The sequence below is a fragment of the Falco punctatus genome, assembly GCF_963210335.1.
Source record: "Falco punctatus genome assembly, chromosome: 8".
NCBI classification, from domain to species: Eukaryota; Metazoa; Chordata; class Aves; order Falconiformes; family Falconidae; genus Falco; species Falco punctatus.
Genome location: NC_137588.1, coordinates 23141877 through 23285047, shown reverse-complemented (window position 1 = coordinate 23285047; position 143171 = coordinate 23141877). Strand labels below are relative to the sequence as shown.

The 143171-nt window shown below is 38.8% G+C and overlaps 2 protein-coding genes and 1 long non-coding RNA gene across 19 annotated transcripts in view; 1 reads left to right on the top strand and 2 right to left on the bottom strand.

Annotated features, from left to right (window-relative positions):
- Window positions 1–12484, top strand: part of LOC308068447 — a 29192-nt gene extending 16708 nt beyond the window's left edge. Inside the window, exons 1-2 of one of the 2 annotated variants that reach the window (XR_013929966.1) lie at window positions 7–878; window positions 5102–12484. This is a non-coding gene — a long non-coding RNA (uncharacterized lncRNA). Of the gene's footprint in view, window positions 1–6; window positions 879–5101 lie in introns of those variants that run through there. The other variant, XR_013929965.1, reaches the window with a different exon arrangement.
- The window catches only part of GRB14 (growth factor receptor bound protein 14), a 63252-nt gene extending 47208 nt beyond the window's left edge, over window positions 1–16044 (bottom strand). The window contains exons 1-2 of one of the 2 annotated variants that reach the window (XM_080399099.1): window positions 15261–16044; window positions 13558–13690 (exon numbers count right to left, since the gene is read on the bottom strand). In XM_080399099.1, coding sequence (XP_080255225.1) covers window positions 13558–13690; window positions 15261–15385 — 258 coding nt within the window. In that variant the 5' untranslated portion in view covers window positions 15386–16044. Of the gene's footprint in view, window positions 1–13557; window positions 13691–14204 lie in introns of both variants that reach the window. The other variant, XM_080399100.1, reaches the window with a different exon arrangement.
- Window positions 16045–37166: 21122 nt separating this feature from the next.
- Window positions 37167–124956, bottom strand: COBLL1 (cordon-bleu WH2 repeat protein like 1). Of its 15 annotated transcripts, none has more exons than XR_013929964.1 (15): window positions 124720–124956; window positions 75160–75339; window positions 68227–68428; window positions 67049–67277; window positions 65339–65377; window positions 64353–64447; window positions 63977–64216; window positions 55209–55353; window positions 54131–54199; window positions 48394–48652; window positions 45795–45880; window positions 42833–44451; window positions 41646–41828; window positions 37912–38659; window positions 37167–37860 (listed from the first exon to the last, which is right to left on the bottom strand). XR_013929964.1 is itself a non-coding variant. In XM_080399092.1 (15 exons), exons 1-15 carry the CDS (start codon window positions 123869–123871, stop codon window positions 38573–38575), a joined length of 3570 nt encoding a protein of 1189 aa, XP_080255218.1. In that variant the 5' UTR covers window positions 123872–124136; the 3' UTR covers window positions 37167–38572. The 15 variants fall into 15 exon arrangements, 14 of the variants coding, with proteins under 14 accessions (XP_080255218.1, XP_080255221.1, XP_080255220.1 ...); XM_080399092.1 differs by lacking the exon at window positions 124720–124956 and adding exons at window positions 109725–109787; window positions 123798–124136 and having other exon boundaries at window positions 37167–38659; XM_080399095.1 differs by lacking the exon at window positions 124720–124956 and adding exons at window positions 109725–109787; window positions 123661–123743 and having other exon boundaries at window positions 37167–38659.
- Between the last annotated feature and the right edge of the window lie 18215 nt (window positions 124957–143171).

Genomic DNA, 143171 nt, shown 5'->3' with positions numbered 1-143171 from the left:
ATGAAAGTACACATCAGCTGCACCCAAGAGTACTAAAAATTACATTGAGAAATATTTTTATCACTTAAATTTCACAAACACTCATTAAATAAAATAAAACAAAATAAAGGACATCTCAACTAAGTGCAAGCCTTGCAGAATAACTTCACCATGTGAAAGTCAAGAGTAGTTCTGCTGATAAATGGGAGATACAGAAGGGCTCTGAAAGCCAATTATGCCTTCAGGGAAACATATATAACCACTTTTTCCTCTACAGGTATGAGATTTGACTCGTCCATGGGAGGTTTGCAAAGAATTTTGCTACTGCTGGTGGACATAAAGGAAATCAGATCCAGCTCACTTGCTTGACAGCTCTGTAAAGTGACTATGTTCATGCAGTTTTCACTCCTATTTTTGTCACTAAGCTACCAGATACAGTTCTGAAAACATTGTGCTGATACTTTTTAGATACTCCAAAATATAAAAAACTTCTACTTCTTGCCACTAAAGAAAGCATGACTAAATTGAGTGGGCAAGAATTGAAAAGCTCTTCGTAAGAGTTCGTAGCTCCAAGGAAGGGTTTTGTAACAACATATGGAATAGAGATATCCTGCTAGAAGAGGAAGGTCAGTGGTGTACTTAAGGCACTGGATGTGGAGTCACATCAGCTGATCTATTCCTGGCACTGCCAGACATAAGGCAGGAATGTGGGCATTTATAGGTAACAAGAGCAAATCAGGCTGAGCTTTAGCTTCCGTAGATTTAAAAAAAAAAAAAAAAAAAAAAAAGAGAATAGAAATTCATTAGAAGTCATAAAAAAGTTTGATGCTATTTTTTGTATTTGTGTTTTTCTTTAAGCTAAGGCAGAAGATTATTACACAAGACCAACATAAAGTCAGGTAAGTTATTTGTGGTACTGTCTGTGCTTCCTTGAGGAAGTGCTCCCTTCTGCTTGGCACAGGCAGTCACCTAATCTCTTTACTAGAAGAGTCAGTGAACACCACCAACGTGACTGTGGAAACACATACAGGGTATTTTTTGCACAGGCACATTTGCATACATTTGGCAAATAACTATTTTATTTAAAACCACCCCACAAAAAAAAAAGGTTTTGGAGTGACTGAGTGAGGGGACCAATTGTCTTTCTACTGCTGTAGTCCCTTATACAAAGAAAAGTAACAAGATCTTATTCCTTAAACACAACACACACCCTCTTAGAAGGTTGATAACGGTTGATTTCTATTGCAGAAACAGTTGTGCTAAAACAGACTATATTACCTGTAAAGCAACATACATAATATGACATAACTAGGAACTTCACAATAATGTTTGAGCCACCACAGTCTCTCTGTACAATTATCCACCTATTAAATGCTTCTATTTTAAGAGACTAATACACCGCAAAATAAGAATCAGCACAATTCAGGGTTTCTGCTCTTCGTTTTCTAGCCTGTATGGACAAGCCAGGCATTACAAATAACACACCATGCTGGAGCAGCTTAAGGGCAAAGCAAGATAACCCTAGATCCCAAACCCTGCACTGAAAAGCCAACGCCAAATACATCATTTCATAGTTCTCAGCAGATCACTGTCCTTTTGCTGGCCAAGAAACATGTACCATATAAATTCTGAACTCCTTTTTAATGCTATCCTTCAATTACTAACACGTCAGCTTCCTTCTTCCCCCTGGTTATAGCTATGATATAACTGGGTCAAAACTTACCCTTAAACATACTTAAAGCAAGATTCTTTGATAAAAATTCTCAGTGACTGTATTTTCTGACAGTCAAAATTACCTGCTGGTTGTATTAGAAAACAATTTTTCATCGTGTCAGTTTTCCACTCTAAAATGTGTTTAATAATACACATAGAACCAGAGCAAAGAGAAACACTAGTTGCAGAGAGAGAGTGGTCAAAGACAAGGCAGCTTCTTGGTGCCACAGCTGAATCACTGGCTCCAGTTTTAGTGTCTTCATACATTTGTCTTTTGAAGGAGCTAGTTTCATTTGAGAAAGAGAAGTCTTTCTCATGCTAGTATTTCTGTTACACAGAAACCAAACAGCAGTCAGTCAAGCAAGTACAAGAGCTCCACAAACCATGCATTTTCCTCCCTGTACATTGAGACTGCTTGGACTTAATCAGTGTTTTGTCTTGGAGTCATAATGCTACATACTATCTTAAACCTTGTTTAGAGAAGTCTATTCAAATAATTTCCCAGGTCATGATTTTTGTACTTAGGTAAGGACAATCCCTACTTCAAAACTGTAATGCTGCTGGAAGAGTTTAGGAAGAGATTAAAACAGATTCGTATAAGATTTGTACCAACATATAAGGCACAAATACAGACTGTGAGTATTTTTTCATCACTTCTTCACAATACCTCTGCGGAAAAAGCCTAGACCTCCTCAGTCCTTTCCACTAACTTACTGCTTCTCTGCAGTGATCCTAGAAATGCCCCTCCTCTGGGCCTGAAAAGCCAAGTAGTTTCTGATTTATAAACTCATTCAGGATTTGGGAAGTCTCCGTTCCAGAAGAAAAATAACACTCAACCATGAGGAGTTCATTACTCAGCTGTTCCAAAGGCCTCTTATTTTAGAATACCTTGTGTCTTCTCTATGGCTTAGCTGACGCAGCAGTTACATATTCCAATTTTCCATAAAGTCTATTCTTTACATAAGCGTTTGCACTTATTGCCAAAGGGTTAACAGGATCATTACAAGACTGACGTTATCCTTCATACCTATGAGTCTTCTATCTGTTTGCCCAGTGCTTGCTAAAAAAGAACAAAGTTACAAACCTCCTACTGGATACTTAACTTCAGAAATGTATTAATGCTTAATCTTCAGTGTTATTTAATAAGGTCATTGTCTCATGGGCAGAAGTACAAAGGGCAAAGTACAAAACTTTTTAACAAGTAACTTAAGAGGAATCATTTTCAAAAATCCTTTCAACTCCTTCTGATCTGATGTTAAGAAAAAAAAAATCCAACAAAAAAGCCAACACAAAACCCACAGCATATCATTTTTATGGTTGCTCCTCATTTCCATGAATGAGGAGCATATTACCCTAAGAACATACTTATGAGTAGTTATGTGGACACTTGGGTAAGAATGGATGTCATTGCCCAGTGAGTTCACCAGAGGAGACAACACACAAACTTCCTTTGAAAGCCCCATGTTCTAAAGTTACCCTAATACAATAAACTTAAAGTAATTTACTATTACAGAATTAACAAATCATGGACTACAGCATATCAGAATACCACCAATTAAAACTTTTGGCTGTGAGATACCTTTTATTCAGAATTATTTGTTATAAAAACACTAGGAAGAGCCAACTTTGCTCAATTTAGAGCAATGACTTGCTAACCAGATCACTTCAAATTAAGAGAAGGATTTAAACCTTCTTCCACAGCATCACAAGCAGGACCCTTAATCTTCAACTATTTAGAGCACTTATTTTTCCACATTTGACAAATCTAAACGCCCTTGCTCTCTCCCAGGTCTATCCTGAGAAATTAATATTTTACCCAGAAAATTAACATCTTAACACAAATCTTAATACAACACTGCAGCAGAGGTAAAAAAGATTTCCAGGACAATCTGAAATTAGAGAGCTGTTACCTCCTGAACAAGTCACACACACACACCCTCCCCCATACTTCAACAAAATTTCAAAGAAAATCACTTTAAAATATAACTTAATGAGAACAGTCAGATATAAATATTAAGTGTAACTAGTCAAAAGATACAGATATGGGAAGTAAGTTGAAGTATGAAAATCAGGATATGGACACTTTTCCTTTAGCCCTAATGAGTGTACTAGACAGAAACTAGGCAGATCCTGTCTGTTTACCAAAGTGGAAGACACTGTTACTGGATCCTTAATACTACAACATGCTAATCAGAGAGGGGCTGATGTTACAGAAAGTCACACCAGCCTGGAAAAAAAATCTTCTCTCACCAGATTATTGATTCCCGCTTGAAGGATCACAGAAGGGTTCACACTGCAAGAACAATGGCAAAAATCTGAGCACTGCTTTTTAATGCGGCTCTAGATTTTGCAGTATCAAAGACCATAATGCAGGTTTCCGTCCTCACCTATTCTCCTTACAAACTTGTGGGATCTTAAAGCCTTGTTACACACACTCCCTCCAAAGTTTTTCAGCTGCCTAGTTTCACAATTAATAGGTTCGGGCCTGACTGAAAAGCACACCAATGGAGTGGTGTTAATGGAGTTATGAGAAAACCCTGATACTGCACAGGCTTCCTTCTCACTACATAGGAGTAAACTCTAGTGATTATGAGAACAAATTCTTGCAAACTTCCAGCCTGTTTCTCAGCAGTTGATACCATTTCTGTACCATTATAAAGTGCTTGCAGCTGTTCATAAACTCCAAGTCTTAATGCAATCAGTAACAGGAGTTAACATAACTAATATAAAAAGGCTATTTATAGCCTAAGAATGCAATCATTGAAAAATCCAGTTCTGATCACAAAGCAATCTACCATATCTAGTTTTCCTGTGGGACATATTATCTAGTTAAGAAGCAAAGAGATAGACATACTAGTACGCAGCACGTGCATACATACTAGAAGTAGGTAGGAACAATCCATCGGTATCCTAATTAGAAGCACAGGCACACCTCTAAGATAACTGATATACACTTCTCTCTTGAGACATAAGTATTAAATATCATATACACTACTGGGCTAAAATATGAGTTGATTAGCTGCAAATGAATGTTCTGTGACTGAAACAGGAGAAAAGAAAGTTCACAGTTATAGAGCAAAGAGGTCTAGTTTCTTCTCCCTCTTAACTCCTCCTCCCACAACGGCCCTTCTTGAAAAAATTTCTTTGGCCTGATTAGCAGTTTTTTTTAATCTTCCCATTTGAGGTGACTCCCATCAGGACTCTAACATGGAAGACACACTCAAGTACACTATCTTGAAGGCTGCCCTTTATCTTCATTGCCAAACTAAAGGCAGTCATATGGGTGTGAATTCCCCCAGAAGTAACAGCTTTAAACATGATGAAGACAAACAAGGAGAATATGGCCAGTGGTTACTTATCATTGCATAATTTCACCAGTTGCTAGAGTTCTATCCTTTCTTGTTAATAGAAATAATCAGCTGCTAGAAGATTTTGGAATCCCTGAGCCCTGGAATCCCCAACTGGAAGCTCTATTGGTGGCACATGCACACAAAGAAATCAATATTATCTGTCAGTAACAGGATTTTGATGCTCTCACTGCCTGGCCATCCTGGTTCCTGCTATACATGTGCCAAGCAGAAGACTACTCTTATCCTAAAGATATTCATCTATACTTGACATTGCACATGTCAAGACACAGATACCAATTGTCCTCTACTACGCTGTATGAAATAGGGTGCTGATAATGGTAAGTGATCTCAGGTTTATTGCCAGTTTCTATACTTTTTCTTACACAAGGGAAACTTGGTCCTGAAAGCAAAGGCAACTGAAGCATGAGAGAGGGCTAAGATGGCAACTTAAAAAACGAGGAGTCCTTTTTCTATTCTAATAGTCCCGTATCCAATGGGGTCCGATTTCCATACAATTCTAGCTAGTTCTCTTAAATATATTGGCACAGCATAAAGAATACCACTGCAAAGAGTTTAAAGGATGATGAAGCTAAAATTGGGGGAAAAAAAACCCACAGTACTGTCTTAGCGGCTCTGGAATTATTATGTGAAAGAACAAGTCCTCAGCTATCTATTGTAAATAATTTACAAGAAGATCACATGTATAATGACTATGAAATCGTTTTACTAATCACAAATATTAAAGACTACACTATATGAATGATCTAGTTAATTCCAACTGGTGAAAACTAACCAGATTTAATGCTGATGTTTATGCAGAGGTATATTTTATGTAAAATCTAAATTATTCTTACTGTGGCAACATTTATGCACAGAAGTAGGATGGGGATATTTCTCTGCCTGTTTCTATAGTTCTCAAGCTCTTACTTGAAGAGGTAATAACTGTCAGAACATCAGAAATGCAACAGCCCAAGGATATGCTAAAATCTGCACCAAAGCTTCTACCAGAAATGGACCTGAGTTTGAGCTCTATTCTTCAGTTAATGCCCCAAGACTAGGATAATAAAGTTTTACTGTGATAAAATCATAAAATTTCTGATCATCTTATGTTAGCTTAAGTACTGTAAAATGTGTGATAAACTACTTGGTATATTCTCCATCTGTTGCGCAGCTTTTAATTCAAAGGAGGTCAAAGTCAGAAACCTTCAACAAGAGACTTAAGTTCTCAGCTTTAACAAACTTGCAGCATTTCAGGTAATTTAGCTATTCATCATTGACTACACAACTATGAAATCATTTATGTTATAAAAACAGATGAACATGAAATACAACAGGTGTTTACTTGTCAATGAAATGACAGAAGTAGACCAGAACAGGACCACAGAGTTTTTTTAAGACCAGAAAAGAAAACTGAGGAAAAATGAAATGAATACCAGAAGAAATACAAAAGTACATAAAGCTCAGTCTCATTCTTATCTGGCTGAGAATAGAGACTGTTGTAGCAACAAAAACCCAAAAATGATCTATGGAACTCTCACACACATCCAGACATGAACTTTAATTCTAAATGTGCATGCTTAAAACCTCTGCCATTTAAGTCTTTTAAGACTGTAAAAACCAGTCCTTTGGGGAATAGAAAAGCTTTCAATACTTTGGGAGGAGTACTGCTTCAAAAAACAACAGGATTCAGGTCTTCTAGTTTAATAATGCCTTTAAACAACAATCCAGATAATTTCTTCAATGTGAATCATAACGTTAATCTAGAATAAATGATACACATTATGAATATTACTAAACACTACTCTGATTAACCTACACTGTGAGACCCTGGACATCAGATGGGAATGTTTGTTTGTTTTGATCAAAAGACAGTTCAGACAGTGGTCTGTAAAGGGAAGACATCAATAGCATTCTGCTGTTACAATACCGACATCCTGCATCCCCCACTTACCACATTATCTCTTACTCACAATGCCACCAATGAGAAGGCACCTGGAAAAAAAATCTGTCAATAAAATATTTATTTAATCATGGATCTGTCTACAGCAGGTCAGGAGCTGCCACAACATGACCTGAACTTCTCAGTTCTCTACCCTAACCCTAACAAAATGCACCCATCCCTGGGAACAATTATGAATAAGAACAGCGTTAGTATGTACAACATCTCATTCCCTTCTGAAAAGTATGAGAATTCAAGCTCCATTCATCAGCATCTATCCAAGCATCCATTAATCTTTTAAAGCCAAACTCAATAAAACTGAGTTATCAAAAGTGACTCAGCAACATTAGAGCAGAAGTCCCCGGCAGTTTCAGCTGGCTTTAACTGTCAAGTCTCATATATTCAAAGAAACTGAGACTGGTTTTATCATTGCCTGCTCTAGCCACCTCATAATTACATAGTGCTATAGAGGTGTCACAGGACCAAAATACCAGGTAGTCAACTCAGAATTCAAGAGATTAAAATTAAAGAATTGCTTTTTGGAGAATCAAGGTTTTCAGACTTACAGAGGTTTTCTACAAAGAATTAGACCTACTGCAATGTACCAGAGGTTTCTTGTTCTAAATATAACTTCCCAAATGGCAGAGAAATGGCAAGTTTCTTTTATGGAGAAAACAGTCATAACAGGAAAGATAAGAAACTTCAGTTTTGACTTTAAGGCTGATGATGCCCAGAACAATGAAAATCAAAAGGATGATTAAAATCATTCCCATTTGACAAACATTGGCAAAATGTTTACCAGAATCTTTGACAGCACTCATATTTTTTTTTATTTTTTCTGATGTAAGTGAATTAAACAGCAAGCTTGCAGAGGCAATACCTTAGTAACCAGAAAAGTTAGAATGACCTTGTTTTCTTGCTCATTAGAAAGGGGGGGGGAGGGGGGGGTGTAGAAAAAAAAAAGACAAACACATGCTATTTTTGTGAAGTTAGAATGTTTAGTCTTTGCTTGGGTTGTTTTTGGACAGTAACAAAGTACAGCGTTAATATGTAACAACATTGAGGGTTCATGGAAGTAAGACAGAAAGCAATTGCTATTCTTTATAACAAAAATACACTAATGAATGAACCAATGTAAAGAAGGTAAAGTAAAATACAGGGGAAAAAAACACAAACAGGTGATTACTGTGAAGTTTCCCCAGGCTGCTGTATCAGACAGCTTGTGCTGTGCCACCTCAATACAAACCAGGAGATATTCCTTATTGCTGAAACAAGCAATTGTTCAACTCTGCCTCCTGATTTTTACCTAGATATACTTGTGACTTTCTGCAACAGTGTTCAGGTGACTGGTCAAAGCACAAAGGTACATACATTAAACCGGCAAGTTTTAATAGGGTTTTAAATAATTTTAATCTACTGTAATAGTAATAAATCTTTCCTTGGTGGAAGGGTACAGTCATTCAAATGAAGAACAGACCACAGAAACTGGAGCAGAAGACCACCAGATGAGACACACCACAAAAAGCAGTTCAATTGAATCAAATCTTATATTACAGACTTCACGTAAAAACTCTGATCTCCTTAAGGTGGTTCTGTACAGGATGGGGTTTTTTGTTAATCTGTAAATTGGTTGGAAAGACTTTTTCCCTTCCCTCCTGCTTTTCAAACTCCAAGGTTGGGGTGGGGTTCTTTTGTGCAATTTAAAGGGAAGACATGGGAAAAACAGATCTATGCTTAGGAGCCGGAGAGAAAAAAGATTGAGAACTGATAAAGGAGGTAATGTGCAATGCTCTCCAACCTGGAAAGAAATCTGACAAGAAACAGACAGACTGGAATTACAGAGGAAATTTAACTAATACATCTTTTGGTTGGAAAAGATATTTCAACCCTTAGAAACTGTTGGGAAATTCATGAATTATCGCATTTCAATAAAAAATCCTTTCATTTTGTGTTGTTTAAAAGTTGAGAGAAAACAGGTATTTCAGTCAAAAAATCTGTAATTAAAAAGTCTAAGTACCAGATACTTAGCCATTTAGGTCTGCTAGCACAATTATATGTAAAATTTTGGAGGACGAGGTTTCAAGTGGGTACTCTAGAAGACCCTAAACTATAGCTGTTAAAAAAATTAAGGGTACTCCAATTACAACAGTCACTGCTCAATAGTATTCATAAAATTATAATAGCACACATTTAAAGAAACATCTGCTCTTCATCATAAAGCTCCTTTCAATTCTTTCCAAAGAGCTTTACATGAAAATCTTTGTTAATGCAAAAAGACAATTGATGTTCCACCACAATCAAATGTGCATTTGAGGTCTCAAATATGTATTTGAGGTCTCGTTATACAATTTATTTCCTGGAAAGACCATTGTGGGAGTAGATTTGGATTCTAAATTATAAACTATCTACTTGTTCAGAACATCAAGAAAGACAAAAGAGGCAAGATAAAATTCCAAAGATTTGACTGTTCTTCACCTTGAGATTTACTTGAGTTTTATTTCTGCACTTCTAATTTAATTTAAAGAAACAAGGTACTAATTACCTTGAACTACTTTTGTGATGAAACACTTTTTGGCTTACCCTTGAGCAGGGCAATAACTGTTGCTCCAGTGCAAATAATACAGGTTTTGTTTTCAGAAAAAACTAAAAAAATAAGCTTTCATAAAACTCTAGTAACCTCTTTTTAATTCACTTGACCAAATAAAAACCAAAAGTATACTAAAGAACAGAACATGATTTTTACAGTTAACATTTTTCCCTACTAATATCCATTTTGATCATAATTAGAGACAAAAGTACAAAGTGTTTTATATTTTCAGTTCTTTGACACTTCTTAGAGAACACAGATTTTAAGACACAATTAGATTTTCCATACAAGTTTACAAACTCCACCTAATAACAGCAAATGGTCGCTTTCTCAGAGGAAGGCGACATTTCCCACCATGCACCTAGTTGACCATGCTGTGTTGGACATGAGAGAAAAGATGATTGGGGTTTTTTGGCCTTTTCAGATAAGAGTCCTCCACCCTGAAGCATAAAATTCATTTTATCTGAACATATATAAATATAACATTACCCATGCCAAAAGCACTCAACTCCCTCCTACATTTCTTACAAGGATACGAAACCTGATGATTTTTTACAGAACCGATTGCTCAATCCACAACGGATATCTTGCCATCCATACATTCAGCTGTTGATTCCATCTCTGTATTACTCCCTTAAGGATGAGGACATTAAATACGTAATCCCACTCCCACTCGTAAAACGCCTCAAAATTCCACCTTCCCAAACACAGGTGTGATAACATAACATCAGCTCCACAGGGTCACCTCCATGAAATGCTCCCCTGAGAACAGGTCATCTGAGGCACAAGTCTGCACGTTCTTAGCAGCTTGGTCTGTTCTTTCCATCCTCCCAGTACCCAGTCCTCCATCTAGGATAATAAAATTTGTCACTACACTGACTCTATACTTTTACTCCTTATTTTGAACCCCATCATTCTCCCTCCCTTCATTTTTTAAATTAAAAGAGAAAAAAATAGTCAAGGTTGCCTCTTAAGGAAAGTCTGTTCTTATGACTGTTAACATGTCGCAATTATGATTCTGAGAGGATATAACAGACAACTCTCCCAAACTGTAGGGAGGGGGGGAAAGGGGATGGACGGCTGTGTTGATGAGGCAGAGCGAATCCTGTTTGGACACACAGGTGTCCTACTTCCCAAGCACAGAGGCAACTCGCTATTCTGCCACATGACTTTTACTGATTTGCTTTTATAAACTTATTTCCAGTAAGTCAACCCCACAAACAGACATACTGTTCAAGCAGCACGTTCAATGTTTTGAGAGGCTTATGATAAAAGATCATCAGAAGAAAGTAAGAACTTCAGCTTAGAAAAACAAGAATTCAAAATAATGTTAATAATCTATTCAGAAGAGGAAAGATTTCAGATGTCATAGGTGCTATGAATAAGACAGTAGATAACTGCAACAACTTATTTTTTCCCCTGGAAGCAGAAAATCTTTTCTGGAGAGAAAAACAAGACAGAAGTGGCATAACTTTGGGGTGGTTTTTTTTCTTTTAGAAACACCTATTTTGATAATAGTTACCTACTAGACATAAGTAGAAATTCACTCTGTAATTTTTCTTTATTATGCCTGAAATTAAAAACAGGGCAGAAAAAGAAATTCCATCAGAAAGAAAGCAATCTAAAAGAAGAATCGCTGAAAACATATGTAGATCATCAGAGAGGCAACAGAAAAAAATCTGACAGCTGTCAACACTATACCAAAAAAAAGTGCATAAGTGTAGCTGGTTTCTCCTAAGAATTAGGAAACTGGCAAACTGTAATAGGAACATTCATGACCTCGGGGGTATATTCAATGAAATTTTTGTATATGGATTAGGTACTTGCAGACAGAGCTGTTACAAAATTGGCAAAATCAGAACATGGGGTGGAAACACCACATTTCAAAGCACAGCCTCTGCAGCCAACTGTAGGAAGTCACAGTCACAGCCAGCTAACTTCTCCTCTTTGCACACCTGCTCAGCATTCCCCCTCCCTCCTTTTTAAACCTAAGTAATATAAACGTGCAAGTTACAAACATATTAGAAGACTTCAACCTGAATTTCAAAGATAAAATCTTAATTCAACAGTTCCCATTTGGCCTTAACCTTTAAAAACTCTAGATGAAGAACAGAACAGTCATGCTGGATCTGGCAAAAGGTCTGCTTAGCCCAGTACCATTTCTCCTGCAGCAGCCATAAACAGGTACCCCTAGGTGAAAGACTTTTTGACAGAAACCATGGACTTGTTAAAACGTCTCCAGAAAATAACAGGAAGACTCCTCTCAGTTCTTCTGGTAAATGGAAAACGGACCAGACCCTCCATAGACTATTGTCATTTTAGCTCGTTTCTGTCAGCAAATCAGTTGTTCTTGATCCTGCTTTTACCAGAGAGGGCACTACATTCCTAAATGGAAAACCAGAGGAATTTAAGGACTGTGAGAAGAAATTGTCACAAAAGGCATGACAACAGCCTTTATGAAGAAACAAGAGCAAAATCAGTGAAGCTTCTGAGAGACTGAAGCTAACACTTAGCTGGTTTAACTGATCAAGCCAGTCAGTAATTTTAAACGTGACAGGGCACAAAAGCAGATAGTTGACCCTTGTGTGTTAAATCATGCTTGGGAAATCTACTTTGCAGTTGCAGGCACAAAGATTACCGCAATGAGTGGAATTTAAGCCAGCAATATGAGTAATGTAAAACAATTTCTTTAAATGTGACTTCCAGTCCTTATGTTCTGAAAAATAATGCTACAAATTTGGTGTTTCTCCTGCCTCTGCAGAGACTATCAATGCTTCCACCTTACCCAAGCGTGAAACTAGCCCAAGTTTACCCCACTGCATCAGCAATGTTTAGATACACACTGACCAGAAATGCCTCAGATTATCATTGCTGTTGTAGGGAAGAACTACAAGTAATAAAAGCAGTCCAAGAAGACACCATAGCTATTTTTAGAACACATGCAAAATATGGCAAGATAGTATCAGCACCATTTCCCAGACACATACATATTTTTCGCTGGGGAAGGAGGGAAAAGGTTCCTCCTTAGGACGCCAGCCAAGACTTTGCCAGTGAAGTTCTCTGGCAGGTGCACAGAAACAGCCATGGCTGGGCAGCTTCAATAAAGTTAATATAACTACAAGAAACTTCAGATTCCAGACATTATCACCAAATAAACAGCGGCAGTGTAAGTTCTTACACCTCCAATATCACCCCTAAAACTGTTAAGACTGTCTTAACAAAGATCTCGAAGGCCACCACAAACGTGAAGGAGGTCCTTGTTAGAACTCTTCCCAGTATCAAGAAAATAAAAATGAGACTGGTAAGCTTTCAAAGAGTGAAACAGATCTCTGACACCAGTAATCTCCATTAATTGGAAACTCTCTCTCTCTTCAACCTCTACCCCTGCTCAGGATAACAAATGCACTGTGGGCGATAATACTAAGACAGAGCACTGCCAGGTCTGTCTGCCCGCTCAGAACTTCCCTTGGCTTACAGTTTAAGGTTATGGAAATAGTAGCAGTGGCCATACGCAGGTAAACACACGTGCATATCAAATACAGCCATGTACACAGCATTTGCTCCTTCCCCATCAATTTTATTCCATTATCCTAGCAAAATTAGACCTTCAGACAAAAGAAGCTGCTCAGCAACTGTTAGAACCCTCCGTGCTATAGCACTTGTGACAGTAACTGGAGGTGGGGAGGAAGGAAAGAAATAAATTAGCTTCTCATTTAAGGACATAAAGTACCGCCTGCCCACCCCTGGTTCCGCTTTACCCAAAAAATTTGCAGTCATGTAGACTCTGTGAAAGAACAGTCACGTCTTAAGTCACAGATCCTGAAACCTCATTTTCTACACTCATCGATGACCTACAGAGAAAATTTCACCCAATTACAGAAATATGGAACACCTTTATTAGAAAAATAACTTAATAGTTAACTGAGCTTTTCCTCAAGCTTTCATGAAACCAATTTAGTATTTGTCAAATAATTATTTATAAATCTTACCTGCTTTTTTCTTGAAGTTGCCTTGGGCAACAGACTGGCTGACAAAACTGATGCAAATGGAGAGCAACACAGCTCGGGGAAAGGATTTGGAATTGATGGGATCTCCAAAATATTGTCGTCTTTCTTTTTTCTCCTATTTCAACAAAATACATAATACCAAATGATAATTGTAACAACTGCTGTTAAAATTGCAATATCCAACCACAATGCATGACATATGAAGGCCTTAATACCAGGATACTTTCTGGTTGCAGCAATTAGCTTTTTTGTGCAGATTTTTTTTTTAATCAGTAGGCTGAATCTATTACCATACAGCGCTTAACACTACTTGAAAGCAATCCAAGTATTCAGCTCTGAATATAAAGTTGTTTGAATATGTGTAAGTCTTTGCAGAGTAAGAGCACAGATATATTTATATTGGCTCCTAAGGACATTAGTAAATATTTTGTTGTCCCTGTGTTCATGCCATTCCCTGTGTACACATATTACAACAGTGGATGCATGTAACTTCTCAGTAATACTTCCTGAGTACATCACAACTGTATTTTAAACAAATGGATATTTTTTTTCACCAGAACCAGGAGTCAGAAGTGACTGACAAGACAAAACAGTGCAAAGCATTAGACTAATTTTCTGTTTCCAATTACTTTTGTATTTGAATCTCCATAGCTCCATCATAAAATAAATGTCTCGGTAGTTGCTGGCTACTTAAATCTGATTGTATCAGAAGTATCACGAAGCAACATTTGTGAGAGTAGCGAAGATAATCATTACTGTACTTGCTGAATAGCTCAGTTATGCACCGGTTTAAAATAATCACATCAATAACGTGGCTGTTCAGACTGCTGTGTACATTGCAGTCCATGGTTTTCTCACATAAAATATGGAAGAGCACTTTGCCTACTTGATTTCATTTGGAAAGCAGCACCCAAAGCACCTCAAGTATTTGAGTCGTCCAACATCATACAATCACATTTTTCTACGTGTGTGAATTGATGGCTCCGAGCTCAATATTTAACTTTATTACCTTCATTGTTATCATTCCAGATTTCATACACCACTAGGTACAAAGTGGGGGAAAACATCAGAGTAAGGTAACAATGCAGCATGAAGATGCTTTACTACCTGGAAATCCTCACCGAACTAAAGTAGCATTTAGCATCAAGGAGTGAAAAGTCCTGTAATGCAGTATTTTCAGATTTCGTTAACCTGGGTCTACCGAAACTGTTCAGACGCTTCCTGAGAAACCCAGCTCACGGCTTCTTGCCCCAAGAGCAGAGACCAGCGCCTTTAAGAGCAGCCCGGGGGCAGCAGGCGGGGCGCCCAGGGGCAGCGGGCTGCCCCCGGGCAGGCACCGCCAGGGGAGGCGGCGGCTGGGCGCTGTGTGCCGAGGCAGGCTCGGCTGGGCGCCGCCGCTCGCCTCACGCTGGGAAACCTCGCAGGAAAAGGGGGGGAGGTGGGGGGGCGGGGGACGCATCCGCAGCGCGGGGAAGCGCCCGCAGGGCCGGGAAAGAACTTTTGAGTTCCCGGGAGGAGCGGGCCGCCCCCCCGCCGCCGTTCGCCCCCTCCCCAGCCGCGGGGCGCTCGCCCCCTCAAGCCCCGCCAGCCCCGCGCTCCCGCCCGCAGGACGCCTGCCGGCCCCTAGACGGCAGCAGGCGGGCCCTCGAGGGAGCGGGCAGCGCCCGCCCGGGCTCCGGCCTTACCTGTCGGGGGGCGAGGGCGGCGGGTCCCCCCCGGGGGGCCGGGGGAGCGGGCAAGGGGGGCCGCCGCCCGCGGGCTCCGCCGCCCGCCCTGCGCCGCGCGGCACACCGGGCAGCGGGGCGGCCATCGGCGGCGGCGACGTCCTGGCCGGGCGGCCGCCCGCGCGGGAGGCACGTCGGCAAGCGGCCCCGGCGCTGCCGGGCGCGTCGGGCGGAGGCTGTTCTCCGCTCCCGCTGCGGAGGACGGGGGAGGCGGCGGGGAGCGGGGGGAAGCGCCGCCCGGGCGGCGAGCGGCACCGAACGCCTTCCCTGGCACACGTGCGCGGGCGGCGGCGGGGGCGGGCGGCCGCCGGCTCCGCGCGGCGGCGGGGAGGCAGCGCGGGGCGGGCGGGGGCCGAGCCGGGCGCTCGCGGCCGCCTCCGCCACGCCGCGGCCGGGGCAGCCGTCTCTCCGCTCCCCGGCGGCGGGGCGAGGCGCCCCGGCAGGCGGCGGCCCCGGTGCCGCGGTGCCACCCGGCCGGCGCGGGGCGGCTGAGGGGCCCCCGGGGGCGGAGGGGCAGCGCGGCCCGGGGCCGGGCCCGGCCGGCATCCACCTGCCGCGGGCGGGCCTGGCACCTGGCCGAGCGCCTGAGGGATCGTTGACGAAGCTGCCCCGGCCCTGCGGGGGGTCGGGAGTTTGCTGTTATGCCTCGGAGAAAGCGGGAACGAGCAGGGCCCGGGGACAGGCCCATCACCTTTGTGCCCAACGGGCCCCCGTGGGCCAGCTCGGCTCCCGGCTGGGCCCGGGACTGGCGTTCACCGCAGCTTGGAACAGAGCAGAGGGTGGCAAAGGTTTTCCTTGTGCCTCGGGCTCTGGCAGGGCAGCCCATGCAGCCAAGCAAGCCAGCTCCTGCCCGGCTTCACCTACACAAAACCCTGTGTGGCAATTCCATGGGGCAATTCCATGGCCGTCCTTATCAGCCTCCATGCCATTGCAAAAATACACACCCCCTCGCTGTACGAAGAAGTTTGACGACACCAAGCAGAGCAGGTGAAATGGTGTCAGTCAGTCACCTTGACAGAAAGTCAAATAATCACAACCCAGGCCCTGATAAAAACAGCTGTGTGCAGAAACCTGGCTGTGCCCGGCGTGCTCAGCGGAGGTGTCAGACTGGTGAAAACACAGAACGTTTTGGGACCTGTGTGTTTTGCTGTTTTCCTGACCCCACCAAAGAAATCATCACACACAAGCCAAAATGTCAACTCTGGAGAAAGATTTTTACAACATAGAAGCCCTACTCACGGTTTTCATTTTGGCTGAGTCACGGTTGATTTTGCAGGATGTTTGTTGCCAATGAAACGAAGGATTCCTTGTCCTCTGAACAGCCCATTTGCTGTTATGCTGACCACAGAAGTGCAAGTCCAAGTTGATTAACAGTTTTTATATACAGAAACCGGCAAACATATCTGGAATTTTACAGTGTCGGATGACTGACTGGATTTGCTCGTTGCTTGCAAACAGCTATCTTTTTACACAACCACACAGACCAGACCACTGTTTTTTGCCTAATCGATTCAATGGCATAAATATGCATATTAAACCTCACTGTCTTCAAAGCAGCAGGAGAAAGGACAAGTGGTGTAGGTGCTCTAGGTAGAAAACTTAAGTCAGGAAGGGATGAAAGCCTTCGGTGGCAATTGCATGCTGATATTAGTCAGCATTTTAGAAGTTCAGCCATGAAAAGAAAGTATGTTTTCACTTAGCACCAGGTGCAACTTGTTACATAGTTACAACCTGATATACATGGTATCTTTTTGTTTCTTTGGCTTAGTCATGTAATTGCTTTGAAATGGCAGGCAAATAAAAAACACAATTAGAAGGAACATTAGCAAACAAATTAAATACTTCTATGTTTCAAAATAACTTTGCTCGGATTGAGTCATGACAGCAAAAATGCCACTTGTAGGAAAGATCAATAAAAAATGTAATGCTATTATAATTTCACTTGAATGTAGTAATTTAAGAAATAAATTTACTTTTTTTTTTTTTTTTCTACGCGTAGTCTGTCCTGATGCTTGCTGCTTTCTGTGCTTTCTGTGGGAATAGCATTGTACGAGAAAAATACAGTAATTTGAAAACAGGCACAGAAAGATCTACGTGACTGTTCCAGTGTAGCACTGGCAGCATTGCATAGGTGAGAATGTGAAACTAAAGTTTCTCCTGGCTTCCTGTCCCTCCTTGCAAACAACTAGAAGGATAAAAAAGATTGCCTGAGCTTGGCTAAAGATATCTGAGAGCGTTTGACCTAGACTCTGTTTAAGTGTAAACTTTTTAAACTCTCTCTTTGAACAAGCCCAGTAATCTCTGGACTATTAATAGTGTTGATATTAAAAGCTAGCAGGTTTCTGTGAAGGCCTGACTCAAAAATATTTGTTGAGCTGTGTGACTTGGTTTCCTTTTTATCATAAATACACCTAAGCTACCTAGTCTGGTTTTTGATACCTGCTACACTTCTGCAGCACAGTAGTCCTTGTTCTAAGACTTAACATTTCCCTAAAACTAAATTTCTGGCCATTCTTCAATCCTCAACCCAGTAGTTTTTTCCTCTTTTGATTTAATCTTTGATAACCCTGATCAGGTCCAGGTGTTTATCAAGTAAAATAAAAAATATAAATTGAGAAGAAACCCAATGGAGTCAAGCTATTCAGTATGCACCCCACTTCCAGAAAGTCAAGCTCTCCAGTTCTCAAAAGCCTGTGCGCTATTTAGAACCACAGCACTTGATTAATGTGACAAAATTATGCCTTTAATTAGAGTAAATTTTCACAGCTATTACTGACAAAGTGAAGGTTCAAAAAATTCAAAGTATTTGTGATTATCTCTGAGAACTGTAGAGGGGTTTTGCTGGTGTTTTTTTTTTTTTTTTTATTTCACCCTTCCACACCACCCCCCTTACTTTTATCTTACTTTATTTTAAATGTGGTTTTATATGTGTAATGGCTTCACCATAAAAAGCTTCATTATAATTTCTTAAAGATGGATACACAAAAACAAAAAATATCATATATTACACCATCTTCCGTCATAGCTGCAGTAGCAGAGAAAAAATTACCTCTACTGAAGTACTAGATTGAGGCCACAGAAACAGATACTTTTTCCAGTGCAAGACTATAACCAGGCCCAAGTCTTGTCTCCAAATACAATGTTTTCTCTACAAGCACCCCAAAAGAAACTGCATCAAATGTAATGATGTAGAGGATCACCTAAAAAAAAAAAAAAGTTATTTGTCCGGTTAAAAAGGCATGTCCCAAGAGGCAAGCCTGAATTTGTAATTTATATGTATTTATTATCTCATTGTACTTCAAATATGTTGAACACTTACTACCGTCCTGATACAATGAGCTGTGCATCCTTGCTCCTTCTTGAGTATTGCAAAAGCCCATTTTTAACTTTGAAAACTGGCCCATCTGTCTGGGCAGTACTTCACAAGAGCCAAATTTAGCCAATGAGCACAAGCAGAGATACCAATAGCTGACTTCTTGGCAGTAGTGCATAACTCCGAAAATTATCTGTGGTTGAATGTTTTGTGAGGAGTCTTGCCTGTTATTACAGCTCGCACCGAATGTTAAGTTTAGAATGACTGTTAAAATGTGTACCTTTCACTGCAGATAAGGAAAAGGTTCCAAGGGATTAAATCAGTACCACTAGTCTCAGCTGTTTCCAGAAGCTGCTTTTCAACCTAATCAGAAAATTCCTCTGTTATGCACTTTCACAAGCCACAGCACAGTAACACCCTAGTGTTTCCCCTGACTTATTTTCCCTTTCTGCACTTACTACCAAGAAGCAGATTTACACAGTGTTTTCTGTGTTGTTTGGTTTGGGCTTGGAATTTTTTTACCTGTTGAAAAGCACAAATACTTTAGCATACTTCCATAAGAAAATTGAGCAAAGGGATGGATTTTATTGCTAGCTTTGACAACAGCATTTGCTATTTCAATAGCAAGTTCTGTGACTCCCTGTGACAGCTTTGTCCTCAGCCGAGAATATCCCCCTGCTGGAATTTTGCCTTGAACTGTAACACAAGAACAGAATTAAATTCTGTGCAGGGTTTTGAGAATAAGAATGATACCCTTCAAATCAATCACATCAAATCAAGAGCTTATGATTTCTGAAAGGTCACTGTAGCTAAAAACAAATAATTAGGTTCAGCATAGAGTTGACTCAGTGGCATGTAGGGCTTCTGAGGTGCAGGTCAGATGTGACATACTGGCTTCTGCTCCCTTGCACTAAGGCTGCATGAAATCAATCATTCAGCAGTGTCTATAATAAACTGTGCATTAGATGATGCAATCTGCACTGGCCAACCTTGAACTTCTAGAAGGCATAAAGTTCCTTCCTAGAGACAACTGTAATTGTCAAGGGTGAATATTACATATGTATAGATTAGAGTGCCTAGGTCTTCATCTAATGGGTCTAAATCTACTGGACTAGATATAATCTGGAGAGTTAAAGATGAATGAACCGCATAATACACTGCTGCAGTTATTTGTGAAAGTGAATTGATGAATGTCAGGGAACTGATTTAGCAGTGCCAAACATTTGTAATGATAGTATTGTAATGGAAGGAACATTTTTCTTTTAGTACATTTCTCTGTTCTTATTAATCCCTTGTAAATATTTGTGATAATTTAATGCTTTATTAGTTCCTCTGAAATAACTTCTGAGAAGAGTGGACAACTTTAAACATCACGAGTGATAAATTATTTAGGTAAATTAAACAGGCGATGCAATGGCAGAGTACTGTTGATAGTTTTTACAGCCCTTTCTCTGGAACTCCACTTTACACAAAGAACTTAATTTCTGACCTTATATACCTTCAGAATACTGCACAGAAACATGTAATTATTAAGGAGGGAAGGTACTCCTTGTGTTTATCCAGCACAGAAGTTCAGTTTCCATAATGTGAGTTGTTGGGAAATCAGATTTGACATCGTTTTAACACTAGTTGTTTTGCAGAGTGGGAAACAAAATACAAGCATTAAAAAAAAAAAAAAAAGAAAAAAAAAGAAAAAAAAGAAAGAAAAACCCAAGAAATGTAGAGCTAACTAAAATGACTTTTCCCAAACAGCCACACCACTCATAAGTCTCAGCCATTTCTGTCTGAGCTACTGCCAAGGACACTGAAGCAATAGTACCAGACAAAGCACAATGACTCTCCAGAGATATGCTGAGAGGGAGATGTAGAGTTATTTTGGGCAAAAAGAAACAACGTACCTGGTCAGACTCAAGGCAGGCAACATTCCACTTTTGTTATCAGAGTACAAGGCTGACACATGAAATGTAAAGACAAAATGAATTCTGTATTTTGAAAGACTTATGTATAGAAATTTGTTTGCCTAAATGTAGGTATCTAATTCCAATATAGATACCTATTCTACCGTGCCTTAAGAAGGGATGGGTTTCCTGTTCATCCTATGTCACATATGACAGCCCAGTCTGGATGTTTCAGATGTTACTGGACATGAAATATGGCACCAGACACTTGTATTTAGGGGCCTGATTTTCAGTCATATTGTTTCATCCCTGCTTCTGTAACATGCAGCTCACAATGGCTATCCATGACTTTAGGAAACATAATGAAAGTCTAGTAACTTCAGATGTATTGCATTGTGATATTGGCTTTTGGAAGCTTTCAATATATCTAAGGAGATTTTTCTCTAATTCTGGGAATAGTAAGAAATTTTAAACGTGATTGTATACATATCTGCATACAGGTGAAAGGAGGAGGAATTTTACTCTTCCAAAATCACTAGGATAACTTAGCCTAGATTTGCACCTCCAAATTTCCACCAGCCCTGACCGAGCAAAGCAATTTCCAAATCAATCTACCTGTGCATGTGCAATTTAAAATGCCTTGGAAATGAACTCTGAAATGAAAAGCTCTGCTGAACCTTAATGATGGAGTCATCATGTTCCTCCCAAATGACAGAAAGTAGAACAAACAAATGCTTATTTGGCCAGCTGGAACTCCTAAGGTGGTGCCACTGTATGATAATATATCTGCCACCATTTTAATACATCCCCTGGTAGGACATTTAGTACTCTTTGGAATGAATTAATCCCATGGGGTTTATACAGAGAAGGGGTATTTGCTCTGTCTCAAGAGTGTTTCCAAGAAGTCTATATTCAGGGAACGAGGTATTCAATAAACCTTGAAAAACCAACCTACCGTTCATGTATTAAAAGCATTGTGTTGACTACTTGGAAGTTATTAAAAGGTTATTCATGCAAATGTCTGTAATTCAGGAACCCTATCTAAATACAGCGACAATCTCAGCACTTATTATGAACATAATTATCACAACATCAGTGCTCCTAACATTTTTATGTATTTATTCCCTTCTTGCACATGAGTAAATGTTTGCATCTTTATATGCCTGAAGATGTTTAAAAATTAACCCTGTGTGGGTATTCAGAGTACATGACTTTAGGCATGTTAGAGTTGGCCATTAACATAGGGACTTAGAACTTCCATGGAGAGAAACAAAAGACTCCAAAGGTCAACTAAAAAATACATACAGGTTTTAGTACTGACAGCCATCCTCAAATAACTTTTTGTTTCCTCTGACTATGTGGGAAACATAGGGAGGACGGTCTTCTAACTTAGGCATCTCAGTTAGCTGTTGGAAATTAGGCAACACAATTAATTTGCTAAGTGATTTTTCTCAAGACCTAATGGAATTTATGGCTGAGTAAGGAATGGAAACTCTTAGTCTAAAATTAGTACTTTAACAATCAGGCCATCCTTCTTTGTAAATACAATGAAGGTTTCTTGTTTCTAAAAATAAAAAAGGTAAAATGTATTAATACTTCAGTACTCCTGACAATAAGTCAGCTTTAAATCTGGTCCAAAAGGTGGTCTGCCTTTGAGCTGGAGAAAAAAGTACCTTTTCCTTTGATTTCATGTTTACTGAAGCTGTGCTCTGTAGTTGATTAGTAGCTAATCCATTTAAAAAGCAATTTTTTTCTAATAGTCCTAACTTTACTGTGACAACTAGAACAATTTCATAACACTGAATGTAAACAACCTTGTAGTTCACTTTTGTGTATTTATGAAGGGGACATTACACAACACATGAATAATAACGTACAAGGTAATTCCAGACAATTGTGTTACACATAGTGGCCCTGTAAATTCTACTTAAAAGTCAAAAAGTCTTATAAAATTTCCCTTGGGGTGGGAGGGGAGAGGAGAAAAATGCTGGCTACTGAACAAGTTCATAAATAATTTACAACTGACTTAAAAGAAATTTAATATCTGATGTATCTGAAGCATTTGTGAAGCAGGAGTACAAATTGAGATCACATCTAAAATTAGGAAAATTGCTATAGGCACTCAAGCCTTTTAATTTCAACCTTCAGGGTTCTCCATCAGTTCCATAAATTTAGCTCAATCCATTGTGCTTGTCTGAGAATTCAAATATGACAAAGCAATATAAGTTTGGTGGTTTGGGTTTTTTTACATCCTTTGAACTTACTTTAGAAAACAATAGCACTGCAGTTTTCAGACTTTTAACCCACTTGAACTTTCATCCTGTCATCCAAGAAGAACTACTGGACTAATATGTTCTATTTTCATAAAGTCCAGGCTTTTAGAAATCCACACTAGGTACAAAAGCTGGTGTTTCTCATGACTGCATTTCTGTACTACTGGATCACTTGAGATGACATACCCATTCCACAGAAAGAATAAGCACACAGCCACATTTCTGCCAAATTAGCTACAGCGCATAATGAAGAATCTGTAGCACCTTTATGTTTCTGTGTTGACGTTACACAGGCTGTGGGAGGACAGAAAGTATCCGACCTGGCAGAAAGCATACTGGTAAAAATTCAGCCCAAAGAAAAATCCCTTAACAAATCTGAACTAACCAAGTGGGTTTGAGGATTCTGATTCCTGTGGCAACTCTTCAAGGCCTCAAGCCCATTTTAGCATGTTGTCAAGCCATGGCCTCAAAGCCAATCCCAAGCCTCTGACCAAGGAACCACATTAAAGCCGAATGTGTCACTGAAGGTAACACATGAAACTTCCTAGCTCATGAATTGTACTTTGTGCAAGTTAAGGTGGTGCCTTAACTAAATTTCAGTTTACATTCCACCAGTCTGCATGGTTTCAGTTGGAGAAGTTACTTTGTACTGTAGCTGGAGGTAGCCCGTTGAATTTTGCATTCAATCCAAATGTAATTGCGGTTCAGCAATGGGCAAAGAGAGTTACTTGGTGCATGGGTTAATTTTTCCTTCATTGCAGCTTGGATTTGGGCAAAAGTGGATGTACAGTTTTAACAGTGTTTTGAGTTTCTGTGCAGAGTAAGAAGCCACCATCTAAATATGAGGCCTCCAAACACTCTACTTTCAGAGTAGCTTTAGAATATATTCCAATCTCTTTTATTAGCACAGTTCCTTCAGAAGATTTCTGCTTTTGTTTATTTGAAGGGAAAATATACCGTTAAGTGATTTGTTAAGACATTAAAACCCCATTCCGTTTTCTACAGAGAGTTTGGCTGGCTCTCAAGCAAGAACGTAGGCTTCTATTATAACATATTGGGAGCTTTTAGAAGCAAAGCAATTCATAATAAATTTATTCAAATTGACACATTTCTGGTTACAATGTCTTCATTATTTCTTCAGAGTTATGAAACATGAATTATATCACTGTAACCACAACACTAGTCAAAGAAATCTAATTTGCCGTGAAGTCTGTTTGTACAGTCATCATGTAGCTCAAGGCATACATTCAATTATTTTCTTGTACTGTTTCTTATATTGGTGTTATTCCAAAGGCTATGGTGGTTATAACCTCATTACATCTAATTTTAAAAAATATTCTTACATGGCAGGCTCTAAAAATATATAGCTACATAATAAATTAGAAATAATTACATCACTAAAATCTATTAGGCATACATTGAAGAGAAGTGTATTTCAGATTATTTTATATATTTCAAACACTTTAAACAGTACATGCATTTTATCATTGCAGCCAGCAAGCTAGCCAATATTTCATTCAATTCAAATTAAAGCTGAATTAAATTAACACAGCATAGAATTCCTGAATCCTGGGAACAGTATCATTAAAATGATCAACATAAACCAAAAAATGACTTTTAAAACAAAATGAAAAGGTTCTCCATAAGTATCTTTTCTCTCTTATACTCCGTTTATTAAATTCTTCTAATAAGAACGAAGTGAATTATAATTAAAAAAAAATAATCTAATAGCCTCCTTTACAGCTTCTTAGCTTCTTAGGATGGAAAGATTTTTTACTCTCTCACTTTGCTGTCAGAAATGAAAGCCTGAGCTGCAATTATTAAAGGTCTGAATTTGCATTTTTCAGCAATCCAGAGAAATGAGAGCAGCTATTGTTATGATCATTACCATTATAAAGTTCTTTGTCTGTAGATCTTCTAACAAAGTTGTTGGTCAGCTGTCTGTTAGATGCCTTGCCAGTTATCAGATAATCTCATAGCAGATCAAAAAGAACAGCAAATTAAAATGATAGCTTTGTATACTCACAGATGGTAAATCCTCTATAAACTAAAATAACTGGATGGAGTGCCTCATGCTAGAAGCTAATGCAGGAAATTTGAAGAAGCTAAAAATATATTGATGGATTTGTTTGTAAATATCTGATCAGATTTTTTCTCCAAATCCTTTTCTGTTCCCCCCCAGTCCTTCTTGTTGAGACAGCTGGACTGGACAACCTCTCAGGACTAAAAACTCCCCTAAGCCGAGACCTCTCAAGCTGACTGTATTTTGAACAGCTATTTGAGGAATAATATTAAAGCCAAAAAAGACTCTTGATAAGACCTTGCTGGCCTGAACTAGAAGTAAGAAAGACCAACTTGAGAGAACAAAGTGCAAGATCCCTTCTAGAGTAGTGGAAGAGGGTACCTTCCCTGCCAGAAGTCAGACAAGTTCAGATGGCTCTTCATGTAACTAAGCTGATTGAGTAAAACAGGCAACCCCAGTCTGATTCAGAGGAGATCTTTACAGACCTGCCTTGGAATTTCTCCGAAACCAGCTCAAGCAGACACCCACTGAAACTGTGTGAGGAGCTTATCTGCTGGAAGTACCTCACAGGAAATACTGAAAGCCAAGCAGATGTGTATTGTTCCTAGGGAGGGTTGAAGTATGCATGTTTTGTTGCCGGTTTTCCTTTACAAAGCCTGTTTACTTGTATTATTTTTCACCGTCATCAGATATGTGCATATCTTTAGTCTTCATGTGCAGCCAGTCTGGAAAGATGGTGCCTAGCACAGCATCCCCTGATAAGTCTCTGCCCTCTTTCTGTCCAAATCCTGTTGCTGCAGCAGTTACTGTGGAAAACTTCAGTGGAGGGCTGCAGCTACAGAGTCCTCTTACCACTGGCAGCCTTCCAGAGAGCCTTAACGCCAGGGCCTATGCAACCAACAGCCCATGTTCAGTGTGTGACAAGGTAGAATAGGAAAGACAAAGTGAGATAGTGGGCCCTCACACCTTTGTAAGGCTTTGGAAGCAAGGCAAGATTATATTCCCCTGCACAGGCCGTCAGGCAATCGACACCATGGGAGGAAGTGTTTGCTTACTGGTCCTGCAAAGGATGGGAGAACAGCTGACAGACAGTATGTGTGTTTGCTGTGGGCTCCCTCACCACCTCTTTGGCTACCTCTGGCAGACCGGTGGTACAGTCACTCTTCAAAAGCTCTTGGCCCACCTTGCTGTGCCATATGTACACTGCAGTTGAGTCATGGATGGGCTACAAGGGCCTCCCAAATACATGAGAAGTGGGGTGATACCACGGTGAGGCAGGCATTGTGGAGAACTCTGAGTCTGCTGCATAGATGTGGACAAGGTGCTCTGACCTGAAAAGGTCTTCTGAACTGCGTGGCAGCACTCACATGGAACAGCTGAGGTATTGCCTCTGTTGCCAGAGTTCATGGAATTAATGCATTTCCAGTGTCCGGCTGTGGCATAACTAAGGGAACAGAAATAATTTAACAGGTTATCACAACTTGTTTTCATACTAGGATTCCATTTTTCAGGGAGTAATAGTGAGTATATATCAAATTGTTGACCCTTTGCAAGCAGGCTTCGACATAAATTAATTGTTGTGTAAAAAACTGAATTTAATGTTTACAGTGCAATTTGTCACTGAAATGGAGGCTCAATTAGAGTCTCAATGATTTACTAAAGACATTTTAAACACAATGTCCAAACAATGCTACATAAATTAAACATGATGTAATTGAGTGTAACACTAAGTGGCTCATCAGTGTTGATTCATGTGGAAATCACAGAAATTTTACTGATCATTATGCATTCATTCAGTATTAATGTAGATACCATATGTGCTTCCATAGGGATTCTACTGTTACTCAGCATTCATTAAGTTTTAATGTACCATTAAAAACGCATCAAAAGACCCATCTAAAAATACTGCCACAAAGGTAGCTCATTTAAAGAGAGTTAAAGAAATATGTTTCAGTTTAACACTGCAATACAAAGTTAATAGTCAATCATCAGAAATAGTTCAGGAGAAAACACTGTGTTTGATTGCAAGCCAGACTAGAAAGAACATTTAAACTTAGGGCAATACTTTTCCCTGTTCTAGATTTCTGAACGGCTATCTGTATTTGTAGGAAAATGTGCTCATCGTGCAAGTACGTGGTTTTCATTTAACTGATGCTTTACAGTATCCTTCAGCATAGTGTAGCACAATTACGATTTTAAAAAAGGGGAAAGGGAGGGTGAAATACGGTCAGATTGCCTGCCACATTCAGCTTGGTGGATGGGGATTGAAGCAGGGTGAGAAAAACCACAGCAGTGTTAGTAGCTTGCCCACAGCTCCTTGCTTTTCCTGCTAGACCTGGTGTGCATCTGCTAGCAAAATGTTTTTCCAGGGGTGCACTCTAGCGTATCTCAAGCATTATATTGGTGTAGCTCCTTCCACTCAGGGGATACCTGGCCCTGATGGAAAGTAGGGAGGCCCTGAGCGCATCCTCCCTTGTCTTGTGGGTCTGGCTGCCTGAGCTTGAGGCCAGGAATTGCAGCTGGTGACCTTGGGAAGGCTCTTCAGACAGCTCAGTGGGGAGGCTGCAGCCAGGGCTGGCTGTCCCCTTCCTGGGGAGATGCTCTTGGTCTGAGGCTCTAGTGCTTGGTCCCCACTTGAAACCCCATGCCTGCATCTGGCCATGGACCTGCTGGTCTTGACCCAGAGCCACAGCCTCTTCCTCCTCCCTATGGACTTGTCCGGTAGCCTGGACTCTTGGCTGACCCTGGCTGCTGTCTCCAGACCTGCCCTGCTCCCTCACTCAGGGGTGGTGGGACAGTGCCCTGCCCAGCAGGGGCCGTGTTACCATGCTGGGTTTTGACTTGCCTGCCTTCTAGGAGCAACAGCCAGCTCGCGGTGCTCAGGTGGGAGGCAACAGGAATGTTTGTTTGCCCAGGGTGGGTAGTTGGTTTTTGGTTTTTGGTTTTTTTTTTTACTGTTAAGCTTCTTCATTTCTCATCTCACTGTTGGAAATATTATAAACTTACGGCTTGCTAACTTCCTGGGAAATTTGCTAATGGATGAATTAGAAATGTTAGATGAGCTATTCTGATATTTGTATGTTGGTAGTGAATTTCAATAGAAACTCTTATCAGGAAAACACTGAAATTTCACATGTAAAGATGGCACATTTTTGCTGCCAAAGGATTCTCATTTTATTTTGAAACTAACAACTATCACAGTAAAGCGAGCAATATTCTCAAGTTTTTAAAGTCTTTTGTTCACTGGCCAGAGAACTGAAAAGATGGTATGTCAATTGGGTGAGCACATCTATAAATAAAGAGGACTTTGCAGGTTCTGTTCATCTGGATATTTTGTATTTTAGAAGTGTGACACACAAACTTCTCTTAAACTCTTGATCTTGTAGGGAGGATAGGTGTATCCTGCAGGTGACTTGCTATGGCAAATAGCTGCAAAAGGAGACAGATTTGAAAAATAAGTGTGGCTAAGGCAAAATATCCTCTTCTCAAGATCTTGAGAGAAGTGAATCATAAGGCATGGTCAGACCTACATTTTTGCTTTGACAAACCTCAACGACATCTAACAGATAAAATGGCAAAAATAAACAAGTCTCAAATGCCTATGGTGCAACCTCTTACATCATGTAAAGACACGAGTGGCATAGAGAGCACAAATGGGGATTGATGGGTTAATGTCTTTTTCAGAAAAAGAATTGGAGAGGCTAAAATTAAGCTAGCAAGTGGAAGTTCACAATAAGCAAACAAAAAAATGGTTCTTCAGACAGTGTGTCATTAAGTCAAAGAACTCCTTACCACACAGTACTGTCTGTCACTGCTCAAAGTTTACATGAGCTGAAAGAATGAGTAGCCAAGTTCTTGAACAAGATGACTATTTAAGATTACTAATACATAAAAATCTTCACTTAGGTATTCTCAGAACTAAAAATTGTTGAAGGTGGAGTGTACCTGGGGTAAGTATTACTTTGTGTGTTTTATAATCCTAGGTTTTAACCTAGGCATAAATTTTTGATCATTGTCAAAAGCCAGGTAACAGGCTAAATGAACTTTCAGTCTGACCCAGTACATCCATGCTTCCTTTATCCTCTGAAGCTGGAACAGACTATTGCTTGAAGATACAATGATTAATCACTTGCCTTGGTATAGCAACTTTTTTGTATTGAAACATGGTTATGTCATCCTGATCAGTCTTCTTTTCTTTTTTCTAATACACTAAACCGACCCCATTCCTTTAATCTTTCTTGACATCTTTTCTAAAGGTCTTATAACTCTTGTTTTATTCTCTCTCTCACCCAAATTGCCTTCCACCTTTAGATTATCAATCTAAAGAGTCAGAATTCAATCTAAAATATCTGCTGCTCTTAACCGCCTTTTTTTCCACTTTCTGAAACAAAATCGTTCCAGTTTGATTTCTGCTATGTTGTTTTCCCCACTGATCATCAGGCAACTCACATTTCACATTCCCACCAAACTGTTTTTAAATTAGTGTAATAGTTACCCAAGAAAAGGCTCACTCACTTCCTTTTCCTGACAACATGGTCTAGCAGACCCTTCCTTACCTCTCTTTTCAGCCTTTTATCTTTAGCGGGCACCAAGGAATATGCCTTTTATATCTAGTTAACTTGTAAGCACACCTGACAGCCCAGAATATTTTTTTCCAGTTTGAAAATTATATTTTTTTAAAAAAAAAAAAAATTAATGGTAGACATAGTTTGAATAATAGTAATAATAATTAAAAAAACCCAACCAACCAAACAAAAAAACCCAAAAAACAACTGAAAACCCACACCATTTCCAGGTAGAGCCCTGAAGTCCACTTCCTCCAAACCTTGCCCTCTTAAGGTCCCTTGTCCTGATGGGCCAGCCCCAGGTGAACACCATGCATACGGCTCGTGCCTTCATCTCATGATAGCTTCTGGTAGAGCTCTCTTACACAGCTGTGTGTAAGAGTTACCATACAGTTACCACCAGCTACACAAACTATAATGCTCTCCTGCTCCCACCCCTCAGTCATCTTGGTAAAGGGAGACTCAGGTAAACAGTGTCACAGCTTTGTGTTGAGCACTCTGGAGATGGTTAAAACATGCCAGATCTGAGAGTTGGGGCCACCATCAGCTTGACTGCCTGTTGGCTGTCTCCCAACAGACCTTCTGACCATTCAAGAATTAACCCTAGCAGTACTGCAGCTTTTAATAAGGGTTAACAGTATGCCAATCCTTCAAAGCGAGGCACTTGTGTAGCTGCCTGGGTGCTCACCTTTCTCCCAGTCCTCTACTACTGAAAAAGGAAATCTGCAATCCACTCCTTCAGCCTTTGCTTCACCTCTTTGTATCACTTAGGTGCTGGAGTTCAGAACTGCAGCAGCTCGGCATGCATACATTAGGGACGTATATGCTTGGTACACGCGCTTTGTAGCTGAAGGTATCCCCCGATGCGATCCACGTATGTGTGGCCATATACACTTCAGTTTGCAGAACACAAGTGCTTAATTAGCTTTTAGCATTTTAAGAAATGGAATATCATCTGCTGATGGGATCAGCCATGCTGTTTAACCAAGGTGACCAATTGCAGCTCTCTCCACCTTCCTTCCCCCTCATCCCCCTGCCCTGTTTAGTTTGAGTGTTTTATTTAGAAAACTGAAAACAGTTTAACTGTATTAAAGATTTATTTCCACTGTATTTTTGATAAATCAGAGCTATATAAAGCCTTAAGCAACTGTGAAAATAAATCCATTTGTCCTTGCTTTACCACTCCAGTTCCACTGTAGCCATCATGTCTTCGTTGTCGCTCAGAATCACATGGTGGAGGACCAGGGGGGGAAGACAGTAAACAGGCACACACACACATATAACTGGGGGGGGGGGGGGGGGGGGGAGTGTATGTGTGTAATTATGAAATTCTGAGTCCAACTATGGTTTATTTTTTTTTCAACTAGAAATACATTAACCATTATTAAGTACACTATTGGTTAACATACACCAGCACTAGTACACTAGTACTTGCAAATAGATGCTGTTGGCCAGATTTTTCCTTCAACTGCTATTGCAACGGCAGGTTCTATGGACTTAATTCTCCCCCTGCCCAGAGCTGATTGTATGCTTCAATGCCTTTACTCCTCTGGATATTCACTATAACATATGCAAGCCCATTCTCTAATATTCCCGTTTGTTTAACTATTTTGTCACTTGTGAAAATTTCCTTGTGTGTACTGTGTTTTAGGGTGTTGTTGTTGCTCTGGCTATGATTATATAAAATATCACAGGCTAAGCAAGGCCAGCCCCACTTAGTACTCAGAGGGAAGACTTTGAACAAGAGTCCTTACCCTCTGCGTGGTACAGGAGAGGTGCTGCATTACCTGTAGCTGGTATTTTGTTTTTTTCATTTACTGTGTTACAGGTTGGTAAAAATTCTGGAAAACCCTGCTGCATTAAAAATTTGTTTGTTTATAAAAAAACAGGACACAAGAGAGGACTAAGAGCTCTGTTCAGTCACTAGACATGCCAAAATCAGTTCTGTAGAGATGGAAACATCAGCTGTCCAGCCATATTTTATTCTAAGTAACTATATTCTCCATATCCAACCTTCCTTTGATACTTGCAAAAGATTCTTCTACAGTTTAATGCTACAGTATACACTTCACTGATAAGTACAAAACAATTATCCACAGACTTCAGTTTCAGTATTTGAAATCATTCCAATCCTTATTTGAACAAAAAAATGTCAGCTGGTAGACTTCCTTAAAGTACTTGCATAACCTGATGTTTTGTCTTTTCAGTTAGAAGTCGCTATACATCATGATGTTTTATTTTTCTCTCCCTGCTTTTGTATCAGCTTACTTCAAATTTAACAATTTTTTCTGATATGTATATTGAGGGAGTACACTTTTTTCCATTATTACATGTAGGAATTCAAGTATCAGACACCCACATGAAAATAACGTACCACTGTGACCATTTAACCCTGTGCAATGGTAATACTACATAACCTCATGCAGTAATCTCTGTATCAGGCCTGTAATTTGTGATCAAGTTAAATCTCAATTCACATACAGAATGTAAATAATGATTAAACCTATGTTTTTGTGGGAAGTTGCTTTAATGGTTATTTTTTTCATATTAGTAATGTTGACTTCCTTATGCAAGTTACAGAGCAGCACTTACTCTTGCATTAGTGTCAGCAGCACACCGTTCTCATTCATAAATGAGAGCAGTCTTGAATTTACAAGTTAAAAATGACCAAAGACAGCTGTAAAGGAGCCGTGACCACTAAAAACAGAGAATAGCTTAATATTTCAACAATCACTGACATGGTATAGACATCCTCAGGTGCTGTTCTAGTCCATTTAATAACAGAATCCCTCCAATCAAAGCCACTGTATACCTTAAGTGACAGTATTTCATTAATGAGTGAAGTGATTAGGTCCACCTAATTATATACTGTTAAAGATCTGGGGTTCCTTCATAGTTGAAGATTTTAAAACATTTTAACAATTGCACATTTGTTCATCATTTAAGTTTATTATGAAATTTAGATTAAAAAAATCCAAATAGATACAAACTTGTAACAAGGTGATGCCCCATCGCTTTAACATTCTCTGAACATGGCAACAGCAGAAGCAGAACCTTCTATACTGACAATTGCTCTATTTTTAAAGTTTAACTTGAAACTTTGAAGACTGATAGAATGTTTAATGAGCATTTCTTGGCACACTGCAAATTCTAATCTTCACAGTAAACTGAGATATAGGAGACTTTTACAGATTTACAGTTCATATAACCTGATGCAACTAGAAAACACAGCTGCATAAAAATGTGGAAAAATCGTAAGATTAAATCTGTGACTGTTTGATAGCTATGTAAATACTTTTGAATTTTCCACATGGTAATCTATCTCCATTTCTTGCTCTTTTGAATTTTCCACATGGTGATCTATCTCCATTTCTTGCCACTAAATAACTAAAGGAATATGATACTTAATTCATACATAGCACATAGTTAGGTATACTGTCAAGAATCGTGCCAATCCAATGAAAACAAAGATGAAGGCTTTGAATTTTAGGCATTTCAGTTTATTCTCTTCAATGGAAGGAACAAGGGAATGTTCAATCAGCAAGTTATGGGTTTTTTCCTGGAGTTCAACTACATTGATCTTGAAGCTCCCCCTCACTCACCCCAACCTCCCCCACCTGTTGATGCCCACTTTTTGCTGAGTTGGGTTGCTATTAGTATGAATAACAAAACAATGCTACCTTACATTTCATATAAGGCAAGACTATAGTGTATTCTTCAGAAATGCCTAGTCTTCCAATCTGATGGAATAAGTTTTCTTCAGACTCTTCATCTGTTTTACCAGTTGCTCTGAGGAGTATTCCAATGACTAAGGAGGAACCTAAGAATTAGCTTCACACCTTGACCTTAAACTCCTGTTTTAAGCACTGTTTGGGAATGCCTGTCCACTCGTGGAAACTAATGCTTTAGAAATCACCAAGCAGATCATTTCTTGAAACAGAAGACAGTTGTTCTTCACATGCAGCAGCTGATATCAACAAAACAGCTACTAAAAATACACTCATCATGCAATCAGAAACTGGTAACTGGTAGAAGTCACTGGCAGTTGTGTATACTCACATTGGCTGTAGTACGTTATTGACACAAGACTGTTCTCAAAGTTTGAGAAGTGCAGAGAGGAGTTAGCAACTTACATCCCAAATTCAACTCTTTTGGAATCTTTCTGGCACTGGATTTGTATCCACTTCTGTTGGAGATGATACAGCCCTTGTTATTTCCAGGCCCTAAGTTATACACAGACAATCTGAAATGATTACCAATAGATGTAACTCAATTTTCCTAATAGTTTTAGCATTCTTTTTAGATAGAGTTTTTTTCTCCCTTTGCCAATGCTAAGGGATTTTCTTTCATGGCTATATTAGCAAACGCAGAACAACGCCTGTCCTGAGCAGGATGGCATTTTCATCATCGCACTAATTACATGAATGGGGATCACAAGTTACCAGGCTTTCAGAGTTAAGCTTTTAGTTTCTGGCTTGTACCCATGTTCCAAAATGATATCGTATTTATAGAACCCTGAAACCAAAACAGAAAACACAAGATGTGAAAGGTGGGGGGAGAAGCAGCACTTCCTTTTGTAAGACACCGATGAAGAATACCAAACTCATTCAACATCTTCCACTGGGAAGCAAGTGAAGTCGATCCTCAACTGATAATTTGCCTGCAGAAGATTACTCCTTTGTGGATTAAACAGGGGAGGAGTACAAATATCCTTCTGCCTGTCCTCACAGAAGTGGTGATTCTCCACATCAGGAAAAGAAGAATTCCTTTTTCTCTACTTCATCCCCTCTCCTCCCCACTCCCATTAATTTTATTCTCTTAAGTGTCTTGAATAATTTAGGAATAGCTAAGTCCATTAACAGTTTTAGTGGTCTTTCCAGGGTGATGGAGGGAGGGGAGAAAGAAGTGTTTCTTTTTCAGTTTTTCACTTAAACACTAGTTGTTGTACTGTTATGTGAATGTGAGGTTTAATACTGCTAGAAAGAGAAAACTAAGTCTTCCAAATCAGCTCCTTGAAGACACATACACACCAAAAATGTTAAGGTGTTAAGTGCTTGTGTTAACAAGCAGGAACAGCTGACAAAATAACGCAATTTTATGTAGAATACATTGTGATAAGATGCTCGAGACACAGTTTATTGTGTTAGTTACCATATCACATAGCTCTTTCAAGGAAGACAAAGCAAAAGAGTATTTTTTAAAAGTGTAGTTTCCTGTTACTTGCAATTTTCATATCATTTTAACAAGGACACCTTCCCTCTCACAAAGCTACCTAATAAGAAATTGGGGGGGGGGGGGGGGGGGGGGGGGGCGGGGGGCACGAATCTACCTTAGCTGTGGTTTTCAACTGCATTGTATAAAATATTCCATAGACAGCATCCTTTTCAATTAAAAGCTGTAAAGCATTTCCATTGATGCTGCCACAGCTTTGCTTAATCATCGAAACAGACATCATAAGAAATCCGTCTGTAACAAGTGATGTTTCAGATTCAGCTACCCAGTCAGCAGCCAAGCGCTCATAGAATATCACAGCTTCAGAGCCTCAGGATATTCACAGTGCCCAGAAACAGCTGTTGTGCCTGGGAAGATTGCAGCTGTGGTCTGAACACATGATTTTGATTTCAGCCACACATTCTGTTAACACGGACATAGACAATTAGATTAAGGCTCATCTTCTGTTCTGCCAATAGCTCTATTTGCTTGGCTACCAGCCCATCAACTTAAGTCACAGTTACTCTTCAATGTAGTGATAAGATGCATTCTGGCCAAGAATTCAAGAATGTACACCTACTGCTCAACATCATCTTTTCTTTGCTTCTATTTAACAGAATTCTTTCAACCTTCTCAGCAACTGTATATTAAACCAGGATTCTAAGCAGCTCCAACTGAAAATATTTGCTTTGGCTGCTAACAGGTGTCTGTACAAACTTAAAATTAAAAGCATTAGCTGCTCTCATGTTATATTGTCATCTTTTACCTAGTACGTGTGATTCCATGCCTCTTGGGCGATATCCATGTAATTTTCATGTCTTCCTTAGAGACCTTCATGTGGTATGCACAAATTACAAGTAGCTGGGAAAAACTAGGGCACCGATTACTAAATAGATGTCCCAAAAATGGAGACACCCAATGGTTTAACATCTTTCAGCTGCAAGTATGACAGCTCTTGTCTTAGCCTTAAAACTCTAATCATAAGAATATTACCAATTATTATCTGGTAATGCTCTACCACCAAAACTGTGCCTGGAGAAGGGAGCATCTGTAGCCTTAGTTTTACTCTTCTGTAAAATAAATAAAAAATATATCATCTATAATAACTAATGAGAATTTTTACTGCCTTTTTTTTTTCCTAGCCCTCCTTTGCTTATAAAGTCCTGGAGTATGAACTAGGTCAAGATCCCACTGTGCTACATGGATATCTGATGCTTCTTCAAAGAACTCATGACAGTAAGTCACCTTTATTGGGTTCTGCTTTTTGTCTGCACAACTTCACTGACATTTCATTTACTACAATATCTTGACTTTCCTTCCTAAATATTTTACCTGCCATTCAAAAGCAGCAAGGGGATTGTAAGTGATACAGCATAATCAGTTGCCTCCTGTTGGAAGACATCTGTGATACAGGTTGCCCAAAGTATTCTTGCCCCTGTAAAAGTCTGCCTTCCCTGCACTTAAGGCATCCACAACAAAAGTTTACTGCTGTCTAACCTAGGCTTGAAGCTGCTAGAAACACTTGTTACTTGAACAGAAATGTTTTCTTGTTTGTACAATGAATAAACATGTCAAGTTCATAAAAAAGTTTTTCTGGTTGAATTTACTAAAAGAGTGTAAGAAAAAAAATAGTCTCTAGATATATAATAGCAATATTTAAAAATGTTTTACATATGTATGTTGGAAGAAGGAGGAAAGAGAAAGTTTTGCTAAACAATATTGCCAGTTAGTAATAGAAAATCTCATTGAAGAATTTCACGGTACTATAGTGCGTCTAGACATTTCAGTTAATTATCAAGCAATTTCAGTTACACAGACAAGAAACTAAAATTCAAGCAAAGTGGTTTTAGTTTTAATCTCTGTTACATAAGACAATACTTGCCTTCAGAAGTTCACATAAAAGGGCAACGTACTTTCAACATATGGGACTAAGGAACATACAGCAGTATAGTTTTGTAGTCAAAACCAAAGAAAACAACAAAACACAGTTAGTTGAACTTTACCCCAAGCCAGAATAATTGGATTCCACTGATTTGGTTGAAAAAGTGTCATATAGACTTGTTTTACCACAGATGAAGATTAAATTAGTCTTTTAAAATAACTTCAGCCACATTGGCAAGAATACCAAGGTTTGAGAAAAAACATGTAACCCCCTCCCACCCAAAGCATAAACACGGAGGTTCCTTTCCCAGTGCAACCTCTCTGTGGCAGTTACAGACCAGCATGTCGTACAGCAATGCCTGAAACACGGGCTTCAACTACCGTGATGAACACAGACACTAGAATCCTGGGAGCCAGGTACAATTTTCAAGTCTGTCCCTCAAGACACAGTGAATCTAGAATGTAAGCCCCAGTTAGAAACCAGAAAAAAGCTTACCTCTTCTGCCTCACTATTTTCAAGTGAAGGACGAAGCGTTCTTTTGCAACTGCACCCTGAAGCAGATCTTCTGAACTACCACGTGGATTCCCCCAGCCCTTGGAATTAGCCCTTGGCTGCAGGCAAGAACAAGGAGGAGAAGGAAGCGCTAACAGGCGCTGACAGGGGACTAAGGTGCAGGAGAGAACAGCAGTGAACAAACGTTCATCAGCTCTTCATGAATTTTTATTTACTAAAACATTCCTTGAAGGGTTTCAGCATTAAGTTAACACTGTTATTTGTAATCAATAATTGCCTCTATACTAGAAAAGTAAAGAGACCTCTTTGCGATTATTGCACAAAAACCTGGCAGCAAACCATTAATAACCCTTTGAAATACACATACAGATCAGTTTCTGAAACTGTTACAGAATGTCTCCAAAGTACAAAATAAATATATTGTTAAAGAATAAAAACTAAACACAATTATGTTTATTTAAATCAAGTCCAGCAAGAAAATATTTTAATATAGCAAATACCCCAGCACTTGCTGCATGCATCCACAGCGTAGCTATTTCATGAGTGTGGTCGTATTTCCACCCCCTCCCCAAAATATATAACTTTGACAAGAAATGAAAAATAGATAAAACATAACATGAAGCATTTTCTTTTAATATATATTGCCATTTTGGTATTTAATGCTTAATCTATAAATAGACACTCTCAGACACAAGAATGCTTTATAAGTGTGTTATTGTGCTGTTTTAAGATTAAAATATTTTACATTAATAAGTCCAAAGCAGTTCATTCTTTAGTCACACTTCCAGTGAAAAAAATATTCTTGTATTTCATTACATATCAAAATTGGAATTTTCATTTTATCAGTAAGTGACTATATGCTGATGACTACTTTAAAATATACCTAGTTCACAAAAAGTATTGCTTATCTGAGCACTAGGTAAATACTATATACAGGTGCTCAAAGAGTAGATGAGAAACGTCATGTAGTGCTACTGTTAAGAAAAGTAGTACAAAAATTTCCAATAATTTATGTCCTGATTTATTTTTTTTCTGTGTGTGCTACCAGGAAAAAATTGAAGGATATTAGAAAAATCAAGATCCTTATCCCAACTACTCTCAGCTGAAGGAACAAAACAATCTATAATTAAGTTTTTCTATTAATTACAAATTTAATTTAACTAAGTATTATGGAGGCAGCATGTGACAGATTTAAATGCATATAATCTGTTAAATTGAACAATTGAAAATTAATGATCTAAAATTCTTAGATTGCTTTAAATCTGTAATTTTCAGCATAGTGCTACATATTGTTCAGTCTTGAAGGCTAAAATCAAGAAATTTTGATTCTCATTCTAACATAAGGAAAGCTCATCTGCACCTTCTCTTAAACCTTTTTAGCAGCATAGTCAGCTTTATAAAGAGAAAAAGGCAAAATACTACATAATTTACACATTCTAATAACCTTTCCAAGGCATCAAAGGACCCAGCTTTAAATTCCTATAACTGACAAAAATATATTAACATATACTTGCATTTACACTTCCAAAAATGTGTAGTTAGTATTAAGTTGGCCTATGAAGCAGTAGTAAAGTGCAAAATATTTGGTACAGCATCTAGTGATTAGCTTTTGCTTCTGTGGAGCACAAATGCGGAAGCCTGGCTCTTCCATTGACAGATATGGTGTTTGATGGAGGACCAACCTGGAGGCGGGGGAGGAAAACAAGATAAAAGTAATATTAACCTAACTTTTCAGATTCTTTTCTTTGTAGTATGTAACACAGTATTACTTCAAGGAAAGAGAAATAACGTTCCTTCAGTTAGCATTTTTCTCATTGCAATGAAAGATCTCCTATATGATTTCTGAACAAAGCACAGATGCTATGGAAGTGGTAATATAAGAAATTACTTAAAAACATACTTTGTTGTATCTAAAAGTTCTGTGTGCAATTATTGAAAACACGCATAATTTTTAGTCCTTCTCCAGACCTGGCTGCAAAGAAATACTTGAAAAAACATCACTTAACCAAACACTTTTTATAAAATATTACACAGGGCTGCTTTCTTATAAAATCTTCTAACACTCCTTTATACCATGGTAATGTTTGTTTTATCAGAAGCAAACCGTAACTTTTAGAATAGATAGCAAAGACCTGATTTTCAAGGGAGCTGCATAACGAACAGCTCCAGCTGGAGGTCATGGGAGTTGTGGATGCTCAACAGCTATGCAAACCACATACCACAGCACACAGTTTACTAAACACAATGAAAACATTCTGAAGAGAAAAATGGTTAAAAAGAAACCTCACTTGACCCATTTTAGGTTAGTAATTACTGAGGGCCCTATTGAACAGAAAAGACCAGCAACACAAAAGGCCACAGATCTCAGCACTGCATATTCACAACATATTAAGTAAAATAGGGGAAAAATCTGGCTAGCGGTGCCAACATTTTATTTTTCTAACGATTCTTTCACAGAGCTGAAAGAAGGGATAGTGTGTTAAGAGGTAAAAAGGGAAGCAAGTACCTGACAGACCTCTTTCGCAACTCAAATGGATCACATCATTACTCCTTTTAATGAGTGCAGAACGACAGTGGAAGCTATGAGGAGAATGCATTTAAAAAGTCCTCTCAATACTGGAAATCACTTCTGGGTGCTAATAAGTTACTGATACAAAACACTTCGTTTCTGTGTCCTACTGCCAGTCCTCCATGTTAAACACAAAATAAGACCATGTTTTTATTAAATTTGCCATGGGCCAAAAACCTCTTTCTGTCGTCAGACATACCTGTACCACAGCACACGTGCTTTGGGTAAGAGTGAAAAGAACAGCATGTTCAGTTTTATGTTTGGCAAAATTTCAGTGGGTTCTTCATTGCATTTTGTGTGTGCATGTTTCAGGGTTTTTCTGAAGCCTGTTTCGGGTTTCTGTGATGCAGAAAGCTTTTCTTCATGGCTACAGAATCTTCATTATTGTAATTTCTCTTTAGGAAGTCTAGCCCTTGCCTCACCCCCCGTCTCAACATGTACTATACTGAGAAAGAGTATCTCCTGCCCGCAGAAAAGAAAGGGAGAGGAAAAAGGACTTTAATCACCATCTCTCACTTCTTCCCAATACCATTCTTGTACCTAGAGTGACAAAGACTATATGGGTCAAATCTATCCCAAAACATTTCTATTTAAAAACAATGAATAAACACATCATGAAGTTTTGCTTAATTTTCTTTCTAGTAAAAACAGACTTCTTGGATTTTGAAAAGCACATTATAAACTTTATGTTTTAAAACAGTTATAAGCTACCGGGCCAACAGCCATGCTTATGCATATTTCCCATAGAATCATAAAACAAAAGTTCACACACTACACAAAATCAATAAAGTTCAGTATTATTGAAAATGTAATTATGCATTGGAGGGGAAAAAAACCCACCCTCAATAAAAACATACACAAACAAAATCCTAACAATATTTCTGGTAGAACAGATAGATTTGACCTCTAGTGGACTGAACAATACAGCATTTTCTGTATCTTACCCTGTTTTTAAAGTGGCTGTGGTTAGTGACATGTAACACTATGGTGTATTATGTACCACTTTTATGGACTAGAGGTCAAAAAACTACTTGAGCATGCCTGTAACCTTTCTGGGAAACTGAATCTTCCTATTCAGCGTAGAAATGATGGGAGGTCTACAAGTCTCAGAGAGGCTGTTGCAGTGCTACACTGAAGCAAAACCTTACATATGAAATGGCTTGTTCTAACATCAACCATCATACTAAGAGATTTCGACCCTAGGGAAAACAAAGAGTTCCATGAAACAAACAAAAAACACACTCCTTGCATCCACCCACCACGTATCATTTGTTTCTTTCAAGTTTCAAGTGGGAAGGGAGGAAAAACAAAACCTACTGAATTTCTTTAACCTTCTGCAATGAGAAACTATTCCTCAATACATAATGCAAAATATTAATGCTGGGTCAAGACAGCTTTGTGTGAGACACTCAATAGATTCCCTGGTTACAAATTTAAAACAATGCAGATTTTTAAAGCGTGCAATGTTTTGCCCAATGAGAGAAGTATAGGTGAATTTTAGGAGAGAAAGGAAAACTTAAGCCACGGTTTCAACTTGAGGGGGTGGGGGAAGATGGTACTATCAGGACTGTTGACAAAACACCGAGAAATACTTCACTAATGACACCAAAAAGCAGCAGGAGGCTTGAAGTACATTGAAGAATTAAGGATCTGATAGAGTTGAATCAATAGAAAAATACAACCTTCAAAACTCAGGTATGTCATCTGCCTGCAAAAGATTGCAGCTGTATCAGGTCTAGGGTGAAGCTGCTTAGCATGTGTCTAAAACCATACTACTCCAAACTATAGAATCACAAACAAATAATTATGTTCCTGATTTTACAGAAGAGATACTGAATTGATAACAGATTTCTAATTAATTTCAGGAATATTTCCCACTGGATTTGTACTGTTTGGAAACATGGACGTATGAAACTATGTGTGTGCAAGTTCAGTCTGCAAAACTGAACGCTCTTCCCCACCTCCTTTCCCATTGTTAAAGAGACCTCCTGGCAGCACTTTGTGCTGAAGCTAACTGCTTTCAGTGTCAGGCATTAATATGGTAATTTTGAAGGAAGTACCATGAATTCATTGTTAGGGATGCAACCAAGAAAACTCACCCTTTTCAATTTGGCAGCAGCTTCTCCAGAGCGGATTGCAGCTAGCAAGCTCTGGTGGATCTGTTCTGGGTCAGCGCGCTGGAATGTCGTCGTGGTTTGTCTCTTAGTGACAGGGAGTGGGTGGTCAGTGGAAACACCTGACTGTGCCTGACTCTTCTGCTCACTGTTCACACTGCTGCCTTTCTATAAAGGAAGTGGCAGGAAAAGCAAAACAAAACCCTTTAATCTGGATTAGTCATACATGGAAAATGAAGTCAACCTGGCACAAGGCTGCATGTCAGTGCCACCTTTCTGGTGTTTGCTTTGTTCAAGATTTCAGAGATCAGCCACATCTCCACTATAGCACATAATTTCTCCTTCAGAAAATTATGCCAGGAAAATTTTATACCCCCATTCAAGTGTGTGTGTGTCATGATCACTTGAAGCCAAACTGATCACACTACTCAGAATTAAACTTAAGAAACCAACACAGAACCATAAAGAACAATCCATAAGTACTCTAGACATAAAAATAGGTACACAGCGTATAAATGATTCTATTCGGTTTAGTGTTCTTTGAAGTGGGGGATGCTAATTATGACAAGAAATAATTATTTCCAATAACCTGAATGAGGTTTTGCATTCCATGTATTCTTGTATTTCATTATGATGCTGTGCTACTGCTAGACACCACAAGGTGCTCACACTGTGTGAATACAGCACTTTCTGACCAGGAAGCAGTTCAGAGAGTAGTCTCTAGACTGGTTGCACTAGATCATAAAATCATTTAAGCTGGAAAACATGGAGTTCAACTGTAAGCCTAGCAGTGCCAAGCCCACCACTAAACTATGTCCCCAAGTCTCACAACTACATGTCTGTTAAATACCTCCAGGGATGGTGACACCACCACTGCCCTGGGCAGCCTGTTCCAATGCTTGGCAACCCTTTTGGTGAAGACATTTTTCCTAATATCCAATCTAAACCTCCCCTGGTGCGACTTGAGGCTGTTTTCTCTTGTCCTATTGCTTGTTATCTGGGAGAAGAGACCTTCCTCCACCTGCCTACAACCTCCTTTCAGGCAGTTGCAGAGTGATAAGGTCCCCCCTGAGCCTTCTCCTCTCCAGGCTAAACAGCCCCAGTTCCCTCAGCCGCTCCTCACAGGACTGACAGTGGATCAACAACCAACCACTATTGGAAATAAAGTTTACCTTTTCCATTAGACTATTTTGCGACCCGCCTGTTATGGTCTGTAAGGAAGGGGTTTTCACTTGAGGCACAGAGGTAGCTGAAGAGCATTCAGCTGCCAAAGCAGCAGGGGAGAGTTCAACAGGACATTCCTCTCTCGGTGTGGGGCTAGCGATTGTACGTGTCTTATTGAATGATTGTGACCTTTTGACTGCAGATGAGACAGCAAGAGCAAAAGGGGATGGTCTCGAACTGGAGTACGGCTTTGGAACTGCAAAAGTTCTTAGAGTTCTAAGGTTCAGCGGTGCTGGTGGACAGGAGGGAAAACTTGAAGGTTTATTGCTTTTAACAGGAGAAGTGGAGGGTTCTGTTTCTTTTCTATCAACTTTTTCTTCATGTGCTGGAGGAAAGGAAGTATTTGTTTTATGTAAAGACAAAGAAATTGGATCAGGTGGTGAGATTTTTTTTCCCATCTCTGTATTCTTAACTTCATTTTGAATGGAATTAGGAGCACAAACACTACTTCTGGCAATTGCAGATGTCACATAATGACTTGAAGCTCTTCGTTGCATTTGCAGATAAAAAGAACTAGGCTTCATTGTAGGACTTAATGCATTTGACTTGTCCTGAGTCTCAGAGGAAGCATTTGTATTATCCAAGCTTAGTATCAATGGGACACGCTGTTTGGAAGACTCTGTTTCCACCCGATTGCTCTCAGTAGTAATCTCAGCTCCAGATATCACACGTTCAGAAACCCTGTTGACTCTGTCCAGCAGATCATTTGCTGCTGCAGGTTCATTTTGGGAACCAGCCTGTAAATGACCCACACTTTTTGGAAGCTGAGGAATTTCAGCTTGAACTAGGAATTCTTTGGGGTCTTCATGCTTCAGAGGGTTTTCCAAAGTAGATACCTCTTGTTCCTTATCATCTGTTAGAATTTCTGATTCCCAGCTCTTCATTATTTCTAAGGATTTTGGAGGCACTATTTTATAAGTAGTCATTCCAATTTTTGGTATGTAATCCCTTGTAATTTCATTTGCAGGCTTGGGTTTAGGTTTGGTGTCCTGTCTGTAAAGAGGGTGACCTTTTACAGGAGAGCCATCTGCAATTTTTACAGTTGTTTCTGGTGAAGCAAAATTACTTTCATGTATACAAATGTGACTCTGATCTTTTATGGAAATTACTTTTTCATGGGTAACTTCTTGTCTCTCAAGATTTTGCTCCATTGAATCATCTTCATCCTCTTGTATTCCATGTGTCACTTGAAGAAGGGGGTTGTTTGTATCTGTGTTGTGCTGAGGGACCAGTCCTCTGAATGTGAATGATTCACAGTCCTGAGGAACAACAATTTGTTTCTGTGTAGTCCTTCCTAAACTGCTATCCGATGTACCTGTCTGGATTGCAACATCCTGAGTTTTTACAGTGTTCAGGGTGGTTTGATCTGTTTTCTGATCTTGTTTTTCTGGATTCAGCTGAGGATAATTCCTATGACTTGCAGAGATGTCATTTTTACATGCCTGGCAGTTTGATAGTCTGTCAACTTCAAGCTTGTTATTTTCTCTAAAATCGATTGCTTTAATTTTGGCTGTCTGAAGTTCTTTTCTTTCTTCTGTTGTTGTAAGGAGTTTTGTATCACTGTGATCTTTAAGTTAAAGAGAGATTCCAAAATTAATACAAATGCCAGAAAGATTCAGTCTTCCCCCTTACATCACAAAGCCCCACATCCAATGTATTTAACTACAAGGACTGCCTCCTCACTAATATTAAGATTTTCCTTAACACTTGCTTTTAAAGGGTATTTAAGATATACGTATCTTTGACTAGTATTGCCAAATAATAGTATTCTAACTCAGGTATTCTTCCTTAATTAACAGGCTACTGGTGTCATGCATCAACTTAATAAGAAAACCTATTCTAGAAACATTTTAAAAGTGCTAATGAATTTCAATTGATTATATGGGCATCAGTGACTCAAGAGCTCAAGGACTATTCAATATTAAATTAGATGCAATTCTTAGTTATTTCCATACTTTTGTGGTTTCTGTTCTTTAGTTTTAACTTTATAAATATTATGTGTCAACTACACCTTATGTATTTGTACATGGGAACAACTGGAAAACATAGGGACAACAGCAATCTTCCAACTTTATTTTTCCAACTGTTTAGCAGGTCAGATAATTCAGTTTTCTACCCTCAGACTAAACACATAGTCCTCTCCAAAACACAGCAATATTTGTGTCAAACTGTTTTAAATATAAAACAATCATTTGGTGTGGTATTTAAAAAAAAAAAGAAAGAAGTCTTCATTTCAAGTAGGTTATAAAATGGCAGTTAAAACTTATATCACATATAAACAGGACTCCTGCAGTATGTTGTTATGATTTATAAAGAGAGGTGTGCTGAATATAAAAGACTATGGAAGGCCTAATATATAAATCTGAAAATCAGTGTCACAAAAGGGTAAAATAAATCAGTCAGGTCACTAAATCCGCAGAAAAATTTATGATCCATCAGATGCACAGGATGGCGTCACTTCTTTACAAATCAGCATGTCACTTTGTTTTATTCGTGTTTAAAAATATTTTCATGCAGAAAACTTATGCTAATTTTGTAAGCAAAGAACAACTGATGACCCCTCCTTCCCTGCTGGGGTGCAATGCCCATGTCACACCCCATGCCAGGACTCTGTCCAGCCTTCCCTCTCCTCCACACCACTCCAACCATACTGCCCTACAACAGCACAATGCAGCTTTCACTACCACTATAATAAAAAAATATTAAAAATGAAACCCCCAAAATCCAAAACTGCAGTCAATTCTTGTCACCTCATCTCAAAGAGGATACGCCAGAGCTATAGAAAGTACAAAGCAAATAATCTCATACTAGCAATTCAAGAGTTGACTGTATTGTCATTTTTTTCAAAGGAATAGAAAAGTTCCCTTCAACCTTGCTTTGAAGTATTAAAAATGAGTGGGAACTACTCACCATCAGTTTTATTTTGATCCAAAATTCTAAGCTTCCTGTCTTTTTCAAATGCAGCTTGCTCACTGCTTATCTCAGTCTGTAGTCCTCTGCAAAGCACAACAGTACATTAAATATGCTGGTATCATTCCTTTCAGTAAACACAAGGAACTATACAAGAGAACTGGCAATATTCTCCAAACACAGATGGACAAAACAGAATCACTCAGCCAAACATTGGAGTACTCAACAGGATAGATATATATTTTTTTTTTTTTAACAAGAGGAAATGCTGCTATGGTATTTTACCAAAATGACATGCAGCTTCACTCTCTTCTGTGTAAGCAGACAATCAGTTTTCCTTTCTCTTCTCCCCCTCCAAACTCGTTACTGGAAAGGGGCTTGTTCAAACTGCACAACTCAAGTTTCAGTGAAGCCACAATGGTTTATCATTCACATAACTGTTCTTAGTGTGAAGTGTTTTTGACACACCCAGCATTCAGAAACATGCCCTTGCGTTTGTCCCTGCCACAATACAGAGGAAGCTGCACAAGATGCTGACTGCGTATGAACTGTGCAGTACTATATTTTCAAAATAGTGATGAAAAACTTTGTCTCTTTCAAGAAATACCTTTAGAACAACAAAGAAGCACACATCAAACATGTTACTTGCATACCAAACATTTTGCAAGTGCATACGATTTCTGTCTTCAGATCACGGGGGACAAGAGAACTGCACAAGTGCTGAATAAAACCCTCATCTTTTTGGTGGGAAATATTGTCCTTGGCTTAACAAGGTAAATGAAAAAGGCTTAAAGGCTTAAAATAATTAAAATTTCTCTTCAAAAACATTATTAGAACTTCAAACTTGTATCTCTGTTTAAGATAGTTTTATTTTCTGTAGTTACAAATGCTGCGATTATGAAGATTCCCATTCATTTGTCACATCAAGTGTATTGGTTGTCAGGAAGTAGTGCCTTGAGCTGAAATACCTGCTTTGAATCATTTAAAATGTTAAATTCCTCAATAACCATCCAACCTCATGTTGCTTGTACAATCCAAAATGCACTGTAAGTGTCCAATAAACCACTGAATAGGAGCATATACTCTTAAAATTATTGTTGGAAGAAAGTTAAAGCTCAGTCCTGTACTCTGTACTCTTGCCTATCTCCATTCCCTTGAACACAGCTGAAGGACTGAACTACATGTATTCACAGACTGAACTGTTAAAACAAACACACACACACCACCACAGAACACCAGAGTATCATTATAGAAATCAGTGGGTTTGACTGGAATATTACACATATCCCTGGTCTGATTAAAAAGCATTTCTGCAAAGTAACTAGATCTTATATAAATGGTCTGAATTATCAAGAGGTTTCCGGAAATATAACGTCAAAGAAACCCCCTAGCCATCATTCTGGAATCCCTGTGATATTTCAGAAAATAAATGATTGCCAAACTCTGAGGTTAGAGATCAGCACATATTCGGTGATACTCACCAGGATCACAGACCACGACAGGCTATTACAAGTTAGTGGAGGGGGGTGGGAAACATCCCCTGGACAACTGGCCAAACTGGCCCAATAACACCGGTCTGATAATTTGCAAGTTCAACACAACTTAAAAAAAAAATAACACTTGGCTGATCCTTCTCCTTGCAGATCCCCATTAGAGCAGAGACGCCAAAGCAACTGGCACAATACTTGTCAGGACGGAGTACCAAAGATTTTTGCAAATCCCCATTTGGCCTTGGACTGACAAAAAAGACCCTTGAAATACAAGTCAAAGCTCTACGTACTACCATGAAAGTTCTTGGTTACTAAGGCTGTCACACATTTTGGCTTCAGTACAATAATTCTTTTAGTTTGATTTGGGAATAGTAGCCAGTTTAGTTGCCCCAGGGAACAGAGAAATAGTGAATTACATAAACACAATGGGACTTCTCTGGACAATCAACATTTATTTCAAGCAGGCACTAACTCACTTTGGAAACCTGCTGAGTCAGGTAGTTTAACAAACATGCTGAAGGGCAAAGGTATAGTATCACCAGAAGAAGAAAGACTGAATAAGGAAATTAACATGTTTATTTTTTTTAAAGGCAGAATTAACTTGTTTTCCTAAGAGCAGATCAGGAGCCAGGTCAATATAAGGAAAAGACAAAAAAAAAAAAATTAAAACTAAAACAAATATCCAAGCAATAGATAACTGTGCCCAGAAGAACAGAAATGGCCAAGCTACCTGCTTTTCCCCAACCATAAGAATGAATTTGTAAGTTTTCATTTAACTAATCAATCCAAATTTTTTCACAGCATGCTGCTCTAGTAAATATGCTGGGTATTTTAGAGCCAGGTTCAGCTCTTCTGGGGCCCAGCTGTTTGAGTAGTAAGGAAAGGGAGGCTTACACAGAATAGCCTGCAGAACATTTTGTCATTTTTGTTGAAAAGCTTCATGAATTACTGTGCACAGATGAGTGCCACAATGAAAGCTAAGCATATTAAGCTCATTCCTCTCTCACAATTCTCTATTCTGCACTCCACAATGAAACAGCACTCTACGTTTTATTTGCCTCCCCCATTCCCTCCCCAGTGCTCCTTTCTTTGTCACAGAACGTACTTACTTGCCATCTGTGCTCATATTTTCTTGTTTTTCTTCCTGGAAGCTTTGTGAGTTGTCTACAGAAACACTGCCAGGAGCTGGAGCTGATGAAGCAGGATCATTTTTTTCAGTTTCCAGTGGTACCTCGGCAGAGCTGAAGGCTGCAGTAACCTCTCCTATCCCAAGAGAGGTATTTGTACTTTCACTGTACTCTCTCTGTTGCACATTCGTCTCTTCCCTTTCATCAATTTCTTCCAGGTTGTATTCCAAGCTCCTTACACCTACATTCACAGAAAGAAAAAAACAAACAAACAAAAAAACCCAAACAACGAACCAACCCACAGCTCTCAATGCAGGGTACAGATGCAAAGGGACTGGTGAAATCAGCCTAGAGTAGTTTGAAGAAGGAAAACTGAGACATTTTCATACTTCAGGCCATAAAAAGACAGAGTCATTCAGAATTTATATGTCACAGTATTTTCTGGTGCTTTCCAATTCTTTCTTTTTACATGAGAACATGCTCATTGCCATGCTCCTGTCCATCTGTTTCTGCATCTGTAACTGCTGTATAACATTTTTCCTGTTTAACAGAAGTACTGGAATAGGATAGATCAAAATACATTTAACAAATGTCATAATCCCAAATTTCATGGAGGCAGACAGTTCATTTTACCCAGATTTCTTAATAATTCCACATTAAGTTTTCAATAAGGTTTAAAATAAATGGTTCTTTTATATCGGAGTAGGCATGCTAGAGGACTAAAGCGTGAAGCAAATCTCAGTTTTGCCCATGGTTTGAACAAGTTTGATCACCACTGTCAAAAATTTCATGTAATGATCCTAATGTCTTAAAACAGAGGTGTCTTGTGCAGTGCCCTGTGTTACAGTAGAAATAAACAAAACCAAAGTGCATAGAAAAGTGTTAATCCACATAAATACTGAAGTTTGCAGCTAGAGCACAGTTAAACTAAAAGGTTTAGTAACTGTATTAGGGCACACATAAAAGTGTACTTGAAGTTAAACTAATAAATCCACCTATTTTGATTTCCAGAGGGATTAACAATCTCTAGCTTTACTTCCCTGCCAGAAATCTTCCTACAAAGAGTTGATGATTGACGTTTTTCAAATAGTAGGATACAGACCATACAATTAACTTCTTGGCTTTGCAACTTGCATTCTATAATACAAAGACAGTAATTCCACCTATATAGTGCAATATGGTGCCATGGAAGGCTACTGGAAACAACCAGGCCATACAAGCAACGCACTCTGCCTGACCTGACCAGGGAAATTCCTGCCAGCTGTGCACACACCAGTCCCTGTTTGGTACACGCCTTGCACTTGGGCTTCCAGACTTCTCTAAGTTGTACCAGTAAATTTCCAAGTGCAAACCAAGGCTGACACTGAAAACAAAACACTGACTTCAACCAAGCAATACCGGAAAGTAGCAGATTCCAGAGTATGAAAAAATCTTAGATTGCTTTTTTTCTACAGACTGGTATCCTACAATACTTCCAGTACTTCTAGAGAAGGACACTGTTATAGAAACACAACAGAGGACTGCAGATGTAGAAAAAAGTCTCAGTACAGAACAGAAACTGCTTTTCCCAACAGAATCATTAGTTAAGATTTCAGCAATACCAAATTACTCATTCACAGTTACAGGGCAACTACAAAAGCCAAACACTTTACTATTTAATTCCAGTTTTTCGTACTGCGCTCTTGTAGTAATGCTTTGTGGTTACACATTAAGCAATGTGATCAATGTGTCATATCACTGAATGCAGAGGTGATTTAGACCCCCAGGGAAAGAGGAGCAAGACTGCAAAGTGGTGCAGGCGAGCTCCTTCCATGTGATTTAAGCACAGGTTTATACAAATACGCCACACCAGTATTAAAGGGACTTGGGACTCCCTAAGAATTTACTGTTAGTAAGGGCCCTCTCTTCCCCCCCACCAAATCCTTTCTTCTCTATCTACAGAAAAGTCATGCCAGCAGCCTTGTACTTTGGGAGATTATTTTAGTGATAGCAATATGATTTTATGTGTGCAAAGATAAATACATATGTCATAAGGCACAAACAAAGCATAACAGAATGTGGGCAAACATCAAACCCGCTGAGACTATTCCACAGCCCATAACCAGCTCTCAAGAACACTGTCTCCTTATCCAATGAGAACTACTATGCCATAGGCCTGAGCCATCACCAGCCACAGGAACAAAGAGAGACTAAAGACCTTCGGTCTAAATACTCTGTAGAAACCTGAATTATACAACGAAGTACAGCCAGGGCTTCTGACAAGACAAATGGAAGCATTCTGGGGTTGCTATGGCTTTGTGCCCAGACCCTGCTGTCATCTCTGTCGCTCTTCTTCTGAAGAGGAGTTTAACAAAGGCCAGGTTGTACTTAAACCGATGGGATGGAAACTTAACATGTTGGTAGGAGACAGTCTTGCTACGTGTAAGTCTGTCCTTTGCTGTGCAAGAAACACTTCCAAGCTTTGGAGTAGACTAACCTGACCCACAAACACATAATACCAAACAAAACACACCCTCACAGTTTTTTCCAAAATGCTCTACTTCATTTGTCAGCATAATACCGGCCTTGCTTGGAGTTAATTTCATCTAGTTTTTCATCTGTTACTGGATCTCATTCCAGACCTGGGTCACCACTGCTGCAGCAGAATAAAGTCTGCATGCATTTGATACATAAGCAACACTTAACAGCCATCTTTCACTTACATCATGCAGTTAACTCCCCAGAGGAACAATTCAGGTTTTATGACTTGTTTCCAAACCCTCAGTTTAGCTTTTATATGCAACATATTGCTAGGAAGTACTGATGTCAATACTGGCTACATACAGTTGCCTTATTGCTTGTATATGCTATACGTAAGTCTACATAAAATATAAATTGTGGTTTGTTTATGCATAAATTATTCTCTATGAACATTAGTCACAGAGTTTTAACTAGCCCTAAAAAGTATTGTTAAAAGCCTAGAGGATGACATTGTGAAGACGTACCTTGACATACCAACTACAAGGCTCCTTTGCCACAGCAAGAACACTCTTTGCCCAACAGAGAACAGGTCGACGCTGCTCTGCGAGCTGTTGTGCTTGTAAGCACCAGTCAGAAAGCCTGACTACATCATGCAAATCTGCCAGTCGTTTTGCTCTTGACACAACAGTCCTTAAAAAGGTTCTTAAGAGATACTGTAACCAAGACTATATCAAGGGATTTGTTTGACTGGAAATTATTTAAAAATCTACAATTTTAATGTATTTTTTTTAAACGCCATTTCACCCTCTTTCCTAGAAAAACGACTGAGCTTTAATTAAACTTTGGGAAGGGGGAAAAAATCATAATTGAGAAAATAAATTGTTGTTTATAATCCCAAATGTTCAAATTAATTCTCTGTCAATGTTTATTCTAGTAGATGCATGCCTTCAAACCACTTTTGTCAAGGTACAGGTTGTTTTAACACCATGGGAAAACTCATTTCACAGCAGAAATATTGCCTCTTCCAAATTATATAGCATAATTCCACTTAACGTATATGTGTCTTTTAGCTATGCACTACTTAAGACACCAATGTTTGCAATGGTTCATTATAGGGCAGAAGGCAACTTTTCTTGATTATTTGATAAAGTAGCAACAACACATAACAGAACTCCTTTGGGAATGCCAGTCACAGCTGAGCAAAAAATCACAACACTTCTCGATGCCTCACAATCAAAGCAGTAACAACCCAAATGGAGGAAAGCACTACCGAGTTTATGTGAAGTTAAAATTATGTCCAACTTAGCAATTAAAGAGATTTTGAATTGGTTTATCCATTTAAAACAATACCCAAATGTGTGTAATTTTCAGACTACAAATAGGACAAGTGTACTGCAACTGATTTTGCTGCAGGTGAATATTGGTTCTCACAGCACGATGGGCTTTGCTAAAAGGACCCTTTATTCTAGGCCTCAGGACAGTTTCAGAGATGCCACCAGAGAGCAGCAGTATCCCAAGAGAAAAAAAAAGGCAGTGAAGCTGTGTTATGTGACTTGTCTCTGCATTAAAAAAAAAACAAATGTATTGTACTAGGTCTTCAGCAAAGGACACTGCATGAAGACATCAGCAGCAGAACTACGGAATGAAGACTGGCACTAACTGCAGAGGTAAATCCCAGGGCTCAGCACAGACTGTTCTAACCCCAGTGAAGAAGGTGACATTTTTCTATTTCTTTCTATTACAGCTTAAATTAAAATATTTAATTACAAAATTCAAACGCCTCAAGCAGAGGTTGCTAAACCTATGGAAAAGCAAAGAAGCCATTTTTATGAAGTTCAGGGCTGTTTACCTATGCAGCAGTTGGACATTACAGTGATAGTAAACGCAGTTCTAGCATGGATGTACAATCTTAAGACAGAAACAAGCTCAAGAAAATAAAAAAAATCTTGATTTTAAATTGTAGCATGATAACTTTTGCTCATCAACTTAGACACCATCACATAAACACAGACTTCAACACAGAAAGTTAAATACTAACAAAAGTCACGACTATCCTCTTTCATCTGCTACAACAGCTAGGAAAAGAAAAGGTTACAGCATCATTACATCTTCAGCCTTGGACTGCCCAGTATAGGTCAATACTTCCCATTTATTAAGTTATATGTTATTTCTATCAAAGTTATTTTTGGACCATTTATATAAACTACCCTAAATATAAACCAAGCCCAACTTTACAAATTATTTCCCCTTTGCCAGAGACATAGGACAGCAGGTGACTTTTTTAACTCTTGTTGTGGCACATTTGTGTTTTACCACTCCAAACAATTTGATTGGCATGCCAAATAAAACAGCTGGAAAACTACTTAAGAGTTCCTGTCAACTAGCAAGAAACTGAGTGTTTCGCCTCACGTAATGCCAGTGGCATGCCACATCTATAGTGATCATATATTTCATTCTTAGTGAAGAGTGATTTTTCTTTCCTTCTCTTTTTCATCATTGAAGAGTGATTTTTCCAGACTGTATCGCCAGTGATTATTTAAAAAGTTTTTACAAATTTTAGAATGCTCATAATGCCATATCTTGTATCCGAACCCTATAGTCTGATGCTAAAAAATGACCATACTTTACAGCACAAACTGCATAAATTAAGAAAAGTATTATGTTCAGCAGCTAAAGTCTTTCATTTTAAACAGCTATACTTTTATATAGCACATTTTTTCCATAGCACCCAACAAATAATTTAAGGTATGAACTACCATTTATGCACGCAGTTTGTATTTATAACTTGTGTTTTCAAAGGCTGTTCAGATGCAAACCAAAAGACAGACACAGATTCGCTCCTATTCCTTATCCCTAGGTTATGCAGCTCAAGGTCAGCACGAGGCAGGGTTCTGAAAACAAGACTGGGCTTTAGGCTTTTGAAAGGCTTGTTAAGAGGTATAAAAAAAAAAAAAAAAAAAAAATCACAGTAGTTCTGGCTTGTTCTTGTCTACAACTTGTGGGGGAGGGGAGAAAACAGGGATGTTTCGTTTATGAAATGTAAAGCACAGAGACCAATACAAAATGTAGACAGCAAAGGTAAAACATCTGTGGTTTAGAAAGCAGTATTTGTACTTCAAAGGAAAAGTTAGCTGATCTGAAACATTAAAACTAGTTCTATGCTTATGACACACATCCATAGTATAGTAATTTATTACTATGAATTATCATAGCTTGCTATGAAGTAGATTTTATCAATGCATTTGGAAAAGAAACCAACCTGTTTCAGACTGCATTTTGGTGGTTCTTTCTTCCACTTTAGCAGGGGCTGATTCTGTTGACTCTGTCACTGCAAAGTCAAGTAACAGGCTTTTTTATTGCCTCTCAATTTCTGTACCAACAAAAGTTCTAGATAAAACGTTAGACTTGTGATCTTATAGAGTTCTTCCAAAAATGCACCTTCTCTTAAGCATCTGGTGCATATTGTCACGCTTCTCAGATTAAATAATCTCAATTCCTAGGTATTTTTGAACCAGATAATTGAATTTTTCAAACGGAATTACAAAAGAACAATACAAAACATCCTTAAAAATTCTTCTTCTCAGTCCATTTCCTATTAAATCCTCTCTGATCCCCACCTTCTCTCCCCACCTCAAGCTGTCCACCTGATTAACACAAACACAGTCTTGTTATAGTTAACCTGATTATAACTAATTTGGTAATTTCTGCTTTTTTCTGAGCTGCGTGCCCTCAAACCCGCCTACTTTCTCACACTTGTCGGAAAGTAACGGAAGATTGGCGAGTAGGATTTGTAAACACACTCAAGCTACTTGTAGCTGGGGTGTAGAAAAACACGCATACCGTACTAATGGTTGCTTAGACTTGTATCTTTGGGAAGTAGAACATCTGCGCTGAGCTAACACAGGCCTGTGATAGACCTGAGAGGCACCCTGTTGATCGTGCTTGAGATTCCTGCCGTGGGAAAGATCAAAGCGGAGTGGTAAACCACACCTGGGTGAATTACAGGTGGCATGGCCAGCGCTCTGCAGCGCCTGCACCTGTGCCTCCGCGCCTCTGCCGGGGCACTGCTCCAGGGATCCCCCGGCTGGCCAGGTAGCAAAAATAAATTTACTCTTTGCATTTCACCACTGGTTTTGTGGTTGCTCCTGCTTCCCGCTGACACACACACTACCTGAGCCAATCTCATAAAGTAGTCTTACTGCGCCTTACAACCTGAGGATGTTTGGCACACATATTTTTACTTGAAGTTCTTATCTCATGAGGTGGTATTTCTTTCAAGTTTAGCCAAACTGCCATACTTTCTGCTGCCTCCCAATTAAACAGCATTAAAAGATTACCAGTCTCATTACAGCTTTCACTTTGATCTTCTGGTACTCTAGAGGGTGGTGAGGGTGCTTTGCGCTTCATCCTCCGCAGAGAGGAGTTGATGGAAGCTGTGTCACTGAGCGGCAGAGAACCTTTCCGTACTAATCCCAGAGGGGCCTAGGAAGGGAGATAGGGGAGGATGAAGATTATTAGAAATCAAAGAAAAACAGCAAAATAGTTCTAGTAATTACGCTCCAAAAGTATTTATAAAATACACTTGGGAAAGAGTGAATATATACCTATTACCCAACGTATTATGTTTCTCATCTTAATTCCTCCAAGGAGTAGAGTTTTCCAAAAAAAAAAAAAAAAAATAAAAAAAAAAAAAAAAAAAATCAGTTGTTACACATAGTACAAAAGAGAATTTGAATTCTTTATGCCCAAAGGTTATTCTACAAACTCCAAACAATTCTTTTCTAAAAGTAGCTAAAAATTGTTGCGGAAAGAAGCTTCAACAACACCCCACTGCAATGACATGACACAATGTTTCCTTCTTCATTCCTTCAACAGCAGTCCTAATTAGGCTCTATAGATAATTACTGTGATTTTTGTTCCCTACTTTAAATACTTAAACTTTTATACACATTTTTTGAATGCCAGCCTTCAAAACTTACCTTGGAAAGTACAACTGTCTTAGAATCTTAATACTTACTGAAGTTAAATTGTAATAAGTTATAAAAATAATAATTATAGTACCTATTGATGTTGAAGTTCAACAATGTCCTCATTATTGTAGCAAAAGACAAAAAAAAATTCCTAATTCAGAGATAATCAAAACCATTAAAAACTGGACAAAGGCTGCCTGCTGAAGACTTCAGTTTTATGATACAGACATCCAATTTCATTTTAAATTGTTTTAAAAATACGTTCTGTTTCTCAAAAAGACAGTGGTTGTTAATTTGCCTGCCATTATTAACTGCAGTTTGCTTTATATGCTGAAGGAACCTTGCTTTTCCACACCTATTAAAATAATAATGTTCAGGATGCCAGCAATAAAGGACTGTATTTTGGCACCAGACACAGCTGACTTTCTGTAGTAATTCTGATCCCTATCACCTGTCTACTCGGCCATATAATAAAATCCTGCAGTGGCATTCATTTCTGGGTAAAAGGATCCACACAGCAACTGGATGTGGGGTCATCTTCAGAGAATTTCTCTCTGCTTCAATTAACCAGCCCACTTCAGAAAGAATACTGAGGAACAGAGATGGCACAAATACACCTACAAGTTTTTGTTTCACTGACCATCCTTTCAAAAACATCACTGATAACAGATTTGTTGACTGTGTCAATATCCACAGACTAAGTTGCTTATCATTAGAAAGCTAACATTGAACAAATACCCATCCTACAGTAAGACAGCTTTTAAAGACCAAGAGCTAGAGTACTTGGTTGTACACAATAAAAACTATAAAGAGAATTACTCACAAAAGGAAAGATACTGGCACCACATGTCTGTGAAGCAGTGTTTGGCAGCTCCTGTTAGACCTCAGTACAATACCAGAATGAATGAACTGGGATGGTGAAAACCATCCTCTGAGCTTCCCTAGGCATACTGTCATCTGGTTTGTCCCACCTCACTGTCAGGTATGACAGATGCCTTAGATACTTCACTGTTCTGTACAGTGCAACACCATCCAAAATGTTCACAAAATTCTACTACCAATTACTTCAATGCCAAAGCAACCAATTCAAACCTTCTGCAGTGAAGCAGGACTCAGGGTTTTAAGGAGACAAAACAAAGCACCAGGTGAAATGTTCTTTGAAAAGCAGCAAGGGATAGGGACATAGCACTCTACTTCTAATTAAAAAAACTTGCATGCTTGAATAGTTTTTAAAGAAATCAGTTTCTAGATTAAAGCGTCACAGAACAAAAATCGCTTTATGCTTTTATAGCTTCTTACTTATGGTTCCCAAATAATTCTAAAAATAATCATAATTAAAAAAATCAGCATCTGAATTTATGCAGGAGGAGATGTCAAATATAATATTATTTCCCCAAATTAGGCTTTTTTTATTGTTAAATCATTTTCCTCCTTGCTGTTGGGCAATTCTATTTTTTTCCTCTTTGGTAGCTGCTCATGAGGCTGCAGCCTCTCTGTTCTGCACAGAGACATGGTTTCTCTGTTCAAAGGTCTGCACCCTCATCTGCTTCACACAGGCTCCCTCAGCTGACTTAGCTGGCACAGAGCTCTGCGCATACTCGCTCAGCTAAACAGATGTCACCAGAGTTCCCTCCTGCACAGAAAGAGTATGTGTGTAGGGGGGAAATAATGTTCTCAGCATAAGAGCACAAATGCTACTAGAAGATTTTTATAAGCCTTTCTACTGCCCTTTGCATCCAAAGAAATAAACAATTTGCAAAGAGAGATTTCGAGAAAGTACTAAATGTTCCAGTTAAGGTTCAAGTGTTGAACAGATTTTCTCAGGAATTATTCAACATATGAATATTAAGAGCTTTCAAATCCTAACAAAGGCTGTAATGTGAAAATAGTACTTTAAACAGATGGAAAAAGATTAAAATAATGTTATTAAGACTTATCTGACAAAGTATTGGAATATACATCTGGGTGCTCATGTGTCACACCAACTGCCAGTGATAACCACTGTTTTATCAGTTACACTTAAATTAAAACTCATGTTAGCATCACTGAAGTAATTAATCATGCTCGTGCAGAAACACCAGTGAACTCTGTCGTAACTTCCACAACATATGCAGGAGTTCAACTTTTAATATTGTACACTCTCCTCATCCTGCAATAAGCAAGGGTGGATATGAAGCTTTTTAGCCTCAAATGTGTACTGATAAATTTGGCACCAAATCCCACATCTCCCCAAGCAGACACCTGCAGAGGCCAGTGCTTCCCCAGGTCCAGCCTCCGCAAGCAGTAGCAGACACTGTGCCTGGTCCTTCTTACAATTTCAAAAAGCAAAAGAAAGGTAATTCAGCCACGGTAATTTTGCAGCTGGAATGGAAGGGGGGGAAAAAGTATTTGGGAAAGAATGTAGTGGTAGTGGAGCATTTCAGCATGCTGGAAAGCGTACCTCACACCAAGGGTAACTATATACACATTTTCATATGACCAGTACCTACTTCTTTTGCTCCATAGATAACTAGATTTAACAGAAAATATACAGGCGACTGGGATATCAAGGCACACTGCTATCCATATTGCTAGTATTTCTTTCTTCCCTTTGTACAAGTATGTAGGTAAATGTATGTCCATGGAGGAACGGGGCAGGGGAAAATTGTATTTGCTCTTACAAAGATTAACGCAGTCAATTTCTATTACATGACTTAAGCTTCCCAAAATACTTACATTTAGCCCAAGTACTACAGATGAAGTAATATCCCTCTGACCTATTCGAAAGAAAGGACATACAAAATACATTTGGAGAAACTCAGCTGGTGTTACTCTGTCCAAACACCCGATACTACTATTCTCTCCTATGATTTATCTACACACTTGCCAGTACAGAAGTAAATACAATAAGGAGACAAAGTTATGCATTTGCTATACTAAGAAGTGGATGCATACAGTGTTCACCACCAATTCTGAATTGTATCAGAATCACATCAAATTATCTTCATGCAAACCTCACCAAGAGCAAACAGGCAGTTCTGAGCATTTTCTTCTCCCAGGTAACCCTGACTCTGTGCAAAACCTCCCTGATGTTCGTGGCGCTCACTGCATCATTGCCAAACTTCTTTCACCATCAAGTTTCAGGCAACTGAGCCTCTGGTGTAATTTCACAAGTATGGAACTCATCCCTCCCAGAAATCTTAACCAAGCTGTTCTGTGGCAGTGGCTAACAGACCTTTTCAGACATACTTTAAAGTTTAGTTGCTTCCCATCCCTCCCCCATTCTCCCATCTTATCCATTTCTTTTCAGTGGGATAGACTGGAGATTTAAATTTCTTTAGAAGTTAAGGTTGTGTAAATAAAAGCAAGCTGTATTTCTAGAGTTGAGATCCATCATTTAAAACTTCAGTGTTTTGACTAGAAATCTCCACTTAATTGTTCCTACTCAAGCATAGCTTACGTACGCTCCTTTACAATAACTGAAAACAGTGTAAGGAGAGAAACATCCATGAGATAAAATGAAGATATTGTAGTCTAGTTTTTATAAATAAAGCATTAGGAAGAAAATCAGCAATGGCATTTTGGACATAATCAAATACTTCTCTTTCTTTAAAAGAAAATTTCTTATAAAGAAGTGTTATTACTAGAAAATTGCATCCACTTGTATGAAAATTTTGAAGATACCCATAGTGCATTATACAACAGCACTTTGCAAAAACCCTTGAGTCCTCTCTACTTGCAAGTATATTTTAACTTGCTAGTTCTAAACATACTTCTCACAAGACCCATCATCTCACCCAAAATCAAAAGTGACAAATAAGTGAGCGATTTCGATATTAGACACCAACATGCTCATTTCCAATCTGGTTTAACACAGAAATTTGCTGGACAAACATTAACTATTTAGGCTTATGAGCCATCTTCTGAGCAAATCAAGCTACATAATAGCTTGTAAAACCTACCCTTACATCCATTGCACCCCCTAAAAGTAGGAACATATCTCCAAAAATTAATGCTACAACCACTCTGAAAATGAGGCAAAAAAAATTCCAACCCTTGTACCATAATGTAACTGCTCATATAAAGGGAAAGCAGTTTCTTTTTTAAGGGAAAAGAAGTGGAGAAGCTGTAGGAGGTAAACATTAAAACCCTTCTTCATACTGTGAGAAACTGGACTACAATACACTGTGAATTTGAAGACAGACAACAGTGAGAACTTTGTTCCCTTAAAGTTGGCTCATTTCACTGTTGTCTGATGTTACTGCTTTGGTATGTTTCTATCAAAACCAGGCAAACAGTTTATCCAGGCAAAACTGACATTGCACTTTGTCTTCCTTGTGTATGTTACAAGAGGTTTGTCTATAATAAGGCACATGCAGAAAGTCATCCTGGTCCATAGAAGTAATAAAGTATGTATCCAGTCTGCCAAATAAACTGAAGGGCAGGCTTCAGAATTTAGGCATTCTTAAAAGCAATACGAGTTGCAAGAAAACGCTTCTTGTAAGGCAAAAGCAGATAAAAAATAACCCTTGGGGGAGGGGCAGAATTATCTCCTAAATTTTGTACATTAACTTAATGGGACACTGCAGTAACAGTGAAACTCCCAAGCATACTATATTTATCCCAGCAAACACACCATTCAGCCTGGTGAGCAACCCAAAAAAAGACTTTAAATCCTACCAGCAGGATGCACATTTTCAACAGTGGGGAATATGAGAAACCAAATTCTTATATTGTTTACAATGAAATATCTGTGGTCTAGTGTGACCATTGTACTTGCCTCATTACTGAGAACTAACTTGGATTAAGTGAGTATAAATTGGTCACTTTGGGTTGAGATACACTAATTCACATGATACAAATGAAAAAATGCTGTCCAACCATCAAAATTGACTTTATTTTACAATGCTTATGTATCACCTCAAATTCTGTATTTATGATGCCAATTCTTTGAATAAAGACTGATTCTATGTATTTAAATAGTGCCCGATTTACTTTATGAAGATGCAATTCCTGTAAATGGCATTTTTATTTAAGTAACAATGTTTTACATGGTGCCTTGACTAGCACCTTGTTTTTAAAAGAACTGCCCTTTATTTTACAGTTAAGAGAAACCAGAAGTCCCAATAGCTAGACACACTTTTTTACTTATTTTAGAGACTTCAGCAGAAACTCTGAGAAACAAGCTTCCGAATCTTTCCCTTGACAGTACTACTCATGCAGTGGTTGATCTCACAGCAAAAACAAGTATTTGTTGGTTTCTGTTAGTGATGGAGCCCTATCATATTTTTTCTGTTCTGTACGTGCATATAGTTTTGAAAAATCAAGAGTCTGTTTCACCCACATGAAATAGAAATGTCTAATTTGGAAGGGACCTTTGAAGATCATTTGGTCCAATCTTCTGCTGAACACAAGGTCCTTGAAAAGGTTATTGCAGGAGCCTGTCAAGGTATGTCTCAAATATTTCTGGTAATGGAGCTTCTACCACTTGAGTGATTTATTCCAGTGTTCAGCTGTTCTCACAGTGATGAGTTTTCCTTCTGTATCTGAATGGCATTTCCTCGGAAGCAACTAGCGCCCATTGGTCCTCACCCTGTCACCATGCATCCAGGCAAAGCATATACCTGTACTTCCCCTGTAACACCTTCTAGGTGTAACACCTTCTAGGTGTCTAGGAAGACTGCAATTAGATCTGTTCTCCAATCTTTAAACATCATAATGGCCTTCCACTAGACTCTTGCCTGTTTTTAATCTCTACCTGGAACTGCAAAAACCAAATCTGGACATAGCAGTACAGCTGTGACCTAAAAAGTATTGAGTACACTGGATTCAAAGGGGATCACACACCCAGATTCCAGCCTGTACTGGTACTTGGGATTACTCCATACCAAACAGAGACTTTCACATGCATCTTTTTTAAACTTCATTCAGTTCCTCTCTACCACTGTCTCCCTGAATGGTGGATCTTCTGGTGTACCTCCCTCTCTGCTCAGTTTCATGTCAGCTTCAAGTTTGTTGAGGGTGCATTCAATTCCATCATTTAGGTTGTTTATAAAGGTATTTAACAGTATTTGCCATACTACCAGCTCCTCAGGAACTCCACCTGACAACCAGTCCAACTTTGAGCCATTCATTGACCACCACCATTTGAGTTGTTTAGCCAGCTTTTTCTCCTATCTTGTGGTTCACGGGTCTAGTCCATACTTTATTTTTTCAACAAAAATTTTTGTGGTAAACTGTGAAAAACACCATGCTAAAATAAAGGTGGATGACCGCATCCTTTATCCTTGGACTTCTGCTTGCTGCTAACTTACAAAAGCCTTTCTTGTTATTCTTGACACCTCTTGCCACTTTGAGCTCCAGGCTTGCCTTTGCATTCCTAACAGCATCTCTGCATGTCGAAGAAGTATCAATGCATTTCTTTTTGGGAATTACTCTGTCCCCTTCCCATACCTCATACGCTTCTTTTTGCACTTGAGCTTTCTCAGAAGCATGTTCAAATGAGACTATTTATTTTTATTCCTACTCCTTTTCCCACTTAGGGGAATGGACCACTCCCTGTGCTGCAGGAAGGATGTCTCTGAAAATGCCTCAGTGCTTTTCCAAGCAGCAGCTTTATCCTCCAAGGAAGTCTCTCATAGGAACCCTCTTAAGAGTTCCCTGATCAAGTCGAGCAGTATGTACTATGCAGTCCAAATTCATTCATTACATGGTATTTATTGGAAAGCAGGTATTAAAAAGACAAAGTATTTTATATGAATTAATAAAATTCAAAGCACAGAGCAAATATTAACCCACATTTAAGTCCCAAGCTCTGTTTTATCCAAAAAAATCACTGTGCAATCAAATCAGAAACAGGAATAACCTTAAAAAACACATGTCAAAGGCTTCTAAGGGACCTGCACAAAGAAGCACAAAATAGAAAATACACACAGAAATATAACTTATTCTGGACTTCTGTCCTTTCTTTGTGAGCAACTCAACTTCAGTCAAATCACTTTAGATGAATAAGAAATGTCAGTACAAAATAATAAATCTAAGCAATTTTGTTGAGTGACAGATCCTAGCCCAGCAGTCATACATTACTGTTAGATATAATAGGATATTAATCATTTAAAGCATGTTGACATTAATAAATTATTTTCAAAAAAAATTGAATTCAATTAAAAGACAAACATGATGAGGTAAAAAAAAGTTCTTCCCTCCCCAGGTCCCTTTTATTAAAATACAGAAAGAAACCTTTGTCTTCTTCAAATGATAAAGCTTTTCAGCAGGACACAATACACAAATTCAGAACTTCTGTTAAACAGTGCTCTCTTGTGGTTCCGTACATTAGTGAAAGAGTAAATAATTGTATAGTCAGTCTGAAATTTCTTGTCTCTGAGTCCAACACAAAATTAATCCCTCAGACTTGTATTTCATTTAGCTCCGCATTTTATTTTTCTAGCATGCCAATTACCTCACTAAAGACCACCTTTAGATACCGCACTCAAAGCAAAGCATGAAATAATAATATAACAACAGTTTTAGCCTTGATCTTCAATTGGAATTCACAATTGACAATATGTGCAATATCGAGATAATACTTAATGTATCAATTCTCCCAAATTCTGTTGGCAGAATTTCTGCAATGCATGGGATATATAGGTTACTTAAATACGTAGTCCACATCTCATAGCTTCAATTAAACACGCACCCTTATTTGACTAAAATAAATTTACTTTTAACTTTCTGGGAGCACAAGAATGTTGACTACTCCCCAAGATTTCCACCTTTTTCCAGTAATGTAATGTAAAGAACAAACTACTCATTATCCCATGTAAATATCAAAACATAATTACAAGGTAAAGTGAGACAATGTTCTCATATTTAAATATATAAGCTGTTCATCCAAAAGAAAAAAAGGTGCTCACAATACTGACTTATATAAGAAGTTGGTTTTACCTTTTCAAAATACAGCAGCTACTTCGGAGACAGGTTATAAAGTTTAAAAGGAACAAATCTTTCAATTTCCATAGTTATTTTCAAACTAAAATTTTTAAAAGCAAGTACTATACTTTTATTTCCCATTTATTTCAAGCCTCAGCAGATACCGACAGGGTTATCAGGATTATTATGTCTAAACTTCTTAAGAAAGTGAAGCAAATGTAACTAACCTGTTCGTTCCTATCAAGGCTGTTAGATTTCACAGTATCAGATGCTGGTCTGACTTGGGCTTGTCCAAGGTCCTGGGGAGCACTCTGAGAATTCGGCATAGGTGGCAAAGGAGCTCTCCGTTTCTTTGGCATTTCAGACGGCAGAGTGTTTGAATCATACTGCTTGCTAACAGTGTTAGATCTCGTGATAAATGTTGGCCTTGGCTTGCTCATCAATGGAGTTGCTGGGGCACTGGCAGCCTTGGGGTACAGGGAGAAGAAAGAAAAAACATCCACGTTACTTACACTTTCTGGAAAACAATCAACAGTATTGATTGCTCAATATAGTTCCATAATATAGTTCTAGAAGTTTTGCTTATACCAAATTACACCTTACTTGTTCTTTTTTCTTCTTGCTTCGTTGAAAAAAGCTGAAGAACCCTTTGTTTTCTTTCTCCTTCAGAACATCTAAGTTTTCAGATTGATAGGAGTCTGAAATAGAAGACAACAGTTCTACATGTTATTTACTGCACAGATTATTTCTCCTGCATTCTTACTATTTCACTGTCTGTCATAAGCTTCCTGGAAGGATATACAAAACACATCGTAAATCACCTGCATCAACACTTTTTCTAAACACTGCAAAATGAACAGGTTTCCTACCATCCGTGGTCTTCCTGTCTTTCTCAGAACTCTGAATAGGTGAGATTCAGCTGTTATTAATACCCCTAGCACATAATCCAGCCCATCCTACTTGTCATATGTTATGGTTCATATCACATAGGCTGTAAAAGGAAAAAAGAACATCAGCCTCTCCAGTTCTCAGTTCCTAGCAGTTTCGTAGTAGTTTAAACTCATGGCAAAGTGTGAAGTGGTACAAGTCAGGCACAAACCTGCACGTGGTGTGACTATGGAGGAAGATCACCGAAACACCTGTCAGACGCCCTGTGTAACTGCATGGCAGTCATAGTAAAGACAGTCAAGTCCATTCTGGTATCTTGCAGAATTTATCCTCCTTACATTGTATTCATGCAGGCCATTTGTAAATCTAAAGGTTGTGTCTCTAGTTTTTACTAGATTTAACTTTCTTAAAGAAATACCACTGAATACAAATGCAATAAACAACAGAAATCAGCAAAGCCACTATGGGTTCATGGTACACATGTCAGTATAAACATGACTTCAAATTTAATCAGTCTATCTCGGCTAAAACTACACAGAAATACTTATATATAGCCAGGTATATCCACTCTGCATTATCTTTTAAAATATGCATTTATGACAGGACAGAGATAATTACTCGTGTCACAGGTCACAGCTGAGCAGATGTTATAATAGGAACTTAAATGCTACAGTTTCACTGCCTATTTCAGTAAATCGTACCTTGCAAAGACGGTAAATTTAAATCAACTGGTGATGTGGCTACAGAAAGACAAAAAGAAAGACAGAAAATGTGAATCTAAATCAAGGATGCAGTTATAACTTACAAACACAGAAAGCTGAATCTTCAACATTAGGAAAAAGTAACTGGGTACTTTCCCGCAGTGAAAGGATGTGTATCTGTACTACTGAGTGCTATAAGCCATTTAAGAACTTGAGCCTGAAGACAGTAACGCAGACTGGAATCTTGTAATTAAGGAAAGGCTCCACTTATATTTCTGAAGGAATGAGATAGAATAGTTTGCTCTGTAAGTTTTGGATTGTCTGGCAGTCCAAACTTGAAAAACAAAGAAGAACGTAAAATTAAAATACGATTTGAATAAAATAAAATTTGAGTTTAAATTCTGTTAAGTAAAAGGTACACCTCACCATTCACTTTCATAAAGAAAGCGGTAAATTCAGAGCTTTGAAGATGTCTGCAAAATTGAAATGATGCTGAACTACTTTGTATCAAGAGAACTGAAGTGTATCTGAATTTCCCAGCGGAGCACTGCCATGTAGGAAGCATATATGCCCTCAGATTCTCTCTTAAGGATTTCTGGCTGTTGATTCAAGTGAAGCACACATCATACTGTGCAAAAGGCAGCTCTGCCAGCCTGTAAAGGAAAGCAGTAGCCAGACAACAAGCAAGGCAATGCACCATGGGCACATGTAGTCCAAGTAACTTGTTTAGGCAAGTTAAAAATATGTTGCTTTCCAGTGGGGAAGAAAGAGAGATTAAATTTTTGTTTTCTCCACAGGAAAAAGGACATATTTTCCAAATCTGTCATTCTCCCATTGTTCAAGGTAACTAGCCTTTGGGAAGTAACTGAGCGAACTCTTGAAACTGTAAACACCAAACGATAAGGTTATGGTATTTAGGTAGAAGCGAGGTAAAAGACACAAACAAAAAACCCAAACGCCCGCATTTCAGAGCAGAAGTTAAAACAAGCAAATAGTGCAGTGGTCAAGAACAGGAGTGAGCCAATATTACTGCATTCTATATTGAGATACAATTTCCTGTGATAGGTCTCTGAAACAAACCACACTCTATAGAATTTTTTAATCACAGTACAATAAACCCTTCATGAAAGACAGGCTTACAGCTGAAGCTGAAAGTATGCATAGGAATCTGTACAAATATAAGGAAGTTAGTTCGTTGTGCCCCCATTGGACCACAATTAAAAAGATAATTATTATTCCTTCACAACGTACAAAGTTAGCAAACAGCACTCAGAAACATATATGAACACCATCACAATATTCTAATACCTTTTAAATAATTTAAAAACAAAACTAAATTTCTCCAATGCTTCTGTTCTTTTCAGCTTATCATGATCTATGTGTTTTCTGTGAGCTACGGGAAATACGGTGGGTTTGGCCTTTTGGGGGAAGGCAAGGAAGGAGTTGCTTTTAGGGGATTATTTGTACTTGGCCACCTTGGCTGGTATCTAACACTCTGTTAGAAAATAAAACCTTTATATTCTACTTCGCAAACATAAGTACAAGTAAGCTTTTCCCAGTTTCAATTTTGTGGAAGACTAATGAAATATGTACTAAATTGCTAGAAATTAATTTCTTCATAAGTAAAAAAAATCCCAGCAAAACATACACATTGTTGAAATATTAAGCAATTATTTTTTCTGTAACTGCAACTTTTAAAAGTTGTCTTACCTCGACTGATATCCATGGCATATAATTCTCTTAGTCCAAGGTCATTAAGAGATTTTGTCACATCAAGGGGTTCTTGAGACTGGTAATTCTTCAACAGCAGAGTGTGTGAAGGATCAAATTCACATTTACTACAGATAATTGGTATGAGTTCTCGAAGGGGTGAATGTGGACTGACTCTTACTACTGTCTTCTGCGTCTTCTTGTAGTTTATCACTACCCTTACTGTTTGCTAAAGAGAAGAAAATTACAATAAATACCAGCACAACTTCTGAAATAACTGGTATTTTTATAACAGCTTTACAATAATCACAGAAATTCCACCAATGGCCAATTTCAGCAGTGTTACAGATTCAGAAACACTACAAGAGAAACTATTTTGCAATTCCCTTCTACGCAGTGAAAGGACACATGAACGAGCCTGCTCCTCCTCTAGCGCCTGTCCCTTGACTGTCCAGCAGGACACCTGCCTGGAGTGAGATGCCCTGCTGGGTTACATTAGGCAGCTGTAGGAGTCAGCTAACGAGCCACGAGTGCATGCCTGTGTGCACACACATCGGATGAAGGTAAAAAGGGGAGCAGCAGAGCTCCCTTGGCCCTGTGTAAGTGCTTTAGATAAATTAATTACTATTACTAAATAAATTAATTACGATTGTTCTATACAGCAGAAGGACAGAAGTGGAAGGGAAGATTTAGGCAACACCCAGAAGCTGCTTTAGTACTTCTAAAAGCTCCTCCTGCCTTCTTAAGGATATATAAAGAAAAGCCCAGTAACAACCAAAAAAGTACAGTATGTATTAAAGGAAAATGAACACACAATCAGAAGAGCATATATTTCACAACACGAAAGATGGTACAAGTTGTTGATTTTCAGATTGTGGAAGGCTGTATTCAGCCACAATTCATCTGCATAATTTGTCAAAAGGACAGTAAGGTGTAGGATTTCAAATAATATTGTCATATTTCCTCCTTTCGGCAACAAAGAAGTTTGCTGCAATAAACTGAGATACATTTTACCTAAGATGAGGTTATGAAGAACATGGAGCCGAGCATTTCACAGGAGTGAGTGGTGAGAGCATGGGAGACAACAGGAAAAGCTGAAACAAAGCCAAGCTAACTGCAAAACTTGTTGAATACAACGGTGATTCTAATTCTCAATATGCTTTAATTTTAGTTCTCACCTCTGGTATAACTGGGGCAGGTTTCTTCTTATCCATTTGTTTTGGCTTTACAATCACCTTTTCCACTTCAAGCGTTCCCACTGGCGTGTTGGGTTTGAATTTAATCTGGCTATTTTCTGCTGATACCAACTCTATACTATAACTTGATGGATTTAAATGATACTGTGCACACAGAAAGATCAGCAAGTCCATCATGGGCTTCCTGTGAAAGACAAATGAGACTGTCACAACTGATGACAATTAAGCAGGCTACAGCGAAAACGTGCTGCTAAACATTTAAATCAAGGCATCCTTCCCTGACTAAATAATTACTGCCAGGCACCAAATTTAAATATCTTCAACAATAAAAAGCACCAAACCCAAGAAAAATCACTGAAAAGAAAATGAAAATAGTTTGCACAAAAGTATGCCAAGCACTTGAATAAAGGTGGATATTTTTGCTTGTGTGAAGTGCTGCTTTCCCTGAGGTCAGCAGGGATATATGGATTAGCCACCTCATTTGACATTCAATAGGAACTGTAGCGGGGGTGATAAATGCCCTGCTATTCATTAAGAACAGTTTCCTTCCAAAGCTTGAAATTTTTATATCCATTCTGACGTTACAAGGGACTCTATTTTCAGAAATTCTGAGTGTAAGCCATTTGGATGAAGCAGGAGAAATAAAGTTTGAGGAAGTCACCTTTAAAAGAGGTCCTGCATTAGGGATCCCAAAATGAGAGCCAGGTGTTTAATACAGAGGGAAGGAAGCCAAATGACTATATAGCAGTTGAAAGCATTTTCTTGAGCAGCTCTGTGTGATGCGACAGATGTCCTTTTCAAAATGAAGTATGGCAAACCAAATTTTTCATATGTAGTCACTAACTGTACATCCTTGCTCTCTCAGTGCTCAATGAAGAACGTGCAGAACAGCATATTAAGATAGGCTGAACATACCCAGTTGCTACTAGAATAAATTTATTAAAGCTATACTTTAAACAGAAGTGTCATAAAAGTTTAAAGAGATCAAAGGTAAGAAGAGTATCCTAACTTTGCATGTTACAACAACTGAATAAGGTTATAGAACTATCACATCACTGGAACTGGTCCTTCCTCAGTTTTTAGAGTGAGGTAATCACCCGTAAGAAGCAATTCATTCTGATGCTCTCTGCACCTCTCAGTTACAGCTACAAACTGAAAACTATCACCTGCTCTGTCTGGCAGGGATATTATGAAAATAACTTAAAAGTCTGTGAAGCAATCAAATGCTATGTTAAAAAGAACACTGCAAGTGTTTAAGAAAATTAATACAGGATTTGTCCGGTATGGCTTTATCAGAAATCTTAATATCTTGATGTAATCTCATAACAGATGCAAGTATTATGGTAGTATAGCCAAATGCAGAAATAGATAGCTTCTCTACAAAAAGCCATCAAACAAGGCAGAACTCTAGTATAAGACTGTGAATACCTTTATTAAGTAGGAAGTTAAACCAGACTTTTCATATGATACAGTTCTGTAAAAAGAATTAAGAATGACTCAGCATTAGAAATTACTGTGCACGCTGTGTTGTTCTCCCCACGCCCCCTTTCATTTTATATATATATACACATATATAAAATTATATATAGTAGAATATAATGTCTGCTTTCACCTGGTCTTAAAGAACAAGCAGTCTTTAAGCAAATTGTCTTCTGATTACTAGAAGCAGGGCTGGACTCTCTGGTGTACATGCTGCACCTCCAGAAGATGGAAAGAGTTGGAAAGTTGACAGATAAAGGTACTGCAGACCTGTTACTTCTTTTTTTTCTCAGAGAGAACTTTCTACCTACTTAAGTGGCAGAATACTTGCCTCAGGAGACAGAGGCAGGAGGAAAGGAACAATAAAACAAAAAGCCATATAGAAATAATGCTCCAAGGTGTCAAAAAAGCAGCTATCAGATGGTCTGAAGAGGTATAGAAGAATGTAATACATTCCTGTGCTTTTGTCTAGGTGATATGTATCAGTTTGAGGAATACCGTGAGAAAAACACTGAGCACTGCAGACATAGCTAAACCAGAGAGTTTATTTCAATTCTTCTCTCACACATATCACAACATGCTCCAGTTAGAAGAAAGAAGGAACTACTCTAGCCTAACCCATAATAGAACAAGTACATCCATCTCACCCTAACAAGAACGAAGCTGCAAACGCAGAGAATGTCATTCCCCCACTTCACAGTGGGGCAGAGCAGGGGAGGGGAGGAGGGAGCCAGCGCAGACAGCAGACACCACTTCTGCAGTGACCTTTCTGGTTATCAGCCTGTCCAATAGGTTACCCATTACTTTTTTTCTGGTGCATTTTTATACGCTGACTAGCTTTAAAAGCTGCCCTTACTCTGGCCTTCAGTTATTGGAAAAGGGTAAGAACAATAAAGATGACCAGGACGAGAATTCACACGCAAAGTTTGCCAAAAGCTGTCCTGTGGAAATGCACCACGATGACAGGGGCAAGCCCTCACATTAAGCACAGTCACAAGAAGTGACAGAATGATAAGCAAGAAACATAGCTGCTTACAAACAGACAGGTACATGCAAATTAGTACATGAAAACAGCGATTCAGTGCAAATTTGCTTTCTGCTGGTACTTCCAGAAATTACCTGCTTGACTGGAGGATGCTAGATTTTAAATTCCCCCCCTCCACTGGAGGCCAAGACACTTTTAACAACTGCTTTAGACAGATATTCCTACAGTGGTACCAAAAGCAATCTCTTTTTGAAATCACATCCTCCAAAACTTGTAAAACTACTTTCTGCTAAAGGCTTCAAGGATTGCAGGTAGAGGAATACATGTATCACAGCAAATTTAACGACTTCCATAATTAATATTTAGTAAAACCCAAAGAAGCAGCCATCAGCTGTCTCTGAGTTCACCACCTACTTGTCTTCCTTTAATTTCAGTAAAATCTTTATTTGCAATTTCTTTAACTTCATTACATTACCTAGTTTTCTGGAAACCTCTGATCATAAATTTACGTACATGTTTCTGCACCCCTCCATCTCTCATCTGTTTTCCTCTGGTCACTCCTACCTGCCTAAGCTAATAGCAGCCTCTCATTACATCACACAACTGATAGTTAAATGATGAACCTTCATGTAGAATGTCTCAAACCATGTCATGTTTGTAACCAACAGTGAAAGGTGTCACTTCAACTACTGGATTAATTGTTTAAAGGAAAAAATGCACCAAATTCCTACGCTGCTTTCCAAAAACAAGGGTTAGATATTTGCTACTTTGTTTTTTTTAAGGTGAGATTCTTACACAGTCAAACTTTCGAAGCAAGGTCTTGCTATCATGAGACTCACTGTAAGCACCACTTAACAAACAAAACTGAGAAGCCACCAGAAGTATTCCTAGGTAGGGATGGAATGGGGCTGGGGGAGTAGAGAAGAAACCAACCTATACACAGTGTGGCTTTCTATAGATCTCTGATCATGTAAGCCTATAGCTTCATGGCCTTCCTTGCAAAATATTTACTAATCCTACTCTCTAAAGAGAAAAAGACATTTATTTTCATGGAGAACAACAACAAAAAATCATCACCACCACCCCCAGAATTTGTTAGTAACAAACCTAAGTACAATAGGCTTTGAAAAGTAGGGCAACACCACAAAGCTTGTTATTCACTAGCTAGCTATACGGAGTAAATCAACAGTTTATTAAGAATACCCTAATGACTGAAAATACTCAAGAATGGATCAAATAGAAACACACAAAGGACTCTAAGAAACAAACTCAGCAAAGCTAAGGTCTCTCAGAAAGGTGTCTGAAACTGAAGCCCTAAACATACTACCCTGCAAAACTATGTTTGACACAATTTCCAAATAAAATGCACATCACTAACATATTGGCCCTTGAAATCTCTACATTAATTTACTTATGCATACAACTGAAACTAATTAATCTCAAGAAAACTTTCTCAAACTCTGCATCTCTTCCTTGTGGGAAAACAAGAAACTAACTTATGATTAGGCTGCTAAATAAAATACTTCAAGCTATTTTTTTTCTTTGGCTACAGAAAATTCTTCAGCCTTATGCTGTATTTAGAACCAATGAAGAAGAAACAGAAACTTCACTCTGAAATACACTCCCACTTAAAAAAAAAAAAAAAAAAAAGGCAGCTTCATTTATTCCTTACCATGAACAGCAACATACCTTCACTTCCTACCACTCATTGCTCCTACTGTGTTTTTGGGGGAGTTGGTTGGTTTTAAATAACTGTTTGCCTGAGCTCCCTCCCAGGAATCCTGGTGATAAGAATCTGCAGTGCCATTTGCACTTTCCTAACAGATTAATCGAATCACTATCATCAACTAATACAAAATACAAATTGATGCCCAGGCTTAAATAAAAGAATCCACCCCTGCCTGAAGTTTCAGAATGAGAAATGTGCTATTTCAGTCCTCCTTCCTTTTTTAAGTCTCTCAGTTTTTGCTTTAGTTCTATACATCAAATCAAGGATCAAAAATTATTCTCTCTTGTAATCTTTTTCTCTAAAACCCCTTTTGGATTTCATTCTGACCTTCTTCTGCCTACTTCTGCCCACTTGGGATATTCATCTACATAACACCTTGCTTTGTTCTACATAGCTCTTGCTATCCACTATGCCAAATCAGGGAGCAAGCCAACACAGTTTTATCTGAGAACACTAGAGAAGTTTCTTCTAGGGGACTATGACATTTGAGCACATGGCTATAGAAACTGAGTTTTGCTTTTTCTAGTATGAGATTTAAATAAGGTATTCTCTCCTCAGGAGCTCTGAAGCTGCTCATCCCTGATTATGAACAGGAAAGAGACAAATTAGCAATTTATCTGTATGTCATTTCTAGACAGAGCAAAACTAGTTTGAAGTACATTTCACAGCAAGCTGCAGGTCCTGCACAGTATTTGCTCTCATTCTGAGGGAGCCTAGCAGTGCTAATATAGGATCTTATTTGCAAAAGAGCCATTTATGTGATTAACCACATAGAGTACCTTGATTGTGAAAAAAAAACAACACAGTAACTGTGGGATAATAAAACTGATTGGGAAATGTGTGCAACTCCTGATAAGCCTAGGGCCTGTCATGAACACTGGGTAATTATACACAACATAATTTGACCGAGTGAAGATACATACAACGTTGCTTTCTGGCACTTTGTTCTTAGTAAAGCAATACAGAGGGCACACAGTACTCCTAAGTGTGGGCAAAGGAAGCTAAAAGAAGTGCCTGACAGTGTACAGATGGAGTCTCACCTTTAAGAAATTTAAAAAAAGAGTGATGCATCACATTTACAGACAGCAATATTCCTTGCTGCAAACACACTAGCAAGAATACCACAAAGCATCATAGTGGCATCAATTACTTCAGATAATTTCTTTTGAGAAATATAACCTCAGAGTTAAGTTATCCTGAAAATCACAGGTGGCGTGTAGGTCAGGGTGTGTAGGAGGGTGTGTGTGTGAGGATCCACAAAAGTTCCTCCACTGCAGCTCTTGTGAACAAGCTGGTATTTGATGTCTAAGCAATGACCTCATGAACTCTAGCAAATGACAAAACATGCAAACAGGCTCAAGCCAGACTTTATCTCTCATTAAGAAGTGAAGCAGGTGTAACTACACACTTACATTACCTGGTTTGAATGAACAGATAAAACAAATCAGCCTGCTTGCTTTCAGTTGCAAAGACACTGGCAATACACTAAGACAAGCACAACATACAAATAGTTTTCTTTATTTCAGCTTAGAAAAGCAACAAACTGGCATCCTAATTGTTCTGATCCATACAAGGAATTGCATAGGAGCCTTCTTAGTAGACCTGCTATGATAATTAATATAACATTTTAAATCCCAGGATTTACGATTTCACCTCACCAGTCAATGTCCAGGTCTTTCCCAGCTAAAGGTGACTTGAGTTATACACACAACGTATAATACCAATTAGCAGACTGAAATATATATTTCAGATTAAAACCAAATTAAGCAAAATATATTTGTTAAAAAATAATTTTTCCGAAGTTGCAGCTAGAAACTATTTCCTTGAAGCGTTATAGATCTTGCCTGAAGTGATGACACCTTCTTTTAGGACTGCTAGTAGTCTATAGGTTGCACTGCTGAGCAAGTACCAAACACATGACTGTACCCAAATAGGATGCGGGAACTCATCCTTAAGTCTAACAGGGAAAACACATGGGAAAATTCAGTGACTCACACAAACCAATATTTTTCTAGAGATGTGCAGTAACTAGAAAGAACAACAGGTATGGCTATACATCCTGATAGGTGCCATACGGAATTTCTGAATCTCAAAATACAGTCTTCCCAAAAGGTAGATAAACGTGTATGTTTCCACACCTACCCAAAAATCATAGTAAAATCATAGAATCATTTAGGTTGGAAAAAGACATTTAAAGGTCATAGAGTCTAACACTGCCAAGTCCGCCACTAAACCATGTCGCTAAGCACCACATCTGCACATCTTCTAAATACCTCCAGGGATGGTGACTCCACTACTTCCCTGGGCAGCCTGTTCCAATTCTTGACAGCCCTTCCAGCAAAGAAATTTTTCCTAATATCCAACCTAAACCTCCTCTGGTGCAACCTGAGGCCATTTCCACTTGTTCTGTCGGTTCTTCTCTGGGAGAAGAGACTGACACCCACCTCATTACAATCTCCTTTCAGGAAGTTGTAGAGAATGATAAGGTCTCCCCTGACCCTCCTTTTCTCCAGGCTAAACCACCCCAGTTCCCTCAGCCGCTCCTCATAGGTCTTTTTCCCTAGACCCTTCACCAGCTTCATTGCCATTCTTTGGACGCACTCGATGTTCAGGCTTACACAACTCCTGCATTTTACTGAGAGATTAAAACCTGGGTGAAGGTTGCAGTAAATTGTAGCAAGAAAAGAAGATTAAACAAAAAATGTCATTGCGTGTAACTTACCTCCCATTTACTGTAGTATACTTGATCACATCTCCTGGCAGGACCACGGATAGTTCAATATCTTTATCAATCACATCCTCTTTCTGTTCCATTACGAGGTTGGCTGATTCTGTCTTATCAAACGGAGAAACAGCAATGGGCTTTGTTTCAGATGGAGGCGGTGGCGCTTTAGATTTTCTTCTGAAATAAATGGATGAATATTATAAGTCAAGTATGTTTTTATATATATGATTCCATACCAGCGAACAAATGTCAGAACAGGAATGAATCACAATTCATTCTTTTCACTCAGACTGTGTCAGTGATATGTGCAAGGAAGGGATGACAGAATATTTTAAACACTATCAGTGGTGACAGAAGATACAACAGGCTAAGGTATCCATTATGTGTATATATATATATATATAAAAAAAAAAGACCCAAATAAACCAAGCCCCAAACAGAAATGTTTTTTTTTAATATATCTTAAAAAAGGTAAATTATTTTGTTTTCCCTCAACTTATGCAAAGGACCTGTTTGTGTGTTCTCCAAACAGATTTAATCGATTAGTATAAACAGAAACACTGTACTATGCATTATGAAGCCACATGGCACTGACAGTAGGTTTAATATATAGCATAGATAGGAGAGGGAATAATCACACTTTTCCTCCCCATATTTCTTCTTTTGATTATTAAAATCATTCCAACAAATCGTACCAGCTGTAGCCTATTTAATTCTATACAGTAATAAAACAACAGTATAACCAATACTGCTGTGTTGTAATACTTCTTGGCATTTCAGTCATAATATGCTTTTGTATTTTCCGCTCACAAAAGCTGATTTCCTATTTTAATTTTCTCACTATCCTTTCCCATCTTACAGAAAAACCAGTATACTCCTGAATGCAGAGTGACCACTAAATAGGTTTCACTCATTTCACTTAAAAAAAAAAAAATCCAAAATGGTATAAAAGGAAAACTTTCTACATCTCTTAAATATGTTTATGTTACAGTAAAATCTGAAGGCAGGACTATCACTTCGTACAACATATAGTCCGGCATTCCCTCTTACTCAAATAACTTTACACAATTCACTGATATTGCCACAACGAATAGCTACTATTATTAAGAATTTCAGTATTAGAAACAAAACCAAAACCACACCACAGAGACACATTACCTCATGAGAACTTTTAAATTTTTTATACATTCTTTTAAAAGGCTTGAATGGAACCACATTCACCAAAATTCAAAATACATTTCAAACGTAATGCACAAAGGTTCAAAAAATACGCTGGCAATTTAGATTCTGGAGCTGTACCAAAGTCTGTTTACTTTAAATGTAACAAAATAAATTAACTTCTATAATTGTCCTACAGAATTGAAACAAAAGATCTAGCAATTAGAACAACAATTAGATCTAACAATTCGAAACACACATCTTCCCTGGGAAAATAAAGTTTAAAGTCACTCACAATGAGGAGCAAACAAGGTCCAGAGCAGCACTGCAAAAGACGACTGTGTAATGAGACTTCACATGACCGATCTGTTGCTGAAAGTGCTTAGAGTTTTGAACTTCAGAACTCCGAGCTGAATAATTAACTATTCACAGCCTCTCAGACTGATCGAGAGTGCTCACAGACCTCCACACACACTGAATGAGAATTTGCCATCAAAATTGATACCTCCTCTCTGTGAATGTTTTAAATTAGGTTTTTGGTGCATTCTGCATACAATTCAAGATGTATGGCCTTAGCTGCAAATCTAACTTTTGTCTCTACAGCAGCTTGGTTGGGTTGTTTCTGGGTTACATGAACATTGCAAAATGTATGAATCAAACTTTTTACTCCTCCCTCATTTGGGTTTTTTCTGTGTGATTTTTAGCTTTCATATAACTACCAGAAAGAACTATTAGCCAATACAAAGCATCAATAAAACCTTAAAAAAAAACCAAACAAACAAAACCAAACCCACAACAAAAAAATCCTTACCCTATGACATTAATAAAAAAAAAAAATCTAAACCCAAAGTGAGTCACTACTGCTTTTTCCCTTTTTTACTCATTCTTATATCTTTAAGTGATTTCAAACAACTGTTAAAAGATATTTATCAGGTCTGAATTCAGATTTTAATCTTTGCAGAGTACATGCCACAGAGATTTGTTTGCAAATGCCAGTGGCCTCTACTTTCCATTAAGCAGCTGACTGCAATTTCATTGCTGGAGCTCCATAATCATTGGTGAGTGCTTAATCACACACGGCAATACGTGCATGGTCCACATCAATAAAATGCAGCTCTATTTGTACACTAACTTACACTGTAGAGAGCTAGAACCAATAAAATACTCCTGTCAACACTCATGTGCAACAGCTAAATAGCTGAGGTTGCATGTACTTACAAAGAACACGCAACACGTGGGGTCAGTCTGCTAGTGAGGTCAGCTGAATCCCCACACACACCACCGCAGAGCTATGCACCCTGCCCATCTCTAGCACGTCTGGGTGTTCTTATATGGTTAGTTATGCTAACATTTCCCACCCCCCACAAAGGAGGAAAAATCTCCAAGTATACTTTCTCAGAAGTTACACTGAGCTTTTGGCAAACCCTTATTAAACAACAGGGATGCCAATACATTCATTTTGTTTCCAGATGCTGTGTGTGTCTCTACTTCATTTTCTACCAATTCACTCATGTCTCATTCTGAGCTCAAAGTATTTACATTTGGTCTTACAGCTTTTTTGTTTCTTGAGTTTGTGTCTCTGTCTTCCCACAGAAGGCCTGCACCTCCTGCGCCCCACAGCTGGTACTAGGCAGCAAGAAAAATCCAGGTTTACCATGATTACATCTACAGGTGCAAATCAAAAGCAGCAAGCAACAGGACAGTGGAAATACACTTGCAGGGGTAGTTTTAACCTACAAACCCTCTCCTCCTCTTTTGCATTTTGGGGCCTCCATGAAGATGACACAAATGATTTCTCTGACAAAGGCATCCTCCACATGGCATTTTATTCAAACACCAAAAAATAAAACCAGCATTATCCAAGTAACTCCGAGTATGCCATAATTTCAAACACTTATCCATTGTAAAGAACAAACAAACAAACAAAAGCCCAGTTCTCTTTTGCCTCTTCACCTCTACCAGATACTTGGCAAACCCAAGAGAGCTGCCAAAAAGACAGAGTGGTTAAGATAGTTTTTTCTCCTGCAAAGAAAACTCATGATTTCTAGCAATACAGAATACAACCATAACAAAGAGAATAAATTCCTAATCATATAAAAACAACACTTCAGAGATCAGAAAAAAAGAGGTTCAGTAAATGGTCTCGTTCACAGCACCTTTGATGTTCAGATAACTTCCAGGTGTGCAAGGAGCTAAGCAGACCTATTCTAATTTTCAAAGTAAACATTACGAGGAGTTAGAAAAACCAAAATCATACTATTTCTTTTCGTTGCTACTACAGAACTACAGGAAAGCTGCAGGGAGAATCAAAGTCCAATTTATTTAGCTCTGACATGGAGTTAAAAGAGAAATTGTAACCAAATAAAGCCACAGCTCATAATAAGAACTCCTCTGGAGATCGTGCTGCAGTATCCTATACAATGCGGGTCCTCACTCATTCCTTATCTCCATAGGGTCCAGCCCCATCACCAGCCTGACCTTCCCTACACCAGGCATTAAAACTGCCAATCTCAACTCAGCTGAAGGGATGTGCTCCCCACAGTTTATCACCAGATAAACAATCTCACTTACGTATTACGCTTTAACAGCCTGAATGTCATCTTCTGTTTAATCCATTGCTTAAAACAAAGCAGGAAAGCAGTAAATAGAATCTTTCTTCTCTGATTCTTCCTCGCCCTGAAAAAGGCAACCAAAGGAACACCCGCAGAACTCTCACAGGGTCCAGCAGACACAAGCTGGTGCAGCCTGGGCAGAGTTTTTATTTCCCTTGTAATAGTGCACCTGGAGCCCACTGCTTATACCAAGACTTTCAGCTAGCCCTCATCTTGTGAGATTATATTGTTCCCAAGGTATTTGATTTATATTGCTTAGAAATTTAAATTTCTGAAGTCCTACTTGCAATTCCCACCAGTCTTTGTGATAAAATACAGTTTCTGTAAAGACATTAAGTAATTCTTTCAGCCAAATACAGGTAGAAGAGTTCATTATTTTGTTAAGAAAAACAATACATCTTTTAAAATCAAATGCAAGGCCATGAAGTCAACATTTTATGTGCTTCAGATCCCACTTCTACAGAATAGTGTCATTGCTGTATCTCAGCATATTTCCTGCTTGCCAAACGAAATAATAGTGTCAGAGATCTGAATGTGTGGAAGCCCTTTTTAAAATAAAGGTCCAGCACAGTAAATAAATAAAACTTCTATTTATTTGATTTTCAAAAAATTCCTGTTAGAAAGTTACAAGCATTATATTTTTAACCATCAGTAACTAGACAAATACACTTTAAAATAATGAGAAATACTTGAACTGACAGTGACCTGGATGTTCCAGTTATTGCAAGCATTTCCTTTTGATAAGGATCACTTTCCCCCCCCAAAAAAAAATAGAGAGAAAAAAGAGAGGAAATTATCTGCCAGATTTGTAAATAACCAAAGACTACAGCATAAAAAAAAAAAAAATCTACCTCTTCAAATCTTGGCATCAAGAAATACTAATGTTTACAACACTTCCCATTTTGAACACAATTACATGAGACACTATACAAAGACTGCTTGACAGTCCCCTCGCCATCTCTCAAGTTTTCTATAGCAATCACCCAGGACAGCAAAGGTCATAAGGAACCATCACCTGAAATTCAGTCATCTCTCAGGTACTGAAAAAATTCATTATACACCTTCTACTGCAAAACAGATAGATTTATTTGTTAATTTGACTTATGGCATCATGAAGAGCATTGGTTTACGCAATGAGCAACTACACATTCTTTTGTATCAAACTTTACAAAATCATGTATGCCAAAAGTACGAGCAGTACTTCATTATATTCTCAAAGTCAGAAAAGGATCAAGTTCTTCTAAGATCACATCACAAGAGGAAAAAGGCCACTGCAATAAAATTCTTCTAGCTCTTTCTTGCCTTTGACCTCTCACCCCAAGCAATTATTATAATGCTTTCTCCATTATTACAGTAATGCTGCTACACCATTATAGCACACAGCGAAAACCTCGCAAATCAACCAAGGAACAGCTAACAAGGGTTCAAACCCACATTAAGCACAATAATTACCATTGTTTACAATAATACATCAGTTTTGGTCAACAGTTATAAAAAAATATTTAAACCTAATTTCGCCTATAAGCATTCCCAGCCCAATACTCATCTTTAATACTCACAGAACAAATTTGTCTTCTACACTAAACAAAGACCATGGAAGCACCAACTTTCCTCCTGTTTCTTCAGTTCCTTCTTCAGGGATTATGGTTTCATAGCACCACCACTGCACATCTTCAAAATCAAACACTACTTGCTAGGGAAAAGCTTGGAGACAACACCTGCAGCATTACTATCTGATCTGCTCACCATAGTCCAGCAAATGACTGAAGTTATCAAGGCAAGTCACTCAAAAAATCAGCTATATATATTTCAGGGCATATGTATCGATAACTTCTATATTAAAAATAAATAAATAAAAAGAAGAAAAATAGAGGGCAAGTATTTCTAAGACATAAATATTCAGTAAACCACATTAAGTTAGTTTGCAAGGCAGAGCTCCCAAACTGGGACTTTATAATTACATAATCAAACACATGAAAAACTGAGTATTTAAAATAAGTGTCTATTGTTTATGGGCCAGTCTGAAAGGTCGGTTTCATCTGCAGTACAAACACGGATATTTTTGTTTTCTTTCCTTTAGTGAATGCAATTTTCATTCTTATTTTCATCCTTATTGCTCTTAATCTGAATACTAACAATAGCATTGACATATGTATTCCGCATGGAGTATTTTTCTTTTAGCCTGGGAACTGGAATATATGGCTTTTGTAGTTATAGTTGTAGTTGTAGTTATAGTAGCTACAGAGATAGGTGTTGTAAAGACACTCTGCATAACCTCGTGATAGACCAAAATTAACATACTCAAGAAATAGGACTGCTACTCTTCCCACCCCTATACCCACTGATGCAGCAAAATAGCCTACATATGAGCTCAGGATTTATCTTCTATGCATGTGAAGCTTTTTTTCCTGTCTATGATCTGATATTTGGCATCTAGTGTCTTAAAGGAAAACAAATCTAGAGATCAGTGAAAACACAGAATTTAACAAGGAGTAATGTATAACAAGATACATATTTTCATTACAAATCTGTATTTAAAAACAAAACCTTACTTAATAGCTCACATCCTACAATATACAAGTTTGTATTTTCCTGTGTGCTATTAGCAAAGAGCAGAAAATTCCCATGTTCCTAAATTATCTGTTCATCATTATGTGGAAACATTGCACAAAATCAGTTAAAGTCAACAATGTCACACTGCATCTAGCTACAATGGCGTTTGTGCACAGTTGCTGCAAGCACATATCAACATTTTAGAGAAAATACAGTTGCTCTATACAACACATTTTATGTTATGGCATACCCATTGGCAAATTACAGTTCACTGCTTAGGTCCTCTGATCAGAGCTTGAAATGAGAAGTACCTAAATTTACTCACCTTCTGCTACCTTTAAAGTTGCATTGTCCCAATTTTATCTCTAATACTCCTCCAAATAAGACTGCAAGCCAAATCTAATTGAGAATAATTATTGCAGAAGAGTATGCTTTTAAGAGCACCTCCTAATGAAAGAAAACCTCTGAGATAAAGAACATCAAACAAACCATTCAGAGACTAATACACCACCTCCACTCCTCGTTCTGTTTTCGTCAGTCACTCTTGTCAGTTCCAGATGCTCAGTGCTGGTTTGCCCTAAAGCTGCTACAAAACAGAAGTCACACCGTGACCATTCCATAGCAGGCCATGGGCACCATGCAGTAGAGGTATGTGAAATGATCAAGACACTTTACAACCTGCTAAGCACATTAGGCTATGAAGACAAACTCACAGAACTAACAGTCAACAAGCAGGCTTTGCTCCTCAGACCCAGAGTTCCCGCCTTGAGGAGGGCATGAAGATACAGAATTGAGGCAACTCCTGAAAACTACCCTTAGTGTAGGGTTTACAGCAGAAGCCCATGCAATGGTTCAATTTAAGCAGCTGCCATTTGTGAATACATATCCTTTCTTCAGGTGAAGTTCCTGTCTGCTGGTGGAGCCCATAGTGTGTTCAGTTCTTGCACTGAGAGAGTAAGACAAACAAACATCCGAACAAGGAAAAACTCTCAGATAAACTGGGAAAGCAAATCACAACAACCTCCACGGAGATCAAGAACTAAGCTTGAAATAAACTATAGGCTAGAGAAACCAAGCAAGCCAAACAAACAAACTAAATGAACTGAACAAAACTGAAAATGTAAAGGGAAAAAAACAGACCGCTTTTTCATGGTTGTAGTAGCTTTGTTGTAAAAACAGAACTGAAGAGTCCAGACATCTCATCTCAAGCGAGTACCACAGTATGGCAGGCACCAAAAGCATCACAACCACTCCCAGCTTTGACTCACCATTTTGTAATATGTGAAATAGGTATACAATCATTACACACAGTATGAATCTTTATCTTTGCTTAAGATCTATGGCTGTACATATACACCACCAAACTTCTTTATTCCTCCCTTTTTACATAAAACAGTCCAAATTTTTCTTATGTAAAGAAAATAAAATGAAACATAGAAGGTAGTCTTGAATGGCACATTCAGATTTTGTTTTCAATTCCAGCACTGCTTGCCAAGAATCTCAAAAAAAAAAAAAAATTAATCACAAAATTGATAATATCGTGTCTTCCTCTGGACACTGATTACTCTGTTTTCACATAACTGCATTTGGATCACAGAAAAGAGACCCCTCTGGCAGTACGTTGCTTTCTTCTCTAACGCTTTAATCCGCTGTCCACATTCATCTTTTAATGAGGGTCTTAAAACAATACAGTTTTCTTAATCACAATCCTTAAGACCAAACAACTTCTGGTACATGACAGAAAAGCTATTCTAAAACACTAAGATTTTTTCCACATATTAGAAGACTTACAATTTTGTTTTTAAAGTATCAGCAGACCATAATGAGCAGTTTCTAAACTGGAAACACTTCTTCCCACTCTCTAACCAGACATCCGAACTTCTTTCATAGGTCTGTGGCTGATGTTTTGTAATAACAGAGACCCAAATGGGACTATAAACATAAAATTAATCTAAGAACTATCTAATTTTATTGCTAATGGGGCTTTTTCACCACACCTGGCGTTCTTACACTAAGATAAATCAAAACATTTAATATTTATCTGAAGACTTCCAGAGTCTCTAACTTGTAATCACCTACGGTTTTTAAAATTTAGTAGGCCTACTGATTTCTGATACCAGTTCAATAAATGAGAATTTACACTGAATTTATTTCCCTACAGCTCCTGAAAATTACTAGGTTTTTATTTTTAGAGCTGACTGAATATATGACAAGGTAATGTTTAAATATCGTGCTCAAAAAATAGTTTGCTGTTGCTCATGAAAGGCACCTCTTTTTTGTGGAACTTAGAATAATGATTTTTAACTGAATCTTGGCTAGTTGAAATGTCACGTTCTGTTCACTTTGACTAAGTTATTACCAGGCATACAGACTTCTACACAAAATTTGGGTTGCCAGAAGTGGTGCAAAAAAGGTTACTTTTAAGTTAGTTTTAACGTACTCTGGTATTCTGATATTTTTCCTTAACATTAAGCAGCCCAAGTACTTAATGTACCAGCCTCATAACATCTATGTAACATGCCTACCAGCCTTGATACTAGGCTTTCATATCTAGATCAGTATCACCGTTTGGTACACCGTCTATCTGTTTCTACTATAAAAGCACCAGCTGGATGTTAACATCAAGGTATGGATCAATGGTGGTCAAGCACCGTCCACTCTTGGGTTACCCCTTCAAACCAGGCTTATGATACATGTAGGACAAAAAGGGAAAATATTTGCTGTAGCTGCTCCATAGAGAAATACGAGCTTTCAGGTTATATGTTCATTCACTTAGTTATTGAGGGAGATTCTGAGTTTATATTGTATAGATATTGTGTCTAGCAGGTGGCTCACTAGGTACAAAAACCCCAAGGTTCAGAACCACATTTAAGCTCAATTTCCAGGTAGAGGAACAAGCATGAACAACTTCTAAATCTTTTTTGATAATGGAGTATTTCACAGTGCACTTCTCTATACAGACTCCCAGGGCTGAAAGGAGACCAATATTGCAAATAATACTGATATTTTAAAAATACCGGGTAAGATTGTACTAGAAATAACGCACTGGGTATAAACAGCTCTCCCAACACAAAAACACGTTGTGTAACTAATACACCACCTCACAAGCCAGTAGTAATGTTATAGGTGATGAGATTATTAATAAATTGATCTTTGAAGATTATCTCCATGGGTTTACTCAGTGAGGTTCCAGAAAGCAACAAATCTTATGCAGATGTTCTCTTACTTCTGCCTATATACAGATGACTGCTACAACCGAAGCAAAAAATGTAAAATACCTGCATTTCCACTCTCTTTCCATAAATAAATTGGATCAAGAAAATAAGGCATCCCTGGAATCAAGGCATGTTTTCAAAACTCTTCCTAGGGAAAAGTTTTTCCTAGTCATTGGGATGTGTAAACCCCCCCCTAACTAGCCTCATAGCTCTGAAGAAAAGAATTTTTTAAAAAGTCTTATCCTAGCGAGAAATAAATCACAGGACTGGGATGGTAACCATGACAGTAAGGTGAAAGCTTAATGGAATCTTTGGATGTCTTTTTCACACTAAAAGCGAGAAAGCAGCAAATGAATCCTTCAGTTCCCTCCAGACCATTTGGAACAGACACTTGCCCGTCTGATTGTCTGTCCCCATGGCAGTGGCAGTCTTTAAAACAGACTGTATTCAAGCCATCATTCATGCAACTTTTTCCCTTACTACAAGTAGAAAGGGGTGATTCAGCGGCAAGGTAAACACAAATCTGTACAGTACAGGCATGTTTTTAATTGTGCCCCTCCTAGCATTATAGGGCACCAACTCCAGCATAAACATGTAACAATTACGTCAAATACAAATTTTAAACTTTCCTAGAAAAATAATTCATTGCCCTTCAAAGCGAAATCTTAACTATTATCACGATGACCTTTTCCAGCTCACTTAAAACACCCCAAAGACTACCCAAGCTTCTGAGCACAGAGCACCACCGAGTTGGTGCTGTCTCACACCATTCAACAAAACATAGTTCCTCTCTAGGCGTAAGAATTGCCTCACTGTTAGGAAGACAGCCAAGAGCTCAGAATCCTAGCAGGCAACAGAGGATAAAAAATACTTCACGCTACAAAATAGCATAAAGTTTACTATTATTACTGAGAAATTATAGAAACATGTTCCAATAAAAATGTTCCCTTACAGCACATTCTGTTGTGCCAAAGCAAGTATTTCTTTTTCCTCTTTAAATAAATACCCAAACAAAAAGAAGAGGTGTAGTGGAAAAGCAGTTCCACCGATGTTACTTCTAAGGAGGTTAAGAACATAGACTTCTGAAGTAAATAGAGCTAACATAAAATACAAATAGAAGCTTGGCATATCCACACGCAACATAGCTCTGCAGTAAGCAGATACTTACAGCTATTTGCAACCTCTTCACGAAGTATAAAATGTAAAAAATAATCTAGATTTGCTACCAAAAGAAGGTGCAAAAAACTTGAATGACATTCAAAACTAATAAAACTTCATATGACTTGCTTAGCCTTTATTTACAGTTATCAAAATAGCCTGATAGAAAGGCAGCAGGGAAGAGAAAGCAGTAAATCTGTAACAGTAATTGAGTAATATATAACTGGCTGAATAAACAGGAAAAGAAAACAAAGAGCAGCTTGAACTGGAAGGGGGAGCTTAACCTTTGATACACTAATAAATCTAACAAATGCTTAAAACTCAAACAAACATATGTTACCTCCACTAGGAACAAACCTTCAAATCTTTTTCCAAGAGCTGCTATAAAAGGATGCTCATACAGATGTTCTTCTCCCATGACCAGTAAGAAAAGTTCAATTAAGGGCTCTCAAACAGAACAAAATCTGAATCTGCCCTTCTGGCCATTATCTCCTAGTCATGAAAGCAGGTGTAACACCACCATCTTTTCAAAGCCTGCAGATGAAACACCTGACTCTGCTCATGGCTTTTTCAGCTCTATTTTGAACATCAGTAGAGGTCAGAATTGGCAATTTATCCAAGCTTTTCTGCTGCTGCTTTTCTCTCCTATCCAAAATCATTTTTCAGATGTAACACTGGAGGCAGGCACTGGATGCATTTATAGGTTGGGAAAGGTAAGAAAAATAAAAGTAGAGCCACTCAGTACCCCTGCAGCCAGGAAAGACCCTTCCCGTTTTCCTCACATACACACATACCTCAAATATAGGTATGTGGGTGTTGGTGTGGGTAGATAATAGATAAAATAATGCAGGACTGCAGCTAGGAAGCTCTGCAGTAACAACAGGGAAGACAAACTTCGCTCTCTCTTCCTTTAAGCTGCTATAGAAGGTTGAGTTCAACTGCAGCAGTTCCCTTTCCCAACTCAAGATTCAGATACAGGAATAATAATTGAGACAAGCGCAGCAAGGTAAGTTTGGAGAGCACTGCAGCTAATCTCTGTTTTTCACGCAGGTGTCTGGAACAGAACAAGCTTTTTCCCTTGTAGAAAGCTCTTCAGCCACTCGGAGTTTGCTCTTTGCAGTTACGTCCTTTAGCTACCTAGTTGGGTAACACTTCAAAATGTTTTGTATGTTTGCATAACCAAGAAATAGAAGGGTTTAGTAAATTGGAGAACAGACACGACATTAAGCACTGGAAGGGAATGGGAAGCACTGAATTTTCCCATCCTGAACAAGAAGCTTAAAAAATAAATTATATATATGCACACAGATGCTGTGTGACACATGAAGAATGGACAGAGAATTCCTACACAACTACATCAGCAAATAATGTACCCTAGATCATTACAGGACAGAAAATGAAAGAGAAAAAGTTCAGGCTAAGAAATTGTACTAAATCAAGCATTTATATTACTAGATTGCAAGAGAGGCATCTTGGCAGCCAATATCCTGAAAGCCAAAATGTAATAAAGAGGTTTCTCCTGGAGTACGACCAACGTAGCTTTAGTTCCCCCAACAAAAGCACTGAGCATCTCAAGCTAACACTTCTTCCAGAACTAAGAGCAAATGCTTTGTGTACCTACGTGCCACCGGATTCTCCTGCTCATCTTTCACAGCTTCTTCCTCAACACCCACTCCCCTCCCTGCATCCTCCTCAGAAACCAAAGTGGGAAATCCTCGTACCTTCAGGAACAGGGTCACATTTGGTACCTCCTCACATGTCAGCACCGTGCTGGAGCCCAAGCCTGGTATCTTATGCACTGTGTGAGGGGCGATGGGTACAGAGCACAGCCAGAAGTTCTATGCGAGCTCTCTTCACAGCGTAAGACAACCAGCAGTTATCACAAGCACCTCTGCTCTCGCCGGTAGTGGAAGCTCCCTGCCCTTTGTCCTACCTACTTCAGCTCCCCCACTGGCTGCCAGTTCAGGGCCCCAAATGGATGCTGCTTCCTCCCCAAACTCATCCCCCTCTACATACAAGAGCTATTCTTAGCCCCCTTCTCCACTTTCTTCTGCACACTCTACATCCCCTAGACTCATTTCTTACTGGATTCTTGCAACAGGCAAGGAAGAAAGAAGATACTCCTTCAAAGAAAGCTGGCTCCCTGCATGATGGTTCTAACACAAGAGCTATTCTGGATGACCCATTACTTCCATCAGAAAGCCTCTGCTCTTTCTGAAAAAAAGGGTACAGGACTTCAGCATTAACTATAAAGTAGGAAAAAATTCTTTAGGAAAGGGAAAAGCATACTTCTTACCAACCTTTATAGTGATTATAATCATCAGCAGCAGTCTGCTCTGGGGAACGTAGAGAAACTCCTCTACAACTATGCTGATGAATCATTTGCTGTAACTGCTGCACTTCGCTCCTGTATTCACCCCCCCCACCCTTTTCAAATTTCACTGTCACAGGTTTACACCCGGTATTTTTCCCTGCTGAGTTGTTAACATATATTAACATACAATTCAGTGCCAGAAATTACTGACTTTTACAAGAAGTACAACTGAACAAGATTTCTTAAATTCCTTCTTTGTTACTGTAAGCAAAGTGCATCTTGGCATTCTGCTGCTATTCAGGGATTTAGTCTGTTTAGGTACTACCAATTTGATTAAATGCTTTCCATGATAAAAAGTGATATATAATATTCAAGAAATACACAGAATACACAGCAAGGACTCTACTACATTAAACATCAAAGGCGTTGACTTTTACAGGTTATTACAAACAAGTAATGTTTCTTTTCCAAGCAAAATTTTAGATCAAAATCAGATGAAAGACAAAGTCGGAAAAGCCTTACAGTCTGCATGAAATAACAACATTTCTCATTTAAAATAATCTCAGTAACCTCATTTGAGCTTCTAGGCCCCCCATCATCAACTCAAAATGAAACATGCAACAGCCTCTATACTCAGAAATGCACCACTGAAATTTCAGTAGTCCATCTGCAGTGATAAATTTTTAGGTCTTTATACATCCTCATCTTTGAGCCAGAAATGGGATTAAAAAAAAAGCCTTCATACCTTGGTGTACAAAAATTACATACTTTACCTGAAAACAGGACAACAGACATTAATTCTTCCTTCTTTTTGCAGGCCTATGAGTTCTGACAATTTATGTTCTGCCTTACACCCAAATTCTCCCTTTCTTCAAAAAACAATGACTTAAATGCTGCTGCAGATATGTAATTATTGGTAAATATTTTTCCTCACAGCAGGTGTTAGGACCCTAAGTTCAACCAGAGCAGCAAGGAAACGCTGTGTAAACACCAACATCTGCATTCTTAGTCTTGTAAAATATGTGTCACTTCACATCAACAAACGCATCCAGAATCCCATGTACAGCAACCAAAACAGTTCTGCGGGTCAAAGTTTTATCCACATATAGCAAACAAAATTATTGTTATTGTGTTATACCTACACAAGTATTGCTCTGCAGCCATTCTGCTGATCATCCACACAAGGAGAGGGAAGAACAGCTACAACTGATTACACTACTTTTCTGCTTACCTCCAAAATAACACAGGTTTTTCTTCTCCATTAAAATCAAGTGAATTTCTCTCAATAGCATATGTAGGTAGAAGGGATGGAGCGTGCGTGTGCATGGCAAGCTCACTGTTGTTCCCTTCTGCTGCTGGTGACATCAGTAAGCCTACCTATTTATAATCCCACCACCTGACCAAACAGCCTACAGAGTACATCTAGAGATTTGTATAGCCCTTAATCCTGACATACCTACTTCAGCCAATTCAAAAGAGTATTAAGTAGCTTTGTTATGTCTTCTGTGGCTTTATACCATACAAAGAAACCAATCCTGTATTCTGCACTCATTTTTGCAAAACAACTTCAAATGGGAAGTTTTAGAATTAGCACTCTTCCTTCCCTTGGTGCTTTTTAGCCTTCCCTATTTCTCTGTCTGTAAGGCACCCGGCTAAACAGTTCAGGAAGGCAAAGTTTAGTGAGCAGTGGAATAGCAGAGGCAAACTCCCACTTACATCCAGTTAATTTGATCATCAGTACTACCTACAAAATTATTGAAGCTTAAGATCCTGACAAATCAATTTCACAAACAAAAGTACAGTATTTATGCTATCCAGAAAACAAAAAAACAACTTAGCAGTGGTTGAAAGTAGGGTAATTTATAGAAGCTTGACCTCACTGTCAATTAAAAACAGAAGCTGCTTAAAAGCAATTCTCACTTCAGTTACCTCTTCCCAAAGTCAAACCTAACGCATACAGTCACGGGAGGCCTGCTTACAATTAAGTCTGCTCAGGGACCGAGAAGGGATGCAGTTAACGCACTACCATCAACAGCAACAACCTGCAGGACTCTATCACTGGTAAATGTTGCTTCTGGATTGGGATCAGGGCACAGTATTTCAAAGTGGCTTGGTGACCACTTCAGTGAGAGAGTAACACCTGCACGAGTGTGCGTGTGCTGAGGGAAGTTACTGACCATTCCTTATCTAGCCTCTCTTACCTGAGAAGTCTTGTCACCAGCATTCATCCCCCATTATGTCAGACAAGTCAGGAATCTAAGTCTTGTTTTACCTAACACAAGGCTGAATGAAACCATCAGATCAGTTGGTTGTGTTCCAAGTCAACTGCACTCTGCGACCAAACTCCAAGTTAACAATACAAAGCACAGAAATCCTTGAAGCAATTTCAATTGCTTAAAAAGCTGGAGACAGCCATAACACAGATGCAGCCAAGCTTGCAGGACTAGACCACCAGTAATAAAAGTTTCAGTGCAGACAGGGTATCAATGTTGTCTAAAATACCAACACATTCCCTATGGCTAGTGTGTCCTGAACAGGACAAAACATTCAGGAATTCCACTTGGAAGCATTAATTACTATCTGGGTCTAAGGGCTGTAGCTAGAAATAATCAACTTATAGTCACAATAATAAAATATCTGATTTATTTTTTGTCCTCCTGGTATCTTGAGGTAATAAATCTTACACACTATCTACTTACAATTCCCTTCTTATGGCTTTCACATATTAAGCAGTAATTTTATCACTGTTGAAAAATCATGTGCTTTTCATTCAGAGAGTCACCAATGGAGTGTGATACTATTGACCACAATAAGCAAGTGCCCAACACTTCAGATAACCTGAAAGGCAAGAAAGGAAATGTTTTCCATTTCTACAAGTATGTACCTGGCTATTTCCCCTGCATCTTACAGAGGTTACTTTTTCCCCCCACCGATATCACTCAACATAGGCTACTACTATTTTATTCTTTTTTGTAACTTCCTAGAAAACTTGTGAAACATAAAATGTGGAGTTTTAAAAGATGGGGTGGGATGAGAGCTTAGACAGGGCATTGGAGGAAAAAAAAAAACAAACCTACCAATGCAGCATCGAAGGGAATGGAATTAAAATGTTCTGTTAGAATTTCTTTAGGATTAGCATATTAAAATGCTTCTCGTTTTTCCATAATGCATCTACTTAAATTACTCATCTTGGCATTGCTGTATTAGCAAACATTCCCTAAAAAGGAATCATCAACTGACTAGTATCAGCAGCAAAGTGGAATGCATGTGAACAGATCATAAACATGGAATTTCTTTTATTTCTTGTGTGTATGTTTTAAAAGAAGTAAACAATTTAATTTTGCCAGACACATTGCCAATATAGTGATAAATGCAAAACACTTTCTAAAAAGGTCCCTGTATAGGTCACATTTTTAGTACAGAGGTTTCATGCTCTTTAATTCACAGAATTGTTTCCAAGACCAAAAGGATACGAAGATTTACATACTAGTGAGGGCAGTAAAACAAAAGCTTCCCAATATTCATTTTTAGATCTTTAATACTTTCAGACTCACTTGTCTGTGATTACTCAGAGCATCAAGTATTTCTGCATTGCAGGAAAAAAAAAACAAAACACCCACCAAACTCTAAAAGCCCAATAGGCTGTTAGAACTCAACAGGTATGTATCCATTATCTGCATATGGAAAAGCTGGTCAGAGTTACTATCTGTTTTTTAAAAATCCCCAATATGGACACATCTGTAAAGTTGGGAGCTCTTTATAACAATAGAGACAATAGGTTCAAACAAAAGACTATTTTTTAAAACTATCTCATATTTAATCTAACCCTGAAACAGTAATTATTTAAAAAAAAAAATAATATCCATGAGAAACTAAAGTCTGAAAGCAGCAATAATAGCAGGAAACCTGGATTACTAGACTAAAAATAGGCACTCTTCCAGATTAAATTGCTGCTTTATTAAATACTCCTTTTCTTCAGTTCCTTTGTACCTACGGAGATGACATCTTATCTGTGATGGATCAACACATTCAAGTCTCCAGGGAAAGGCAAATAGTTTTCGTTCTATCAAAAAGAACTGGAGAAGAGAGCATAGACAAGAGGCTTCCAAATGGCTTGGAAGCAGACCAAGAACTTGTTTTTCTTATGCAAGTCACACATCAACAACAAAAGTTGGTTATCGATTGTATAATCACTCAACATTAAGGCAGGCAATTATTTTTCCATTATTTAACATTTGGTTTGAGGATTTTATGCAGCAACATTAGACAATTCTGTTGTATGTTCTCCTTTTACTTACTTGGAATGGCTAGAACACAACAAACTGGTACATGTACAAATGGCAAACGTAAGAACATGAGCCAAGAGCCCACGTTGTTATGTCCTTTATATGGAAACTCTATCACACCTTTGACCATCCCTGTCAACCCTCTCTGAACCTTCTCTGGTTCTACTATTTCCTTTTGGACATGACAGACCAGAACTGCGTGCTGTATTGTCATTATAGATTTAGATGCAGTGACCTAATCATGTTTTCTCTCTTTTCTTCTCTGTTCCTTTACTAATACACATGGCAAACTGATTTGTATTAAATTTATCTAAAGTGAATTTAGTATCATTTTATTATCTGTTCATTTTTGCAAAATCCTTCTGCAAGTCTTCAGAGTCATGTCTCCTCGCATTACTATGTATAATAAATGTTTACTGTCACCAAACTGTCATTCAGCTGCTTTTTTAGATTATTAACATGTTGAACTATGAGTTCCAGCATAGATCCCTGTGGAACTCCAAGGTGGCCTCCCTCACTTTCATAGTAGGCAGTTTCCCATACCTCTGGTTCTTATTTTGGGGCAAATTATTTAGCTATGCAAGGTCTACCATCTTATGTCATGTTTCTTCAATTTTCCTACAAGGCTTTAGGTTAGAGACTAGCAAAAGCTTTTGAAGGACCAGGAAGACTGCCAGCTGACTTTTCCTCATTCAGTTAGTCAGCACAGCACTTAGATTCTTTTTCTATTTTTACAGCATTAAGACATTTACACTGTAGATATACTGATATATCAGAGTTCCTCATTTTATTCTAAGTGTGCTTGTTGCATCACAATCTGCAGAAAACCAGACTTTGTAAGTTCAGCCACCAAACATATAGCTTATCTTGAATACTGAGGTAGTTCTTAAGAGCCCCCACCAAAGCTGTCCTAGCTGCTGTGCAAATTCAGTACAGAAAGAGAGTGCCTACTCAGAAAACTTTTGGGGACAAAAGGACAAGCCCACCTTTTGGGCTGCCTGTCCACAGCGTGACTTCCCTTAAACTGCTGCGAGACCTCTCCACCTTGCTATCTCAATTACCACCTTTCATCCTCATTTTCACATCACAGACCACTGCTTTCTCTTCTCAGCACAACAGGTAATATACAAACATTAGCACTTTTATGATCTTACCTAGTCATATTTCATGTCAGCTGCTAAAGATTTGCCCCACTGCCCCACAGCTGTTTTAGTATTTTCTTCTATGCCAGCCTTCTTCCCAAGAGCAGGTTTTGTAACTTTTTCCACACGACCACCATCTCCTCCTCACCTAAGGCTCGACTTGCATTATAACTACAAACATCTGACAATTAAGAATCCATAATAGTTCTTGGCACATGCGTGTAATACATTACAACTTCCCTCCTTTTTAAGGTCAAAGAGAACCAAATCAAGAGACTTAAAAAATTCTGTATGGATTAAGCTCCATAGAGTAACACAAGGGTTAAGGTAAAAGGAGCAGCAAAACCTCCAGCGTCTGATGAAAGCAAGATGCTTCAATTCACATTCACTATTTGGAGAAAGAGAGAATACTAATCCAGAAGTTTTTATATACTTAAAGCCAAAAAGAACTGTAAATGGCAAGACAACCCTCAGCTGCTGATTTCTGGCAATTCAGACATATTTGAGAATATGACACTGAAACTGAGGGGTCTTAATTGCCCAGAAAGTACCATTTTGGGAAGTTAACACCTCTATCTCCCCAAATATTGAAATTACAACATAGACATTGGAAACTAAACAAAATACATCCTTTAAGGGGTAAGAAACACATTACTATGGTTGTAGTACTGCCATGGCACTCATGGTTGCCACAAATAAAATACAAGAAATAAGAGACAAATGAGGTTACCAACAGGGGGATTATTTTTTTTTTTCTAATATTTTTCATGTCAGCTTGATATGGCTAGGTAACAGATGGTATATTATGTTTTTCCGGCTTTGACACAATTTAAAAACAAGCTACAGATGGCTATAATGAAATCCTCATTAGCACACTTATATTTTCACAGTTTAGCATAGCAATAATGAAACTTTCAGGTCTGGAATTTCCTGTTGGTTAATTAGTGGTTAGGTTAACAGCCTGAGGAAGTGCACAACCCAAAAAGTTTCCTTATTGTTTAATCATATAATTACTATATTCACATTTCTGGGAAAGCTCTCCAGAAAGATCTGATGTCACAGTAAAGCTACCTTTATAACCCTCCCTCTGTTTGTGGAACAACTGAATTATTTTATTTAGTGGAGTGTGTAGGCAGGAAAGCCATGAACAGGCCTAATTCAGCTGCCTCTGGGAAGTTTCAGCTTGTTTTATTTTAGACATACTAACTTACACTTACAGAATTCTTCAAACATGCATTACATGGAACACTACAGAAAAGCTAGGATCAACAACTCTTGGCCTATTGCTACAAAGTTATTATAATATCATCAGTTAATGCTTAAATAATTCCTGGGGTTTTTTTAATCCCAGTTTATAGTCCTCCACAAAAGCTTCAAATAAGACGTATGCTTAGCAGCACACCAAGGTATCGCTAAATCTGGGATCTAGAAAGAGAAAAAAAGAAAAGAAAAAAAAAGAATCACCACAAATCTTGTACTCCGATTATTTCTGTAAACGAAGCTGCTGCTTTAACACAGACATCACATTAACTGTAAATTAAACAGTATGATTAAAATAGTAGTGAAGGATGTGGTATTCACAGCTAAAAGCCCTCTGGGGTTTAGCAATCCACACGCTGGTTACTAACTGATGGCACCACATGCTGCAAGACTCCCGCTGCGGCACAAAGCCCTACCCACGCCCCGTAACCGATACCCATATGGTGCTATGGCACAAGGAAACCGGTAGCATGGCAGAACCAGGTCCCCAAAACTACCGAATATTATTGTTGGGTTTTTTCTTTAACTGCCATCACCAAAAATCGACACCGAGAAAACGCAGCACTCCGGTACAAGCAAGAACATAGCAGGTTACCAGGCACAGACCAAGGGAAACAACCATACCGCTTTTTTGCAGTGCTAGAGGTTGAAAAGAGGACAGCTACTGCCAAGCCATCACGAAAGAGGAGCATAATGTGGAGAACTTGACCTGTGACTGAAGTTACATAGTTAAAAAGGGACCGCATACAACAATTTAAAAATTGTAATGCCAAAAGTAGCTTTTAAGCCCTCAAAATCACTTACGACAGAGAACCGCAGGGGAACAGAATTCGGATTTTCTAACAAACACCTTATTATTTAACAAACACATGATTATTATGACTATTCTGTAAGTTTCTGGAGCCCTCCCATTTCTTCTTAATTTATTTATACAACATTAAGGAGAACTGAAACAGTATTATCTTCCTTAACCAGCGGAAGCAGTAGCTGCGCACAACAAAGACTTTCTGGAACACTAAAATGTCACTATGGGATTCCACAATCAAATGTACCCAAAAACAGACAAGCAAAAAACACACACAGTGCTCTTGGAGATCCGAGAACTACAGCTCCAAACAGTTACTGTGCTTCCTTAAAAAACACTCAGAGGCCTAGGAAGTTAATAAAAAATTTAAAAATGACAGAGAAAATAAAGCTCCCACAATGATTTTCTTGTGGAAAATCCCATGCTTTAATTTGGAAACTCTCAGATCCACTTTCACATACAAGTTTTCATAATCACATCCATTCCTTTACTGAATAGACTGTACTTGGATGGATCTTTTTATGACACTGTTGCTATAAGGACTTCAGATGGAGGTTTAAGACTACATTGTTCTGAATGTTTACACGTAGTATAATCCTGTTTTTAGAAATCTGTACCTCTGTTCAAGTTCAGTAACACTCACTCTTCTCCTAAAATGAAAAGTTAAAAATAATTGCAATATTTCAATGCTAAACAGTTTGTGAAGCAAGGACACCTTGTGTTTGCTTCATCCAGCACTCCCCCACTCTGCTCTTCAGAACTATGTAAGTGGCGGCGTTCTCCATCTTTTGAGTTCCTGTGCTTATCAGATGATAAATTACAAAGAAAGAAAAAAAAACCCAAAACAATAGAAAAAAGAACAAAAGCAAACATTATTCTACAGTTATAACTTTGTCATGCAAGTTTCGGGTACTTCCTCAAAGTGAAGTAAACATGAGACAATGGAAAAATTATACAGTTAATCACACTGGGATCAATACTAAAATTTGTAATGAAAAACCCTCCTTTTTAATGATTATATCAAATTATTTAGACCTAAGTTTCTTTTACAGGCACTGAAATTTATTTACAGGAGGGCCTGTGTTCCAAAGGGGTAAGACGTCATCTGGGCAGCAATAGTTCACGGTTGCAAAGATGGCATGTGGGAAAGAACATGCCTCAGGTACCCTACTACCCATAAGACAGGAATGAGGAAGAAAAATAAGAGTGTTCCTTCTTACATAATAGGCACGCACACAAACTTCTTAATTCAAATAAGCACCTATCTTTGGAATCAGTATCACAGACAACTAAACTGGGAGTGTACCACACCAACTTCTGGAAGGGGAAGCTTGTTTGGGATTTCTTTCTAGCATTCTAAAGAAGAAAGCTCAAATAATGTTGAAGAAAAGAGAAGAAAATGTCTTCCAAAATACAGGCTCCGTTCTCAATATAGCAGAGATGGTATGGTACCATTAACAAAACAGTTTAAAATATCTCCAAGACGATGAAACTTAACAGGTTAGCACCCTGAAAGTGCTATTTGCACCATTATGATTTAAAATTAAAAAAGAAAAGGCTCAAGTTCAGTTTTGTCTGCTTCAAACCATAACCCTAGAGTAATATTCAGAAGTGCAATTGTTCTAGTCATACTCAATCTCTATTACAGATGTTCTAGTAATGGGGAATTTACTTTTTTATTTTTACATTTTATTTTATATTCCAGTCTAATCCTAGAAAAATGCTCTTGCCATGAGCTATCATGTAGGGAAAAAAAATCCATATTTTACATCAGCAAAAATTTATCGAGCTCACGTTTCATCTTCCACCATTCTAATATTTTGCTGGAACACCTACCTGAATGTGGAAACCTTCCTTGTGCTACCACAACAGAAGCTGATAGACTCCTTGAAATTGCTACTAGATGAACCAGATATTCTAGAAACTAGGTACAACACCCTATACTGCATGGGTGTACAGCTCATCACACAGTGCTATATGCTACTTGTACAGACCATCTCCTCTGTGCAACAGTACAAAACAGATGCTTAACAATATGTTGTATGTTAAAACATCCCAAGTTCTTATAAGCTCTTTGCAGAGCAGGACTGTCAGCTTTATTTTCTGCTGACTCCGAAAAGATTAAAGAAAAGGTGATATAAGTATTCAAACACTTCTATTTGTATGGAGTGCAAATACTGAAATCCTATCAAATGAGAAAGCTTACAAAGAACAAAATGAATGAAAGCAGGAGGAAAGAAGAAATGCCAACAGCACAGTTCCACAAAGCTGAGTTCTGCTGGACAAAAAAGAAAAAAAAAAAAAAAAAGGGAGGGGGGGGAGAAAAAGGAAAATATTGACATATACAGTAAGAGGCCTCCTATGCCATAGCAAGTTCACAAATGTTTTCTTGATGGGCAGCTAAAATCACATTACATTATTGTAGAGCAATATACCAGCCACAGAACTTTTGGCCTGCTTAGCCAATATTATCTACTTCTAAACTTAGGCATACAATACACCAAGTTTTTATGTTTCAGTGTTCTACTTTAACCCTGTAAACTCTGCAAGCCTTCAACAGAAAGACAAACAGTTATTTTAGGTGGCTATTTCTGCCATATATTTTTTTTCTATCAAACAGTCCCAGTTAGCGTATCAAAGAACTGAAGGAATAGCATATATCAACACTGGGGGGGGGATTTTTTGTTTTGTTTTTTTTCCCCTCCCCTTGTGGATTGTCCATAAAAATCAGAAAGCATCTTTTCATAAAGCTTCCTAAAGATAAGACAGTTTTATAGATGAGCTCATGTGACAACTGTTTAAATATTTTTATAAAGAAAGATATACATAAAGGTACCTATTAAAAAGACATGGAAGAGCATACAGCAAGGTCATGAATTTCACTTTCACAACAGCAAGTACAGATTTTCTTTCCCAATGAAATGAGGTGCCATCACAGACACCAAAAGGCTTTTATTCACAACACTGAAGTCTTACCAGAACTTGAATCACACCAAGTGCAATGTTTTAAATGCATTTTCTTAAAATAAAACTGCAGTCTTTTTGTGATCTAGGGTATGAAGTGAGGCATTTTGCTAGCCCAAATTCTAACAAAGGAAGGACTCAAGCCAGGACCTGTGATACACAAGAATGTACATGTATGTGTACGCTTTTGTATTCTGTTTTCTGTTTTAATAAAGAGTAATCAGAATTGTCTGTGACTTACATTTGAGTCATTTGAAAAAACACCCACTGAACAAAACCCAAGATCTAAAGTACATGAACTTGTTCCTTCCATTGCAGTTTACAGCAGCCTGAAGAGATTCTGCAATAACTACCTCAAATCACTGACACTTTAGTTTACACTTGCCCAATACTACAGAAACCTGATGTGTGGCAGAAGCAGCAAACAAGCTTCCTAATTAAAGACAAGTAATTGAAAATGTCTCTGTGACTTTCCCTCATATCCACATCTTCTAACTTTAGTTGCTACTACCTAGAAATCCAGGCTTCCAAAAGCATCTTTTTAATTGCAAGCATTAAACCACTCAAAACTGTTTTATAAAAATAAAGTACAGCATTTTAACTGTTTATTTTAAAGCCTTTTGTTCAACATTTTGCTTAGACACTGCATTCAGATTAAAATAATTAAAAAAGAGCAACACTTGCCAAAGAATGGAAATCCTTCTCCCACACTGGAAAAAGAAATCCATTTTTAATTCTCACTATGTGAGACTTTCCAACCCCACATAACAAACAGTACAGTCTACAGGTACGGACTGTGGCACCAGATATTTCTACTGCTGGCTTTAAGATTCTGGAAGAGCTCAGAGCCCACATTCACATGCCTCTACTTACTGTTTACAAGCAAGATATATGAAACTCAGAAAAAGAAATACTCACTTTCTAGAAAAGGCCACATGTAACTTCTGCAATTGGGACACAAACGTGGATGTAAGCATCTGCTCATCAGACAAAGCCTACACACATTAGATACACAGCTTGATACTCACCATGCTCTCGCATTTTTCATTTTTATTATAGAAAAATAGAAAGACCTTAGTGAAGATGCCGAAGTCCAGAAGTGCCCGATTAACACATACCAAGGCTTTGCTAGCCCAGACTCGACTTGTCCCCTTAGTCACTGGCCCAGCCTCCGCGCAGCACGGGTAGCCCCGCGGCAGGCAGCGGGTGCGCTGCAAAAGCCAGGAAACTGAGGCAGCAGCAGCAGAGCAACGAAACCATAGAAAGTTTATTTCATGAAGTAACTACTTCTGTAGCAAGAAAATACTGAAAGCATGTTCAAAGCATTACAATAAAAACTCTTCAAACATTAAAAGCACCTATTTTAAACACTCAAAAATATAGCCAAACACTCTCCTTGGACTAGGGAGTGCCCCGTCGGGTTTTGGTACACTGGGGACAGTGTGGGCTGCAGAGGTGGGACAGCGTGGGCTGCAGAGGTGGGACAGCGTGGGCTGCAGAGGTGGGACAGCGTGGGCTGCAGAGGTGGGACAGCGTGGGCTGCAGAGGTGGGACAGCGTGGGCTGCAGAGGTGGGACAGCGTGGGCTGCAGAGGTGGGACAGCGTGGGCTGCAGAGGTGGGACAGCGTGGGCTGCAGAGGTGGGACAGCGTGGGCTGCAGAGGTGGGACAGCGAGCTGCTGCCAACACCTGCACTCAATGATGATGTTACTGCTGCCACGTAAGCAGAAGGGGCAAGAAAGTCTGTTCTGTTCCCTGCCAGAAAGGCAGGAAGAAAAGACCGACAGGAAAAACCCTGCCTTTCATCCAGAGATGGTGCTAAAACTAAGCTGGCTGTGAGGAAGAAAAGAGGTTCTGCTCTTCAAGGTAGGCCAGGCAGGTGAAGTGCTGGAAAGTTCCCTCCTATATATTTACTTGGCATGAAATATCCTCAAAATTCTATTACTTTCTATACATGAAAACCACAGTCTTAAACCTGAAGGTACCTACCCCACCAGGATTTGAGCAACTCTTCAAAATGGTGCAAGGCAAAGCACAACATATCCCTCAAAGCATAATGCTGCTTTTAAGAGCAAAGTCCCTCTGACATCCTTCAGTTAAAGTCAACAAAAATGCAGATGTCTTGAATGCAAAATAATATCAACTATCTCCACAAGAAATGCTGCATCTACCTAGACAGTCTAATTTTAAAATGAAACCATCTTTCTAGAAAACTGACTACTTGGAAATAAACCATATGCATACGTAGCACTGCTGGAACAGATCAGACCAGTTAACACGCTCCTTCAAGTTACTACTGTGAATTGACACATTTTTTGCTTTCCAGCTCCAATGTGATCTTTCCATTTCAATGACCAAACCATCCATTGCTTAGCAATTTGATGCAGTACATGAACGAACCAATATTGCTCAGGAATCCTCTTTCTGGTTCTCCATCTAAGCAGGTTTCAGCAGGGACAAAAATAATGCCATCTCACAAAAGTTAGGCAAAGAAATGTGCTGTACTGTCCTGGTTAGACCAGGTCTGCAGTCACAAATACAGAGAGTTTAGAAGTTCACAAGTAATCTTCCAGCTGGGGATGAGGGAACAGAAACTGGTTAGTTTTAAGAGAAGCCATGAAAATAAAAGCCACAGGGTGGCACTGCAGGTAGGCTATATTGTGAAACTATTTGGCTTCTTACTCTTTTCCAGGCAAATCAGAGCATATCTAATCCCATCTGTATAAAGCAGCAGACTGGTTCATTAGTTTTTCAAGCACTGCATTGTCCAGCCACAAACATCCCTGGAATATGAATCACATCTTAAAAAAGGTACTCTACTGCAGAGATACCAGGAGATTTTACAAATTCATTAAATGGTATTTAAGAACATGAACACAAGAACGCTGTTGTAAAGGTGCTCTAATAATTGATACATATTTGGGGGTTGTCAGTTCATTCTGAAATGAATTAAGAAAAAATCTGCATAAAGCATGTGCATTTTCATAAAAAAATAAAGAATTTGCTTCACACCACAACTTTTTATCAAAGTTGAGATGGCAAAATCTCTAAACAGTTCTCCTCTGAAAGGACAGACAGTATTAACTTATGAGAAAATGAATGAATGTCTGTGAAAAAGCCTTAATACTACATTCAGCCCTACCACATCCTTTTTAAAACATTTTCATTCTCATGTATAAAAGAATCAAACAACTTTCTATCCAAAACAGAAGACTTACTACAGCAGTATTTCAAAGCTAGACTTAGCAGTCTATTTAATCTGCTTTGTTGGTAGCTTCTCCCCCAAATTTCAAATCCCTGGCATTTGAGTTAAAAGCCAAAACATTTGCAAGAAAACCTACTCCCGTTCATTTAATGAAGAAACTGATTTTCAAAGGAGATTTGGAGGTCATCCAAGATTGCAACAGTTACTTTCCACTTTATAAAACAAAAGGTTCCTTCAAGGTATAAACCTGATATTTCAGTAGATTTTAAACTAACAGATAATAAATGACTATGCATGACCTTTTTAGTCTCTTGAAGTCCTAGATCATTTTAAGTGTTCAGTCTGAAGGTATGAACAGTAACAGTCTTCCTTGTCCATGTTTCTACAAATAAATTAAAATAAGCAAAAAGTTGTATTTTAGTTCAGTTGCATCATATTATAAATTAGAACACCAATTCACCTGCTGTCATTATTCTTACCCCAGAGGGCAAGAATTCTAAAACACAGAAAGTTTTAATCCCTCAGACATAAGTTCAAGAGTGGATTGGTAGTTGTTTCAACTGCCAAGAAACTATAAACCATTCTTTCCACTACAAGATCGGTGCTTGTATTTTTTAAACTGTTGGTATGTGGAAATTATTTTGTTTTTAAATAGCATGATATTAATATTTTGGCAAAGAAATGCGACAAGATAGCAGGTACTTTAACATTAGATAGGGCAGATGATGATATACTAGTACTGATTTCCAAAGCTCTGCAAATTTGATTTGAGCATATTATTGACATATTTTACTGTCTCGTATACTGAAGCATTCTACATTCCAATAAATGGTTTCAGAACATGTGCCTGACCAATACTAAATTAACAAGTTAGTAACCTGGTAAAATATATTGATTTTGGTATCAAAACCTCAATGCCTGGAGTCAGCATTTCTTAAAAATAATATATTTAGTAGAAAAGTATTTAAGAGACAAAAAAAACCACCAACAAAACACAGGGGGAAATACTTACTACTGAAAAGATCTAGCTATTATTATTTTCTCTGTTTGGGTTGGAAAGCAGGGGCTTCTGCTGAAGCGTTTGCCTGTAGACAGGGAGTAACTATACTTTCACCACTTCATACAGTAACTTCCCAGTTCATCAGTTACATCAACTATGACACTGTTTACATGTAACACAGCAAGGTCATGTGCTGATGCAACTAACGAAAGTGAGGTCCATTCTAAATAAAATTAATTATTTAAGCTTAAAAGACACACTGGATACAATCTCATATAGTGCCTCAAATAGGTTTTATGTCCACCTCTATTGCCACCTATACCATTATTCATGGAAAGCTAAATGAAACTAGACAAACTGAGGAAGCAGGTACTTTGCTCGTTAAGGCCATACCCTTAAAAGTATAGCTTCTGAGAAAGCTGTGTGTAATAAGGTATATGGAAGTAGTAACTAGCATGTCTTCTGTTTGAGTTCTGTTTTCTTGTTTTTCCATTTCCTTACGGCAGAGAAGTGTTCATAGTTAATTTGTACATATTCTGCACAAGTTTAGAATAACGCCTCAGGATGGCACTAGTAACCCTATGCAATTAAATCGCTAATCATATTGCCAATAATCAAGTTGCTAATCATAATTCCAAAACTAACCAATGCATTAAGCTTACCTAGTTGGTCTTTAGTAACTTGAACAGCACTTTGTCTATGATCTGCTATTACAAACTTTTCAATTCTAGATGAGATGTTATATACAAACACACACTTTTTTTTTTTTTTTTTAAAAAAAAAAAAGGAAAAAAAGGAAACACTAAAATTAACTCCCAAAAATTAAATACCAAAGAAAGGATTCTGCCAATCCTATTCCTGTCTCATCCACTGTGGAACAAACAAACAAACAAACAAAAAAAATCTATGTTTTCACATCTTGGGTATCTGAGAACTTCATATCTATTTACTTACGCAGACGACTAAACAGTTCCCTTCGTTTTTCAAATATCCTTTAACACAAGTATTTGTTCAAGAACATAAAAGAACAAAAATCAAATGGCTGCATAGCTTTTCTCACTGCCATGCAAGTCATTTATATCCAATTAGTAACATCTACAGTATCACACAATCTTACACTCTTCCTCAAAAGTGGAATCAATATATAGCCCAAATTTCTATACAACCCACAGCAATGTAGAAAACAAATTTAAAACAGCAAAACAAAATACTCCACACAACTACTCCTAGCCAGCACTGTGAGATACATTCTTACATTCCCACAGAAAGTTAATAGTACAAGGAACACTGCCACATATTCCCTTGAGGCCATGCACAACTGAACTACTGGACAAAGAACAAGCTCTGGTCCCCATCACTTGCACATACACATAGATCATGGGAACTCATTTTCTCTAGGTCACTTGGCTACACAGCTGTGTGTGTCATTTGTTTTTGGAACACAAATGTCTTCCTTTAAAAGAACAACCAATTACCGCATCATCAAAAAAAAATCCAGACAAGACAAAAATATCTGTATTGCTAGTATGGTATGCTTGACAGCATAAGCTAAAAATCATACAATGCTCCTGTTTCACTGAACAGTACCAGGAGTATCTTATGAGTACAAATTCTGCCAAATCAGAAAGTTTTGACAGGTGACAATTATCATCAGATCACTCCCAGGATGAGTCCAAAAACTATGTTGTAGAAACCATATCACACTACAACAATCTTGTCTCTGTCATTTGCTGACATACGACTAAAACTCATGCAAGCTTTCCCCATTTTTCTAGTGGAAATAGATGTATTTTAATCATCTACTGAAAAGGGAGATTAATAACAGCTATCAAGATTACATAATGGATCAAAAAAGGTATTTCCACTCCTGGATTTCTGCTCAGTTTTGAAACATAGCCTGCATACACAAAGACTTCTTTAATAATTTCATTAGAACCAGGGAGTGAACATGCATGGAAAACAGATATAATCATGTAACTGCAGCTATCATAATATGTAAGTGGGTTTGTGTTGAAAGTGCTAGAACAGCCACAAATTGAGTTTATTAGACAAAGTTGGTTTAGCATTGACTCATACACACAGAAGGGATCAGAAAGATAAGCTACAGCCTTATTTGTCACTTCAGGTAAGTATAGAGGACCGAACAATCTATAACTTACTGTTAGGAGGTACCAGAATTCAACTGTCAAATTGGGGACTGCAGTAGGTAAACAGAGGAAACAGACAATGTGATTCTGGATGTCTGCACCCTCCTCCTCCTCTTCATGAGGTCCACCAACCTTTCATGATCTTCTATATCCAGGGACCAGCCACTGGCTAGAGAGTCTCACTGGATCCCGCTGCTAATCACGGTATGAATTCCTAGACCATAACTTCTAACTACTCACAACAACCTGGCTGAATCTGTTTTCTAAGAAACCAAAAAAATTAACACAACTAAATAATGGTTGTTCATAAAACACTTTGCACCAGTGCACTATTCCTGTGTGTGCAGTCACACAATTCCTCAAGCTCAGCATCATTTTTAGTCTCATAATTCTATTTTCTCCTTATCCACTGATGCGAAACATGGTTGAACAGGGGACACATCTGTCACAGTAACACTGCAGATAACATGAAACATTTATTTAAACCATAAGTTTAAGTATGATCCAGCACTCTTTTAAAATATTTGATACCACTAGCCTTCTGGGGTCAAAGGTGGCTAATAAGGATACCAGGCAGCTGTCAAAAGCTAAGAACCGTAACAATGACATTAAGTGTCTGAGAAAAATGGAAAGATGAAGTTTACAGCTAGGCCAAGCTATCATTTCTCTGTCTTTCCTCTGGTCTTTTTCAGCCCATTACATGGCTGCATAACATTATCACAACTGATGCCAAGTGATGCAGCTAGGTGACTAGTGATGGAAAAGACAGAATCATAGAATCATTTAGGTTGAAAAAAAACCTTAAGATCATAGAGTCCACTCCTGTTCATATTACTTTGATTTTCTTTTTTAAAGAAGACAGGAAATTGTACCTGCTTGCTCGTAGCGGGTAAACCCACAACATTGCACTGGGTAATGCTGGCTGGAAGTCCCAGCCAGCCGCACTTCTTATGTGAGGGGGCTTGAAGTGAACAAGAACAAAAATTGAAACTAGAACAATGTGCTACTATTCTTGAGCTTATGTGTAGCTCCATGCTGTGGTCAGTGACAGCTGTAACCGCAGATTCCTGAAGAATATGTATACTGAGCATACGGGTTTATGTACTTATAATTCAAGACAATTAGCTTTCTTTAGGCATTGTGTTAAGAAAAGTGTGTAATCAGCATTATTTTAACATTTGGCAGATTATTTCTACTGTTGGCAACTACCAACAGTGACAAGATATACAACATTGTTATCTGAAAATAGCAGAACTTGAAAGATGAAGCTCTGTAACGCAGAGGAAAATGCTTGAACTCAAAAACTGTCAGTGAGTGCTCATATGTAAGTATATGTAAGTACATATAAATCAACAGAACGAGTCGAACAAGTAAACAGTGATTCTAGTAGTATTTAGAATTAGATCCTTTCACCAGCAAAACATACTCTTGCTTATATGGCACAAACAAACACAGATGGATGGAAGAGTGGATAGAGTAATTTCATCAGCACAATGAAACAAAACTCCACATATTCACCAATGCTAGGGCTTGCTATTGTTACCTCTGGTCTTCTAACCAGAATTTAAGGTTAGTCTGAGTATGTAGCAAGAGAGTCCAGTCTGAGGATGTACAGTAGAACATGTTTATGACACTAGCCTGAAGGTTTTTGGCTTTTTTAAACAGGCAAGTACATTGTAAAACTCAGGTAGATCCTGAAAGAAACTGGCTGTTTGCCAACACAGAGTAGACCCTTTCCTACATTTTGGAAAACGTACATAGAAGCCTTGTTGCCAAAGAATCCAGTTGCAGGCCTTGGTACCCCATGCTGTTTTATCATGTAGCTCTTTCTGAAAAATTTGAATATTGTACAGCAAAACTCCAATCTGAATCTCCTACTTATTGAAGCTAAAGGATGTAAATCATCTCCTTCCCTTCTTGACATCCTTTGCTTTCGAACCTGACACTATTATGTTCAAATCAGACAAATTACCAAGCCTAGCCATTTAAAGAGACATTAAGCAGACAACATTGCAATCAACCCTTTCAATTCTTTGATATGCCAGTTTTATCTCTCACCAGTCTTATTTCCAAAACAGTTATAACAACATAATATGATATAAAGTAACAAACAAAGCAGACCTCAGAACTATCAATGTTCTTTCAATGGATTTGCTGTACATGATTAAGCTTGAAAGCATACTGAGCGATCTGATCTCTTACACTTACTACTCTTTCAACATTGCATAACTGCAGCAAGAACCCTTATATCTGCAAATCAATTTAAAATACAAGTCGGGCTATATCAGCTGGGCCAATGAAACACTACAGTACAATGCAAATACTCTACCCAGAAGGCAATTAGCCAAAACAGATCAGATAAATAAAAAATGGCTCAGGCCAGGATAGAGCACCTTCCAGCAAATATACTCGATTTTTTCTGCTGACAAAGCCAACGTGTAACAATAGAAACCTGTGGTATCCCTGACTTGTAAAGCTCTCCAGCAAACACTAGAGACGCTATAAAAATGTGCTCCTTAGAGTTTTATTTTAACATTTTTATTTATTTTTATAATTGAGGATCTTTGCGTGTCAAAATGGAAGCTTGATTAGTGAAAGAATTCATCAGAATTCATCAGCCCCTTGTACTTAATTTCTTCTTGATCTAATTCCCAGGATAACAGTTATTTTTCTGTTAATTGTAAGGTCAAAGAGGACCCCATGGAAGCAAAAAGCAGCAGGAACAAAATAAACAGAAGACCGGATCTTTAATGCAAATGTGTTTCCTGGAGGAAAGAAGTAAATCAGTGCAGATAATGTAGTACAGAAGCAGGAAAAAAGTTTAAAAAAATAAATAAAAATCACATGTTCTAAAGCAATCTGTTCAAAAGATTTCTCACTGGAACATAAGTAGCTCTTCAAGACCAGTGCCCTGCTGAGGAATTTACATACTTGCCAAGGTTTAAGTTACTAATCAAAAGCAACAGCTATTTGCTTTGTGGGTGAAAAGTTGTGATACTTGCTTAAAATTTTAAAAAAACAAACAAATCACAACCATTTTAAGGTACAATACAACCTGCACAGTGAAAACTGTGAGTACGTAACTGAGACAAGCACTCCAGAACACATTCCCCTTCATTGGAAGTTTTAAGGAAAATAACACTGGCAGTATAATTAAGGGGCCTTCAGAGTACTGGACCAGTTCAAATAATGCTTAATGCTTTTCAAATCCACCAGTTAAAGGTCACATCAGGGTAATTCCACAGCATGTCTCCCAATAACCATGCTTCTGGCCTGTTAAAGAATGCCATGTGTTTATACGAACAGCTAGAATTTAAGATTTATTTTTAATGACCACAGGCATGACTACTAAAAAGTCACATGCATTTTCAAAATCACTGGTCTACCCTAAATCAGTAGCCACTCTTATCTGATGAACGACTGCAAACATTAAGTCATCTGATAACTGATAAATATGTTTTCATATAAACTAGTTTGTGGCCTCAGAAAAGGTTCTCCCTCCATAGAAATCCCATATCTCTACATGTCATACAGTATCCTCCCAAGTACCTCTGATACGATTCAATCTCTACTACAGAACTCATTGTGTTTCAACAAAAAGACTTCACTCCTGATTAATTCATATAACTATTTAGTATAGACGTGAAATAAATTCGAGATTTTGAGACTTCTGCCTCCTAATCCACCCCTGTGAAAAAGCAGAAAGCAGCAGATTAGCGAGGCCTTACTTCTTCAAAAATATATCTGTTAATTGATATTGGCATAATTATATTCCAGTTTTAAATCTGAAGTTATTCCATCAGCATTTATGTTAAAAAAAATGACAGAAAGTGTTCCAGTAGCTATCTGTGGCCATGTAAGTGTGATTCAGAAAACAGCTCAACCACGGGGAGTGTAGCTTGTTTAACCTAACACAACCAGTTCTCTCAGCTGCGAAAATTTATAGGAGTAATGAGTAGTGTTCCAAAATAACAGCACTATGTAGCCCTTTAAAGAAGCTGCTATTGCAAATGTGTTACCATCTGAACAAAACTGAAACATCTTTCAGAACATTACATTATAGGCATATTTTTCCTTAGGTATTACAATGACCTGTTACGTGAGCCTGAACAGCTCCTGCAACACCTTTCACAGAACTTCAGGGAACTGTAGATAAGTGATAGTGAACAACAGAAAAGTCACTCTGCATATCAAACTTCAAGAAAATTATTAATCTGAAAGATTAATTTATAATTCAGTATAATGTAAAATCAATATTAAAACAATATTAAGTTTATGATGTAAGGCTTCCAGAGTGAAGATTCTTTCAGGAGTGAAGCGTGTCTGCTTTCCCTTACAGTCCTGCACAACTGACTTACCATTGCCACCTTCTCACTTTCTTATCAGACCGTTCCTCTACCATCTAGGCATCAGCAGCATGGGCTTGTTTCAAATCTGATTCACGGTCAGGAGTCTTCCTGCAGGGAGGCTAACTCTGCACTTGAGTACAAATACTGAGAGGCTGACAGCTCTATACTAACCAGTGTAAACAACTATGCTAAAACGACTCTACCAAAACAGTTCTCATTTTGAGGACTCATCCCAAAAATTTTTCTATAAAAACACATGTAATATTACAGGATCATCAATTTAACATTTATCCATGCACTTATTGTTGTTCCAGATTCAGCTACTTCTGCCTAAGAAAAACTTACATTTCTTAAATAACAATCTAGACTATCCTACAAGTGTACTGCAGATCTACCTTGGGGGCTGGACTAGATGATCTTCAAAGGTCTCTTCCAACCCAAACAGTTCTATGATTTCTCTGAAAAAGAAAAATAAGCTGGTGGAAAACAAAAGCAGAAAAGTAATCTGACACATTTCCTTCCTAAAGAGAGAAAGTGTATTTGGATAAAATGGTTAGAAGCATACAAACTTGTGGTTTAACTATAAAATCAATTTTAAAAAGAAAGTTAAAGGCAACATCATTCTAGTCGGCATTGAGGAACAGTACAACAGCACACAGAGTGCAACAGGTGCAGAGAAGTGCTCCTTCTGAGAATAAACAAAAAACAGCTTAGCCTATCAAACAAAAATGTAAAGGGGCTAGAAGTGAATAATAATAAAACAAACAAACAAAAAACCACCACAATTAGCAGAAGGAAATAATCAGACATCAGCGAGGGGAGAAAGCCATGTGGCCACTTCCAGGTGACATGACTAAGTGGACACAACTTGAACCAGCAGGATTTAACGGGCACTGGGGAAACGACCCACATCCCTCTTGGTAAACCACCTTTGGCTTGAATAGAGGAAAGGGGTTTTCTATTTGTATAATCTAAGGAACCATAAAGAGATAAAAATAACCACATTCTGTTTGTCCTATTGAATAGGGGATTAAAATAACTGGCAACGTTTTGTTCTAAGTCATGAACAAGAGGTGGATTCACCAGGTCACAATTAGCAAAGGAGAGCTGCCAGTCCTTGATAAGCATGGCAATTACCATTCTTTTATATACAGAACTACTCTAAGGGAGTACAGCTTCCTTACCCAGAAATAATAGCATATCCTTTGATTTATACAGTAGTCCTCCAGCAATACAACCAACATCCTGTTTTCATCTTAAAAGTACAGATGGGCAGTTAGTCTACAGGCTTTATTTATCAGAGTTCCTATAACTGAACGCCTTTTCATTATGGGAGAGGGCACCCTCCAATTTAGCAGCATTTCAAACTTTCTGGGTCTTTCCTTCTGAAAATTCTAATATGGTGCCTACCTGATCTACAGAGTATATAGAAGTAGCCAAAGTGCTTTGAAACAATGTGACTTAGTTTCTAAATATTAACTAAAAAAAAGTAATATTCTCCCACCCAGGAAGTCATTTAAAAACTCCAAAGAAAACTCAGAGGAAGAGGATTTTCTTACTTTATGGTTTTCAGAGGAAAGGACAGAAATACTGCAAGAATGATCTAAGCTGTAAAATCTCATAAAGCCCTTAAAACACACACACACATTCCTGAGATCTGAAACTATTTCTGTAAGTGCTCCCTGGGTATAACACAGAATCTCTGTAAAATGCTTAAAAGAATGTATGTATTGATTTTTCTTTTTATTAGATACCTCTCAGATTATTTCAAATATTTCATACTTCTCCTGTGCCATCACAACAGTCAGAATATTGTCAGAAATCCAGTATTCTCCACATTCCTACCAGCCAAATCGCATTTTGATTTACACGCTCCTATTCTGTAACCATGCAGTAACTCATGAACATGCCATTGACATGTTGTCATACTTTAGAAAAAGACCAAGACTGCTTAACTGTTAACCACTGTACTTGTTCAAAACAGTTTTAGAAGAAAACATTGCTTGTTGAATACATTAAGTCACTAAAAACTTATGAAATGAGTTATGCTTCACTAGTTATAAGTCACCCACATTTTTTACTGATTTACCTTCAAGCAAGTGGCAAGTAGCACTCCAGCAGAATGCCAGTGGAAACAAAAAGGCAATTACTAACATCAATATAGTGCAAACTTCTTAATTAGAAAGTGTTGACCCTGATTAAAGGGCACTAGAGAACCTTGAATTTGTCTACAGTGGGCAAAAAAGGCCTGGAGGTGGGGTGGTGGGGTAAAGAATAGGCAAAATTACCACCAACACAGCTACAGCAACAGAAGCTTCAGTGACAAGATGTGTAGATAGCTAGACCAAAGTTTCAGCTCTCATCCTCAGTGGTAGAAGCTATGCCAGGGACAAGCTACAGATAGTTCATTTGATAAAATGTCTTCAAAATTTGTTCAAATTTCCCCAAACTTAACTGCAGTAGGTCAGTGCTTCACAGAATGTTGTTATAAAACTAAAGTTCGCATGCTGAAAAGCAGAGGAGTCAGTGAATCTGGAAAAAAAGCTCACGGGCAGCTATCTACACAGATGATAGAAGCAGAAAGAGACACAAACAAGAGAGCGTTAAAATTCAGCTGCAAACTCTGTGAAATTGAAAGGTCCACCCTCACTATACCCAGTAAAACTCTAAATGCCAGTAATCCAAAACCCCACTGACCTCTCCTAAGTGCCACATTTTCTTTCTCTCAGCAAGTAAGGGTTGGGTTTCGAACATCACCCAAAGGAGGAAAACCATGGAAAGCTCTGGCTTCACATCAGAGAAGAAATTCAAGTTGTGGCTGATGGCCATCCGGCTGTTCTTTTGACACACAAAAAAACTATAAAAAATCTGGTCATTGTCATGTTATTACATGGATATAAAGTCACTACCAACAGTGCTAGCTTAAAGCAGAAAGGCTCTCTTTGGATCTAGAAATTCAAAGCCGACACTTCAAAAACATCCCCAAACTAAAAGAATATCCTAAGGTGAATACAGGCAAGGGAAGAGGGCCTAAAGCAACAAAAGCATTGCCTTACCTTAAAAAGAGAAAAAGGAATTACCTCTGTGTATTTCTGTGATTACAAACAGCTTGACTTCTCCAAGCTGCAACAAACATTCCACCAGCTCAACAGCAGCCACAAACCTACTCAGAAGCAGACACTAAAACTTCCTACCACCTAGATTATCCAAGGAGATAGTTATGCAACCTCTGTTAATTATTCTACTACTGTTAAAAAAAAAAAAAAAAAAAAGAAAAAAAAAAGGGGGGGGCGGGGAGAAAGTGAACATTCCTATCCAGCACCAGATCTCTGAATGAATCAGTCTTTCTCGTTAAAGTCACCAAACTACTTATTTCTCGCTGCCACTTCAATATTTAACTGAAAATATTTGTTAATCAAAGCCACAGAAAAACACAACAGTACATAATACTGGTACAGTGACGTCAGTTTGAGGATGTGATTCATGTTTTCTGATGGTTCTCATTTTACTGTCAGAAGCCAAATTTTTTTTTAATGGGTTAAGCTTAATAACTGCATTTTCACAATTTCAATAAACGTTATGCCATGTTTAGCTATCTCTTCCTACCTTTGATAAAGTACAACGAGCTCTTGCACAAACAGACTGGAGATCTTCCTACCACACTGAGCATTTATTCACATGATACCACAAGCTGACTCAAGGAAACACTCTCAGTGTATGACTGAGAGGTGAAACACGATGTGACAGGATGCGGGAAAGGCCAGTAACTGTAGATAGAGCATTCCAGACTATTTTTTTTTCTTTTTAATTAAAGTTAAAACATCATAAAATGATTATTTCTGATCTTGGAGCTTTTATTTACACATAGCAGAACTCTTCAGATACTCAACCATTTTTCCTCTCTTGAGAGCATGCTGTTGACAAACTAACCGCACATTTCTCAGTCAGGGTAGGATTTTGCAAGGGTATTTCTATCTTAAGTTGCTAAAGTTCTTCCAAGTGACTCTGACAAATATTTGTTTACAAAATAATTCACTGAGCACTTCATTTCCTACTACAGATCTCTGCACCATGAGCAGGAAGAGGCAGCATCAGCTTGTCAGAGTGTGGACAGATTTCATTCAGGAAATGTGAAGGAAAATCCAGTTCTTCATCTCTAGCGGAGACAGCATGCAGGACATCTGTCCCTTCTGCAGAGGGGCAGAGCTTTGACAGACACCATACAGATCTTTCCACAAGACCACTCAGGGTACCAAGTAATTTTAAAATATCTTCATCTACAGTCAAAGTGTATAAAATACTGCTTGGCGTTGTACAGGATGAAATTTCAGCATTTATGTTATGTGTCATTATTTCCAAACATTCTCAATTCTACCATAAAAACTTATACTGGATTAAGTGCTGGCAAACAGTCGTTAGGAAAAAAAAAATCCTGTAAATCCGTTAGCTGGCAGGCTTTACATATTGGAGCTACAGAATCCAGGAAAACTTTTGGTAAGTACAAGCAGGAAGAAAAAGAGACAGAAGCCTATAAGCAGTATCTTAAAGAACACCATCAAAAAGTAAAAATAAAAATCTATTGATTTGACTATTTCTAAAATTATCATAGCACCAACCCCTTTTTTTTCCCCAATTAAATCACTGTATGTTTTTAAGGTTTCATTTCACATTTACAATTCATTGCATTTCTCTCCTTCTCCTTTATTCATTTGAGATTTATGGATAAAGAGGCATTACAGCAGTGTATTTTGGGAGGATGACTGGAAAGTTTGTAAGAATGTTTGGGCAGTGGAAATATGAGAACAGTCAAAGAAAGATGCTTAGAAATAAGACAGAGATTCCATCAGTTCAGACAGTGATGTCAGATCCTTATTACTTTTCCAAAACAAGCTACTTCAGATTCTCTCCTATCCCACTCACTATCGACAATCAGCTGTGAAGAAGCGCTTATAAAATGCTTTGGGTTTCCATACCTTCCAGATTTTCACCTTGCTCTTCTATAAAATTGAACAAGCATTATCTGACATGTCAAGATCAACGATACCTACGGGGAGGGGGGAATATGTGCCCTACACTGCAGAAGAGCAATCAAAACAAACCCCAAAAGTTACCCAGATTCCAAAATCCTCTGATCCCTGTACATATCATCTGTTAGCAAAACAGAGCCCTCTCACCACCTCCCAAAAAAACCCCAGTCAACTAACCAAAAAGAAACAAGAGAGAAGCATTAAGGAGCTGAAGGAAGAAAGACACATCTGACTCTGCTCCATCAGTTCACTTCTACAACAAATGTCCTGATAACCTGTCACGCAGACATCAATATATACAATTCTGAGGAAGGACAGCATTTAATACATTAAGAAAATTACTGCTACTGTCGCAACAAAGTTGAAAGTAAACTCTGATTTAGTTGAAAGTAGAAAAATAATAAAATAAACCCTATTTCATGTCTCTAGCTATCACTGCTGCCTTAAGATCTCAGCTCCAAGTCCTGTGGTGTCTAAGGCATCAACCACAGATAAGCAAGCAGACAAAAACAGCAACTGCAAAGACAGCCAATGACCCCTCCTTAAAGCTTTATATGAAAGGCCCTGGGAAGCCCTTCTCCCTCTAAATGCTGTAGCAAAAATAGCCTCCACACCCATGTAAGTACAAGGGAATAAGATGTATTAACCTAGGTAAAACACAATACATAATATTTAAACACAAAGCCACATTTATGAAAAGACAACTCTATAGTTTCAGCATGAAGTCAGGGGAAGAGAAATCAGATACAGGCACAATGGGACACAGGAAAAAAAAAAAAAAAAGATGGAAGGACCAATGTGAAGGGCCAGGTTCTTTTTAACTCTCAAAATTTAAAAGAATGTGAAAAAACAGAATCCAAAAAGCTAGAAACAGAAGGAGTCTATGAAAGAGTTTAAGGACTGCGTCATGCACTTCAAAACAGTTTAAGGTAATAGGAGGAAGAAATCTACTACCCCTCATAAAGAGAAAAAAACAAACAAAACTAAAACCAAACACCCACCCAAAACCCAAGTGTTGTCTTCCAGAGTATCTGCCAACAATGAAGCAATGGAGAAAGTCCACCTTACCTTCCAAATCTGCAAAACCACTACAGTTAAGGTGCCTTAGGAACTGTTAAAATTCGTCAAAGTTCCTAAGCATGATCTACGGAGAAAGGTTTTTAGGAAAGAAGCAGTAGCACATCAAAGTTTAGGATTCAGCAAAACAAGACTTTCTCCAAGTAGTGAGTACTTTAAAAACTGAATGAGGTAAAAATAGCTCAAGGAGGGTGCCAAGGATGGAATTACTAAGGCTGCTTTGTAGTGTGGGTGGAAGGAAAGGATCACAACTGCAGGCAAGGGGAAGCGAGAGACCATGAATCAGAGACCAGCAGAGGATACAGAAAAGTTTGAGTCTGGAGACTTCATAGAATAGATGGAGAAAGCAATAACTCTTCAGAAATGAAAGTTTGAGAACCTAGGGACAACATAGTGGTACATGTTTTTTGAGGAATTAAAAGTTTCTGAACTAAAAATCAAAAGGAGTCAAAGCCCAGATTTCTGTTATGGCTTGAATTTGTGATTTTACACAATCAAACTCCTGAAAATCATCAGAAATTCCACTCTGGAAAATTCAGCTACTACACAATCACCCCTCAAATAACTAATGCCTTGTTTGTCTTTCAAACTGAAGAACTAAAAAAGAAAAAAAAAACAAACCACCAAACCAAACCACACACACACACACACACAAAAATCCATCCATGCAAATAGTTTTTATGCTCTCAAAGCCAGAATGGTTTCATATTTAATTCTGCACAACATGCATTTTTAATGAAAAGAACAAAAGGTTTAAGTCCACAGCTACTACCGAAGAAAGATGTACGTCATTTTTGCCTGAAGGGGTTACAACTGAGCACAACGAGTTATAAACATTTGTTTTCTTAACTTTCTTACTAACAGACATTTTGGCTCCTTTATTTCTTTTACTAGATTGAAAGGCAAAACATTATTCCTCCCAAGTAAAAAATGCTTTCAGCATTTCTGTCACAAGAATAGTCAAACAACAGACACCTCAGTAGTAGATTAACTTCTACCTGCAGCATTACATCCAGTTGTTTAGTCAGTCTAGTTTGACAGTACAGAAGGGACTGCACTGGGTTTTACAAAAGAGCAATACAATGATACTTAAACACACGGCAAAATAATAAATGACAAATGCCAAGTTTGTCAAACTGTATTCTTCCCTCTTGTCCTTCTAATTCCCCTGGTACCTACACATGAAAAGCATCTGGGCAACAGTAACCCAGAGTTTGCACTGCTACCCTACTGATGGTCCCTTATCCTTGGACATTCTTATTTAACTCACTTTATTCAGCCCCCAGCACATCAAACTAGGAAAAAAAATAATGTCAAATTAGATGCAACATATAATGAAAAAAATCAATTTTTTGAAAATAACAGAAAAAGCAGTCCCTTCAGGCAACTTTGTCAATAATTGTATTATAGGGACAACTGAAATAGATGCTTATGCCTTACCCACAGCAAAACATTTAAAAGTTACCTGCTAAAAACTCATGTACAGAGCCTTAGTCTTTGGAAGAAAATCCACCTGAAGGTCTGACATGAAAGCCATGTAAAGTACCAAAATGAAAAATTAATTCCCAATGGGAAACCAAGGCCCATGAAAATAACAAGATTTTTAAAACAGTAAATCAATATTCAGGAATATTGAATTTAAAGGAAATCTTATTTTAAAGAAGAATATCCACATTTCTAATGCTGCTATTTTGAGACAGAGTGGTGGTGGTGTTTTTTTTAATTAAGACCATATCACTCCATAGGAGAGATATAGGACAAAGAACAAAATGTACCATTGTTGGTATTTGAGAAAAATTCAAGCTCATGACATTTCTAGCACAGAGCAATTATTTGCATTGTTTGGGGTGGAGGAGAGGTTGGTTTGCTTGCTTGTCTGTTTTTAAATGAGATTTATCTGTGTTTTCCAAACCAAGTAGCTATATTTCCAGAAGAGAAATAAAAGTCAAAGAAATGTGCAGAAAGGGTTTTTAAAATACGGATAAGAAAGTCCAGCTTGGGAGCTATTTCTTTAACGAAAACCTCTGTAACACTAAAGCTTCCAACAAAACTGATGCTTTCTCATGGAAGAAAGCTTATGCCTAGCTAAAAATATTCACGTGCTCTATTTTCTTTAACTGAAAATAGCAATCCCGACAACCCTAGTCTTGCATCTCAGTCGACATATATGCAAGCTCCCAAGGGACATATTTCATAGATAGATTAGGGATCCATCCTTCAACCACCCACAGCACTTTAATCATTTACAACCACCAAAAGACACACATAAATAAATGTACATGCCCCTTCTGAACTGGAAAACATTCTAGCAAATGAAAAACTAATCCAGGAATTCCCAATTCTGTAAAGATTCACATGGTATTCCACTTCTCATGCATAAAAAAACCCATTTCTTAAACTATGAAAAAAAATGCACTTTTATCTACTAGCCCATCACCATGCAGATTTCAAGCCAGAACACATCTACTGGAACTCCAGTTAATAAATGTTTAAGTTTAATTTCATACAAAGAGTTGCATTTTTCATTGTGGGACCTTACCTTAGGAAAGAATTCAGGTGAAACCTCAACTTTTTAGCTGCTTGTTACAGCTCAAAACAGCAGGGGTGGTTTTCCCCCTTGAACTCTCCATTGTTGCATGCTGCACAGTCAGAGTTTCCTCTTCATTGTGCTAACACTGGGCACGGCCACAGAACACTACAGGAGCCTAGGAGCCAACATCTTGGCTTCTTGTCATCCTCTAACACCTTGACGTCAGCTCTGAGTTTTAAAGTAGTATATAGTGACAGCAAATACTCATAGTAAAGAGCAACTCCTTCTCCAACAGCAGAGCGCTGTGTGAACTTAAATCAGAGCAGCAGGTCAGCTGTGGGGGAAGCAAGAGCCAGGTGCAAAGCACACCACAATCAGATCTGTTTTAACTTGCAAGCAGCCATAAAAGAGAACACCCAGCATTCCTTGTACCCGCTACATTAACAGAGCAACTGATCATATTGACTTGTTAATTGCTAGAAAAACAAAAATATTTAGTTGAGCAGTGTAACATTGTTGCAACTCAAATGACTGGTGGATAACTTGGCATCTGCTGCCCCCAGCATACACAAAATTACAAGAGCCATAGCTAGAAACAACAGCAGTCAAGCTAGAAGAAACTTTCTTCCAAGCTACAGTCAAGGAAATCAGAAGCAGTACAGGACTTCATGAAGGGAGAGCTATTTAGATGTTTGTTTGGGTTTGGTTTTTTTTTTTTTTTGGGGGGGTGGTGGTGGTGGGGTTTTGGGTTTTTTTTTTTGTTACGCCAGATTACAGGAGAAACCATTTATTTGTGACCAAAATATCCCTAGTGAGTTAATTTATTTGTCAAAGGACAGGAATCCTGTCAAAATCTTCAGTTTCCTCTGGAATCTAAGCTTCTAGTCCTCTACAATGGGCTCTTTTCTTCTTCCACCCAACACAGATGCACCTACTCAACACAAACGCTGATCTTCAGGTTTACATAAGCACTGTAGTCTCCTTTAAAGTTCACAAAAAAAAAAAAAAACCAAAACAAACAAAAAAAACAAACAAAAAAACCCTCTAGTAACAACACAAAGAGCCTGTCCTAAGACAACACCAAAACCCACCTTCCAGTCTCAAGCACTTCTTCCCCCCCACATGCCTCTGATACCTCACCAACTAGCTCTCACTTTTGCTTTTCACAAAATATCATCAGACTTGGACAAAGCTTTGAAATAACTCTGCTGATTTCTCTATTTGTGTATTACCCTCCCACACATTTTTTCACCCTAGTATCCACATTCCTCAACCCCCTGATGTTTCCTTGATCTCATTCCCACAGCAACACGCTCCAACAGTGAACATTACCACTGACTACTCCATAGGCACACAGCTATGACTTCAGACTTGACAAAATTTGAGTAATCAGACCAGTTTTTAAACTCAACATTCAGTTCATGGCACCTCTGTGTCATGTAACTGTTTGACGTTGCCTTGGTTAAGGCAGATACATTAAGAAGAACAACATAATCACCTCAAAGTATTACATATATGTTCAGAACTCAGCTGGCAAATTACCCCCCTGGAATTATTAGCATTCAAGTGGCTCTTGATGGGCATCCACCCATGAAGTGGCTAACTCCCCTTTTCAAACATGCAGCAAACTCTGGTCACAAATACTCAAAGTTCTTTCCATTTTGTTATTGCTCAGTTAGTTGATCTTCATCAGGGTCATGGGGCTGAGAAAAAATGAGCAAATTATTTATCCTGAATTCCTCAGTCTAAGAGATAAAGCACATCTAAGTTTAGACTACTTGTTAGACCCATCCCAGCCTGACTTCTGATCCTAGATAGTGCTAACCACAAGCACAAAAGGTCTTGCATTTGTTCATAAATAAGTGTATACAATAACATAGTATACAGAGCAGTAGCAACAGCTAATTCATTGCAAGGTAAAAAGACGTAGTTTTAGCCCTGACCTAAATTTCACCAAACTGAGCAAATTCAGACACACACACACCCAGTCTGCTCCTGTGGCTTGGCAATACAATGCCTGGTTTGAAGTTATTCCTACACCTTCTGTCCCATCCCACACTCCAGGACAGGGAGGACTTTCACTTTTACTTGAACAAACCTGTGGCTAACGTTGTGAACTTGCTCATCCAACAACGTGAAAAAGAGAGCTCACCTCAATATTCTAAGCTTGATACTTCTTAACACAGCCACAGCTGATGTCTTCAGAGATCCATATTCTGATGGAAATAATTTGATAAAAACTCAACAGTTACAGACACAAGAGAAAAGATAAATTTATTTTCTTTCTGAAAACATCTCTCAATTCCTGAGACAGCCCTAACCATGGAAAAAAAGACTTCTCTCCTGATCTTATTAAACTTTTCACATACATTCACTGGGCCAAGCAACCAGGGAACAGGAGCAGGAAAACACACAAGGAGTGTTTCTCACAGTAAGCTAACAACCAAAGCTCAGTTGGGCTCTGCCCCCTCCCCACCCCAACCACCTTGATCTTCAGCCCCTTGAGACCAGCTGTATCTCCTAAGCAAGATTTCATCAGACACAAAAAGAAAATGACAAAACAAAGGGATTTTGCTTAGGTAAAGCAGGCCAGAAGCCGTTATTCTGAAAGCAAGCATACAGCTTTAAATGTGATTTAAAGGAACAAATGAAATAATGTAAAATTATCAGGAACTGATTAGAGTTGAATTAAAAGCAAACCTCAATGTGCATTCTAATATTTCAAAGGAAACCAACTGTCCATTTACTGAAATCCATATCTGCTCCAATATTTTAACAGCATATTAATTTACAATGCAGCTGTTCATCATAAAAGCCTGTATCACATAGTGAAATCTACTCGATAAAGTAAAAATTTTTTACTCCAGGGTACATGATTGCTATCCAGCAACAGCAGGAAAACTGTATTCAAAAGGTAGGATACCAACCACAGCCATTATTTTTTTTAAAGTATTAAACCACACATTTTCCTATCATCCTGTAATGCAGCCAATACATAAAGCCAATTCAGCTCTGTGACGAACAGGAGCAGACTGTGTCAACTGGCCTAGCAGGAGCACAGAATTATGAGTGCTGCCCAGACTCAGGGCAAGATAGATGAGCTATAAAATGCCTAAAAGTAGGTCCAGCCAAGTTTCTTCTGCTACCAGAAGAAACTATGTGGGATGTCCAGCCAGTTACTGGGCACACCTCCTATTCACTATATTCCACAAAAATTCCAGTTAGTTACTGGGCACACCTTCTATTCACCCTATTAAAAAAAAAAATATCCAGCGGAGACTGTTTTTAATAAATCTTTACTGATTTACCTTGTTTGTACAGTGCAAATCGCACTGGCATATTTTTCCCCAAATCCAAGTAAACATTTTTATCCACACCCAGTTTTAATAAACAATTTTTCAATAGGACAGCATAATTCTGCATGCAAAAAAAATTGTCTTTCACATATAATTACAGGATCCTTTCCCAAAGCTTGTCGCCATAGAACTGATAACAAAATTCTACATTGAAGAGCCACCGATTATTAGGTTATATAGAAGTTCCAAGGCTAAATAAACATCAATGCTTGAAAACTCACAAAACACCTTTAACGCCTCTGGCCTTCTTGGCAGTTAGCATAAATAGACTTTTAAGCTGTGAAGAGTTATCAGTAATTACACCACATATCTTCACACTGTGATTTAAGAACACATTCACTGGTAAACAGCTTTCAGCTGTGGATTAACAGCATTCTCCACCTGGCTAGACAAGTTAAGAGATGTAACACACTGTCACATCATTTGGTAATACATTTAAAGAAAATTGCTATTTCAACTGAAATTCTTCTCAGATTGCACAATTTTTCCTATGTCTCAGGGAGAGAATTACAGTACTGCTTACTCTTCAAAAACATATCTGTGGATCATTTTCAGTAAACTGGGAGTTGCCGTTTTTGCTGGTATATCCAGATTTTTTTCCTCAGATCCAGCGTTTCGATGAGCAAATGAGCCTATCTTCAGGAAATAATTAAGACTGCCAATAAAGAACTCCTGTTGTAACAAGAAAGGAATGGTAAACTGATTTCCTAAGTACCAAATTACATAGGAACAGATGATAAAAGGCCTGAAAATATATCTGCAGGATTATGCAAAGGAGAACTGCTGTTAGCTACGTGTTTTTTAGAACAGAGACATGAATGCTGACAGATGCTTGAAGTCACATTAAGGGAACAAACTATTTTTCCTGACTTAGTAAGTCAAGCAGCAGCCAAAATCCAGCGTAACCAACAGCTTCATGGCAAGCAACAGGCCTAGAGAAACTGTCAGAACAACCAAAATCTTAATTGTGCTTTTGTGCTTGTTTTCACGTCCCTGCCCACAAGTAAAACTGCGGACTTCCAAAACGTGCTGTTTTAGCCATTCAGTCAATATCCACTTTATTTCTCAATGGCCATACGTGAATGTGGCACTTCCACAAGGCCCTACGTGAATAAATCCCACTCCTCCATGAGCCTTCCACATTCTCTACAGCCACAGCTCCCATCCGAACTGATCGCTACTGCAAACACCACAGGGACCTGACCCACCACCAGGTGCACCCGCCTGCCCTGCAGTCACTTGGTCAGAAATCCAATTAATACTTTTGCATATAATATAGAAGCTTCCAAAAAGTCTTGGTGTTAAAGAAATACAGTCACCATGTATTTTGCCCCTTCTATTTACAGGTAACTCCAGAAATCATCAGTATTTTGAATCCCTCAAGTTGCTTCTGAAGTTACTGAGTGGATTAATTTTCTTCACACATACTTGACTGCTTCGTGGGAAGCCACCCTCCTCCTCCTGGTCCGGAAAAGGGGGCTGGTTAGATACAAAAACACGTTCTTTGAAGTTACATTTTCTGACAGATTATAAGCAACTCCTCAGAGGAGCCTAACATTTAAAAGCAAACAAAACAACCCTTTTACTTTTCCTAACAGATACTGCTTGTTTATTCCACGCACGCCCCCCGCGCAGGCAGCTGCCCGAGCAGCACAGCATCCCGCTCCCCCGGGGCCGCCGCCAGCACTCGCACACCTTGCGGAGGGCCCGGCGGGCGCGTCCGGCACACACGGACACGGCGGGGCACGGCGCTAGCGGCTGCTGGCGAACCGCAGCCCGGCAGAGGCCCCGGACGGCGGCGCCGGCGGGCGGGTCGCGGCTCGTCCCTGCGGAAATGCCCGCGGCCAGGGGCCAGCCCGATGCTGCCGCCCGCAGCCGCACACGCCGCTGCTCACCCGAGCACCGCCGAGGAGGGCGCCGGAGACTCGGCGGGCGCGTCCCGCGGCCTCGTCCCGCCGGAGAGCCCGTTCCCGGCCAGGGGAGCCAGCCGACGTGCCGTCGAGGCGCGGGGCGGCGCTCTGCCTGTCTGCGCCCGCCTCTCCGGCAGCCGTTTAACGGTCGCGCTGCTCCACCTGCCTCCGCTCCCGGCGCCGCCGCCTGGCTCCCGCCGCCGGGGCAGGGGCACGCACGCACTGGCCCCGCCGCGCCGGGCGGCCGCCGAACGCCCCGGGCCGCCGCCCCGACGCCGCGCTCCCGGCCGGCCGCGCCTCCGCGCCCCGAGCTGCCCCTCGCACCTCACCTCACCCGACCCCCGCGCTCCCGGCCTGCCCGCGCCCCCCGCCGGCTGCCCCTGCGGAGCCGGGGGGCGCCGGGCCCCCACCCTGCGGCGAGCTGCGCTTACCCTGCGGGCGGCGGGGCAGCCGCCTGCAGAGCGCGGCCGTCCATGCCGGCGGCTGAGCGAGCGCAGGTCGGCTCCCGGGGCAGGGCGGGCGCAGCCGCTGGGATCCGCCCGCACAGCGCCTCGGCTCCCCGCCTCACCTGCTCGGGGCGGGCTGAGGGAGACGGCCCCGCTCCACCGCCCCCGGCGCCGCCTCGCCCCCGAGCCCGGGCATGCCCCGCTGCTCACGGCGCGGCCCTGGGGCGCCTTCCCGGGGGGGCGGCCGCGCACGGGGCCCCGCTGAGCTGCCTGCGCCGGGGCGGCCGCTCGCCAAGCCGCACCTTGGGCGGAGGGGGAAAAACCCAAAAGAAAAAAAAAACAACACCAAAGAAAACCAAAAAACCACCAAAACTTCGTGGCGAGAAACTTGAAACGCGGAACCTTCCCCGCTGCGGCACCCGCGGAGGAACAGAGACTCCCTGTTCCCGTCCCAGCCCCGCCCGCCCACCCGCCTCCACACACCGGCTCCCCCTCCAGCGGCCGCCCGGCCCGTGCGGAGACTCCGCTCGGCCCCGGCCGCGGGCTGTCAGCGGCCAGCGGGGGCAGGGCCGCTCCTCCCGGCTGGAATTTTCCTCTCCCCGAGCGAAGCGTCTCGGCGGCCGCCACGGGCTCGGCCCTTCCCCATTCCAGCCACCAGGGCGCGGGCCGAAATCCCCGCAGGTGGGGAGAGCCGGCCGGGGCGGCCAGACCCCGCGGTGTGATCCAGCGCCCTCAGGAAAAAAGCGCAGCCACCAAGCCGGGTCACCCTGTCCCTGTCGTCGAGCGCGCCGGGGACTTGTCCCGGGTGTGTGTCTTGCGCTGCCCAGAGAACCATTTTCTCTGTATCATCACCCTGACCAGAACATGTTGGAAACAGCTATGGTGATTTGAACATTAATGAAGCTACTGAATCAGCCCCCCGGGCTCGCCCCCCGCCCCGGCCGCAGGGACCAGCGCTGCGCCCCGCAGGTGCCTGCGGCGGCCGGGCTGGCTGCGGCGGCTGAGGCACAGCGTGACCTGCCCACGCCACGGGTGACTAACTACCGTGCTAGGAGCGGTGTCAGCTGGATCTTCAGTTTGCTCTCGGAGCGTGACGGCACTTCAGTCTGTTCTGCGTGACAAGCTGCCCCTTCCCAGCGTCCGCGCTCCTCAGCCGTGCCAGCACGGAGCGCCCTGCCCATGGGGCCGGGGGATGGCACTGCACAGCCAAACAGCTCCTTATGCAGGTGGTGCTTTGGCCAGTGCTTAACAGAAGTGGAAAAACAGCCAATGACAAAGCATTTATACCTTTTTTTTTAAATAGGAAAAGAGTAGAACATTGCATTCTAGTATAAATGTCCTTGCCCTGACTAGTTCTGACATCGCACATCTGAAAAAAATATTATAATTGACCATTCTATGTTAATACGATTCATAATATGAACATTGTTTAGAATATTACTGTACACGGTATAATACAGATACTGTACGTCAATAACATTTTGCTTCTCCCTGTACACCCTTCTCATTTGTACTGTGCTTCTTTAATATTTTCTTCTGCTTTTATTTTCTGCTTCTTCAATAGAGATTGAATAACCCTGAAGCTGCCTGTTTTGACAGACCCTAGTGGTGGTTCACACCCTGAATAACCACATGCCATTATCAGGCACACCCCACTAATCTGTGTATGTTTCTTAGACAAAAAATTAATCACTGATGAGTCAGATGGATTTCCCATGGTCCGGTTTTCAAAGAGATGGTGTTCAACAAATTGATCAGTAAGAAGAATCTCAAGAGCAATCCTACTGAAGACTTTACGTAAAGCTCTGACCTGTTTTCTCTTTTGACAGTCCACTTCTGTTGTCATGCTCTTCAAATTGTTTGGCCACTTCCCAGGTGAGGATGAAGGTTAACAAATTCCTTTGTGTACTGGCTATTCCGGCACTCAGGGTTGGGTAACTTTCTGCTTTCAGTGTGTAGCCTCGGTTTAAGTACAAAAGAACTTCATGTTTCCAACCAGATACTTCTTGGGGAAAACCATTAGGTGACTGCATCTTCTAAAATGTAATGAAACTCCAATGTAGGAAAGGCATGAGATGATTCAACTATAGCTGAATCTATAGAAGACCATTGTAGCTGATTGTATATTAGAATAATTACAGCTGGTAATTGTTGCTGCAATGTCATCCGTTCTAATAAACATTACTGGACCTCCATAAGGAACTGTTGTAGCATTCTCTTTAAAATCTCATTTGAAAACCATTGTATGGTATCGTCTAATTCTTTTGGCAAGTACTAATGCCAAGAAGATTGCGATCTATTGAATAGCTCACATGGGCTAATAATAGAAATTCAGCAATGCCAGGGAAAAAAAGTGACATCAGGAAAATAAGCTAAAATAATTGTCAGTGGTGGTGATCTCTGACAGGGACTGGGGAATTGTTTCAAAAAGCAGTTCACTAAATAATGCCAGTCTCACTTAAAGAGGGGGGAGGTTATGCTTACCTCCTCACTCTACCACTTCTCTTATCCAAATCTTCATTGATAACTAAGCAGATCTGAAATACTGATCACTAGAAACACTGTAGACTCTAAACTTGAGTGCCTGAAGGCCATGTTCTGCAGTGACAGTTTTATGACGACTAGCCTTAAAATAGTTGGGTTTACAAGATTCTGGAGATACCATTTGTCCTAGGGATCTCAGTTTCTAAAAACAAATTCTAGATTCCTATGGCACTTTGCTTTTTCATAATAGAAAATCAGTTCTGCGTTAGAGTTTCAAAAGTTGTTGACGGAGTCAACTGCTCTTTTTTTATTATTCTATTTTTATAAAGTTCCCAACTTTGTCCTGACCTCAAAATGTTGCTCATATCAAGCAAACAACTCACACACACAAAAAACAGATCGCTGCAGCAGAGAAAACCAAGTGGGCTATTAACACTCTTTGTCTCTCTCCCATTGAACAGTGGAAAGAAAAAACATTTAAAGAAAAGTTCCTTAGCTTTTTCAAGCTGATCTGTGAAGATAGCATTGTAGCAGTTAATGAAGTGGCAGGTTATTAATTGCACACACAGTTGCAATAATGTCATCCTTTGTCTATGGTTTGAGGTAAAACAATCGTTTATCTGGAGGCATTAATCTGTGTGACAAGTCCCCACCCCCTGCGCTCAGTGAAAGTACTTGGTGCCATTGTATATTCAGTATAAATGTTTGTAGATTAATACCCAGTTCTCATTACTGTTAGCATAACCTTCAAGTTCTGCTTGTAGTGAGAACTGTTAACTATTTAAACTGCTATTTAAAGAACGTCTAACCTGGAGTTCCAGACAACTTACTAACTATGGGTTTTTCATACAAGTTAAATTACTAAAAACAAAGTCCTGACTGTTCTGAAAAAGCAGTAATATCCCATGGCGTTTTTCGTAACAGTCAGGAGTTGTCCTACATGGCTTTGGGAAAATCTCCATGCCTCCACCCATAGTGCTGGTGGTTGCTTTCCTCTGTTCGAGGTTGCCAGAAATGTGGAATACAAGTATTTTGAGATGAAAGATGCTGCAGAAATGTAATGGACTGTATATGATTTTCAAACAGCTATGCCCAATATTGCCTGTGGTGAAAGCTATTATAAGGGTTAAACATGCCACAGGAGTCTTACAATATTTTTCACTGTTGTAAAGGTCTGTTTGCAAGGTCTTTCTTTTTAAATTTATTCATATATAATAGCGTATTAATGGCACTTTGTGATTTAAGCATGTAAGCTGAATGCTCTCTTAATGTAGTTTTGTACATAGAAAATCATACTGTATCACACAGTTGTTGTTTTGAATAATATTGTACAAAGTAGGTGTGAAATAGAATATGGAATTGAAAGGTGTTTTCCTTGTTAAATTCATTTTATGATGCATAATTAAAATATTAGAAAGCTGTTTTATTCTGTCAGTATAGCAGACATCATAAAAATCAGGTTTTTACCCTTACAGCATAAAGATAACACAAGGAATTATTACATGACTCTTGCTTTTGTTTAAATGAAAACTAAATCTGCATGTATTTTTTTTCTACAGAGCAGGCGATCAGCTTGCACTGCATCTTGTTGAACCATTGCCTTTCCTGTGTTTGCATTCCAGCATATGGGTGAGGTTTTGGGAAGCATGCACACACATGCATATAGCCACTGAAAGGATTGCTGTAGGCACAGGGACAGGGTTTTGTGCCCATCTGAACTGTGCACTTAACTGAAGAACACTAGAACACTATACCCCTGCACCTGGCACCGTGAAGCCGCACCTTGAATCTTCTATCCAGTTTTGGGCTTTGCACTTCAAAAGGGACATGGAGGTGCTGGAGCGTGTCCAGAGACGGGCAGCAAAACTGGTGAAGGGTTTAGAGTGCAAGTCTTCTGGGAACTGGCTGAGGGAACTGGGGCTGTTTAGCCTGGAGAAAAGGAGGGTCAGGGGGTGCTTATCATTCTCTACAATTACCTGAAAGGAGATTGTAGCAAGGTGGGTGTCAGTCTCTTCTCCCAGATAAGAAACGATAGAACAAGAGGAAATGGCCTCAGGTTGTGCCAGGGGAGGTTTAGATTGAATGTTTGGAAAAATTTCTTCACTGAAAGGGTGGTCAAGCATTGGAACAGGCTGCCCAGGGAAGTGGTGGAGTCACCATCCCTGGAGGTGTTTAAAAGACATGTAGATGCAGCGCTTAGGGACATGGTTTAGTGGTGGACTTGGCAGTTCTGGGTTAATGGTTATACTTGATGACCTTAAAGGTCTTTTCCAATGTAAACAATTCTACGATTCTATGATCTCATCTATAAATACACAAGAGGAATATTAAACATTTTGTTAGCATCTATTTTCTAAGGACCTCAGGGAGCATTTCTAAACAGTAAAATGTTACCACTATAAAGAAGTTAAAATTATTTTTTTTCTTATGTTAGGTAAGATGAATACATGGAGATTACACGACTTGCTAAAATTACAGCTAGCTGACAGCCCGACTGGGATAGCACTACTTTGTATCACAACCAGCTGTATTCTCTACTGTCATCAGCAGGTGATCTTAAAGAAAATTAGATTACAGTAACAAAAGGCATCTGCCTGGGTGGATGCTATGTTTTCAAGTACATGGAAAATTATAAAACTGGTTTTAAAATGAGTAGGCTCAAAATTTGCATCAGAGATTTACCAAGTAGGGTGCTGATACGTGGATTTGATAAACATCCAAGCATGAAGACATCCTATACATTATGTTGATGGAATTATATTAAGTTTATGGTAGAGCTAGTGATATATTTCTTTTGAGTAGAGTAGAATAGTTCAGTTGGGAGGGACCTACAATGATCACCTAGTCCAACTGCCTGACCACTTGGACTAATTGATTGTTGAAGTGCAATGGAACATAAAAGAATGATTTATCTCCTTTTACACAAAGAACAAGTAGAAAATAGTCCAAGTTAGGACTGCCCTATCTATGTTTCCCAAAGCAATATTAAAATTACCCTACAGCTGGGTTTGTACTGTTGTACTGCTTTGCAACGGAGTCCAATTACAATAATTAAAGTGTCACAGACTGTGCTAATATAAACAGGATTACATCGATAGTACCATTTAGCATTTGTGTTTAATGTTATAGTTTATTAATTTATATGTAGGTAATATCTATGCTGGCCATCCACACAAAGACGGGTTTCACCCTGAGAAGGAGACAGATCACGTTATGCTAAATTGTAAAGAATGCAGTTATCTGTTTAATGCTTTGGCCTGACAGATGAACTAAATGAGACTACACCCTATACTGTCAGATACAGGACTAAGTCATTTTTGCCTTGTCTAGAGGGTTTTCCCAATACTTACTACCACATATAACAATAAATGCAAGATCAGATCCAATTATTTTTTTCCTTTTATTAATACTGTCCCAAATATATTTTGTTCCTAATGTGTACATTACAGGCATTTACTTTCCTAGAGATACATTGTCCTTTTAGGTCGTATTTAAGATCAGCATGATACCATGCTGAATTCTTATTGCTACCATTATGTTTTTGCACTGCTAGTGTTTTATTTTTGCCTTTAGATCATCAAGGTGAACGTTTTGCCACATTACATGTCATGATTTGTAAGTTATTTTGTTTGTTGAACCGTATTTTCAGGAATGCATTAAATAACAATTAGTGAGGTATTCATGTAGAATAACTTTGCACTTGAGTAACATTAGGAAGATTCAGATGATGCAGAGTAGTGAGTGATTTAAGATACAGACTCACATATCCCCGAAGTACCCTGTCACACTGTTAATTATTTGTTAAAACAACTTTGTATAATGATTTCAAATCATGTAAACCACAGCAGTTGCAATGAAGGACAGATAAGAATGAATCTAAATGTTTATTTTACCTAGGGTTTAGAAGAAACTGCAAGTTCACTAAATTGCTATCATGCGATAAATTTACAAATTATGAATGTTCATATATAACTAGGAATGTATGCTGTGCAAAAAATCCTTAACACTGAAGTCTGTAAAGTCTAAAGATTAAAAAAAATATTTATGATGGAAAACACCTTTATGATGCAAAACACCTTTGGACAAAAATACATTCATAATATTTGTTCAAGTCATTAGTAATGCATTAGCTTAAGTCTTACTGTATCATACAATAATACAAAAAGAAACATAATCTCCTTTTCCTATTAGAAAAATACTTAGATCCGAAAAAGATTTGAGAATTTCTTCAACAGAGATACAGAAAATGTGGCAATAGCTAAGCTATCAGTAGAGGAGTTATCTTAGGTCCTGAAAGCTATATTGCTATGGTTGTACTGTATCATGAAAGCAAGACATATTAGCCCAGAATAACTTTATGCTGCACATATTTGTATCTCTTGTTATTTTAGCTAGCTCACTCAGAACTAGCCTGGGTAACTTTACAGGGCTCATGTTTTCTGGACATCCTCTGAGACACTACATGCATTTAGGTGGAATCTAGTGCCATATATTAAGATGCTTTTGAAGCACGGAGAGGGAGTTAAGCATTTAACTTGAATGTTATGAACAGCATGCTCTGATTAGACAACTGAATAAATGGGGAGGAGAGAAGGAAGAGGCACTCCTCCCCTGGAATGCTAACAAAAAAGGGACGCTGATCAGCGTGCAGCATGCTTATTCAGGTATGCTCTAGGGACCTACTGCTGGAATGAACCCCACAAGAGAGCTCCAAAGGGAAGTATTTATCATGTCTGTTTTAAACACAACATGGAGATGTTCAGTACAGATAAATCCAGGATAATTCTGCTCACATACACTGAATTCTAGGGACCTGGAGAAATCTATTTGTTAAAAAAAGGATTAACCCACCTTCAAATGGTGGCAGTTTCAAGAATATAACACTGCACCAAGTTCTATTTAAGTCACACATGCTGCTTCATAGATCCAGAAATTATTAGTACTCCAAGATTTTAGAAAGCTGGAAATTTTTTTTCTGATAAACATTTGAATAAAAGTCATGAACAGATACTTACATAAAAGTTTCAGTCTCAGTACCCAGCAGAGTTTACCAACTGTGATAATTCCCATAACCTTTTCAAACACATTGTCCACTTATATCACTTATCGCTGTAATTCTGAGCAAGAATGAACAGGGACAGGAGCTCAAGGCTGTATGTTGCAGCTGAATGTGGCCTTATATCTAGTATTTGCCTCATCAGGGGGAGATGAAGCATTGATTGCAGAAATTCTTTGAGGCCTTCAGTTGAAAATCATTACTGATCTGAGCTTGAGAGTTTGCATAAATAATTTCAAGTCATTTTAAAGCCCAGCTTTGACTCTTTGACTCTTTCTTTTCTGCAGTTTGCCAGTGTCTCCTTACAGAATTACCTTGTTAGTGAGCATCTGTATGTTCTCAACACAGCTTGTGCAGACATGTCAAAGACAGTTTGAAACTAGCAGCTGTGTGAAGCTCAGCATGGGCTAACAACTCATTTTCAAAGCCAGGTTTCCTGGAGAATATGGAATAGAAATTCTTTATCTCTTTGGCTATACTTAGCAGCAGTACACAGGACAGGACAGCTCAAGGGTAGTAGAAGTATATTCTGTGGTGTGTATGCACCAGTATATATTTCACTGTATCACCCTGTAAACAAAAAATGGTAATTAAGCATCAAAGTAGTCTCACACATAAGAATAAGCCCACGGCAACAAGGACTGAGAAAGCTGTCTAGCCTTTGTGTGTGTCGTACAAAAACGTAACTTGTATGTGTAACTATTTGCTATTGATTTACCAAGCTGCAGTGTATACGTTCAGCATCTTGAAATGCTTCTAATTTAAGCAGTGAAGTTGTAGCTTAATTTTAATTTTATTTAAGAAATGTATGGAGCATTTTCTACCACTACTTTTACCTTTTTTTTGATTAAGGGGTTGTGTCTATACAACATAGGAAGCACTCTTCCTGCCATCAGAGCTGCTATTATTTCATTCTTCCTTCCCTTCAAACTGCTATGCTAAAGTCACTGCTTACTATCCACTGAGTATGGCATGGCTTGGAAAATTTAATTCCAGTCTTGATGCAGTCAGGTGAGAAAAAAAAGGCTTAACAATCTGGTCTGGTTTTGTTCTGTTTACTATGGCATAAAACCAAGTATAATGATGCTTAGAATTCTCACATGCTAATTACTATGTATACATGCAGCAGTTTGCATTGCTTTTTACTGTACATTAGCATCTATTAATTCACTCTAGTTAAGTACTGTGTACTAACCAGAGACAAAGGTTGCATGAAATTGTCCAGCTATTTTAATTTTTAAAAAGTGAAAAACAAAACAACCTCAGCCAGAGCTTTAAATGTTCCTTATGGAACCAGCAAACTGAAATGCCCTTAGCTCAACAAATTTGACTTGGGCATTAGACCAGATTTGGAAGACTATGCAATATTTTATGCATAGCAGTACAACTGCACAATTAAAAGATCTGAAGATTCACTTTTCCTTTGAAAACAAAAACCCAACTAAATACAGCAAAAAGATTTTGAATGCATCAGCCACTCCCACTCCATGACCAATGTGTAGCTGTAGCATCACACATTTATGCCAGGAGATATGAAATTGCCATTGTCACTCTATACTGGACCTGTAGGCCACTCAGCTGCTATAACAGCACTACAGCTGTTTCTGACTTTGTGGAATGGTGCCAATGTTTTTCCCAGAAATAAAGGTTAGAAAATGCAAAGAGCACCAGTTTTATCTCCCCTATCTCTTCCTGGAGAAGACTGGGCAAGAAAATGGGAAAGAAATCTATCAGGAGTTATTAAATACAAAGCACCATCCCTGGATCAGGAAGTTCCTGAACCACAGATTGCCTGATGATAGGAATATTTATGGAAGTATATATGCTTTCCTGCTTTCCCTTCATTTATAGCATTCCCTCAACATCCATATTCGGACATTGTTCGAGACAGGATACCAGGCCTAGATAAGACAGTCTGACACAGGGGGGCCATCCTTGTGTTTTGAGATTCTTTGGATATGTTTGGAAGTCTGACTTTAAAAGAGAAAAGCCTCATTTTTTAATAAAGGTAAAGGAGTGCTATGGATGTCTGTGGTTTCTTTGAACCTACTGTAATTATAATTTCAAGATTTTGCCTTCAGTCTCATTTTTTACATTATAATGCACCACGCCTTTCAAGCATTAGGCATTCAAAGAGCTGGTAAAGGCAGTTTGGTGGTGTTAGAAGGTAAATTACAGCTTTGCTGAATGGCTTGCTTGGGTATTGACTTTAGAAGCTCTGTGTAAAGTGGTGATGCTGAATGGCCTTATTAACAACTCTGAGGCCAGCATGTGTGAAAGTGACAGCACTGGGATAAGGAGATGTTTTATCTCTCCTAGCAGTGTATGAAATGCTTATTGACCTGGTTGAACCTTGAAAGTCAGCCCATTATAGTCAAATACAAGTTCTTGGGCTTCATTCCAGGCTAAGATTCACAAAGATATGCTAATTAAATGCATCAGATCCTATTTAGACCAAACAGTTAAAAAAAGATTGAAACAAGGTTGAGCTGCCCAGATGCAGAAGCAGGAGAAAATAAGGAGAAATAAAGAGTCACCCTGAATGGTTTGTATTTTACTACTTAGGAAACTGCATTTGAGAAATAAGCAGCTGTAGATTCTGGTCAATATTATCGGTTTGGGTTGAGTTACATAAGCATTTCCCTAGCGAGCCAACTCTTGTCTCAAATTTACAGACAGAACCCTGCTGCATAACCCGTTTTAAGTATTTAAAGATGCACCTTAGAAAATTCTTGGCCCAAGGGCAGAAAATTTTTGAAACATTTAAAGTGAATGAAAAAAACACCAGGGAGATAAAGCTGCACAGTGGCTCAGGAGATAGATTCCTGTGAGGGCAGAAGGAAATTGTTTTTAAACATGGACTGTGATTATCAGTGTTAGAAGGAAACATGACATTTTTCAGCATAAAATATGAAGACTGAGATAAAAGGAAAAGAACCAAGAGGTAAAAATGTCTCCAAGGCCAGACTACATGGTTAAGGAACATGAAGGTACAGGAACAGAGCCATGGCGCAAGTAAAAAATCATGTTCTTAGGCTTGACAGCTGGTTAACGTTGCATACTGAGGCTTTAATCCCCAAGTCACTCTATCCTCTCTAGATCAGAGTGACTATTAAGCTAAACTGCCTTTTTTAAATTTTTTTAATTTTTTTTTTACTTTTTCTAGCCACCTTTTCCCACTTCACATACCACTGATGAAAAAAAAATGTGGAGTGCTTGAAGAAAGTGCAGTATGAATTTTGCCACCCCTTTCATCCTTAATCAAAAGTGAGAGAGTTCAGTGCTGGTACCCTTCAAGGTCTGCGCTGTTACAAAATGAATTTGTAGCTGTAACAATAAGTAAATTCTGGTTCATAAAGATTTAAACCACTGATAGGTAGCCTGAATACATCTTTATTCTGTTAATATGCTGCATCTGAATTGCAAATCAGACCAAATACATGTTCTGTTGAAAGCAAAGTAAACAATAGAAGTGAATCTGTTGTAGTCTAAGAGCCAAGGAGTCACAGAAACATCTCTTGTTTCTCCAGTGAAATGTAACAGAAATTGCTCTCTACAAAGAAGAGAACCTATTCTACTGATTCACCAATGCAGAACACACAGACACCATGGATGAACTCCAACCTACTGGCTTCAAGGACAGGATCCTTTGTGATTCTTAGGGGTGCAAATTTAAATGATGTTTCAAGGTTCAAGATAAGTGTTTTCTAGCTTTTCTTTTTTCGTACATTCAGGCTAAGAAGTGTAACTTTTCAAAGGTCACAGATATTTAATTCCCCTTTTCACTTTAAATTAGTTCATAAAGGCAGGCAAAAGACAGGACTTAGATAGAGATCATTTATATGGGGCATTACAAGGACAGGGAAATTGTCTTAAATTATTTTAAATGTACATGGAAGCTTTTCCATTTTTTTCTTTTCATCCCTAATACATTTTATTATTGTGGACAACATGTATCTTTATGACATAACACTGTCTCATACATATATTTTTTATTATGAAGACTTCTAGTCTTTGTTCTACTTACAGCAGTTTTGTTATGCATAGTTTATGACTGAGACTTTAATCAGAAGCCTGTTCACCTGCACGATGCAAACAGCTGGAAACTACTGTCCTGTCTTCTGAGTAAATCGGTACCAGGATTTCCATCTGTGCTATTATATATGTGCCTGGAAGGGTGCCAATAACAATTACCGATCATTGCAAAGATCATCCCTAACTGAAGGCTCCTTCAATGTCAGTTTTGAACACATTCCGCAGTTTTCTCTAAGTTCAGAGAAAGATTTGAACAACAGTGCTGAAGGAGAAAAAAAGCCAGAAGGCAGATTTCAGAGCAACTATTTATAATATATTGAAGTTCTATCCTTAAACATGTCCATTTTTCTAGTTTTACCTGAATCTCTCTCTTAACTCCAAATTACATCACGAGCTATATTCTGAAAGTTACTTCTGTGAAAGAACCCTAGACATCTGGGGCCTATGATAAGAAAAGAAGCACTTTGCAATCTTCAGCAAAATAGAACATGGGGCAGATAGTGAGGGCAACGTTCAGAATTCATTATTGCAGCCACTGTGAAGAGAAACTTCTCTTGAGAGCTGCAGCAATTATGTAACAGTTAGCTACCAGAATGGGGATCTAAGTTATCTAAGATTCTTTAAAAAAAGAGTAAAATCTGGAGGCTTTCTCTGACTACTGTGCAAGTCAAATATCATCGAGGTAAAACCCAAAAGTACAGCACAGAAAATGTATCCAAATTCAGTATGACACAAGAGAGAACACCAGGAATCTGTAACGTGCTTAAGCCATGGTAACTTTAACCTGATGCTGGGAAGAAGAAAGTGAAATAATATTTCTTAAATTCTTCTATGCAACACAGCTCATTCCTTGTGTTTATCCAGCAAACCTGCCTTTCCAGAGATCTCCCCAGGTTGCACCAGATACCAGCGAGTATCACACATTGCAAAATGCCATAGTAGACTGCAATCTGATTAGAACTGTAACATTTCATTTGCAAACATTCTACTTCAGTTACAGATTAACAGAAAGGATTTAATTTCTTGAAGGAGAAAATAAGTAGCTGGTAAAAGCAAGGTATGAAAAAAAAGGATGCTGGATATTACAGGAAAACTGCAGGACCTGATTGTATATAGTTCATCTTTTGCATGCAGCTTATGATTTTTACGTAATGTCCTGGTTTCAGCTGGGATAGAGTTGATTTTTCTGCCTAGTAGCTGGTACAGTGCTGTGTTTTGGATTTAGTATGAGAATAATGTTGATAATATACTGATGCTTCCAGTTGTTGCAAAGTAGTGCTTACCCCAAGTCAAGGACTTTTCGAGTTTCCCATGCTCCACCAGTGAGCAGGTGCACAAGAAGCTGGGAGGGAGCAAAGCCAGGGCAGCTGCCCTGAACTAGCCAGAGGGATATTCCACACCATAGAACATCATGCTCAGTATATGAACTGGGGGGAGCTGGCTGGGAGAGGCCGATGGCTGCCTGGGAACTGACTGGGCATCAGTCAGCAGGTGGCCAGCAACTGCACTGTGCATCACTTTGTTTTCTTGAATTTTATTGTTCTTGCTCTTTTTGTTATCTCTCTTTTCATCATCATCATTATTATTATATTTTATTCCAATTATTAAACCGTTCTTATTTCAACCCACAAGTTTTACCTTTTTCCAGTTCTCCTCCCTATCCCACTGTGTGTGCGAGTGGCTTTGTGGTATTTAGTTGCCACTTGGGGTTAAACCATGACGTGAGAAGTCTCACCAAGACCAAATATACTTTCCAGAGATTATTAATGGTTTCACTTTGTCCAATGAAAAAAACCCAGCGTTTTTACTGAATTGTAAAAGCCAGCTCAACACCACTGAAGTCAGGCTTCAAATTCACATAGCAGGCATGAGACAAAATGGGACCTTTTGGGAACAGTGGAATGATAATCTAATCTATTAAACTGTTTAAGACTATGACCATGAAACTAGTGGTAAAGGAAAGGGTATGCCTTTTCCCACTTCTGCTAGAAATCTCCATCCTTATCTGCTTCAGGATCTACCTCACCAGCAGATCCTGCTTGAATAACACTCGTGTTTACTCTTTAGTACATGAAACAGCAAAGAGGAATAGTAAGATGGGTAGAACCCCCTGCCAGACTTACAACAAACAGCAAGTTCCAACAACTCCTCTGGTTCTCCCTTTCACTACCCAGAGGCATACAAAAGTCACTCTTGCAATTTAATCTCTTTAGCAACATCTGACCTGGCAGACCTAAGAATATTTTTTTATTCCCACACCTTGATACATGCACTAGGCATTATAAGCCTCATTCACTAGAATATTACAGAGCCTCTTGTAAGAATGGGGGGATTGTACAGAAAGAGATCTGTGTCAGCCAACAAGAAAAGCTTTCCTGAATTTCTTCCACCTGGCAATCACTGTAACCTTAGTCACTTTTCAAATTATTAAGGCTCATAAACTATTTTACTGGAAGTGTGAATAAGCAGAAAGGCCTCTATTAAAAATATGACTGAGAGCAGCGAGTCTTAGCACACCATCTGCAGTGATTGCACTCAAATATTTATTATGTAAGTTCCACTAAGGAATAGTCAATAAGCTTTGTCAGAGAGCTGATGAGAGTTCAGAGGAGAAAGCTATGTGTCAAGCAGCTTGTGACAGTACAAAGAGACTACAGAAATATATGCATCCAAGGGGAGAGCTTTCAGGCACTTAGAAGTTGGAATATAGCATTCAGTCACTCTCAGTTTCATGAATACACACTGGATTATTACATGAAAGGAAACCGCAGTTCTAGCCACACTGTGTTCTGCAGTACAGGTACATCTGCTGCCAAGGATGACCTTCCTGACAAGCACCTTATCCTCATCTCAGTGCCCTGGATTCTCAGTGATATACTTCACAGTCACTTTGACATAATGAATACAGGCTTTCTCAGAATATTGTCTTATGGCTTGTGATAACAATGAATGGCCAAAAGTAGAATGACTAGTCTCAAAAAGAGGCAGAAACTCCTCTTGTTCTTTCTCTGTTTCTTAAAGCTCTGTTCTCAACTGTTACAGACTGCTAACTTTCCAACAGTCATCTTCTCTTCCAGAGGCATCTAAGGATCAACAAGTATCTCATGAATAGGATCTCAAGTGTTCTGTGCTTTAGCTTGTCTCTTGTGCAGACGAATACTGCCCTGCCAGTGTTTGTTCAGCAGTTGCCATTGTCTGATACAATAGGCCTGGGTTACCATTTATCAGACCTGTTCTTCCAGCTAGTCTACATTCCTTGCCCTCACCACTTCCAGGATGGGGAGATCCTTTATGAAGATACTTCCTGAGCCTCCCCAAGGGGCATGCTCCCTCTTCAAGAAAACAACAATGATCACTTTCATAATAAATTTTAAACTGAAATAAATATTTTGAAAAATATTTTGATTAATAGCCCTGATATAATGTTATTTTCCCTCTTATGCTTCTTGGTTCCAAGAAAATAAAACACCTTCTTTCTAAACCATAGCTTGATCTCATTATGTCTTTTCCAAAATTTTCATATTTGCAACTTTTGCTGCTCTCTGCAAGTTCAGTGCAAGCTCTATGGAGTAGCTTTATTGGAAAGGAGTTTAAGAGTTTAGCACTGTGCACAAACTAAGTGCAGGAATTTATTAAAATGCAAAGGGTTAGAAATTAGTAACAACAATAATTTTTAAAAATCTGTAAATAAAATGAAAAAGTAGTTCAGCAAGCAAAACAGTATTTTTGCTTAGCAAACTATCTGACTCTTACAACTTTTCTCACAGCACATTTTTCAGCTGTTTCATACATACCTAGCCATAGGTTCTCAGAGTCTTTACAGAAGGCAAGTATGCTCAGTAAAACAAAGTATCAACAACCTCCTGATTCATGCACCCTTAACTGACATAAGCATAAGTAATCTCTTCAATTCACTGTCAGCTGGAGAGGAATGATGTACAGTATAGTGTGAATGCCCTCTGCAGGTAGAACAAGAAACCACTATAAATCTGGAATTTACTTCAGTTTGCCTATTTTTACTAAGTAGGTACTAAATAAGGAAGTCCATATTACTCCTTATTAGCCTTATTACCAAAAAATGGTAATTTTGCATACAGCTTACCATTTTTACGTGATGTCCTGGTTTCAGCTGGGATAGAGTTGATTTCCCTGTCTAGTAGCTGTTACAGTGCTGTGTTTTGGATTTAGTACAATAATAATGTTGATAATACACTGCTGTTTCAGTTGTTGCATTGTGAATCTCCTGATATCGCTGATAGACAGTTGATCATCTATCACAGACTTTTCACCAGCCATAAAGGCAGGCTGTGTCTACACTGCTGAATTACATAGGAACATGAAGTAATACTGAACCTCACAGCCTTGTTCATCAAACCTGCTTAACTGTTACAACACTCCTGGCATGGTTTGACTGTACCAGCTAGTATTCTTTCAAATACCCTCTGTATAATGGTATCTCTGTGTGTTTTACCAGTCCCATGAACTGCTGCACAACCTTCTAAATATTTTGAGCTCAAAAACCATCTCTCTCTCACACACACGTGCATGCACACACAAATCATGCTTACAGCCAGAATAGTACTCTGTTGTGTCCAGGGGACACCAAGGGCCAACTGACAGGTATTGTGGACATAACCAGTTCTATGCCATGTGGTCTCTGATCTAGAGAAAAGTCCCCTCTCTAAAGCCTCAATAATCTACTGCAAGAGCCAGGTGTTGAGGTAACCAATATTGCTTTTTCCTGAGGGGCCAGTTTAGTGTGGGGGACACCATGTGTTAGGTGGCCCACAAGCATCATGTGAAAATAGCTTCCAGTTGAAGCTATTATCAAAACAGATGCTAAACCATCAGCCTTATATAGGCATGCTCTGCTGTCTCTGTCCATGTTGCCAGAGGTTTCAGAGCCTCTGTCATAGCAATGTCCTATTCTCCACAGAAAACAGCAGTCAGCAACTACTGCATGCCTGAACTCCATGACATTCAGTCCCATGACCTCTATCTCAGCATACCCATGCTGGTTTTCCGATTGGCCAAATCTACCGTGGACGAGATCAACAAAAATGTAAATATGTACACTCAGTTTAAAAGAGGAATGATCTCAATCCCTGGCCAAACATGAATGTGAATAAAACTGAAGACTATTATGAATTTGGAGCAGGAAACAAGGCTTTTAAAGACAGTCTTTAGTGGAATAAGAGGACTGATGGACACCATATGGAGCACAGTAAATGTCACATGCAAAAAGAGTAACAAATCAACAGAAGTACTAAAAATCAAAACCAAGAAAGGATGGTGATGTGACAAAGAAAATCTATGGCCGTACTTAATTTTAATAGTCACCGTCACCCTTGCTATTTCCAAAGGAGCTCCTGACCAATTCCATGAAAACATGCCCAAAACATCTTGCTTAGGGGTAGATTCACTCTAACGAATGGCCTTGATTTCAAGTTGCACATAAGCTGCAGTTCTAACTTCATGCAAAGTACACAGTAATAGCTGCATTCAAAGACTCTAGCTGTATAGATAAATTACTTGCTTGTATTTGTCCCTAACTCTGCCATGGAAGTTCAGGTAATGCTTACAGTCCACAAAATCAATATACACCATTACAATGCTTGTCCGTTCAGTGAAAACACGAACAAATGACTTCATTCCTGTATTTGAGAAAGTAAAGAGAGATGTTCTACATACACAAGCATAAGCTGCCAGTAGAATAAGAACTGAAGAGCAGAAAACTATTTGATCAGCTTTGAGTTCAAAGACATGTCACAGCATACAAAGCTTCCAAACTGGATTATTGTGACACTGGCAGTTACAAAAATACCTTCCTTTTTCTGTTCATGCCCACAGCATACATGAAAGTCAGTCAGTCTGCATATATACATGGCTTTGGACTTGCTGTGTAGTCTGATTCATTCCAAGTCTGTCAAAGATCTTAAGTTATATTTCAGGTCCATGAAAATCACATTGTATGTATTCTTACACAGTTTTTAATTGAATTCCTAAGTTACATTTTAGTAATTTTTTTTTTTTTCTGCTGGGAATGCAGCAATTTTAGTAGTTTACAGCAGAAAACCTAACAGAGACATGCTTCTCATGGATGCTGCAGGTGTGCCAAGCATTGAGGAGTACACAGAGCAACTATAAGAACTGTGATTACTTGAAAATGCTTTTTTGAAGGTCCTATATTAATAACCCTCCTTTTACGTCCAACCTAACAAAGAGCAGATAAATCTTTACTTTTTTCCCCTGATCCATCTGTTGAAACACTAATGGAAAGTTTATCTTTAAGGGTAAGTCTATAACAATGGCCTTAGCAGCAAGAGACAAAGACCAGTACCTTGTTTTATTTGCATGCTGTGTCAATTATCTGTTTTACAAGTCTTCCCTGTTTCTAAATTGCATTTTCTCCTTTCCAAAGAATGCATGGGTGGTTTTGGTTTTAAGCGTGTGTGCGTGCACATGTGTGTGTGTATATGCACACCTGTAATTTTTACTTTTACTGAACTCCACTGTACTGCATACTCTACCTGCATTTTCCTGGAATTTACATAACCCAGAATTTGTTACCTGCCGTAGACTTACATTAATTGTGAGTTCTGTAGCTGTCTCCACTGATATGCAAACTAGAACTCTATACATCCCTGTCCTGTCAAAGACCAGTCTAATTCATCCTTCCTTCACAAAATACCTGTCACCAGTAATACCATTTGTCACATTTTTGATTCTTTGTCAAATCTCTCTCTTCTTTCCAGTACAGATACCTCAAGGCAGTTACTGCCAGTGTTAAGCTTTTACTATTCAAATAAAACACGTTAATTAACTTGCTAATACATTTAATTAAAAACAGACTAGACACCTTGCGTGGAGTTTACCAAAGCTCCCAAGCTAGGCTCCTTTTCACACTCTGTTGCATAAACTGAAGTGGGCATTTATCAAGGTGTCTGCAAGTGAAATATCCAAGAAAGCAGGAACTGTAAAGCTGCCAGGTTTCAAAGTACCTGAGCATATCATTCACAGCGTCTAGAATATAGCACGTCAACAGGTTGTCACAGCCGTAGACTGAGACTTAACAGGATGGCAAAGCATGTTAAGTTTACTGCATTTTAAAACAGGCTGATGCTTACTTTGTGAATAGGAAATTAACATTGACTTTTCTGATTTGCAGAGGGTTTTATGGTTAATATATTGTGTATAAAATTCCCGGGGCTCTTACAATTGCTGGTGTATCTCTGCATCTTAACTTCAGTTCAAGCAGGGACTTTTTATATATATTTTTTATTTACTAACTACCATTGGCAGCTTCCATCACCCCTCCAAATACCATTAGAGTTATTCTTAAACCTACAAGGCAAACCCTCTCAGTCTGATTAGGAGGATAACTAGAGTTTTAAGATAAATCCATTAACATTTGAACTGAAATTAAGTAATATCATAAGATACATGATGAAATTAAAACCAATTATTGCTAGAAAAAAACTAGTAAGGATTCAGTGGCTGATTTCCAAAAAAGGTTGCATAATCTGTTCTTCCATCCTTATTCAAATTTCCATTTAATTAATAAATGTGTGCAATAATCATTCTATACAGAACAAAAAAGAAAAATAAATTGAAAATGCACCGTCACAAATCAGTTGTTGCAATTAATTTTTGAGCACCATCTGCTGGTCTTTTTCTAAAACAACAACCAGATTTCTCAACTGCTGTTAACATCTAGATATGTTTCAGGTCTGTATTGACTTATCACTTACTTTGTTACATATTTAGTAAAAGTTCCCACGAGTAGTGCATTATTATCATACTAGAGGAAATAACAGGATTCATGTAATAATGGACAGCTATAGAGGAGATGTGTTGGAAAGGTTAAAATAGCTGCTCTGCAGTTAACGTAGGTTGAGGTAAAAACATCGCTATGACAAGC

What these genes read in the sequence shown, in the direction of transcription:
- COBLL1 (XM_080399085.1), bottom strand. Translation starts at nt 124,856, where the DNA reads ATGGGCAGGGCGCTCCGTGCTGGCACGGCTGAGGAGCGCGGACGCTGG. An exon ending in TGCCATGGATATCAGTCGAG is followed by an intron (nt 65,378 to 67,048) that starts GTAAGACAACTT and finishes GTCTTTCTGTAG; the next exon opens with CCACATCACCAGTTGATTTA. An exon ending in GCAAGAAGAAAAAAGAACAA is followed by an intron (nt 64,217 to 64,352) that starts GTAAGGTGTAAT and finishes CTGTACCCCAAG; the next exon opens with GCTGCCAGTGCCCCAGCAAC.